Genomic DNA, 117,886 nt, shown 5'->3' on the forward strand with positions numbered 1-117,886 from the left:
TAGAGGGCCAAGCGGCATCTGCCGCATTGACCATGATCCCATCCAAACCCCTGTCTGTCTCCATGTATGTCCCTGTCCACGGGTCGTTTAAATATTGTAGGGAGGAACCGCAGATATTGGTTTAAAGATTTGAGTATACGAGCAGGGAGGTTCTACTGCAGTTGTACAGGGTCTTGGTGAAACCACACCTGGAGTATTGGTGTTAAAGAGGGAACTGCAGATGCTGGAGAATCGAAGGTTACGCAGAAAAGCTGGAGAAACTCAGCGGGTGCAGCAGCATGTATGGAGCGAAGGAAATAGGCAACGTTTCGGGCCGAAACCCTATTCAGGTCTGAAGAAGGGTTTCGGCCCGAAACGTTGCCTATTTCCTTCGCTCCATAGATGCTGCTGCACCCGCTGAGTTTCTCCAGCTTTTCTGTGTAACCCTGGAGTATTGGGTACAGTTTTGGTCTCCTAATCTGAGGAAAGACATTATTGCCATAGAGGGAGTACAGAGTAGCTTCACCAGACTGATTCCTGGGATGGCAGGACTTTCATATGAAGAAAGACTGGATAGACTCGGCTTATACTCGCTAGAATTTAGAAGATTGAGGGGGAATCTTATAGAAACTTACAAAATTCTTAAGGGGTTGGACAGGCTAGATGCAGGAAGATTGCTCCCGATGTTGGGGAAGTCCAGAACAAGGGGTCACAGTTTAAGGATAAGGGGGAAATCTTTTCGGACCGAGATGAGGAAAACATTTTTCACACAGAGAGTGGTGAATCTGTGGAATTCTCTGCCACAGTTGAGGCCAGTTCATTGGCTATATTTAAGAGGGAGTTAGATGTGGCCCTTGTGGCTAAAGGGATCAGGGGGTATGGAGAGAAGGCAGGTACGGGATACTGAGTTGGATGATCAACCATGATCATATTGAATGGCGGTGCAGGCTCGAAGGGCCGAATGGCCTACTCCTGCACCTATTTTCTATGTTTCCATGTAAACCAAAGAGACACAAAATGCTGGAGTAGCTCAGCGGGACGGGCAGCATCTGTGGAGAGAAGGAATGGGTGACTTTTTGGGTCGAGAACCTTCTTCTTCAGACTGCCTGGAGAAGGGTCTCGACCCGAAATGTCACCCATTCCTTCTCTCCACAGACACTGCCCGTCCCGCTGAGTTAAGGCACTGTCGCACTGCGGCGACCTAATCCACGAGTTCAGAAGAGTGTCTTCGACCTTCAAGCACGAGGGCACTCGCCTGGGAAACCTCGAGCTGGATCGACCGTCAGCGTTGAAACCGTGAACTGGATCGACCGTCAGTGATGAAACCGCGAGCTGGATCAAACGACCGCGCGCACACACAGGGAAAGCGGGGGAGCGCTGTCTGAAATTCACACCCGCGATGCAGAGGAAGGTAAAAGACGGCTGCTACAGTGTATGGCAAGTCCTTTAGAGAGCACCGGGGGGTGGGCACTTTTAAGAAGTCAGACAACATTTAATAAAGTTTAGCGGGCATTTTACCTACCGGTCGGTTTTCCTTGGTCCGGAAAACTCCAATGAGCCAATCAAAATGCCCAGTCAGCGAAGGAGATTGCCTACAGCTGCCCTCGACTGCCCGTAACTACATAGCGACTCCACTCCACTGCGAATCAAAAAGAACCATGCTGACCAAATTTTACTCGCGGAAAGTCTTTCTGCGAGGTAGCTGAGGCCGCAAGTATGCGGGAACTTCCCTCGAGCATGGAGGAGAGTTCCAGTCACCTCATAGGACCTTCTGGTACCACGTGTCGATCATGCTGTGAGTTTGAGTTGAGGGCAAACTCTTCTAAACGCCGCAGTGGGACAGCCCCTTTACCCCAGCTTTGTGTGCCCATCTTTGTTTTTGAAATGCTGTTATGGTACCCTTCTCAATTACTCAACAGAGCGTTTGACAGCACTGGGCTCACTGGAGTTAAGGAGGGTGGGGGGGGGGGGGGGGGGGGGTGGATCTCACTGAAACTTACTGAATAATCAAAAGGCATAGAGTGGATGTGGAAAGGATGTTTCCACTGGTGGAGAGTCCAGGACCAGAGATCATAGCCTCAGAATTAAAGGGCGCTCTTTTAGAAAGGAGGCGAGGAGGAACTTCTTTTGTCGGAGGGTAGTTAATTTGTGACACTCATTGCCAAATCAGTGAATATTTTAATGGCAGAGATAAAAAGATTCTTGATTAGAACGGGTGTCAAGGGTTATGGGGAGGTTGGAAAATGGGATTAGGAGGCAGAGATCAGCCATGATTGAATGGCGGAGTGGACTCAATGGGCCAAATGGTCAAATTCTGCTCCTAAGACATGATGATGAGAGGGAAAGCAAGAGACACTTGAAGTTAAGAGACATCAACATTCGATGGGTTGTAAGCTATCCAAGGATAATAGGTGCTGTTCCCCCAATTTGCATTTGGCCTCACTCTGACAATGGAGGCAGCCCAAGACAGAAAGGTCAGTGCAGGAATGGGAGGGAGGATTGAGCTATTTAGCAACCAGGAGGTTGCATAGGCCCAGGTGTACTGAGTCAAGGTGTTCAGCAGACGTTTGCCGAACCTGCGCTTGGTCTCGCCAAGGTATAAGAGTCCACACCTGGAGCAGCAGATACAGCAGATGAGGTGGGAGGAGGTGCATGCAAACCTCTGCCTCACCTGAAAGGTCTGTCGGAGCCCTTGGATGGAGTCAAGGTAGGAGGTATAGGGACAGGTGTTGCATCTCCTGCAGGAGTTGCAGAGGGGACGTCTCTGCAGATAAGGGTGGAGATGGGAACATGTGGCTAGTGGTGGGATCTCCTTTTCTATCTCCTTCCTGTACTTTTAGAAAGGGTGCTGCATATACATGCACCAGATGAAAGATGTATTGGCATCAATCAGACCCCAGCGCAGGGCATGCCTTTTTTAATTCTGCAATTGACATAAGGATGCATTATAAAGGACCATTGACACATGCCAGAGCCCAGCATTCCCTCTCCCTATATCACTGTAGATTCTTAACTTGTGTCTCATGCCCTCGACACCCCTTTGACTCTTTTGGAACTGTGCTACGCTGAGGTGTAATTTACAGTAGGGGCAACACTGTAACACAGATGCTGCCTCACAGCACCCAGGTTCGAACCTGACCTCAGCTGCTGTTTGCGTGGAGTTTGCACATTCTTCCTGTGACTGCATGGGTGTCCTCCCACACCTTTTGCATACTAATTCCCTAATATAATCTGCCTTCCAAAAGATGTGTGTTAGCAAGATTTTTTATTGTATCCGGACAATATTTCATGCAAAAACAGTACAGATCCAGTACTTGGTCAAGCATTTTAATAGCTTTTGTTGAATACATTGACCATAATACTTCAGTTAATTTACAAAGGAATTATAAAGCTTACAAGTATGTTACAGTGATTTCCAAAAGTATATTTCATTTCTCTAGTGGGAAATGAATACATGCTCAGTTGCAAGGATACATGTATACAAATACATCTGAATACAGGGAACAACCTTTTTAATCAATTTAGCAGCTCAAGTATGCAATGTGCCTAATTTTAGAATAGAGTTTTATAACTACTATAGAATTCAACACTACAACTATACCTATAGCAGAATATAAAGAGTAAGCATTCTAGGGAAGAAGCAATATCAATATCTAAAATAGACAATGCAAGAGTTTCAACATAGATTAAGGAAATTGACCAACAAATTTAGGAAGAACACAAATTAGGTCATGAACTCACCAAAAGCAGTGCGATTCATGGAGTACTTCTGATCCTGCTAATCAAGACTTTCCTATCCTTAAAATGCATTTAGTTTTTCACCCTAGATCACCCATGTAGCAGCTGTGTAATACAAGGCAGATACTACTAAAAGTGTGCCATTTGTAGACTTACAGACAATTGGAAAGCTTTAAAAGAAAAATAAAGTTGTTCTTTATAAGTTCAAACATGTGAATTACCCTGGTTTGAGAATTTAAGTGTCCATCGATGTTTCTCCTTGTTCAATTGGAGGCGATTTATCTGGTAGCTTCTTAAAGATGTAAAATGCTGAAACACATTTCTTATCTACATAGTGAAAACATTTAGCATATTCAATGGGGGAAATGTTGCTTTACTTTGACTTTGTTTAAAGAGTGGTGTGCAGTTTACTTTTATCTCATAATCACTAGGCAGGTCCCCTTTTCTATTTGGGTGACAAACCATAATGAGGACAAACAGAAACAATTGGCAGTTATGAATTTCTACAAAGAAAGGTACCTATAAAAACAAATGTACATGAAATTAGGCACCACCATATACAAAATAACTGCCTACCGATAGTCAAAATAACCAGAAACAGAATCATGCATCTGCAAGCATAAAACAAATCGGTCAAAAGAATTACATTTGAGTTTTGTATAATTTGGTTAGATTGATATTTCCTGTAGCATGATTCAACCACTAAAGCAGGTAGAACTGTGACATATCTATAATGTTTGCACTTTCAAGTTCTTGAGATCAATAAAAAAGGACATTTGCCAGGCCCAAAGTTTGATTGTTGGATTTTCTTTTCCACTAGTTCTCTCAAATCTATAGAAACTATTTGTATTCAATTAATTCAGTGTTGAATTAGAAAGTCAGTACCTTCCAGATTAAGACTTTATCATGACTGTGACATCGAACCTTACTAGTTTTAACACAGTTTGGATTATTTTGTTTAAAGTTATAATTTCCCCTTCCTTCATCCCTGTCAACTCTTTCAGTGCCACCCGCTCCTGTAAGAACTGTGATCCAAAGCGCATCAATGGCCATTGTGTATGTTTTGCAGGGCAAGCAACTTGCGGCATTGCAATCACACACTCCATTCTCAAATTAACTCCAAATATTTCTATTCACAGCAGAGTCTATAGACTGCAAACTGGATCAAAAACCCTGCCTGATGTTTTACCCGAGTCAATGGAGCCACAGTTAAAAAAGTAGGAATTTACTTGTGTTCCAGTTTTAAAAAAGATGGTCCCTTTGGTGAAAACACTATTGGATAAAGATGCTGAACTTTGGGACTCTCCATTCCCAGATTATGTTATTCATTTTAAATGTTGGAAAGGAGATGAACAAAAAGTAAGATACAATGAACCAGACTTGAAAACTTCATCAAAGGCATGTCTCCTTGCCCAAAACAGTCTTCATTTCAATGTGAAAGTGTTCAACTGCATTTACACAATGGAACACAAAATACAACCTGTTTAATGAGAGTTTAAGAATTTTATCCTCGTTCCAGTGCACCGATTTGATTGGCTAAATTGTTTTGAATTTTACAATATATTTTGTAAAATAGGAAAATGTTGCAACAATTGTGTTAAAAGATTATAAGGAAGGTCATCAAATAGTGTGGTGATTATAAACACCCTGCTTCTAAAGAAGACAGCAACATCAATATATTATGAAGGATTGTTTACTAATTAAGTCAACATAAGAAACTTGCTTATAACACTTACAATGTTATTTGTGTTTTTCTATTCAGATGGGTGACATTTTTCATTTTGTCAAAGTTACAATTTTACACTCTTTCCAGACGTGACTGTACCAATTAACCACATTCATGTGATCTAATCCATAGACTCAATTCCTTAACAAACATTTACTGCTCCATCCAAGTAATCTGAATCACGAGAAAACATTTTGCTTGCGTAAATATCCCACTTCAGTGTTGACTTTGAAATAAAGTGGAAAAAAACCGTAGTAAATCAGTGGTTTACTTAGATTCTTAGGCAATGTGCAGGAATTCAACCAAAGAGATTTTGCAACTGGATTGTAATTAAAAAAATTAAAAGATCAATTTAGTCATCATGATTAATCTATGTTCAAATTGAAATGGACAGGAACTAATCATGTTATGAAAGATAAAATATCCTTTAATCACATCTTGAAATATTTTGAATTTTTCACTAGTTCTTCCTGGACAGTACTGGTTAATAGATAGAAAATAATATGATACAATTCAATGGCAATCCTATTGTCTTGGCATGTCTAAAAGGCACATTCCATAACCATCTACGACAGAGAAGGAGGAGTGATAGAGATTTAACTTTGTTTTCTGGAATCTATAATTTGATGTGACGCTAAGTTACAACACGAGACCTTCATAAATTGGTCCGTCGGCCTCAGGCGATTCCCTTCGCAGGCGCAGGTGCTCCAGTGTATTGTGAAAGTGTTTGTTAATTTGTTCAGTTTCTTCACTGGATTCCAAGTTTGGAAGATCTTCCCTTATTTTTTGAATAAGCTGATTTAAGACTTGAATTGTCACCTGCAATAAAAGTTTGTTGGAAAAAGTCAGCTTTAGTTTAGTACTGAGATACAGCGCAGAAACAAGCTCTTCGGCCCACTGAGTCTGCACCGACCAGCAATCCCCACACCTGGTAAAAAGTACAGATTTTCCTAGTGTACATAACACAGATGCACGAAGCATATTGAAACAGGACACCATCTATCCCTTTGAATGGTATTGCTTAGAGCAGAGGAAATAGCCCTAACTGATCCTTTGAAGTTTCCATGTGACCAAGCATGCAGTAGAATAGGAAGGAATGAATGAATGCTGGAGATTGCTGGCTACGGACAAGCGTGGATTAGAACAATGCCCTGGGATTGGGTAGACGCAAAGACACTTCTGCTGCATTGGATGTTGGTAGTCAATCTTGATGTGGGATGGGAAAGTTAACAGTATCAAAGACTGCAGAAGGATGGATGACATGGGGCAGTAAAGAGAGGATGAGATGTTTGATTTTGCTGTTGTTTTGATGCTGCAGAAGCTTCAATTGGTCAAACACAAACTCCATTTCCTGCACTAACTAACTTCGTAACCCAATCTGACCACTTAACCACAATGAGACCAACGACAAATCGAGCCAGTGTTCAACCTCGCGTACAACCCATCTCCCTGGATATCACACATATCATGAGAAAATGTGGGCAACATCAATATATATTTGGTCTCCAAATTTCCAGTCTCTAATATATTCCAACAAATGCAATGTCACTCAATGAGTTAGATTAACCGATTAGACCTACAATAAAACATTTGTATTCAAGTCACCATGACTTATTACATCAACGATCCAGAATATCTGACTTTTTTTTGCACAAAGTAGCAATAAAACAAGTAGATTAAATAAATTTAATCTTACCGCCTCATTTTCTTTCTCATAAAAATATATATATCGATTAAGGATTTCAGTGAACAGCTGAACTTGTAATGATGGATCCATGCACTGATTTGCAATCTTCAAAGCCTTCTTCAGGCATTCCATCACTCGCTTGCCATCATGGATCTTTGAGGGAAAGTGGGAAAAAATGGCAATAATTCAATGTTAGCTTAAAGTTTAAACTATCTTTTTAACCAAGAATACTTCAACACACCACAACTGATCATTATGAGGCAAAGTTCAATGGAACAAGTGTTACTTTCAATGTCCTATTTGGAGTCAGAGAGAAACGGCCCTCAGGCCCACTATGTCCAAGCCAACAGTCAAGCACCCAGTTACACCATCTCCAGACCAATCCCATTTTATTCTCACCACATTCCCATCAACTCCCCCCAGATTACATTACTCATCCCGTGCACCAAGGACAATTGTCAGTGTTGAATTAACCTACTGACCCACACGTCACAGACAATGTTTGAGATCAGAATGGAGTAGAGATTGCTGGAGCTGTTCTGTTGCTATGTCATTGGTTTCAGTTTGACCATGATACATTTCTATTTCAGAATTTAATTTCAGATGATCAATAATATTTAGGCAACTGTAATGGCACTGTCTCAATATTGCAGATTCAAAGTTGAATTTGGATTTAAAATACCAGTTTTCAGAGCATAGACTCATGTTATTTTGACAAATATGGCTCATCCAATCCTATGTAATTGGACAATAATTGAGATGAAGAATCTCATGCAAACTTTTCCCCTTGAACAAAACGTAACCTAAATTGTTAACAGATGCTGGTTTACCAAAGAAAAAAAGTGCTGGAGTAACTCAGCGGGTTAGGCAGCATCTCAGACAACAACGGTGACAATTACGTTCAGAACCCTTCTTCTGACAATTAACAAATAGAGATGTAAATTGTGTAACGTGACAGGGTTAAAAATACTTTTAGGGTTTGTACATCATAGATCTTCACAGAATTATAGTCTATAACTTTTACCAGGAAATGCTCAAGTCCAGAGCAGACTTCAATAAAAGCATTACATAGGTATGAGGGTGAACTGTCATCTGACCAGCCATCAGAGCCTCAGACCACTGATTCAGGGTCACAAGTTTGAATACCACCATGGCTGCAGAGAAACATTAAAGTGCTGTTCTCAGTAACGATAATCATGAAACTACTGGGATTGTTGTAAAGAACCATCGGATTCACTAATGCCCTTCAGGACAGGAATTCTCAGAGTCAGCGTGATACAGTGTGGAAAGAGGCCCTTCGGTCCAACTTGTCCACACCGGCCAACATGTCCCAGCAACATTTGTCCCACCTGCCTGTGTCTAGTCCAATAAATATTAACGATTTAGACAAGGGAATGACACAAAGCTGGGTGGCAGTGTGAGCTGCGAGGAGGAGCTATGAAGCTGCAGGGTGACTTGGATAGGTTGGGTGAGTGGGCAGAAGCATGGCAGATGCAGTATAATGTGAATAAATGTGAGGTTATTCACTTTGGTGGCAAGAACAGGAAGGCAAATTATTACCTGAATTATGTCAGATTTGAAGGGGAGGTTTAACGAGACCTGGGTGTACTTGTACATCAGTCACTGAAAGTAAGCATGCAGGTACAGCAGCAAGTGAAGAAAGCCAATTGCCCTTGATTGCGAGAGGATTTGCGATTAGGAGCAAGGAGGTCCTACAGCAGTTGTACAGGGCCCTGGTGAGACTGCACCTGGAGTATTGTGTGCAATTTTGGTCTAATTTGAGGAAGGACATTATTGCTATTGATGGAGTGCAGTATAGGTTCACCAGGTTAATTCCCGGGATGGCGGGACTAATGTATGTTGAAAGAATGGGTCGACTGGGCTTGTATTCGCTCTAATTTAGGATGAGGGGATATCTTATAGAAACATATTAAATTCTTAGAGAATTGGACAGGTTGTATGCAGGAAAAATGTTCCCGATGTTGTGGGAGTCCAGAACCAGGGGTCACAGTTTAAGAATAAGGGGTCGGCCATTTAGGACTGAGATGAGGTAAAACTTTTTCAGCCAGAGAGTTGTGAATCTGTGGAATTCTCTGCCACAGAAGGCAGTGAAGGCCAATTCACTGGATGTTTTCAAGGATGGCCAGGTTACAGTTTGCCAAGAAGTACTTAAAAGAGCAACCACAGTTCTGGAAAAAGGTCTTGTGGACAGATGAGACAAAGATTAACATATCTGAGTGATGGCAAGAGTAAAGTATGGAGGAGAGTAGGAACTGCCCAAAATCCAAAACATACCACCACATCTGTGAAACACAGCGGTGGGGATATTATGGCCTGGGCATGTATGGCTGCTGAAGGTACTGGTGATATAACTGCTGATGGTAGTAGCATAATGAATTCTGAAGTGTATAGACACACCCTATCGACTCAAGTTCAAACAAATACCTCAAAACTCATTGGCCGGCGGTTCATTCTACAGCAAGACAATGATCCCAAACATACTGCTAAAGCAACAAAGGAGTTTTTCAAAGCTAAAAAATGGTCAATTCTTGAGTGGCCAAGTCAATCACTCGATCTGAATCCAATTGAGCATGCCTTTTATATGCTGATGAGAAAACTGAAGGGGACTAGCCCCCAAAATTGTAATTGCTATAATTTCTACAGGGTGAAATCAAAATGTATAAAAATACCCATTATTAAAATCTGACAATGTGCACTTTAGCCACATGTGATTTTTTTTCTATTACAAATCTCAAAGGCATGTAAATAAATTATGGGTCTTTGTCCCAAACATTATGGAGGGCACTGTAACTGCCAAGTTTGTGAATGTATAAGTTGGACGGTAGTAAATGTAATGATAATAATTCAAGGCAGAAGAAAATGTGGAACTACAGCCTGCTAGCTTGATATTAATCAACAGAAAATGCTGAAATCTACAATTGCAACATGCTAGGAAAGTAATTTTTCAAATTCAGATTGCAATTTGTAGGCAAAACCACAGGACAATATTTCTACTGAAAGATATGCTCATAGTCAGAGTGGTAGTGTGGAAACAGGCCCTTCGGCCCAACTTACCCACACCGGCCAACATGTCCCAGCTACACTGGTCCCACCTGCCCGTGTTTGGTCCATATCCCTCCAAACCTGTCTTATCCATGTACCTGTCTAACTTTCTTAAATGTTGGGATAGTCCCCGTCTCAACTCCTCTGGTAGAATTGAATTGAATAGAATTTATTTGCCACACAACCAGGGTCGGTGGTATTTGGGTTGTCAGCAGCGGTACAATAATAAAGAACACACAGCCATAGAACATAGCTTGTTCCATACACCCACCACCCTTTGTGTGAAAAAGTTACCCCTCAGATTCCTATTCTATCTTTTCCCCTTCACCTTAAACCTATGTATCTGTTCCTCGATTCATCTACTCTGGGCAAGAGGCTCTGTGCATCTATCCGATCTAGTCCTCTCATGGTTTTATACACTCAATTAGATATCATAAGAGGACATGCTACACAAGGTTTCCTAGTTTAGAAGTAATATTCACAAAGATGGGGGCTTTGTGTCCAATGTTCCCGATGTTGGGGGAGTCCAGAACCAGGAGCCACAGTTTAAGAATAAGGGGTAAGTCATTTAGAAGGGAGAGAGAGAGGAAACACTTTTCCACACAGTGAGTTGTGAGTCTGTGGAATTCTCTGCCTCAGAGGGTGGTGGAGGCCTGTTCTCTGGATACTTTCAAGAGAGAGCTTGATAGGGCTCTTAAAGATAGTGGAATCAGGGGATATGGGGAAAAGGCATGGACGGGGTACTGATTGGGGATGATCAGCCATGATCACATTGAATGGCAGTGCTGGCTCGAAGGGTCGAATGGCCTACTCCTGCACCTATTGTCTGTTCCAGAAATACAAATCAATGGAAAGAATAAATTGATGAATTGGTATAAATATTGAGGCTTTGGTATTTACAAACTGTGTTAATGAATCATATAAAGGGGCAGAGTAAAGGGAATACAAGTTTCCAGATAATAAAACACTTGGTTATAAGGGAGTATTTTGAAATCCAAAGTGTAGGTTAATTGAATTGACAATATGTGACATTTAGAATATTTATCACCATTATAGACATTAGGCAAAGCATTGTTTTTAAGTTAATAGTAAATCTTGTTCAAGCGCTTTTGATTGCAACATGCGCCTTAATTTAGTTCAACAAAGAAACTGACAAGTTCTGATAAATAAAACAAAGTAGTGTGGTAAGAAATTAATAACCAATGTGATAACTTTTACTGCAAGGTGTTTGGAGAAGGAGATTAAGCCAACATTGTTCCAATGTATATAATGTTGTTGAGGCAGCAGTTCGAAGTTGTGGGCAGTTAAGCTGCTGCCTTCAACGAGGGTATTCTTGCCATTTAGGTTAGTGAAAGGTTTAAACAAACGATTCCTGGGATGAAAGAAGAGTTGACCATCAAAGAGATTGAGTAGAAGCAACTTGCATTTTCTTGAATTCAGTGGAATGAGAGGGCTTCTGATCAAAACATGAGGGGCGACGAGAGATACAAACATAAAATGCTGGAATTACTCAACCACCGAACTAACGTTTCCAGTTGAAGTGTGCCCACTACTGTTTCAGGAATGCCGAACCCCACTGTTCTACTCTGTTGAAGGGGTTTCCACCTGAAACGCAAGCTGTTCCTGTTCCCACAGATGCAACCTGTCCTTCTGTGTATTTTCAGCATTTTCAACTTTAGTTCAGATTTCCAGCATCTGCAGTGTTTCTTATTTTCATAGGCAATAAAGGGCTAGGTGTTGAGATAGTCTCACAGGGCTGGGTTTGTGAACCAGAGCAGAGGTTCACTGTAACAATAATGTCTTCATTCAGTTTCCACATCCCTTTCAGTAAGGAATTCCAGAGTATCTAGACTCTGGTATTTGAGTGTGTACAGCTGATATTCTAAGAGATCTTTGATTCCTAGAGAACTGGGGACAATGGCAATTTATGGAGTAACTCAGCGGGTCAGGCAGCAACTTTGGAGATAAAGGACGGGAGATATTCCGACCTGAAATGTCACCCCCCTTTTTGTCCAGAGATGCTGCCTAACCCGCTGAGTTACTCCAGCACTGTGTCTATCTTCAGTATTTACCAGCATCCGCAGTTCCATTCTACACATTTCACATATAGGGCACCCAATAAACCTTCATATATTAAAATATAAATGTAGGTACCACCTGTTGTGAAACTACATTAGCATAAATATGAACACAATGTCCAAGTTGTTAAGTTTAACGAACAACTTGTAAAAATGTCACGCGTTTAATGTCACATGTTATTACCTCGTCACCATTCTTATCCGTGTTCCGTCCAGACCAGAATAGGTGCGCGCAGATGCTGACGGCACGACACTGATCGGGCTTTTTAAGCAGCTTTGAGGCAGCCAATGCACACTGCGTCCTCAGAGGCTCATGGTTCTCTTCACTAAAACACTTCATCCGCTCAAACGTTCCAATTATCAATGTGATTGCTGCCAGCTGGGCCTTGGAATCACTGATTTCATCTTCATACAATGAGAATGCCTGAAAAAGCACAATTTAAAAGTGTGGAAATGGTTTTGAAACTGGCATATCATCGTATTCAGAATGCAGGGCTTCACCATAAACTTACACATTAACGGTATTGCAATCTATTGCACTCAGTAACAGACCACACCAAGTATCCTATTTTATTCAAAATAATATATTTTGGTAAGTCAGTAGGGGAAAGAGACTCACAGAGTTGTATTAAAAACACATTTTTTTTTAAATGTGCGTTTTTAAATCAACATTAGAATCAATAAAGGACAAAGAATGGAGAACACAAAGAACTGCAGGTGCTGGAATCTTGAGAAAAACCGTGCTGGAAGTAACTAAGCGGGTCGGACAGCATCTGTGGAGGGATGACGTTTCGGTTTGTGACCCTTTTTTAGACTGAGCCAAAATTGTTCATTTGCTTTAAAATAGGCACCTCCAAAACCCAAGCCTTATCCCTTACAATTTTTGAGTATAAAAATAAGTTCTTACATACACAATCTGCCAATCCTCACCTGTGACATGAACTCATACGCCACAGTTTCATGGTTCTCAAATCCAATGTCGCCCGCTGCAAGCGCCCCCTGCAGGAACAGGCGCAGAGGTAACTCTGCAAGCTCCGCTTTGATCAGCGCACTGATGGTCTGGTGGGCAAATGAAAATATCTTCTGGCACTTCTTTTCCCACTTTTCATCCTGGCAAAGATAACCAGAAAATATGTTTATTTGAGGAATCAAAGTTTGGAACCAGTCATTTTACGAATGATGTTCGCATGGCATTTTTACTCTAGTTATGATTATATAAAAGCTAACCTTTAATTTCACTAAATTTAAAAACATGCATAATTATACTTTAAACGGTCCAGTGAAATGGTCAAAATAAAACAGTACCGCACAAGAACAGGCTCTTTGGCCCACAATGTCTGTGCCGAACATGATGCCAAGACCAAATCTTATTTGCCGAAACATAATCCATATCCCTCTATTCCTTGCGTATCAAAAAGCCTCACATATCATGTGCCTTTCAAAAAGGCTCTTAAACCCCATTATGCATCTTCCTCAACCATTATCAACAGCAGAACGTATCCAACCTCTCATCACCCTCTTAGAAAAAATTGCCCCACACATCTCTTAAACTTTTCTCCCTCTTACCACCTACCCCTTACCTCTAACAATTGATTTTCCCATTCTGAGAGAAAATGTTCTGACCGTCTACCCTATTAATGTTATATACTTCTATCTTGTCTCTCTAACAATCCAAAGAAAATAATCCATGTCTATCCAACCTCTCCCAGTAACTAATGCCCCCCAAGAGGAAGGCCATTCTTGCTATTGAGGGAGTGCAGCATAGGTTCACCAGGTTACTTCCTGGGATGGCGGGACTGACAGATGATGAAAGAATGGGTCGACCGGGTTTGCATTCACTGGAATTTAGAAGGATGAGAGGATATCTTATAGAAACATATAACATTCTTAAGAGGATTGGACAGGGTAGATGCAGGAAAAATGTTTTGATGTTGGGGGAGTCCAGAACCAGGGGTCACAGTTTAAGATTAAGGGTAGGACTGAGATGAGGAAAATCTTTTTCACCCAGAGAGTTGTGAATCTGTGGAATTCTCTGCCACAGAAGGCAGTGGAGTCCAATTCACTGTTTTTTTTCAAGGGAGAGTTAGATCTAGCTCTTAGGACTAAGGGAATCAAGAGATATGGGGAAAAAGCCGGAACTGATTTAAGGTGATCAGCCATGATAATATCGAAGGGCCGAATGGCCTACTCCTGCACCTATTTTCTATGTTTCTAACCCAGGCATTATTCTGGTAAAAATAATTGAAACAAAGATCAGGACCCCGGAACACTTCACATGCTATTGACAAAGGATTAACACCGCAGGACTGTAGACTTTGTGGTCCACTGAAAGGCTTCAGCACCATGACAGGTTAAAATTATTACTACCCTGTGCAGCGTCCTAATTCCTCACGATATCACTACACACAGTAAATCATCTTCATGCAGCCAGCTTCAAGGACACACAAGATAAATATAGGAGAGGAGGTTAATACACAAAGATTTAAGTAGATTAATTTAATTTGGGTACATCTTTACAACCAAAATAATTCAGTCTTAACATTTTAAACTATTCTGCTTTCTGTTCTTGCAAAGTGGACATCCTCAGTTTTGCAGATTAAATTCCATCTGCCTTGCCCTTGCTCACTTACTCCGCCAGTCTATATCTCCCAAAAGTCTATTTTCTCTTCACATTCCACACTGCCACCTAGCTTTGTATTATCAGCAGACTTGAATACTTTGCATTCCCTCACCTAAATCATAGCTACAGATAGTGATGAGCTGGAGCCTCAGCACCAATCCCACTGGAATTATACAAGGCTAAAAATAAACGGAGATAAATCTGTATATTGTACACATCTGGTGCAGCTGCTCTGAAACTAAAAAAAAATCTCAGTAATCAAAGCAGCACAACAAACTATTCACTTTCTTTGCTCAGATTACAGTTTTATACATGTTAAAAGACTGCACCTTACCACTTTTGAATTCTCTTTATAGCAGAATGCTAGTTGGTAGGCAGCAAAAACTAATGGTGGTAAAGTATAACGTATGCGTTGATTTCCACCAGCACCAAAGTGTTTTCTGGCACTGTTTAAAATCTGATGGAAGAGAGATTAAGTTAAATCAAGAGTTAAGAGTGTTTTATTGTCATATGTCCCAAAATGGAACAATGACATTCTTACTTGCAGCAGCATAAAATATATGTAAACACAGCACTCTGTGCAATCATTGAAATTATTCAGTATTCAGTATTCCTTTAATATCATTTTCACTGAGTACTCGCATACACAGAGGAAATGAAAAAATGTTGTTCGATCAGTTTCCATTCAGTGTAGTTAGTAAAAAAAGGATAAATACATAGAGCTTTAAAAACAAATTAAAATTACCATGTCTAAAAACAGAAAGTAGGCCTAAAATTTACAATAGAATAAAAACAGACATTCCGACTGACAGTGGCTTTACTTTGACAGGTGCCTAACTGTCAAAGTATGGACGAGGTTGAATGTGTTGGTGAACGATATTTGGGGAGGGGACACAGTCCGTTAATCAGTCTTATTGCCTGTGGGAAGAAGCTGTGGAGCATCCTGCTGGTTTTATGAGAGGGATAGACAGAGTTGACATGGATAAGCTTTTTCCATTGAGAGTAGGGAAGATTCAAACAAGAGGACATAATTTGAGAATTAAGGGACAGAAGTTTAGGGGTAACATGAGGGGGGACTTCCTTACTCAGAATGGTAGCTGTGTGGAATGAGCTTCCAGAGGAAGTGGTGAAGGCAGGTTCGATTTTATCATTTAAAAATAAATTGGTATGAAATACATTTAGGTTAAGATGCAGGATGGATTCTTAACTCCTACAGTATATTGCTATCATATTTGAAGCATTGATGATTTTGGAAATAGAGAATTAACTTAAATCTTTGGACAGAGGCTTTTATAGTGATAAAGAATAAAAGGCTTCTGCACTCCCACCCCAGTTGTAACATTGACGCAGGTAAACGAGAGACAAGCAGAGTTTGTATTTTCACTATAACATGAGAAGCTAACATGATCCTCCTAGGACAGAAGTGGTAGCTTCCTCTCAGATGAGCTGTTCCAGAAGGAGTGGTGAAGGCAGGTTCGATTTTATCTGGTATGAAATGGGTTAAGATGCAGGATGGATTCTTAACTCCTACAGTATATTGCTATCATATTTGAAGCATTGATGACGAGGTTGAATGTGTTGGTGAACGAAGCACTCGAGAGGGGAAAGGGATGTCCTTTGGGATCATTCATTTGTAATCTGTGAATTTATTGCCATGGCTGCCTCCTCAGGGGCAGCACAGGGATCTTTAATCACATCAATCTAATATGAACAAGATATGTCCTGTGGAGCGAAGAAGCTGTGGGGCATCCTGCCGGTTTTTATGAGAGGGATAGACAGAGTTGACGTGTATAAGCTTTTTCCATTGAGAGTAGGGAAGATTCAAACAAGAGGACATGATTTGAGAATTAAGGGACAGACGTTTAGGGGTAACATGAGGGGGAACTTCCTTACTCAGAATGGTAGCTGTGTGGAATGAACCTCCAGAGGAAGTGGTGAAGGCAGGTTCGATTTTATCATTTTAAAATAAATTGGATAGGTATATGAACGGGAAAGGAATGGAGGATTATGGTCTGAGTGCAGGTAGATGGGACTAGGTGAGAGTAAGTGTTCGGCACGGACTAGAAGGGCTGAGATGGCTTGTTTCCGTGCTGTAATTGTTATATAGTTATAAGAGTACTAAATTCAGACACATATAGATCCAAGTGAATTCTCTAAGAAAACCAAAACTGGGAAGTTATTTTAAAAAGTAAGGCAATGAGGTATCCTAGAAATGAACCAGGTGTAGCTCAGCATTGGTCTTTTTGTTTGAAAATGGCAAGTTAACTTACAAGATATTGCTGGTCAGGATCCTCAGATTGAAGTAAGTGAATGAATCTACCAACAAGACTTTGTTCTTCACCAAAATCCTCTGGGTCAGGATCTTCTGCCGGCTGATCAGGCTGATCTTGAATCAGTGTTGATACCAGGTTCAGTATTGCATCCACCTATTTATAAAGAAAGCACAAAGACATCATTTTACAATCCACGCTGGCAGCAAGGATCGGAAGAGTCAAGAGTGTTTTATTGTCATGTCCTGAAACCGAACAATGGACAGGTATACAAACATAGTGTTCATTTGACACCATAATAAACAAAAAATAGTTCAATAAATAAAAACAATATAGCGCTAAGATAAATACAATGCCCTCCCAGTCGCTAGTGCAACTAAGACAGTTTATTGTTCAGAGTTTAGCTGGAGTTTGTAGTGTTCAATAGCTTGATGGGTGTTGGGAAGAGGGTGTTACCGAACGTTAGTTTTCAGGCTCCTGTACCTTTATCCCAATGGCAGGAGTGAAATAAGAGCATGGCCAGGGTGGTGTGGGTCTTTGATGATGCTGGCTGCCTTCAAGCCAGTGACTGCCGAGAGCCATATCACCAATGATAAAATCCAATTATTATCCTTGAAGATAAGGATATCCTTATTTTGACTAAGGTCAATGATCATTACGGAATGTTAGCTCAATACAGAAGGTGATCAGAACAAATCTTTTTGACAACAAGTCAACAAAATGTGAACTCTTCCACTCCATCCCCACAACAAGTAAAATAAAAATTGTTACAGAGGCTTTGTATGGTTAGAACTTTGCAGTAGGAATATTCCTGGAAACCAAGTTCCACAAAAAGCACCAAAGCCAAAAGATTATTTTTCTTCCAAAATATAGATGTGCTAACAAATTAAACTATAAATCCGGGTGGAAGATTGTGACCTTCACATGGTCCGCCCTGTTTCGACTAATGCAATCAAGTCGACGTGCACACATAGAAGGTCAAATAGAACAAGTTGTCCAACTTTAGGCTGTGCACACCACACGAAAGAAGACAAAACTTTAAATCCCCAAAAAGTTTAAACAGTCTTCAAAACTTTTAAATCAGCAGAAAATATAAATACTTTTCAAGATTCAGAATGCATTTCGAAAATGAGTCATCTTTTGCATTACACCCAATTGCTATTACAATCATGCTGGAGAAACTCAGCGGGTGCAGCAGCATCTATAGAGCGAAGGAAATAGGCAAAGTTTCGGGCCGAAACCCATCGTTTCAAAACATTGCCTATTTCCTTCGCCCCATAGATGCTGCTGCACCCGCTGAGTTTCTCCAGCATTTTTGTGCACCTTCGATTTTCCGGCATCTGCAGTTCCTTCTTAAACACAAATGCTATTACAATCAATTGTTTAAATACAGACTTTCCCCCATTGAAGATAAAATAAATAATCTCACCTGTTCCTGACCATTTATTTCTGTGTTGTACTCAAGAGCATTGCTCAGTATGTAACAACTCATATTTTTGCGTGATTCATAGTCAAAGTATTCGAACAAAGGATGGAAGTGTTTCAACTTCAGGACAGTAAGTATATTATTGTAGGTGTCAATGGGAATCTTCAGAAGCCGTGTTAACTCTTTCGAAACTGCACTGCTCGTGGCAATACTATTGGCAGAGAGGAAAAGAAACGGAAAATTCAATCAAGGTTTTCAACACCTAATATATTTGTTTAAAGATCGATAGTTGGTTCTGACAATGTAACAGAATCTTCAATTATCAATTCCGCTACAAGCATATAAAAATACATACTGTTCAAGATTAAGTTTGTTGAAAATATCCACAGTGGTTTCAAGAACCTTATCAACATAGTCCACCCGTTCTGGATAACACTTCATGGCCAAGTTGATAAGAGACACTTGTAAAGACACCACATCCTCGGATGGCATATCCTGCCTTGACTGAAAATATAAACAAAGTCACAAAGCGTTGTTTTTTGGACAACTCCAAAGATTACTTTTTAGTAAATGGAAGAATGTCAAAGTAAGGCCAAGATGATACCAGTTACTTATATTCTCCAAGTAAAATATTTACAACAAATTATAATTCTACGCCAGCATTTTAAAAGTGAATTTCAAAACAAATCTTATATCTTTGTAGCTTTACTTCAAAAATATGCCACTTCCTCATTCATGATACAATGACTCCCACTGTGAATGATCCGTAAAGGGAAGTTATCCACGCCTCAGCAAAAACATACACAAAAGGTAAACATTTCCATGTATTTTATAGGAAAGGATTCAAAAATTGACATCAACACAAAAGGAAATGATGTTTGAGCTGGTGACAGAGCTAAGTTTTAAATGAGACAGAGGCAGAGATTCAGGGAGAGAATTTGCGTTGATTCTAGAAGATGCACGTCCACCATTGGTGAGACAAGATAAGGAGGGGTCAAGAAAGAAAGTGTTGGAAGATCAAGAAATGAAATGCCAGCAGAGGGATTGAGGGTCACAATGAATGTGCTAGAAACAATGAAGAGATTGAACAAATCTCACAAACACAACATTTGAAGCAAACATGTAAATGTCTTGTGTTGGTGAATTGAAGATTTCTCAACTACCCAGCCAAAAGTAATTTTTTACTCAATTTCCAAGAGATTTCTTAACCTTTCTCTGCTTCAGAAACACAGGATTTCAAGCTTCACTGACTGTAGTCATGGCTGACAGTGGGTGAATCTACACTGAACAATGTAATAGAGACATTCAATGCATAAATCTAGAACTATTTCACCACATGACTGTGTTTTACCAGTCACCTCACACACATTGATTGAATTGTGTGCACCTTTGTGTACAAAAAAGCATTGGTTTTTGTGGTGGATTTGCAGTGATTGTGTTCAAGGGTGCAGTCAATTGATGGATGCTACAAGTAGTGAACGCAAAGATGTATTTGGTTGCAGCAAAATAACTTGTTCTTCTAATAAGAACAGAGTTTTCAACCTTACCTGGATTACTGTGGCGACTTGTTGAGAAAATATGTCAAACAACTTTATGTCAGCAGGAATCCCGGGACCATCTTCACGATGCGCAAACAAAGCCAACCTAAAATTTGCAAAAATTATTCAAAATTATAAGCACAAGCATTACATTTCTCTCAACGTCAGAACATTGCAAAATAATTTACGGTTTATATGACCTCTGAAGTACAGTCACTGTAGTAATCTTGACATCTCAAAAGCCAATTAGTTTATAGCATGTTCCTATTAATTGCAATATAGTAAAAATCACAATATTTTGCAAATATAGTAAGTACAGACTTAACATAGAAACATAGAAAATAGGTGCAAGAGTAGGCCGTTCGGCCCTTCGAGCCAGCACTGTCATTCAATATGATCATGGTTGATCATCCAAAATCAGTACCCTGTTCCTAATTTTTCCCCATATCCCTTGATTCCATTAGCCCCAAGAGCTATAACTAACTCTCTCTTGAAAACATACAGTGAATTGGCCTCCACTGCTTTCTGTGGCAGAGAAATCCAGATTCACAACTCTGGGTGAAAATGTTTTTTCTCATCTCAGTCCTAAATGGCCTAACCCTTATTCTTAAACTGTGACCCCTGGTTCTGGACACCTCCCCCCCAACATCGGGAACATTTTTCCTGCATCTAGCCTGTCCAATCTCTTAAGAATTTTATATGTTTCTATTCTATAATATTTCCTCTCATCTTTCTAAATCGAGTGAATGAAAGCCCAGTCGATCCATTCTTTATAAGCACAAACCTCTTCTGCTCCTCAAGTGTGATAGCTTTCACAGCCAGCCTCAAAGACAAGCCAGCTGACAAAGCAGCATTCTCTCAATATTGCATATTCTCTCCTAGACTTAAACGTCTATCACTGATGTGGATCTTGCATGAAATATGATTCAGAAGATTTTAGCAGTAGCTAAACAAAGGTGCCAATTTCACAAATGAGTTCCCATGAATGGAAAAATAACCAGATAACATAGCTTTAAGCCAAGTTCGATTTAGTAAATATTGGCCTGAAATCTACAAACATTTTTACTTAATTAAATTGTACTTAAAAAAAACTTACTGGGTTCCAATTCACTTGAGCAATCTTACCTGTCAATTAATGCAATGATAATGTTTTTAACATTAACACTTTGGTGGAGCTCAGCACAAGAACGAAGGAATGGGTTCAGCGTCTGCAGGTGAAACTCATCAGGAAACACCTGCAAAAAAACAACAAAATCTAATTTCTAAAAAGATTCACTTCACAAAATGCATGTGAAGACTCATTAGAAGTTACGTAAATAGTAAGGGTGATACATTAGTAGTATTGCTGAGAAATCATTGATCACTACTCAGAGAATTAAAGGGGCTTAGATAGTTCAGAGGATGCTTGGCTTGTATACAAAAAAAAAAATCACAGCTTAATCCTTGCAGGATCAGCATCTCATGTCCAAATACTGGAACTCAGTGCCAAGCCACTTTTCAGATTAAAAGGGGCCGCTTATCCGAGATCCTGTTTCCAATGTTAGATGGGTTAACAGAATTCTGTTCAGTCTTTGACTTTTATTTCAATCAACTCAAATTAAAATGATGAACATAAATTGGTTACGTTCCTCTCCTGTTACCAGATTCTCTGTATCATCTGATGCTTTTGATATATTATTACCTACAATATTTAATTAGCACCCTAGGTCTTTATTAAGCCGTGTTTCGGTTATTTCACATTCTTACTTCAGGTAGGAAGTTTCTCTCATTTGGATTCTTTGTACATCGCTGTGGAGGCAGTCAACACCTTTTAATAATTTCCCTTTTAACAGATTTGCAAAAAGTTATTTCCTACTTCTGCCGTTTTGTTGCATTTGTTCCCGACCACAGTGACCGACACAAACTACGTTGCACTAAAAGAGCAAGTCATTATTCTGCCTCTAAATTACACCCTGCACAAACTGTTGCCTGCCACCATCTTGCAGCGCGTCTGCAAATTTGAAACATGCAGAATCTGAGACACTGCAGTAACAGTTTCTTAAACTGCTTTTTTATTAAGCTGCAGCACATGTGAATAAAATTGCAAAAATAAAGAACACGCTACCTGAATAATACATTCCATTAGATACTCCTGAGCCAAACCATCCCTGCAGTTTACAACTTGTTCTAATATTCCAGTCAACACAATCTAGAGAAAAATAAATAACGATTAGTTAGTCAGTTCAAAGCATTCCCAACTCGGAGATTGTAGATTTGAGCCAAGTATTTAAAATCAAAACAGCCTGACATTCCAGTCCAAAGGAAGCAGAGTGTGACCAGCAGCAGATGAAAGTATAAACAGAAACACAATCTACCTGATCTAATAAGTCAGATTTAGTATTGGTTCCAGTGCTGCAATAATATTCCTCTCGCTCTTTACTACCCAAAAGACAAATATTTAATACATTTATTTGTAGAATCTCACAAATGGCAAAATCGCTGCACCGTTACTTATAGAGGTCACTGCACTCTGAAGTGATCCTGGCTACGTAAGCACTGCAGAGTGCTTATGGGACGTGGTAAGCTACCAGATAATAATCTTCCAAAAACAAATTCCCACTGTTCCAGTAAATCATATCCTTTTATAACCTAGGATTCTACATAGGATTCAAATCTCAAATGCTCATCTTTCAAATTCAAATGTATTCTATTTAGAATGCCTCGGTGCTTTCCGCATTTAAACGGCACACAGTACGATGCATAACTAGAAGCTGAGAGCAAAACCAGTATGGTTGCAGTAATACCCATAAAAATAGAGGAATAGAGGAATATTCTCAAGCATTCTGCAACATTTAAAAGACACCAGGACAAGTACGTGGATAAGAAACCTTTGGAGGAATTATGGGCTGAACACCATCAAATGGGACTGGTTTAGATGGGGCATCTTGGTCGGCATGGACAAGTTGGGCTAAAGGGCCTTTACCCATGTTGTACAACTCATAAATAATATTTCTGTCAGAATTCAAAAACATTTTTTTTAGGTTTGGACATTGTTGGCATTTATTGCTCATCTTGAAAATACTCAGGAAGGTGATGGTGACCCTCCTTGCTGTAGTCCATGTAGTGAGGATACTTCCACAATGCCGTTGAGGGGGCAGATCCGCAACTTGAATCCAGCAAAGGATGAAGGTATTAGCAATACATTTACACCTCAGGAGGGCGTGCAACTTAAAAGGAAGTATGCTGTGCATGATATTGCCACGGTGCATGCAGCAGTCATCTTTCTTGGCAGTGGAGGCAATGGGTTTGGGAGGTGCTCTCTGCACTATATGGATGATTAAATGTAGTGCATTTTATACACAAGTTGCAGCCATTGTGCATAGATGTAATTGGTAGAAAAACTCGGGTCAGGCAGTAACCGTGGAAAGATAAACAGTCAATGTCTCAAGTTTGTGAGCCTTCATCGGTACTGGGAGAGTTGGTTCCCAGTAGGACAAGAAGTGTGGGAGGAATATGTAGAAAAGGGAATGTCTGTGATATGCAAGTACTGCCAGTAAGCACATTTAACTTGTCTTTGAGATTTAACATCTGCAGTTTTGTTTGGAATCTCAATTACTGGGAAACATAGAAACATGGAAAATAGGTGCAGGAGTAGGCCATTCGGCCATTCAAGCCAGCATCGCCATTCAATATGATTATGGCTGATCATCTAAAATCAGTACCCCGCTCCGGCTTTTTCCACGTATCCCTTGATTCCTTTACCTTAAGAGCTAAATCCAACTCTCTCTTGAAAACATCCAGTGGGTTGGCCTTCTGTGGCAGAGAATACCACAGATTCACAACTCTCTGAGTGAAGCAGTTTTTCCTCATCTCAGTCCTAAGTGGCCTTCCCCTTATTCTTAAACTGGGAGCCCTGGTTCTGGACTCCCCCAACATTGGAAATTTTTTTCCTGCATCTAGCCTGTCCAATCCTTTAAGAATGTTATACGTCTCTATAAGATCCCCTCTCATCCTAAATTCCAGTGAAATCACGTAGGATTCTGAAAATTCAGATGGAAAATTCAATTCCAAGTAAAAATCCTATATAACAGCACTTAATGCTATATTATATTAATAAACTGGGCAATTTTGGTGAATTGGTCACTTTTGGTAGATATCAAGAGAAAATTAATGATATTTAGACACGTTGTACACGTTGTACCTGTTTGTACCGCTCCACATTAACGCCTTCCAGCTGACTAAGTCGGACTAGATTTGTACCGACAAGGATTCTTAGTTCCTGACGTTCTCGTTCACGTTTTTCGCGGTCCCTGCTATGACCCTGGTGCTGCATTCGCACCCAGAGTTTGTTCATTTCTGCAAAGTTCAGTAGCACAAAGTCCATAGAATCATTGATGTCTCCAGTTACAACTTCTCTGCAATTCAAAGTTGAAAGCTCAGATGTAATTAAGACGACTATGTGAAATAAAATTCCCAAAACATCGGAAAAAGTACATTTTATAACAATTCTATTGCTTGGTAACAATTTGCAGAGATTATGAAAACATCTGTTTATTTTCAGTAGTGTAAGAGGGAACTATTGGACGTTTGTGTTTGGATTTGTTGATGTTTTTTTGATCAAGTTCTACATAGTTGAGGAGGTCCAGCCATGATCACATTGAATAGCGGTGCTGGCTCGAAGGGCCGAATGGCCTACTCCTGCACCTATTGTCTGTTGTCTATTGTCCAGCAATAATATTAGCTCACACAGAATTGGAGGTAACTAATACAGATTGAATATTGGTTAATTGGAGAGAATACTGAATGAACGTATCTTTCAGTGTGGCAGGCTGTGACTGGTAGTGTACAAGGGAAGGTGGTCAAGTCCCAATTTTTAGCTAGTAATGCAAGTGACTTAGCCAAAAGATCTTATTTCCAATTTTGCCTAACATATCTTCACCAATCCCCTGAATTTCAAAATGGTAATCAGGTTCATCAGCCTATAATAAAATCGCTCATCATAAAAGCACTGGCACTCAACAAATAATTTTGCCTTGATCAATTTATTCCAACATGCCCATAGTTAGCAAACGTATCAGACTCAGGTTCCAAACAAAAGTCGTCCAGCCCTGCAGCATCACCCCAATTTGTCAACTGTTAAAAATCTGTTAGAGGATTCTCATATCTATCTTGGCCTCCATCATTTAGGATGTAATCGAGCAAGACCAAGTCATTTGCTAACCTAACATGATGATAACATTGCTATATTCATCCTTTCCAAGTTAACTATTTTTCTAGGCACTGCACCACAGCCACTTTACAACATATTTACAGATTTAAGTTAAGGAAAACATAGATAATTTATACCATGCCACTGTCGCACTTGAGACTTGTGCGGCAGCACTCAACACGGCAGAAAAATTAACGACAATAAAAATGTTGGGAGATAGCTGTCCCAATGATAATGACTACCATGCATCTTAAATCCCCCTGATACAACAATTCAATCTAAAGACACCAGTGCTGCCCTGAGATTTCAACTCAAATTACATCCTCCACTCTCAAGAGGAAGGCTTTTCAAATTAACATCCTCCTGATACAAAGTGAAGGTCAGCCAAGATTGACAACCAGTGAGTAATTGGTCAATATAGATGAGAAATGTTCGATTGCTAAGCAGTTCATAGCAAAAGGATTTGAGTATAGGAGCAGGGAGGTTCTACTGCAGTTGGACAGGGTCTTGGTGAGACCACACCTGGAGTATTGCGTACAGTTTTGGTCTCCTAATCTGAGGAAGGACATTCTTGCCATAGAGGGAGTACAGAGAAGGTTCATCAGACTGATTCCTGGGATGTCAGGACTTTCATATGAAGAAAGACTGGATAGACTCGGTTTGTACTCGCTAGAATTTAGAAGATTGAGGGGGGATCTTATAGAAGCTTACAAAATTCTTAAGGGGTTGGACAGGCTAGATGCAGGAAGATTGTTCCCGATGTTGGGGAAGTCCAGAACAAAGGGTCACAGTTTAAGGATAAGGGGGAAATCTTTTAGGACCGAGATGAGGAAAACATTTTTCACACAGAGAGTGGTGAATCTCTGGAATTCTCTGCCACAGAAGGTAGTTGAGGCCAGTTCATTGGCTATATTTAAGAGGGAGTTAGATGTGGCCCTTGCGGCTAAAGGGATCAGAGGGTATGGAGAGAAGGCAGGTACAGGATACCGAGTTGAATGATCAGCCATGATCATATTGAATGGCGGTGCAGGCTCGAAGGGCCGAATGGCCTACTCCTGCACCTATTTTCTATGTTTCTATGATCCCCATTTCTCACAAGCAACGGCAACAATTTTAGCTGTCTAATGGAAAGCAGGAAACCTGGGTAGGGAAAGGGAAAACATGTCAGGGTTCTACCTTTGAATAAGTAACCAGCTATCAGTGCTGGAAACATGATGAGAGAATGAGCAAGATTGTTATTGGAACTTAAATAGCAGGAACAGGTCATCCAGAGCCAGCTTGGAAATATTACACGCAGCCAAATAGATTACGAATAGTTAGGCCCAATCAAGGTTCTGCAGGCCTCACTAGTCATGGTCTCTCTGTTAACTGACAGGACCCATTTATTCACAGTCCCCACTGGTATATTATCCCCAGTTCCATGTAATCCAAATTTTTAGTTTAGTTTAGAAATACAGCCCGGAAACAGGCCCTTCGGCCCACAGACTCCGCCCCGGCCAGCGATCCCCGCCCATTAACACTATCCTACACTAAGGACAATTTTTATATTTTACGAAGCCAATTAACCTACAAACCTGTACATCTTTGGAGTGTGGGAGGACACCGAAGTTCTCAAAGGAAACCCATGCAGGTCACAGGGAGAATATACAAACTTCGTACAGATAAGCGCCCATAGCCGTTTAGCCAACATTCTACCTGATACTTTACTGAAAGCCTTATGAAAATACAAAGATCAGATCCACCAATCCCATCAACTAAATACATATTCTCAGAATTTTGATAAGATTAATCAAACATAATTTCCTATTCCTAAATCTATGCTGACTTGGTTATCCTATCATTCTTTTTGAGGTGTCTTCATTGATACATTTTTGCAGTTTTCCTATTATTATTAATATCCAGTTAAAAGTCAACAATCCTCAATTTTCCCTCTCCCTTCTTTCTTAAAGAGCAAGGTCATTTTGTTACCCTCCAATCCACACAATCCCACTTTTCAAAACTCCTCAAACTAGATCTGGTCTTAAAATTTACCAGTTCTCTTTTACTTTTCAGACAATTCAGAGGTTATTCCTATCAATTCAACACAATTTTTCCCTAACTCAGCAAAATCACCTTTTTATTTTTTTTAAAACTTGGAAAAGCGCACTGCTGAATGCAGCATCTGTGGATGAAAAGGGATGATCAACATTATGGGCCAAAGATCTTGTAGCAGGAGTGTAGAGGGAGACAGCCACATTTGCGGTCCAGATTCCAGCAAGTGCAGACTCTCGTCTCTCACCTGTCCCACATTCTGAGGACAAATGCACTCGAACCACAGTACATCTGTGGTGATCAGCATGCACTCACCATCCATGCTCACATCTGAAGAACAGCAACATGGACAAAGGACTGAAGAGCAATCCACGAGTCCACTGCAAATAATACAACATATTTTAGGAAAAACAACCTAGTATTTATTATCGATGCATTGTGGTTGCTTCAATTCCCTTGCAAACGCTAGCCAAAGTGAACAATGAATCACCGGTTTAAACACGTATACTTACTCTGTCTCTTCCCCTTCATCAGGCAAAATATTTCTGGTACACTGAAGCAAGTAGTTCCTTAAGAAGAGCCCTCGTAATGGATGCTGTACGCCACGGCACATTTCTACCAGATCCTTAAGAATATCCTTTCTGGACTGCGAAAATGACTTGATGTAGACAACTCCAACAGTGATGAGCAAGTAGCTGAACATGTTGCAAAACAAAAACACACATACTCAGCATGGCTGAAAATCTAATTTGATGCGGTACTTTGAAAATTATTGCCACATATCGTAGCAAAGTTTCACAACCATTAACTCAATAAGAGCTCCTTTAAGAAAAGAATAACTGATTTAGTTTAGTGCTTGAAACAAATATCAAAAATGGAGCACTACATCTAACTTACAATGGCTATAATAAACTTGTAGAACATTTTATTCCACATTACTGGGTTGTAATTTAGCAGCAGGAAGAGCAATTAAAAATATTTTAGAAAAAAATAAGGGAACTTCAGTTAAGTAGATATGTATTTAAATTCATAAGCCAGTCAGATACTGAACCATGATCAATGGTTAAACCCAGATGCATAAGCACAAAAGGGTCACAGACTGGCACACATAATCACTGTGGAAGGAGGCAATTAAATTGTCATTAACCTACAAAGTAGAATATAATAATAATAATAATAATAATAATAAACTTTATTACGGACTCAAGGTCCAGACAAGGGGCAACATTACATAAAAATGCATTGCATATTAAAGAATATCATAAAGTACATATAAAATCTTAGAATATCACATAAAAGCACCATAAATTATATTAAAAAAAACACAATACATGAATTAAAAATCCAGACTAAAAGAATGATCAATGTCCTACAATGAGACAACGATACCAGTGTCTCCACAGCTGGGATTCGTAGCGTGTAGTGCTAACCCTTTGTTTGACAAGGCCACAATAATTACATTTTTACAGTCATTTATCCTGCAAATGAATTTATACACTTACAGCCTTGGAATAATATTGCCAGCGTACTGAACTAGTTCATATAGGTCAGCCACCTTCCTCCCTTTGGCAAATTCATCAGTCAGGTAAACTTCCAAATAATGCAATTCATCTGAAATTGCCATGTCTATTCGTGAATTAAGGGTCATTGTACATTCAAAACTTTCCAGAAAAAGCATGGGAAAACTGAACATTTTTTAATCAAACAATCTTAAAACAATCATTGAATCTACTGACCACTGAAAACTGCAGAATGAAGCTGATACAATACATAATATATAGGAATGTAACACTGTTTTCTTGGAAGAATGCGATTATATGTAGGGCAGGGTGGGGGAGGAAGAATCAATAATTCTGGGCAATTGTAAAATAATTAATTTCTTATGCATTTGGGAATTTGATAGTACGAGTTCATTTTATGAAATGGTACATTTATACCAAGCCAATGAACCTACAAACCTGTACATCTTTGGAGTGTGGAAGGAAACCTGAAGATTGGCGGGTAGCAAACGTAACCCCACTTTTTAAGGAGGGAGGGAGAGAGAAAATGGGGAATTACAGACCAGTTAGTCTAACATCGGTAGTGGGGAAACTGCTAGAGTCAGTTATTAAAGATGGGATATCAGCACATTTGGAAAGTGGTGAAATCAATGGACAAAGTCAGCATGGATTTACGAAAGGTAAATCATGTCTGACGAATCTTATAGAAATTTTCGAGGATGTAACTAGTAGCGTGGATAGGGGAGAACCAGTGGATGTGGTGTATCTGGACTTCCAGAAGGCTTTCGACAAGGTCCCACATAAGAGATTAGTATACAAACTTAAAGCACAAGGCATTGGGGGTTCAGTATTGATGTGGATAGAGAACTGGCTGGCAAACAGGAAGCAAAGAGTAGGAGTAAACGGGTCCTTTTCACAATGGCAGGCAGTGACTAGTGGGGTACCCCAAGGCTCAGTACTGGGACCCCAGCTATTTACAATATATATTAATGATCTGGATGAGGGAATTGAAGGCAATATCTCCAAGTTTGCGAATGACACTAAGCTGGGGGGCAGTGTTAGCTGTGAGGAGGATGCTAGGAGACTGCAGGGTGACTTGGATAGGCTGGGTGAGTGGGCAAATGTTTGGCAGATGCAGTATAATGTGGATAAATGTGAGGTTATCCATTTTGGTGGCAATAACGGGAAAGCAGACTATTATCTAAATGGTGGCCGATTGGGAAAGGGGGAGATGCAGCGAGACCTGGGTGTCATGGTACACCAGTCATTGAAGGTAGGCATGCAGGTGCAGCAGGCAGTAAAGAAAGCGAATGGTATGTTAGCTTTCATTGCAAAAGGATTTGAGTATAGGAGCAGAGAGGTTCTACTGCAGTTGTACAGGGTCTTGGTGAGACCACACCTGGAGTATTGCGTACAGTTTTGGTCTCCAAATCTGAGGAAGGACATTATTGCCATAGAGGGAGTGCAGAGACGGTTCACCAGACTGATTCCTGGGATGTCAGGACTGTCTTATGAAGAAAGACTGGATAGACTTGGTTTATACTCTCTAGAATTTTGGAGATTGAGAGGGGATCTTATAGAAACTTACAAAATTCTTAAGGGGTTGGACAGGCTAGATGCAGGAAGATTGTTCCCAATGTTAGGGAAGTCCAGGACAAGGGGTCACAGCTTAAGGATAAGGGGGAAATCCTTTAAAACCGAGATGAAAAAGAACTTTTTTCACACAGAGAGGGGTGAATCTCTGGAACTCTCTGCCACAGAGGGTAGTTGAGGCCAGTTCATTGGCTATATTTAAGAGGGAGTTAGATGTGGCCCTTGTGGCTAAGGGGATCAGGGGGTATGTAGAGAAGGCAGGTACGGGATACTGAGTTGGATGATCAGCCATGATCATATTGAATGGCGGTGCAGGCTCGAAGGGCCGAATGGCCTATCCTGCACCTAATTTCTATGTTTCTATGAAACAGAAGATCTCGGAAAAAACCCACACGGAGAACTTACAAACTCCATAAAGACAACACCCGCAGTTGGGATCGAACCGGGTCTCCGGCGTTGCAAGTGCTGTAAAGGGCCTGTCCCACTTTCACGACCTCTGCCAAGTTTGCCCTTGACATACTCTCAGCATGGTCGTCACAAGGTCGTAGGTAGGTCGTAGCAGGCCGTGATGCTAGTTGTAGGTATCAAATAGGTCGGGCGTTTTTCTAGCATGATGAAAAATGTTCACTAAAAAAGGTTGTGAATTAGGTCGTGAAAGTGGGACAGGCCCTTTAAGACAGCAACTTTACTGCTGCACAACCGTGCCGCCCTGTGGTAAAACTTTTCTCATTACTTTCTCTACTGGTGTAATAAATAAACCATCGCGTTTCTCTAGCCTCCCCCCAACCACTTTCCTCACGATGTAAAGATAAATCCAGGATTTAAGGATACAGAGTTCATAATAACTCTTTGGTGACAACATGGAGGTTCGCAGTTCACCGAGCATATTTGAAGCATGTTTTAATGCATCCATCAACTTATTCTTGTCCTGAATCAGAAGAAACAATTGTCTGTTAGAGATATTTTACATAATAAACTGGAAGCTTTTAATGCGAATCATCTCTATAACTTAATGCAAAATAAACTGGCAATCTCCAAGCTTTGTCATAGCCATAATAAACCGACAGCACATTCAGCATGGTTATTAATAAAATTGCTTTGACTATGCAAACATAAAAATGCGCAACAACTGGTAACGTTTGGGCACATATATAAATCCAACCAATACCACCACTATTGACAAAAATTCAGAAGTGTATCTTCCAATTAAAAGCAGTCCTAATTTTACCATAAAATGACCATTATCCGCTAAACAATATCTCTGGAAATTCCCACAACAATCAAGGTTTATTCTGTGTTCTATTTATATGTAAAATGCTCCACTATTATGTCAATAATATATCAACCTTTCCCCCAGATAGTCACATTCACTCAAAACTATGCTCTCTTTGATTTAAGCAAAATGATTCATTGTTGAACTGAATGATTTGGTTTGGCATCTCTGGTAAATCCTTGAATGATTAGCCATTGTTTATTCAGAATATTGCACCCGTCCACCCCCACCTCCAAATTCAACTTTGGAGAATACAGGCAATTCCTAATAGTCCACCCAACCCAAACTGCTAACTCAGCAGAAACATGGTTTCCCGTCCATCTTCATGGATCAAACCAGAGCCATCCATAAACCCATATGATGAGGGCACACTGACCGGTTGCAGTTCAGTAACTTGAATGCCTAAGGAAGGAAGTTACAGAAAGTGGTGTACATTGCCCTGACCATCTCAGCTATTGACCTCCTCACCAAAGAGGAAGTGTTGCATCAAGAAAGCAGCTAATATTTCCCTGAGGGGATCAATAAAGTATTTATTATTATTATTATTATTATTATTAATATCAAAGACCCACACCACCTTGGCCACACACATCTGGCTGTTACCATCGGGAAGCCCGAGGATTGTTGGCTCCTGGTTCAAGAGCACCTTCTTCCCTGCAAACAATCAGGGCCTTGAACCACCCTACTTCAGTTTTGAATCACCATAGACTGTGTACAACGGTTGATTATGTACTTTGATCTATGTTTACTTAGTAAAACTGTTCATTTATTTGTTATTTGTTTATTTGTTATGTTGTGTTTAATGTGCCTGTAAAGCTACATCAAGTAAACATTTCACTCTTTCAGTCCCGTCACATGTGGCAATTAAACATTTTTGATTCTTGACATTTTACTTCTTTCCTGCAACCACATTCAAAAATGTGCCAGAAAAACTGTAACTTACCAAGCATCGTTTCATTTGGAAAGACTGGACCTTAACAGTCTGAACAGCTTCATCAAGCAACTTTTCCTGCTCATCCTGAGGAGACTGCTGAGTCGTAGGCTGCCAAACAATAGAATGAACATTAAGATAAAAAAATTACAATCAACAAGTTCTGCTTCACAAAGGCACACATGAACACTCTCACCAGTTACGTTACCTTTTCATACTTATCTCTTCCTGTGAATATTCTCAGATTTTCCTGATTGCAACCCATTTCCCCAAACTCAATTCTATTGACCCAAACCAATCTACTTTAGATGTATGGGGCTGACTTTGCAGACAAATTACCAGGAACCCACGGTCAAGGTCTTGGATGAATGTAGCAACTCAGCAGATAAATGAGATGACATGGAATAACAGATCTAGTCCCAGTTACTGGAAACTTACCTAATCAAGTAACAGCCCTAACTTGGATATTTAAGATTCTGCTGAAAAGTCCTTAACCCAAAACTATCAAGGGATGTCCAACTTGCTGCATATTTAACTTTTATTTTAGATTTTCAGCATTGTCCTTGTGACTTTGTGCAGCTTAAGATTTTCATGGTTTTCAAATACCCCTTTCATTCGGAAGCATTTAATTATGCATTTCATTTTAAAGCTTTTGAAAAATTACCAAAGCACAAAATTAAAAACACTATAGTATATAAATGAAGTTAACATAGCAACAAATTCAACAAAGGCTTTATCAAGTGAGAGATCATCCATTTTGGCTGCAAGAATAAAGATTTGATATTTTGATATACCAAGATTTGTTCAAGCATAGTTAGCATGGAGATAAAACAAGTGTGATATTGCCATTTGTTGCAAGGGGAAGAGTACAAAAGTAATGGAAGTATTACCACAAGTGTATAGGCCTGATATCACACCAAGTTCATGATCTGCACAAGGTTTTGTTCAACTTAAAAGAAGTATTTACATTCAAGACGATGTGATCAAGTTGATCATACAGGCATAAAGTAAGCACCTTAGGTGGAAAGATGAAGCCAGTCTTTTGCTTGCATGGGTTTCAAAGTAGGAAATGTGATTTTATTGAAACAATTTGAGGAAGTTGGTGCTGTACAGGGCATTTCCTCTGGGGAATTGGGGGATTTTCATTGGGGTTGAGGAGAGAAGGTGAATTTCACCCACAGAAGATGGGGGATTTATTCTCTCACAGCATGATGAAATACTGAAATTCTGTGTCCACCTTGAGACCTTGATGCTCCTTCATCGTGTATTCAAGGTCAAGATAGATGGATTTTACAAGTTTTGGGAGAATGCTAATGGGGAACTGGCCAGTGACCTGGATATGCTTAGTCATGTTATTGAATGCTGGAGCAGGTTCCATGTACTCGACAGCCTATTCCTGCTCCCATTCATTTACCTTTTCTCTGCACACCTACAAATGTCCAGTGCTAGATCTAATATGTTACAGGATCCAACAGCAAGTTGCTCAGTCCCCGTGCAAAGAAATCTTACCAAGCTTCTGCTACACCTCACGCAGAGAGCAGCTAAAGAGCACCGATGGGAAATTAATAGCAGAGATTAGTCAAGTTCAGGACTTTTGCATTTTGCAGAATCCCCAAAGTGCTCGCACTTGTGTTTTACTTCCAGCAGCTACAACATAACTGCTAGTAAATTCAGACTATTATCTTTCTTTGGAATATGGCAAAAATGGACTGCAATTACAGAAAAGTTGCTGGCAATTTGATACACCACCTCCTTGAATCTAAAAATGTGTCCAATTTCTGTCCTTGGTTGATCTCTTTCTACCCTTCTCTCCCCCGCCCCCCAACTTACTTTAGGAGTTGAATAATGAATGAATAATTGTTGCAATTCATGTCTTATCCATGACCTACCCAAGACAAATTACAGAAGTGGCTTGCTTTCATGATCCATGAGATCTACTGGGTGCCACCACATTTTCCTTTAAGTCAGGGGGTGGTGGAGGCAGGTACTCTGGATGCTTTCAAGAGAGAGCTAGATAGGGCTCTTAAAAATAGTGGAGTCAGGGGGCATCAGTCTGAAGAAGGGTCTCGACCCGAAACGTCGCTATTCCTTCGCTCCATAGATGCTGCCTCACCCGCCGAGTTTCTCCAGCTTTTTTGTCTACCCATTCACACAAGTTCTGTTATCACAATTTCCTCACCTGCTCTCTACACATTAGGGGCAACTTTACAGAGACAAGTTAACCTACAAAGCCAATGCATCTTTGGGATGTGGGAGGAAACGCACACGCTTGCAGGAAGAATGTGCAAATTCAACACAGACAATGCTCGAGGACAGGATCAAACACAGATCAGGCAGGCAGCAAATCTACCAGCTGTGCCACTATATTTTGTTTTCCAACACACAAAATATTATACATTGATAACTCTGGCCACTAAAAAATATAAATTATCCATTTTCAGTCTTAAATCTCTAAGTGATTTAATGTCCCCCTTTACAGCTACTGTATGTTTTAATTCAGTTCAAGACTACAGGCAGTACATTGGCCATAAAGTTGCTGCCTAAAAGTGCCAGAGACCCGGAATTAATCCTGAATATGGGTACTTATTTACAGCCAAGAACATGAGACCAGATTGCAATCAAAATGAAGGATTTAAAGATGGAGGAAAAAAGTCTATCCTTGCAATCAAGACCCCATTCGACAGTCAGGTTTCCAGGGTTCCTTGACACCAATTCAATTCAAGGGAAAACATAATGTGTGGAAGGAATTGCAGATGCTGGTTTAAACCCAAGATAGACACAAAATGCTGGAGTAACTCAGCAGGACAGGTAGCATCTCTGGAGAGAAGGAACAGGGGACGTTGCAGGTCAAGACCCTGCTTCAGATTAGTCAGGTAAGGGAAAGGAGAGAAATAGACAGTGATGTAGAGAGATATAGAATAAATGCATGAAAGATTGGCAGACAGGAAACAAAGAGTAGGGATTAACAGGTTCCTTTCAGAATGGCAGGCAGTAACTAGTGGGGTACTACAAGGCTCGGTGCTGGGACCGCAGCTACTTACAATATACATCAATGATTTGGATGAAGGGATTCAAAGTGACATTAGCAAATTTGCACATGTCACAAAGCTGGGTGGCAGTGTGAACTGTGAGGAGCATGCTATGAGAATGCAGGGTGACTTGGACAGGCTCGGTGAGTGGGTAGATGCGTGACAGATGCAGTTTAATGTGGATAAATGTGAGGTTATCCACTTTGGTAGCAAAAACAGGAAGGCAGATTACTATCGAAATGGTGTCAAGTTGGGAAAAGGGGAAGTAAAACGGGATCTGGGGATCCTTGTTCATTAGTCAATGAAAGTAAGCATGCAGGTACCGCAAGCAATGAAGAAAGCAAATGGCATGTTGGCCTTTATAACAAGAAGAGTTGAGTATAGGAGCAAAGAGGTCCTTCTGCAGTTGTATAGGGCCCTAGTGAGACCACACCTGGAGTATAGAGTGCAGTTTTGGACTTTCTTGCTATTGAGGGAGTGCAGCGTAGGTTTACAAGGATAATTCCCGGGATGGCGGGACTGTCATATGCTGAGAGAATGGAGCCGCTGGGCTTGTATAATCTGGAGTTTAGAAGGATGAGAGGGAATCTTATTGAAACATATAAGATTATTAAGGGTTTGGACATGCTAGAGGCAGGAAACATATTCCCGATGTTGGGGGAGTCCAAAACCAGGGGCCACAGTTTAAGAATAATGGGTAAGACGAGGAAACTTTTTCTCACAGAGAGTTGTGGGTGTGTGGAATTCTCTGCCTCAAGAGGACGGTGGAGGCCAGTTCTCTGGATACTTTCAAGAGAGAGCTAGATAAGGCTCTTAAAGATAGCGGAGTCAGGGGATATGGGGAGAAGACAGGAACGGGGTACTGAATGGGGATGATCAGCCATGATCACATTGAATGGCAGTGCTGGCTCGAATGGCCAAATGGCCTACTCCTGCACCTATTGTCTATTATATGCAAAAAATTAACGATGATAAAAGAAACAGGCCATGTATAGAGAAATCAATATTCATACCACAGTCGAGACCAAACGTAGACTAGGCGATCGTTTTTCTGAACACCTTCGCTCAGTTCACCTGGACCTACCTGATCTCTTGGTTGCCAAACACTTTAATTCCCCTTTCCATTCCCATTGACCTTTCTGTCCTAGGCCTCCTCCATTGTCAGAGTGAGGCTAAACTCAAATAGGAGGAACAGCATCTCATATTTCACTTGGGCATCTTACAACTCAGTATAATTGATTTCTATAACCCCTGCATTCCCCCTCTCTCCATGCTTCCCCTACCCAAGTAGCACCAGGTTCACATTCTCACCTAGCAATCAGCCGACAATGGCCTGTTTCCTTTAGCATTGTTACTTTTTTGCATATATTTGACTCATTTGTTCTATATCTCTCATTTCCATTTCCTCTGGCTAGTCTGAAGAAGGGTCTTCACCCAAAACATCACCCATTTCTTCTCTCCAGAGATGCTGCCTGTCCCGCTGAGTTCACTCCAGCATTTTGTGTCTATCAAGGAAAAACATATCTGGTTGGCTTCACACCTGCAGAAAGGAAAAGGCATTTACTCATTAGAGCTCAGTCTTAGCTCACAGCAAGAGTTCTTTCGGCAGTGTCTCATCTATCAGCTGCTTCAGTGACCTTTGCACCAGAAAGTTAAAAAATGCATAAGTTCAGTAAAGATTCTGAAGTGTTTAAGAGGGAACTGCAGATGCTGGAGAATCTTTGGTTACACAAAAAAGCTGGAGAAACTCAGCGGGTGCAGCAGCATCTATGGAGCGAAGGAAATAGGCAACGTTTCGGGCCGAAACCCTTCTTCAGACTGATCGGGGGCGGGGGTGGGTGGGGACAAGAAAGGGAAAAGGAGGAGTAGCCAGAAGGCTGGGGGATGGGAGGAGACAGCAGGGGGGCTGAGGAAGGGGAGGAGACAGCAAGGACTAACAAAATTGGGAGAATTCGATGTTCATGCCCCCGGGGTGCAGACTCCCCAAACGGAATATGAGGTGCTGTTCCTCCAATTTCCGGTGCTGCTCGCTGTGGCCATGGAGGAGACCCAGGACAGAGAGGTCGGAGGCGGAGTGGGAGGGGGGGTTGAAGTGCTGAGCCACCGGGAGGTCAGCTTGGTTATTGCGGACCGAGCGGAGGTGTTCGGCGAAACGATCGCCCAACCTCCGCTTGGTCTCGCCGATATAGATCTGCTGACGTTCCAGGTGCGACAGAGGTTTACCTGCATCTTTTCCAACCTCATCTATTGCGTCCGCTGCTCTAGATGTCAGCAGATCTATATCGGTGAGACCAAGCGGAGGTTGGGCGATCGTTTCGCCGAACACCTCCGCTCGGTCCGCAATAACCAAGCTGACCTCCCGGTGGCTCAGCACTTCAACTCCCCCTCCCACTCCGCCTCCGACCTCTCTGTCCTGGGTCTCCTCCATGGCCACAGCGAGCAGCACCGGAAATTGGAGGAACAGCACCTCATATTCGTTTGGGGAGTCTGCACCCCGGGGGCATGAACATCGAATTCTCCCAATTTTGTTAGTCCTTGCTGTCTCCTCCCCTTCCTCAGCCCCCCTGCTGTCTCCTCCCATCCCCCAGCCTTCTGGCTACTCCTCCTTTTCCCTTTCTTGTCCCCACCCACCCCCGCCCCCGATCAGTCTGAAGAAGGGTTTCGGCCCTAAACGTTGCCTATTTCCTTCGCTCCATAGATGCTGCTGCACCCGCTGAGTTTCTACAGCTTTTTTGTGTAACCAAAGATTCTGAAGTGTTGAGTTCCAAGCACAGCTCCACAGATAATTAAGCAATCCATGCTCTCATGTATCATGGTTTGACATCCAGACAATGGTTGATAAATGACAAACATCATTGCCACACAATTACCAGTTCTAACAAGAGATTATGACTAACTAGCCTTGACACCTCAGCAACAGCAAGCCCATCAAATGACACCATGGAATACCAAGAAGCCAAAGAAATCCAGTGCAGGGAATCAAAAATAAAACAAGATGCTGGAAATAAACAGCAGGATAAACCAGTAACACAGATAGGTGACCTATTAGCAGAAGTGACTAGTCCTGATGAAAACTGAGAAAGGGCTTCAAAACAAGTAAGTACACAGACATATGACTGAAAATGATGGAGCTAGAGAGACAAACGGTGATAGTGCGTATTTCTATTCTCATTTGAGATTTCTGGTATTTGCAGTATTTTGCTTCAGTAAATTATATCCCATTCTACATTTCCATTACCTGCATCATTTAACTTGTCATACATCCAGTTTTTGGATGAGTTACCATTTTATCTCGCTGACAATTGAAATGGCTCAGGTCATCACCCCAAACCATTCTATAAGCTTAGTTATTCCATTTCACCCCAACGTAGACACACCCTGAATTAAGGTGACATCATCATAAGTTCATAAATGATAGGAGCAGAATTAGGCTGTTCAGCCCATCGTCTACTCACCATTAAATCATGGTTGATCTATCTTTCCCTCAACCTCAATCCTGCCTTCTCCCAATAACTCCTGATACCCATATTAATCAAGAGTCTAACTATCTCGGCCTGAAAAATATCCATTGATTTGGCCACCACAGCCTTCTGTGGCAATGAATTCCACAGATTCACTACTCTGACTATAGAAATTCCACCTCATCTCTTTCGTAAATGAACGTCCTTTTATTCGCTGCTCCTAGAATCACCCACTAGTGGAAACATCCTCTCCACATCCACCCTATCCAGGCCTTTAAGTTTGCACAATGATACCACTTGGTTACTGGATCTACAACAATGATGCAATGAAGTACGGGAAAGAGATCAAGAACTTAATGTCTCATGGGGTCAAAACAATAATCAAGCCCTTAATGTCAGCAAGATGCTTGGGAGGAAGTGAGGGGGTGAACAAAACCAAAACACTCCGCCTGATGCAGCCACACACAAAGGTGGCCATCAGGGTGAGGGCGACGTTGGGCACACTTTTACCCCCGTTGTCTGCTGACTTATGCATTGTGGCCCGTCGCACCCAGTCAATCTTTGACCCCCAGATGAATTGGACGACGGCCCGGGTGATCCTTGTGGCGAGGGAGGGACAGGCCACACTTGGCCGGGACACATTGGTCGGTGGGGGCGCTGCAATGGTGGCAGCCCTGTCAGCAGCGCGTTAGTTATTCTCAACTTTTATTTATTTATTTATTTATTTAGTTTGTTTTAAAGTATGTTTTTAATGTTTCTGTGTGTTTTGTGTGGGGGGTGGTGTGGGGGTGTAAGGGGGAAACCGTTTCGGTCGCCTCCTCCAAGGAGAGGCGACTTTTTCCAGGTCGCCTCCCCCGTGGCCCAACAGCGAGGATCGGCGCGGCCTTTCCCGGAGACGCGCCCGGGGCTCGGGCGGCGGGTGCAGCGTAGGCTGTCAGCGCGGAGCGGGCGAGCCCTCGCTGGGGCTCGCTGGAGGGGAGCGCTCCGTTTTGTTGGCCCGCAGCAGCCGGCAGCCTGAAGCCGCAGTCTGCACAGCTCCAGCTGGCGCGGCGTCTACAGCCCGGGATCCCTCGGGGGGGGGGGGGGGACCCGGGGTAAGAAGAAGCCATCACTGCCGGCCCGCGGCCAACTTCTACCGCGGGTCCGGCATGGACTTAACATCACCCCTGGAGGGGAGCTTCGACCGCCGATGTTTATGATAAATTTTTATTGTGTTTTTGTGTGTGCTCTTTATCATTGTATCGCTGCTAACATATCCATTTCACTTGCACTTTTTGTGCAATGTGACAAATAAACCGTATTGTATTATATTGTATTGTATTGTATTGAGGGAGGGACAGGCCACACTTGCGCCAAGTACAGCAGCCCCGAGAGCACCTCACACCTGATGACCAAATTTTTCCACGTTATGGAGAGGGAGCGTTGCCTCCACAGCTCAGGCTTCTTCCCCACCTTGGCTATCCGCTCCAGCCAATTCTTGTCACACGCCTCAGCCCCACCGAACCAGATCCCCAGCACCTTCAAGAAGTCAGACTTGATGGTGAAGGGGTGGAAGATCAGTCGGGCCAGTTGCCAAAGAGCATGGCCTCGCTCTTCCTGCGGTTCACCCTGGCTCCTGTGGCCGACTCAAACTGGTCACAGATGCTGATCAATCTGCGGACCGACCCTGGATCCGAGCAGAAGACATTAACATCGCCCATGTACAGGAAGGTTTTGACTTGAGTGCCCCCACTGCCTGGCAATGTCACTCCTCTTATGCTCGCATCCTTCCTGATGGACTCGGCAAAAGGTTCAATACAGCAGTCGAACAAGACAGGGGAGAGAGGGCAACCCTGCCTGACTCCAGACCTGACAAGGAAACTGAAGAAGGATTTCAGCCCGAAACGTTGCCTATTTCCTTCGCTCCATAGATGCTGCTGCACCCGCTGAGTTTCTCCAGCTTTTTTGTGTACCTGACAAGGAAACTGTCTGATTCCCACCCATTGATTTGGACTTCACTACGGATATTGGTGTAGAGCAGTTTGAACCAATTTCGGATTCCCTCCCCAAAACCCATTTTGGAGAGCACGTCCCCCATGTACGTGTGCGATATCCTATCAAAGGCCTTCTCCTGGTTCAAGCTGACTAGGCAGGCATCCACCCGTCTATCCTGCATGTAGGCAATTGTATCTCTCAGCAGCGCTAGGCTGTCTGAGATTTTCCTGCCAGGTACAGCACAGGTTTGGTCCGGGTGGATCGCCTGTCCCAGAGCAGACTTGACCCGGTTGGCAATGGCCTTAGACAGGATCTTGTAATCAACATTCAACAACGTGATGGGTCTCCAATTCCTTATATCCTTCATCTCCCCCTTCTGCTGTAGATTAGGGTGATGCTGCCCTTCCTCATGGAGTCTGACATGCTACCGGCTAGAAGCATGTCGTTGTACACTTCCAGCAGGTCCTGGTCCACCCATTCCCAGAGCCGAATACAACTCGGCCGGTAAGTCATCGCTTCCGGGTGTTTTACTCGAGTCAAAGGAATGGATGGAGCCAGTCAGCTCCTCTAGGGTCAATGGTTGGTGCAGACTCTCCCGCTTGCTGTCCTCCAAGACCTCCGTGATAGAGGACAGTAAGTTCTGGGAGGCGGTGCTGTTTGTGGCCTTTTGGTCGTGCAAATCCGTGTAAAAGGATTTGCAGATCCTCAGCATGTCCGCCTGCAATGTTACCAAGCCATCCTCCTCCCTAAGAATGTTCATCACAGAGCTCCCCCTGTGAACCTTACGGAAGAAGAAGCGTGAGCACGTCTCATCCTGCTCCAACTGGCGGACCCTGGATCGGAAGATGATCTTGGAGGATTCAGAGGTAAAGAGCCGAGCTTGCCGGTCCTTCACCTATCTAAGTTCCTCCCTCACATCCCCCCCTCTCGACTGCAGAAGGAGCAGTTGCTGCAAATCTGTCTGCAGTTGACACAATTCCCTTTAACTCTGTCTTGCTCTCTGAACCCCTTTAAATATGAAGAACCTCTTAATGTTCTCCTTGGTTACTTCCCACCAGAGTGTCAAAGAGGGGCTTCACCGTTCTCCAACATGCATAGTCCCTCTTTAGCTCCTCAATGTACTCTGGGTTCAACAGCTTCACATTTAACTTCCACGTCCCTCTGCCTGCCTTCCGGTCCTCCTGTAAGTGACAGGAAGCCTGAAGGAGGCAGTGGTCAGAGAAGAACACTGGTGTGAGGTCGGTGTGTCTGACCGTGACGGCCTTCGTCGTGAAGAGGAAGTCTATCCGGGACCGGACTGAACCGTCCGATCTTGACCAGGTGAAACGCGGCTGGGACCCGCCTGCAGGGTCGCTGAAGGCGTAGTGCAGTTTTGCATCTTTTACCGTCTCCATCTGTAGTCAATGAATAACAGCCTGACATATGAGTTTTTGTTGTCCAAGGGGTCCAGAGCGGAGTGGAGAGCTAGCGAGATCGCATCCACCATTGATCTGTTGTGGCGGCAAGCGAACTGCAGCGGGTCCAGGTTTTTCTCGAGATACGAGTTGATTTGCGCCATGATCAACCTCTCAAAGCACTTTATCACCACTGACGTTAGTGTCACTGGTCGATAGTCATTGAGGCACATCACCTTGCTCTTCTTGGGCACCGGTACAATTGATGCCCTTGGGCACCGATATAATTGATATGTTGATTCAAGATTCTCTTGAATCTTGAATCAACGTTCTTCAGAGATGCTGCCTGACCTGCTGAGTTTCTCCAGCTGTCTTTTTTGCATAAACCAGCACGAGCGGTGCTTGTATTGCTCAATTATATCCTATTTCTCTTTTTTTCCCCAAAAGGTTGCATATATTTAGAGTTCAAAATATTAGGTTTTAAAACCTTTTGCTATCATTTGGTAGTATCACATTTTTATTAATCCAATTAAGTACAAATCAACTAAACTATAGCATGCACAGTTCATTTCAAAAATGCTCCATGAGGAAATTACAATTGCATAATTACAACCAGCTTCCCTAGAAATTTGAAATTGTTCAACAGCGAAATCACCATAGGAGATATTATTGGCAATGATATTTTACCTTGTTGAAGCATCGTTGCTGAAATCAGTATGATTTTGCTTATTTACAACATTTGAAAAATATACACATTTTCATCAAGTACAGCAGAATTGCATAAAAGCAGACAGCACTTTCTAAATAATTGAGGAGTCATGATTGAAAGGACATCTGAAGTAAATAAATCCAGCAGAATATGCTGGTATGAACAGTTTACATACCAGCTCTATTCACTGACATCTATAATTCAACATAAAACAAATAACCCCATACTGCCAAACTTGTATTTATTGACCAGGAACAAACAGCACTCAGCATTACTGATGCTAATTCTTAGGTTCATGGGAAAGGAACCTGCAAAGAATGCATATTATTTTGCCATTGTCTAAAAGTAATGACTTTCAAGCTAGAATGATTAAAGGCAGACGAGTTCCATAAGAGTCAGCAAGAAGCTACAAACATATGGCGGCAGGTTGGGTGTTCCAACCCTCATATGTCTTAATGATCTTAAGTGTAGCAAAAATGATGACATGGGTAATAAACATATGCATAATAAATCTCACACACATTGAGCGGACGGTGCTGGGGCTGGTCCTATTACAAACCAATCTGCTACACATCTTGATTAAAGAGATGCTACTATGAAGCAAATATAATCTAGTTAGACATTAGCTGCTGTTACTGGGGATTGAAGTATACTTCTAAGATTCCTTCCTGCATGCAGATTTACCATTCAAACTCTTGACATTTGCATTTGGAATGGGTGTAACATCTGCAAGCGTGCATTCGATGCAATTGCAGGTCTTTAGACGTACGAGAGTGCAGCAAAGAGAAGAGAAAAAGAACATTCTGCCAGATATCACTCGTTTCAAACCAACTACTTAAAAGTAGAGAAATAACTGGCTCCCACTCACTCTGCATAGACAAACTTACGAAGTACAAAAGCATGAAAATCCCACAAATAACTGCAGTTACTGGTTTACACAAAAGGACACAAAGTGCTTTAACTCAGCAGGTCAGACAGAATCTCTAGAGAACATAGAATGTTGGTGTTTCAGATCAGAAACCTTCAGTCTGAAGAAAGGTCCAATCCAAAACGTCAGCTGTCCATGTTCTCCAGAGATGCTGCCTGATCCACTGAGTTACTGCAACACTGTGTCTTTTCCAATAAAGGAAAGCCGTTTTGACTGCAATCCAACTTCTAATTTGAGTATGAAATTATTTGATTTCTGTTTAAAACGTCTTAACAAAACATTTAAAATTCAACCTGCATCTCATTTCTAAAGCAACATCGTTATCTGGGACGAAACACTAGTTTTGGCATCTGAAAACCTTGGAAACAACTGTTTTTAACATCCGCAAACTACAAATGTTTGCAAGTCCCAATTCAATATATGTCAAATGGGAAAGGAAAAATATAGAAACAATTATAAAATTCCCCTACATATAGGAATGTTTAATACATCAAATATTCTTCAAACTTTCATCTCAAATTGGGTCTAATTAAATGTTCTTTTACTTATGTTCTTGAAAAGATGTATAAGAATTCCAATTATTATTTGAGAATGGATACATTGCAAATTTTATATAGTGAAGAGTCAAATTGAATGTTCCAAACCAACATGTACATACAAGGCGTTTCGGCCCGAACATGTACATAGATGCTGCTGCACCCGCTGAGTTTCTCCAGCATTTTTGTATGCATACAAGGAATTGGTTTAGAAACATAGAAAAATAGGTGCAGGAGTAGGCCATTTGGCCCTTTGAGCCAGCACCGCCATTCAATATGATCATGGCTGATCATCTAAAATCAGTACCCCGTTCCTGCTTTTACCCCATATCCCTTGATTCCTTTAGCCCTAAGAGGTTTTGAAAACATCCGGTGAATTGGCCTTCACTGCTTTCTGTGACAGAGAATTCCACAAATTCATAACTCTCTGGGTGAAGAAGTTTTTCCTCATCTCAGTCCTAAATGGCCTACCCCTTATTCTTAAACTGGTTCTGGATTCCCCCAACATCAGGACCATTTTTCCTGCCCAATTCTTTAAGAATTGTATACATTTCTATAAGATCACCTCTCCTCCTCCTAAATTCCAATGAATACAAGTCCAGCCAGCCCATTATTTCAACATATGTCATCCCCGCCATCCCTGGAAATAATTTGGTGAATCTACGCTGCACTCCCTCAATAGCAACAATGGCCTTCCTCAAATTAGGAGACCAAAATTGCACACAATACTCCAGGTGCAGACTCACAAGAGCCCTGTACAACTGCAGTAGGGCATCCTTGCTCCTAAACTCAAATCCTCTCGCAATAAAAGCCAACGTGCCTTCTTCACTGCATTTCTTCACTGTGATTCATCTACATTCTACACACAATAGCGAAAGTGTTATTGGTGGACAATAACTCACATTGGTAAGTGATAATCCCACAATCATTCAACTTGACATGGTTCAGATGCTGACATTTACTAGACAGGGTGAGCAAAGGTTCAAACGTGACATACTTCTGCTGTTTGTGAATTAATAACACTTTAAAATACTCAAGATGACCCAGACATTTGTTTACTCTGGTTGCACCTATGATGAATGCCAATATTTGGTATTCAAATGCACTAAGACGTAATTAACGCCCACTTTGAAACAGACTGTAGTTTCTGTACGAGCCTGTACCAAATTACAGAATATTGTGTCTCAACGAAGGGGACATTTAAGATGAGGGGAGAATAAAGGACTTGCAGGTCAAGCTTGAACTAAATTCCCATCAGAATTGATGACACATAAGGAGCAGGTTACCTATAAAGGCCAAATAATGCCAGATTAATCCAGGAGTCCTCTTAGTTCGGAAAATACAATCAATTTAACCCTTCCTCTTTTATCACCGTCGTTTAATCAGCTGCCATTTGGCTTCCTCGTTTATAAACCCACTCACTCGCTCACTCACTATCCCCGGCGGCATCAGCTGCTGTCAGCAGCGAGCCCTGAAGGTGCAGGCCGAGGCCGGGCCCGGCCCAGCAACGCCCATTCACCAGGTTGAGTGGCGAGAGCTCAGAGGGGCGGCGGCGGCGGCTGCTTCCCCCTTCAGCCCGGCTCGGATCAGATCAGAACAGAGCCCGTCATTATCGAGAGAGAACCCCGGCTCCACAGGCCTCGGGGTTAATGCGCCAACACACACACACTCACTCACCATGGTCGCGGTGCTGAGGGGAGCGGGCGGGCGCGGCGGCGCCAGTCACCTGACACTCAGCGCCTCAGGCCCAAGCCGGAAGCACCCGCCCATCCACCCCGCCCCCCCTCGCATGATTGACGCGCGCACCGGCCATTCACAGGCCGCGATGCCCACGCGTAACCGCCACCGCGCCAATCAGCCGCGGAGGGGAGAGGGGCGGGTGCAGGATACCCAACGGCTTCCGGTGTCTGCCCCCGCCTGACCAATGGCGGGTCCGGCTGCGGGTGATGGACGGCCGGCGCGTCCAATGGGGGCCAGTTTGGGCGGGAGATCACGGCAGCGGGCGGGCGGTGTGTGTGTGTGTGTGAGCGCGAGCGGCTGTGAGGCGGCGGCAGATGGAGCGGGACGTGGTCGGGCGACTGGCGCTGCGGCTCGGGCTGCAGGCCCGTAAGGTCGTGGGGTGAGTGCCGAAGCGTCACCCATTTCCTTCTCTCCACAGATGCTGCCCACAGACCCGCTGAGTTACTCCAGCAATTTATTTTGTGTCAATCTTCGGTTTAAACCAGCATCGGCAGTCCCTCCCAACACATAGAGCCATACAGCGTGGAAACAGGCCCTTCGGCCCAACCTGCCCATACTGACCAACCCGCCTGTGGTTGCCCCATATCCCTCCAAACCTGTCCTATCCATGTACCTGTCTAAATGTCGTTTAAACGATGGTCCCTGCCTCAACAATTCCACACGCCCACCTGTTGCCACACTGGTGCCACTGTCACCTGTTGACCCATTTCAGATTCAGATTCAGATTCAATTTAATTGTCATTGTCAGTGTACAGTACAGAGACAACGAAATGCATTTGAGTTTATTGTCACGTGTACTGAGGTACAGTGAAAAGCTTTTTTGGTACATGCTATCCAGTCAGCGGAAAGACATGAATACATGATTAAAATCGAGCCGTCCACAGTGTACAGATACATGATAACGGTATGATGACCTGAAACATTACCTATTCCTTCGCTCCATAGATGTTGCCGCACCCGCTGAGTTTCTCCAGCATTTTTGTCTTCCATGATAAAGGAATAACGTTTAGTGCAAGGTAAGGCCCAGTAAAATCTGATTAAACATAGGCAGAGGGTCTCCAACGAGGTAGATGTGAGATCAGGACCGTTGACATCCACGTACCCCGTAGAGCTGCACGTGTGGAGAGAGTATCCCTGGGAGCCGCGGCATGTAGACTGAGGACCCGCCCTGCAGGCTCAGCTCACTGCGGACAGAGGACTCGTGCCGTTAAACGGAACCTGCACAGAAAGCCCAGCTCGCCCGCCGTAGATCGAACCACAACTGGAGGGCCGTTAAACAGACCGGCTGTGGAAGAGTGCATCGACAGGGGAGTGGACCGCTGGAGGCCCTGCAGCTGCCTGGGGCTTGGCTGGACCGGACGCCGCTCCAAGAAGCCGAGCGTGTGGACGGCACGTGGCCTATCGCAGTGGAGCAGATGCGGAGTGTCAGATCCTCGCCGTGAACCGAATGTAATAAATGCGCTTCATGGACGCTGAACATAAACACCTTGTTTTATACGTCTGCCATTCCTTTACATCCTGGCAAAATGAGTCCTCTTACCTTTCTGTAACACATAATACACTTAAATACAACGTCAGTTACCATGACATCCTTCCCTTACCAAACAAAAAGTATATCCGCATCATCATACTGTATACCGAACATTCCAACATCATTTAAGATATGGCATTTGTTACATTGATAACACATAATTTTCACATGTCGATAGTCCTCTTATCTCTTGGGTGGTCTTCCCTAATGTTTTGGTCTGACCACTGCCTCTGTTTGCACTGGTACTGAATTCTGATCTGTTCCACCAGTTCATCATCTCAATCTGGTTTCGCATAGTCTCCTAGTTGCATAGACTCGTACATTCTTGGCACTCAATTTGATAGTCCTGTGTCTGATCCCCCACTGTCTTAATTTTTAAGAAGGAACTGCAGATGCTGGAATAATCGAAGGTAGTCAAAAAATGCTGGAGAAACTCAGCGGGTGAGGCAGCATCTATGGAGAGAAGGAATAGGCGACGGGTACCATGAATAATGATATCATCTGAGATGTTTGCAGATCCAGGAATCCCTTGAATTACCTTGTGAATTTCATATTGCTAAATCTCTGGTGTGGCATTGACTCCGATCAACAACCTCATATCGGTAGAGTCTGCAATGTGTGACGAGTAGTTATTTTCCTTGACCAGGTCCAACTCCAATTGATGATAACACCACTAGCTTTGAAAATACTTTGCTTGTAGATAACTCCAATAGGTCCTCATCAACAGTAGGTATGGGGTGTCTCGTATTAATGACTTATTTACTCATCTCATGTCCACACAAAGCCGTTTGGTTTTGGTACTATTACAACTTTACTGAACGATGCCACAAGGCTCCATCCTTGGCCCCATTCTCTTCTCTCTGTACATGCTTCCCCCTCGGCCAAGTCATTCAAAGGCACTGCATTTCTTTTCACTGCTATGCAGATGACACACAGCTCTATCTACCGCTGAAACCCAACAACCAGTCAAATTTAATCAGCCTCATGCACTGCCTCGGGGACATGAAATGTTGGATGGCACAGAACTTCCTCCAGCTAAACGAGAGCAACTCTGAGGCCATCCTACTCGGCCCCTCCGACTCCATCAAAACGATAACAGGCAGCCTTGGAAGCCTAACCTCCTTAATCAAACCGCACATCAAAAACCTTTTCTCCTCATCCGAATGGAGTTTTTCCTCAATGGTAGTGCTACAGCCTTTACATCCTGGCAACATATGTCCTCTGACCATTCTGACTCGTAGTAACACATGTTATATTTACCATGTCAGTTACCATGACGGAGGACACAGCGGCTACACTTGCCCAGGCTGACCCTGCAACGCCGCCAGGACAACAGGCCTTCATGGTCAGATCAAGATCCCTGCATTTACAAACACTGGGACGTGAAAATGGCACCAAACTGGCGACTGTTCATTTCACTGCACTTTATGTGCAAGTGACGAATAAAACTTGACTTGACTTGTATACTGTCTCAGTGTTCTACTGCTATAAACCTGTACTGTCTCTAAGATGCTTATCTAATAATGTATCTGCTTATGTATAGTGATACTTGTACTGAACTGGGTACAAAAATGAATTTCACTGTATCCTAGCACATGTGGCAAATAAAGTACCATACCATTCCATAGTTGATGATAGGATGGTTCAGTTACCTGATAACAGCTGTGAAGAAACTGTTTCTGAATCTGAAGGTGTTGTTAACTCTTGCCTGATGGGAGAGTGAAGAAGAGGAAGTGACTCATCCTTGATTATGTTGGTGTCCTCTATAGTTGGGTGTTTTAGTAAATTTAAGGAGGTTGTGTGCAAGTATTATTCTGTGTATATTACCGACGCTACTGTGAAAGGTCGGTTTTGGCTTGCATTTGCATTGCCGAAACAGGCACGCACAGTTATTGATTCTCTATTCAAATGGTATGAAAATAAACTTTTGTGTCTTATTCCTCAGGAAAGCAGAAGAGTACTTGCGCTTGTCTGAGGTGAAGTGCATAGGGTTTTCTGCACACGTGACAGCAACAAGTGGCGCCGCCATGTGTCTTGATCTTGCAGCAACTTCACTTAAACATCCGCTTGATAAAGTAAGCCTTAAGCATTTAAACCTCAAATAGGGATTCAGCATAAAGATAGTAGATCAATTACATGGCACCCCTCATAATCTCACTCTCCCAAATGAGTGTACAGCTCTGGATTTTTTAACGTGCAGCTAGTGATGTAGTATGGAAAGTAGACAAAATTGCTGGAGAAACTCAACGGGTGCGGCAGCATTTGTAGAGTGAAGGAAATAGGCAACGTTTCGGCCCGAAACGTTGCCTATTTCCTTTGCTCAATTGATGCTGCCGCACCCGCTGAGTTTCTCCAGCAATTTTGTCTACTTTCGATTCTCCAGCATCTGCAGTTCCTTCTTGAACATGTAGTATGGATAACTGAGACTAATTTGCGTACAGAAAGCTACCACCAACAACAACAAAAATAACTGATTGCAAATTTTCAGCAATGGTTGAAGAATAATTCCTCTGCTGGTAACAATGCAATAGAATATTTAATGTTTACTTGAAATATCCTACTGGGAACAAAGGTAATTTATTGTGTAAAACACAAAGTGCTGGAGGAACTGCTGCCCACGATTCTGGCAGCATCTGGGGAGGGAATGGACAGACAATGTCTCGGAACGGGACCCCTCTTGTCTCCAGGTAATTGACTGGAGCGTTGTCCTATGGGTTGAATGCATGTCAGGCAGATCTATAAAGAGTGAATATTCTATTGGATTCATAACCAATCAGTTTTAATAATTCCTTTTATTTCAATCTTGTCAAGCATGACAATGCAGTGATTATTTGTTGTTTGTCACTGAGAAGGAAATGATTTGTAATTTCTTATTCTTTGTCAAGGATTTTATCATTAAGCTATCTGGATTGAACAAGACAGTTTACCAGAGCCATCTGAAAGCCTTGGAAAGTATCCTTGGTCTTCATGCTCAGCTAGGAATCCGAGATCTGGCATTACAGTTCGGCTGTATCGAGGCAGTGGATGCATCCAGCAAAATACTGCAGAGGTAGAATTTCTTCTTTGTTAAAAATATCTTTTGCGCAACGTTCTGAACCTCCTGACTGCAGGCCTCCTTAAGTAATGTCTTTGATAATTTAAAACTTGTCTTATTTGCACTGGTACAGATATTTAAGCCATAATGTAATCTGTTTGGCTGGTCTCCAAGTTTGTTTGTAGCCAATCTGAGCTAATTGCCGTTCTCTTTTGGGTAAAAGGTGTATGACTGTTTAGCATGCGTCCAGATTTTTTTAAAAGTTCATTGTTTGAATGCAGGAAACTGGCCTGTTACGTTGTAAGATCCCAACGCATGGGTTATCATGAGCTTGACGTTGACCTGGAAAAGGATAAAATAAATGAAACAGGTTTATGAAAAGAGAATGCAGTTCTTTTGATGTTTATAATGAATAGTTATGTAGCTAGAGGCTGCTATGTGAATGGAAAAAGCAGCCTTCATCCCTTGCAAATGTAAAACAGCGGTAGCCAAATTAGGCCTGCCTTTGGGGTTTTGTGTTATTTATGCTGTTTGGTGTTGTACTGCAAGGTGATTAAGGGAACTCAGTTCTTCACAGTTCTTTCAAAGAATCAGCATTAATTATATTTACTTGAAATGTACTTGTATATGACCATTCTCTATCATCGCATCGGGAAGTGGGAAGTATTGCTTTGTAGAATTTGAGGAGACATCTCCCAAAATGTAGATCCTCACAATGAAAGCATCACATTACGGACTCGTAGTTGTAAGTTTTAAGACAGATCTTTCTCACAACAAATTCAGATTGAGAATTAGAATCTGCCAAGAAGGCTGTTTCTGACTACGTTCAAAATTGGGATTGCTAAATTTTAAGATATTAAGAGAATCTGGGAATGAAGTTAAGGAAGGTTAATTAAGTTACAGTTACTGCAGGACAGTGAGACAGGTATTGAACATTGGAGCAGACTTTGGAAGCCAATTGACATATTCCTGTTTTTCTTTTTAATATTTCTTATATTTATGCTCCTTCAGATATGAAAGCAGTCTGTCAGAAGCTCAACAAGATGAGCTTGATTTCTCAAAGCCCCTTTTCACTACTGCGGCTCTATACACTGCATGCAAGTGAGTATCAATTTTGAGGCCCTAATTTCGCAGTATGTTTTACATATGTTACACTTTCTGTCTGATATGTCTATATTGTTGATTGTTTATGGAAGTCTAACAAAGGAGCAAAATGTAATCTCAAATTATTTTAATGCAAATTTGCAGAGGTGTTTGTTAGCAAATGGTTATGTTATCATGCCAGTTATGCAATAGCTTGGGCATTTATTTAACTATAGTTAGCTAAAGTTGCTCTAAGGATGGCTCTGGGCATTGAGCTTTTCGACTGGGTGAAGTTACAGTCAACTGGGGCAAAAGGCACAGATCGTGTGGATCCTCTGGATTTGAGGGGCAATTGGGTTCAGGTTGGGTGGAGTGGGATAATAATCCATACATGTCATTATACATTTACTTTGATAGACTTGCTGACACTGCTTGGAGCTATGTGAACACACAGCTGGTCAGCTTAGCACGATAAATCATCCTCCATTTTATTTCCCCCAATCATTTCTGCTCTATTTTCACCCAGTGTGTTGTCTTTCGAACATTAACATAGAAACATAGAAAATAGATGCAGGAGTAGGCCATTCGGCCCTTCGAGCCTGCACCGCCATTCAATATGATCATGGCTGATCATCCAACTCAGTATCCTGTACCTGCCTTCTCTCCATACCCCCTGATCCCTTTAGCCACAAGGGCCACATCTAAATATAGCCAATGTATTGGCCTCAACTACCTTCTGTGGCAGAGAATTCCAGAGATTCACCACTCTCTGTAAAAAAAAAACATTGTGTGGTTTTACAAACAAGCTAGGGTTACTAATTGCAACTAAAGCACAATTAAATGCAAAATGTTTTTGATTCCATCATATTTTTGAAGTCTTGTCAAAAATGTTATTTCACAACAGTATTTGTGAATTTGTCAATGGTACCAAACTAAATTGTAGATTATATTTTTAAATATACTGGATTCACTCAGCAGGTTTGGGTGTAATAAACAAAATTAACATTTTGGGTTGAACACTGTTCATCTGAAGCACTTGACCAGTTCTGATGCAGGGTCTTTGACATAAAGTGTTAACTCCTTCCGCAAATGCTGCCTGTTCTGCTCTTATTCCAAATTTCCAGCCTCTGGGGTTTTGTTTTTAACTTTTACTAATATTGTGGATTGGTTTGATGCTCTTTAGATGTTTGAAAATCAAGATTGATAAGATCAAGCTTGTTGCTTCATCTGGTGTGAAGAAGACTATCTTTGATCGACTCTGCTCTCAGATGGAAACGTTTGGGAAAGTTATTTGCAGTGAGTTTTGAGCACTACTTTGTTAGATTATTTTAAGTACAGTCATTACAACAAAGGTAATAGTGTTTGATTAACAATTGTCTAATTATTCTTCAAAGATGAATCTGCTGAAAAATCTAAACAGAATAAAAGACAGAGGACATTCCTAGAATTATTAGAAAAGGAGGAAGGTAAGAAATTGTAAACTTTTTTTTTTCTGAGAAATAAAACTCCAAAGTGATTTCCTCACCCAAACCTCTCAAGAAAAGTCATTTTTACTAGAATATATGTTTGTCTGTTCATTGAGAGTTATGGATAATGCACCATATTACTATCTAAAGTTTGCATTGGAAAATAGTTAAAGCCTGAATTCTGGATTGCTGTTGTGTTCTGCATTGTATGTGCATCTGAATAAGATCACTGAGCTGTGTGCACTGCTATGAGCAAATGATTTACTAATCGAGCCAGGTTCAAATGGAATCTTGAGCCATGCTTGAAGAGACCAATTATTTATTTTTGTGTCTATCCAATCATTTCTTTGTCCAGTGTATATTTTCTTCAAGCTGACCTGTCGAGTTACTGAACTTACCGTGACATTTCATTACTCATTTTCAATAAATTAAGAGATACTGTTAAAATACTACTTTCAATGAATGAACCATTATTTTTGCAAAAAAAAGAATAAAGCTGTTCTAATTATTAACAGATGAAGAACCAACAGAACCCAAACGGGAAAAAGCCGAACCCGAAGTCACAAAAAAACAGGATTATGAAGACTGGAAAAAGCGAATTCTAGAAAATGCAGCCAAGGCTAAGATGATGAATTCTTAGTTTCTCAACTTGCGTTCAGCTCGAGTCAATGCAGCAATTTTACGTGGAATAACCTACTGGGTATCAGGGAACAGGCCGATTGTTTTATGACTGTTGACTACATTTTAGAAACCAAGCTTTCGAACTATGACCACATAACTTGTGCAATCCAGTCTGTGGATAGGTTGGCTCGCTTCAATTACAATCATCGTCAACATACGTAGATTAAAGGGACTTGGCAAACTTTGCAGTTGTGGTTTCACTGCTCAAGGAATCCGTGTATGGAAGTCTTCAGATCCATCTCCTGAAGAATGATCTTTACAATTTTAATTTGCCTTGTGTACTTTTTAAGAGCCTGCCTGATTTAAGATTATTCCTTCAGTTTTATTGATGTTTCAAATTATGTTTTAAATTTAATGATATTTTCAGAGAAATAAAATGGTTTATCATGTCTATGTTTGGGATACACATGCTGGAATTCTGGAGAAAAGGCATCGGAATGCTCAGCTGGTCAGGTGGAGTGTCTTTGAAAAGGAAAACGCTCTTCCCCATCTGCACTTGTATTTGTGGAGAGTTAATGTCTCAGTCAATGACACCTCATTAAACTGCCTGACAACCTATGATATACCTCAGAGAGCAGGACTGCAACGAGTGAGCTGATTGCATAGAAACTGCTAGACTTTGTTGCGATCATCTAACAATGGTCAAAAAGACCGAACCTGGAGGCGTCCTGTCTTTGTGTGCTGCCCTCGGCACACGCAGTAGAACTCACTGTGTCCCCCTCTGTGGTTCATCCTGATCTTCACCCATCTTCTGAACGGGACTCATTGCCACAATCATGTGTGTATCCTCTCTCCTGCACCGCCACCTGGTGCAACTTGGCTTCCAGGCCCATAGGAGATATTTATACGCAGATGGTGGTGGGTGCCTGGAACACGCAGCCAGAGGTGATAGTGGTGACAGATATGATAGTGGCATTTACGAGGCGTTTGGATAGACGTATGGATTGGCAGGAAACGGACAGATAGATATGCAACGTGTGCAGGCAGAGATCATTTTAACTTGGAGTTGTGTTCAGCACAGGCACTTTGGGATGAACAAAGGAGGAGCACTGACTGAAAGTTATTGCCTTCCATCACAGTGGTGTTGATTCCACTGTTCATGTTATATTCTATTGTGTATTGTGCTCTTCCGATTGTGTGGCTGCATGATAAGTCAAACTCCACTGTACCTTAATCGGTGCATGTGACAATAAATATGAAAGTGACCAAGAAGGAACTGCAGATGCTGGAAAATCTAAGGTGGACAAACGTGCTGGAGAAACTCAGCGGGTGCAGCAGCATCTATGGAGCCAAGGGGTTTCGGCCCGAAACGTTGCCCATTTCCCAAGGTTTTCGGCTCGAAACGTTGCCTATTTCCCTCGCTCCATAGATGCTGCCGCACCCGCTGAGCTTCTCCAGCACTTTTGTCTAAATGTGAAATTGAAGGGCCTGTTCATATGTTTGTGCTGCCGTGTGTTAATAGCTTGTAGGATGGTATGAGATTTCAACGACAACATGACAGGCGTTAACTGTTTATATCAACTCTTATCCATGGTATAACTTGGAAATCTCAGCCCTCCAAGTGAGTGCCTTGAGGGGTTTCATAGTTCTGAATTAGCTTTCTCTTCTTTGAAATGATAGCCCCCTCAACTGTGTACATCCAGTGTATAGAGTTGTAAAAGTGCACTTAAAAAGATAGACAAAGTACAAATTCTTATGACCATACAAAGCTTTAATTTAACGTCCGACAGGTGTGGACCTAGAGACCCAGAGGCAACAGTTTTACCTCCAAATCTCCAGCAGCATATACACAAAGAAATACCAGAAAACCGGAGTTAATATACGTTCAGCCACCTCCAAATATGGAGTTGTTTTTCACTCTTTGCCAAAGCCAGTCATCCCATTGGCATCCTCTGGCCCCTTCTTATCTGATGAACCTCTTCAACTTACATTAAAAAACTTGTAAGAGAGCTGTGAACTATTCACCTTACGTACAAAAAAAAACCTTGTGATGATTTTTTCCAAATCCCCTCATGGTTTACAATTGGCTTTTTACAACAGGAAAGCTTAAATATGACAACAATCAATTAATAACTAACTCTTTCAGAGTTATCAATATATTGTGCTGTCTCAACTGCTATGGCTACAGTAGCGAATATACACCATCGAATGCATCAGATATGCAGCACACAAACGGGCCTTTCGACTCATCTAGACCAGTGGTTCTCAAATGGGGGTACGCGTACCCCTGGGGGTATGTGAAGGCACTCCAGGGGGTACGTGAGATTTTAAAATATAGGCCTACATATACAGGGCCGGCCTTAGGATGTGCGGGGCCCAATTGGGAACAATTTTGGTGGGCCCCAGGTTCCCAGCCAAGGTGTGTCAGCCCAGTTATTTAGTATATATTATGAAATTGTACACTAGGTGCTATGGATTCTACACTGTGTGAATCTCTCCTGCTCCCTCCCGTTTGACTGTCAGTAGCTCCACTGGCTTCCAACCTTTACCGTAGCTGCTAATTACCATTAAACTGCATTATGTGATTGGACACAATGCCCTTGGAGACAGTGACTGATTGGACGGGAGGAGACCTATTTGTTGATTGGACGGGTATTTTAAAGCAAGCTGGTTGGTGATTGGATGCAACCCCCTTAGAGACAGCAATTGATTGGCCGCCAAATAAAATGGTCAAATCTGTAACAAAAATCGCTGGTCGGTGTGAACTCAGTGACTATCTGGTTGTATCTCCAAACTAAACAGTATAACATACAGGTACATTCATTTAAAATTAAAGTCAGTGATGATTTCACATGATTTCTTACTGTGTATAGCTCAATATCTGACCAATTTCTGTTGAACACGTTTGGTCTGCCGTGAGCATTTTTCTCTCCCAAAACAGTTCATATCTAGCAAACCGATGATAAATATTTTTATTTTTAGCAATTTCTGCTTTTATTTAAAATTAAGTTAATAATGCCTTACTTTTGATGAAATTCAGCGAGCAAACGCGATAATTCCCGATATTTTGGATCTTTAAATCTCCACGGCAAATGTCGGCTGTTCACTTCCGCTGTTTTCCACCTTCAGTTCCCTCTTGTAATTACCTTACTTTCTATCTTTTTTTTGCCTGAAAATTTAGGTCGCTGTGCTTCACGGTCACCCCGACTAGCACAGAAAATTTCAGCTCAAAAATCGGCCGTTTTCCATGTTTTTAACGGGTGGGAAAGTGCGTGTTTCCCCATTCACTAACATGTACCGAAGTGACATATGTCCTCCAGTTAAAATTTTCGGTCACGTGAGGGGGGGATCTACGCTCATTTGACATTTGGTGAAATCACCCTATAATTAAGTTAATTATTTCTTTCTTTTTTTTAGTTATATCTTTTTATTTCCAAATAGTTCAAGAGGGACCACTACAAATGAGCAGTGTTTTGCACATTTATGGAGTTTTAAATGGTTCATTTTATAGTTTTAAATGGTTATATGGTCACTGTTTTCACTACATTAGTTTGAATCACTACATTTTAGTGATGAGAAATATTTGCAATAAATTTAGTCATGGATTATTAACATTTAAAATGTTCGAAATAGTTTTTTTTCAAATGTTTGAATTTTGTATGTGTTTATCAGTTCCAAAGTTGAATAAATCAGACACTGATGGCACAGTGCTCTGTTTTAAGTTTTTTTTTTCAACCAAAAATGCTTTGTGGTGGTTAGGGGGTACTTGGCTGAAAAAATATTTCACAGGGGGTACATCACTGAAAAAAGGTTGAGAACCACTGATCTAGACCATGGTGATATTCATGTCGCAGTTGAGTCTCCTGTCATCACCCTAAATCATACAGTGTATCCTTCAATACCCCCCCTCTACCATGCTTGTCCAATCTTACCTGAAATGTATCCGCACTATTCGCTTCGGCCACACACTGCAACAAGTTTTAAATTCCCACTGCCCTTTAAGTAAAGAAGCTGCAAAATTATCTTTTGGATTTCTTAGTGACTGTCTTATACTGAGGATGTTCAGTTGCGCTCTCCCTCACAAGTGGAAATGTCCCATCAAAAGTTATGAGTAACTTTAAAGAATTAATCACCTCTTGGCCTTTGTTTTTTCAGTAGAATAGAGAACAGATCTATTCATCATTTCTTGATACATGCATCCTCCTTGTTGATCAGCAGGCCAACGTATAGAAGCGTTTGATCACTGTTAACACATGCAGAGCGGAGTTTCTCTGAGGAAAGTGTATTTTAAGCAGTTGTCAAAGTGTTTTAAGTCGAGCCCCATTGAGGGAATATTGTAGCAATCCATTTTAATAATTGGACCTAATATTAATGTTTTGGCCTGTTTTCAGCACTGCAGGTGGATCTGTAAAACAGCATGTGGTAGAGAATCTTATATCTTCGTGGCTTATAGCTACTCATGTGTCATGGTTTATGTAGGTTGGAGAAGGTCACTTGGTTCAATTCACAGACCTTGAAGTGAAAAGCACTATTTAAACTAGCATTGTACCTGGGAACTATAGGCCAGTGAGCTTAACATCTGTAGCCAGAAAGTTACTGGAGAGTATTCTGAGGGATAGGATATACAGGCATTTAGATGGACAAAGACTGATTAGGGATAGTCAGCATGGTTTTGTATGCGGGAGGTCGTGTCTCACAAATCTGATTGAGTTTTTGGAAGACGTGACCAAAAAGGTCGATGAGGGCATGGCTGTAGATGTTGTATACATGGACTTCAGCAAAGCATTCGCCAAGGTTCCGCATGATAGGCTGCTCTGGAAGGCTAGATCGCATGGGATCCAAGGAGACATAGCTGAATGGATAGAAAAGTGGCTTCATGGAAAGAAGCAGAGGGTGATGGTGGAAGGTTGCTTCTCTGACTGGAGGTCTGTGCCTACTGGTGTGCCTCGGGGTTCGGTGCTGGGCCTGTTACTGTTTGTCATCTATATCAATGACGAATGAAAACATACATGGCAAGATTAGCAAGTTTGCTGATGGTTTTGAAAAATTGCAGCAGGATCTTGGTTGATTGGCCAGGTGGGCTGAGGAATGGTTGATGAAATTTAATACAGAGAAATGTGAGGTGTTGCATTTTGGGAAGTCTAACATGGGCAGGACCAACACAGTGAATGGTAGGTCTCTGGGGAGTGTTGTAGAGCAGACGGATCTAGGAGTACAGGTGCCTGGTTCCTTGAAGGTCGAGTCGCAGGTAGAAAAGGTGGTCAAAAAGGTTCTTGGCACATTGGCCTTCATCAGTCACAGTATTGCGTATAGAAGTTGGGAGGTCATGTTACAGTTGTATAAGATGTTGGTGTGGCCACATTTAAAGTATTGTGTTCAGTTCTGGGCACCATGTTATAGGAAAGATGTTGTGAAGCTGGAAAGACGTCAGAGATGATTTACGAGGATGTTGCCAGGACGGGATGGGTGTGAGCTATAGGGAGAGGTTGAGTAACCTGGGACAAGATTCCTTGGAGTGCAAGAGGATGAGGGGTGATCTTATAGAGGTATATGAGAGGAATAGATCAGGCATCAATGGTGGATCTGTATTTGTAAATCAGTGAGAGTCTCTTGCCAGAGTAGGTGAGTCGAGGACCAGAGGGGAGAGGTTTAAGGTGAAGGGGAAAAGATTTAATAGGAATTTGAGGGGTAACCTTTTCACACCAAGGGTGGTGGGTCTATGGAACAAGCTGCCAGAGGAGGTAGTTGAGGCATGGACTATCCCAACGTTTAAGAAGCAGTTAGACAGGTACATGGATAGAACAAGTTTGGAGGGATGTGGGCCAAAAGCAGGCATGTGTGACTAGTTTAGCTGGGACATGTGTGCAAGTTGGGCCGAATAATCTGTTTCCACGCTGTATCACTCTAACTCAAAGTCAAGATTGGAGCATGAGGATGAGATTACGGTAGAAACTGAAATATTAAAAAATAATTGCATATTTCAATTTTTAGAAGTATGTTTAAATCATTACATTTTTTAGTGCCAGGGACAGTGTAGCATGGTAATTATGTTTAATATGCTGTCAACATTTTATGCAACAGAACATTTTTAGAATTCATTTTACAATTAAATAGTTCATAAATAAGTGAAGTTCTGGTTAGTTCACTTATTTGATAGTGGCGTTGAGTCTTTTGGATAGGCTTATGGATATGGAGAGATTTGAATCGCATGCCAGCAGAGGAGGTTAGTTTATATCAACATCGTGTTCGGCACAGACATTATAGGTCAAAGGGCCTGCGCATGTGTTGTCCTATTCAATTCTGAAAATCAGGCCAGATAAAGTTGCATGGTAGTGGAGGAGCAGAGAATTGTGGACATCAACTCCTGGAACTCCACATGGGAATATTCCAAGAGTTGTAAATTTCAAGGAATTATGCCAGTGCCTTCATGGCAAAATCGTGACTTCTATGGCCTGGAATGTTGCATTCTGTGTGCAGAGGTTCACTTTCAATAGGAATTGTTTTTAAGACAAATAATCTGTAATATGAGAGCAATTAAATTTAATGAGATGTTTAATTTGTGAACGTTGGGTTACATTTCAAAGTTAAGCATTGCAATAATAAATCTGCATGCGTTTACCAATAAAAGTAGTCGTGATTTTTAAGTTTGCCTTCATGGAAGGTCATACATATACTTTTACTGTATCATGGAGGCTATGATGCTGAAAACAAACCATGTTCCATATTCAGTTACAAAGCATAAATTTCATGCAGTTCACATTTTAATTCTCAAAACTAGAGCAAAAAAATGCACATGTTCTTAATTCTGTTTCTTAAATATGCATGCAAATAAAACTTCCTCCGTTCTAATTTTATAGAATGGTTTAAGTTAAAACAAAACAAAGTGCTGGAAGATCTCAGCAGACCAGGCAGCATCTGTGGAGGAAATGGGCAGGCAACATTCCATGTCAGGACCCTTGTGTTAAAGCATATGGTTGACTGTCTCAGAAAAAGTCAGACACAAGATGCTCGATTAACTCAGCGGGACAGGCAGCATGTCTGGAGAGAAGGAATGGGTGACATTTCGGGTCGAGACCCTTCTTTTATCAGCTTTTCCCTTTCATTCCAAAATTGATGCGGGACCTTGGCTGCATTCTGACGCATAATCATGTGGAAGGTAAACCAAGTTATTTACCCCTGTTGAAATCTTGACCTCAGTGAAGTGTGTGGGTGGCTGCAATGTTAATTATTGTTTGCATTCACAGTGGTTTAAATTATAGTGCACGCAGGCATGTTGGAGGTTGTCACTTTTCGTAGTACACCGTCATTTTGTTCAGTTATGCAAAGCAACAGCTATGCTTGCTCTGCGAGGTGCTGTTGTGTCGCGTTTGCAAGGATGAAATATTTTCCTAAGCTTTAAAATCCGTGATTTTAATATCACTAACTTTCCAAATATACATTTTATTTTTTCGACATTGTCTTCAACTTGGATTCTTCCACTCATCTGCACACTGGGAGAAATTTACAGGTCCAATTTACCTACCAGCCTATGCATTCATGTGGAGAATGTCTAAAACCTTTTGAGTTCCGAGATTCATACCAATCCACAAAACCACACACTAAAGTAACTGCGTGCTATTACCACCAGAGGCCAGAACTGAGCTTGGTTATAGGAGCCAAATCTGTGCTGCTCCAACTCTTATCGGGTTGCTTCAGCTAAATATAATATTGGACAGAATGGATACACATGTTATAATTCTCACTGCTGTCGGTTGGGACCTGGGAGTATCCATGGATTGTCCTATCTGTAAAAGACACAAAGTGTTGGAGTAACTCAGCAAACCTACCCATTACTTTTTAGTCCAGTTCTGAGAGTTCTGAAGAACAGAGCTATATCAAGACCTGGTTCCAAAAACAAAACACTTGCGATACTTTTCTGATCCTGTGAGCCTTATTATAATTGTAATAATCACATTTAATCTGTAAAAACAACATTTTCTTTTAAGATAAAAGCACCCCTTAACGAAGCCTGAAAGAAGTCTACCCAAGCAGTACAGAGATGTTTTTTTTTTTTTGAAGAGCACAAGGTGCTGAAGCAACTCAGCGGCATCTGTGGCTGACAGAGTTAGGTGACACTTCGAATCAGTGCCATTCTTCTGACTGATTGTAGTAGGAGGAAGAAAGCTTGGAGCAAAGAGATGGGGTGTGGGACAAAACCAGAGAGGGAAGGAGAAATTCTTCAAGGTAGACGTATTTTGAGATTTTGCAATGCAGCAGCAAAACGGAGGCACAAGAAACTGCAGATGCTGGAATCTGGTGTAGAACACAAAGTGCTAGAGTAACTCAGCATCTCTGGTTGGAGTAAAAAGGCATGGTTAGTTTCTGAAACTCCACTATTTCCTTAATTGGTACACGTGACAATAAACAGACCTTTGAACAATTCCCCAAAGCCCATCCCACCACCGACAAGGCTCCAGCAGGAGTGTGATGGAGTACTCTCCACTGGCCTGGGTGAGTGCAGCTTCAACAACAGTCAAGACATCCAGCACCACACAGGACATAGCTGTCTGCTTGGTAGGCGCTCCATCTACCACTATTAACTCACTCCACTACCAATAAAGAATAGCAGCAGTTTGTACCATCCACGGCACCAACTCACCAAGAGTCCTGAGCACCTTCCAAACCCATCGCCTCTACTCACTGGAAGGACAAGAGAAGCAGAAGCACGGACAACACCAACAAATAGAAGTTGGACTCCAATCAATGCGCCATTCCCAATTGGATTTTTTTTGCTGTTCCTTCACTGTTGCTGAGTAAAAAATCTTGAATTCTCTCCCTAACAACGGTGCAGGTGTATCCACCCCGCAAGAACTGCAGCAGTTCACAAAAGCTCAGGGCAATACTTCAAGGACAACAAAATGCTCAGCTCAGCCTCTGAAGCCCACATCTCTTGAATGAAATTTAAAAAAACTTGTACCAAAGCATTAAAATTAATTTTTTAATAGATACATGTCTGATATTAATTTGTGCACTTTATTGTAAGCCGAGATCAAGACATTGAGGTGCTGAGGGAGATTCTTCCTCTACCAGTTTGATAATCACATTATAAGCTTCCCAGAGGAAGATAGAACAACACAGCACAGGGACAGGCTAGTCAGCCCACAATGTCCGTACTCATGATGGAGACTTGGTTGCGAGAGGGACATGGCAGGCAGCTCAACTTTCCACGTTTTCAGTGTTTCAGACGTGATAGAGAGGTGGAGCAGATCTCAGAATGTCGCGGTGGCACACGCTCGGAGAGGAGGTACTGGAGGAAGAGATGCCGTTGATGCAAAGATAGTGACAGATGTGGGCAGAGTTGATGGGAAGGTGGGGAAAATAAAATGGCATTTAAAATGGAAGAGTGGTTGATGTCAGCACGGACTCAGCGGGCCAAATGGCAAATTTCTGCGCTACTTCTCTGAAAACCTCCACGGCCTCAGATATCCCTTAAGCACACACAGCAAGTATGACTAAGTCTGCCAAATCTGCTTTCTACATGCATAAGTAATACAGAAAATAATTTCAGAGCTTTAGAGAAGGAAGTGGAAAGGGTAGGAAGATTAATGTGATGATGTTAGAATCAATTGCTTTGCCTGAGACTGGAATGTGACCCTAATCTTGCATTGCTACAGTGATTAATGACCTATTTCTTTACTCAGCTGTGAACAAAAGGTCAGGAACACTGAGAGTTCTTGGATATTGCATTATTCCAATTTATTATTGTGCTACTTGCAATACCTTTATTTATAATGCTATACAGCAATAATTAATATATGGATTTTTCCAGTGTAGTGCCCACTTGGTTTTACATTTGAATAGATTAATACTGCCATCAATGCAATTATCTACCTTATCTGTAGTGAATAGTTTCCATATCGATATTACTGATGCAGAACAAATGAAAAATGCTATTGACTGCTCAGACTTCATTTTAAAAGCAGCTCAATTATTTCCATGCGGATTAAGTTTCGAGAAGGTGGGGGTGGGGAAGCAATGCCCAATGTTATTTTTACGAGGCTACTTGGTTGACAAAGTTTGCGTTGATTTTCTTTCACCATCCCGCCAATATTGTTGAAAACACAGAAAACAATATCACGGGAAAATTGATAAATTGATCACAATGCAAAGCTACTGGCAATTTCATTTGCAGGTTCCCCAGAGACTAACTATTAATACGCCTGCCAAAATGTTATTACATGTTGTAACGTTAGCAATAAACCAAGTTACCTGAAAAAAAAAATCTATTACAACTTCAATTGAAATCTATGTACTCAACATGATTAATACAAAAGGACCTTGAGGTATAGAGCTATGGCTTATTCTTTACAGCAGTAACATTTTGATTCTCAGGGTTACGAGACCCCACACTTTAATTACATAAGTACTTTAATAATAAAGCATTTTAAAAAACATCAAAGAGTACTGAAGAATTAGATTGCTAGCGATTCATCCCTCAAGGGATCTCAGTTCACTTTATACCATTCAAAAGCTAGTACAGTTTTCTAGTAATTTATCTACAACAATTTGCTACATTGTGGTGTGAAGTAATATTTTTCAAATGCAGTCTTATCAGATTCTCACTTTGCAAACTGGTCATGTATGCATACTTGTCAGTGGGCAGTAGATTGTATGTAATTCTCAAATGTAATTTGTCATAGCATTCCATGAAGATATGGCTTCAATTGAGACATGGCTTTTCATTAGAAATGTGGAGAATGCTGTGCCAGATATCTTTTCATGCTGCTAAACAACTCAGGAACAGCTTCTTCCCCTCTGATATCAGTCTTCTGAACAGTCCTTCCATGATAGTCTGTTTCACCTCTACCGCATTGCAGATGTTGGACTTTGTCCCTGGAACTGATGCGCTACAATGCTGAGAACTATATTCTGCACTCTGTATCTTCCCCTTTGCTTTACCTATTGTACTGGAGTTTAACTTTATAGTATTATGTAGACCATTATCTGACCTGATTGGATAGCATGCAGAACAAAACCATTATAAACCTAAAACTGATTTGTCAGGGGGAAAGGAGAACATTCTACGTTTCTGCTGGTTATAGGTAACACTATTAATTTCATCATACAATTTGGCCACATTTTTTAAGAGCAGTGTCCCAAAGGTTTAAAACACAGCATATGAATGCAATCAAGACAAAATAGAATTAATTCATAGTTCCACCACTTCTGATATGATAATATATTGGATTTTTCTTTCACCAGATGGTTCCATTTCTTCTGTTGTCACAACCCAAGGCACTGACTAAACATCATTGCACGAACTCTGCTGTCTGATCTTTTTGAACCTGTTGGCTGCAGCAACTACGTAATAATTTTTCTGTAAACACAAAGGAAAATTAATCTTTAGGCTTAACTGCGTTCTAAAGTGATTAGCATGTTTTTCCCTCGGTATTTTCCTTTGTTATGTGATCTCTCATTCTGAGAAAATATGCAATAACATCCTGTGGTAACACTATGTACATTTGGTCTGAAACTAAGCTTGCTTTAGCTTTTTCCCCAAAAAAGGCTCAAAGTGCTGGAGTAACTCAGCGGGTCAGGCAGCATCTGTGGAGAACATGGATAGGTGACGTTTCAAAGAGTGCTGGAGTAACTCAGCGGGTCAGGCAGCATCTGTGGAGAACATGGATAGGTGACGTTTCAAAGAGTGCTGGAGTAACTCAGCAGGTCAGGCAGCATCTGTGGAGAACATGGATAGGTGACGTTTCAAAGAGTGCTGGAGTAACTCAGCGGGTCAGGCAGCATCTGTGGAGAACATGGATAGGTGACGTTTCACAGAGTGCTTGAGTAACTCAGCAGGTCAGGCAGCATCTGTGGAGAACATGGATAGGTGACGTTTGGATCGGGACCCTTCATTCCACATCTGCAGTTCCTTGATTCTGTAAACCAGAATCTGCAATTCCTTCTGTCTCCTCAGCATTTCCTCACATTGGTCTTGTCACCATAATCAGAAGAGGAATTGCATGGGTTTAAGGTGAGAGGGGAAAGACCCTGAGGGGCAACCTTTTCACTTGGCGGGTGGTCGGTATATGAATGAGCTGCCTGAGGAGGGAGTTGAGGCAAATACTATGACAGCATTTAAAAGATGCTTGGACAGGTACATGGATGGAAAGGTTTAGTGGTAGATGATGGACTAGAGACTGAGCTAAATGGCAGATGGTTGACAAGAGGATATAGCTTTAAGATAGACAATAGGTGCAGGAGTAGGTCACCACCATTCAATGTGATCATGGCTGATCATCCCCAATCAGTACCCCGTTCCTGCCTTCTCCCCATATCCCCTGACTCTGCTATCTTTAAGAGCCCTATCCATCTCTCTCTTGAAAGCATCCTGAGAACCTGCCTCCACCGCCCTCTGAGGCAGAGATGCTCTTAGGACGGGCAAGGAAATGTATGGGGGCAAATGTTTTTACACAGGGGTTGGTGGATGTCTGGAATGCACTGCCAGATTTAGTAGAGGCATATATGACAGTGGATGTTGGATAGGCATATGGACATGCAAGGAATGGAGGGATATGCAGGCAGATGAGATTAGTTTTTCATGTTCAGCCCCAACATTGTGGGCTGAAGAGCCTGTCCCTGTGCTGTATGTTTTATTACAAACAGTTGGAAACTAGTTAAATAGTTGAACAAAACTTTTGAAACTATTTAAAAATATTTTTAATTCATCAGAAGCCGCGTTCAATATCTATGAATTATGAATACATTAATATTGATTATAATAAGGTAAAAATAAAATTCTAACTTCAACATTTTATTGAAGGTCTATTTAAATGCCAGCCATGGCCGGTGGAAAGCTGAGAGCGGGTGGAGTGAGCATCATGGAGTTAGTGGTTGAGCAGGTCAGATTCACCTGCATCTGACCTCAACATCAGAAGGTCCAGAAGGCACTGTCACACAGTAGCCGCTGCCTTTGTGTGGGATAGCTAGTTAACCGTTAGTGTGATTTGGTCCGATATGTTGAGCATTAATCCAGTCCCAGCATTAAAACATGTACAGGATATTCCCAGGCGAGTTCAGACTGAAAACTTCCCTGGAGACTGAAAACTAGGGAGGCTATTACTAGGGAGAAGGTGTTTGAGAAGCTGAAAGGGCTGGAGACGGGTGTCACCTTGGCCGGATGGACTGCACCCTAGGGTTCTGAAGGAGGTGGCTTTAGAGATAGTGGAGGCATTGATAGTGATATTTCAGGAATCACTGGAGTCAGGAGTGGTCCCAGATCATTGGAAAATTGCCAATAATACCCCGCTGCACAATAAGGGAGCACGGAAAAATAGTGGGAACTATAGGTCGGTTAGTCTGACATTGGTGGTTGGTAAGATTTTAGAGTCCATTATAAAGGATGAGTTTATAGAGTATGATGAAATAGGCCAAAGTCAGCATGGCTCTGTGTGAAGGGGAGATCTTGCTTGACAAATCTGCTGGAATCAGCAGGACAGACAAACAAAAGTCAGTAGATGTTGTTTACTTAGATATTCAGAAAGCCTTTGATAAGGTGCCACACGTTAGGCTGCTTAGGAAGATGAGAGCCCATGGTATCAAAGGGCAGATACTAGCATGGATAGCAGGTTGGCTGGATGGCAGAAGACAAAGAGTGGCAATAAAGGGGGCTTTTTCTGGTTGGCTGCCAGTGACTAGTGGAGTTCCGCAAGGGTCGGTGCTGGGGCCGCTACTCTTCACTTTGTATATCAATGATTTGGACGAGGGGATTGAAGGCTTTGTGGCAAAGTTTGCGGATTATACCAAAATAGGTGGAGGTGCAGGTAGTGTAGAGAAAGCAGGGACTCTGCAGAAGGACTTGGATAGGTTGGGAGAGTGGGCAGAGAAGTGGCAGATGGAATATAGTGTAGCACAGTGTGGAGTCATGCATGTTGGTAGTGGGATTAAAGGCGTGGACTATTTTCTAAATGGGGTGAGAATCCAGAAATCAAAGGTGCAAAGGGACTTGGGAGTTCTGGTGCAGGATTCCCAAAAAGTTAATCTGCAGGTCGAATCGGTAGTAAAGAAAGCAAACTCAATGCTAGCATTTATTTCAAGAGGGCTTGTATACAAAAACAGGGATGTAAAGCTGAGGCTCTATAAGGCGCTGGTTAGGCTACATTTGGAATATTGTGAGCAATTTTGGGCACCCTATCTGAGGAAGGATGTGCTGGCTCTGGAGAGGGCCCAGAGGAAGTTTACAAGAATGATCCCAGGAATTAGTAGGTTAACCTAGGATGAGCGTTTGTCAGCACTGGGCCTGTACTCACTGGAGTTTTGAGGAATGAGGGGGGGCCTCATTGAAATATACGGAATAGTGATAGGCTTGGTTTGAGTGGATGTGGAAAGGATGTTTCAACGTGGGAGAGTCTAGGACTAGAGGTCATAGCCTCAGAATTAAAGGACATTCTTTTGGGAAGGAGATGAGGAGAAGTTTATTTAGTCAGAGGGTGGTGAATCAGAGGAATTCTTTGCCACAGAAGGCTGTGGAGGCCAAGTCAGTGGATATTTTTAAGGCAGAGATAGATGGATTCTTGATTAGTGCGGGTGTCAGAGGTTATAGCGAGAAGACAGGAGAATGGGGTTAGGAGGGAGAGATGGATCAGCCATGGTTGAAAGGTGGAGTAGACTTGATGGGCCTAATTCTACTCCTATTCCTTATGACCTTATGGATTGTTCTAACAGTGGTGCAGCTGGTAGAGCTGCTTTCTCTCAGCGCCAGACGCAGGTTCGATCCTAGCTACTGGGTGCTGTCTGTACGCAGAGGGAGAAGAGGAGGGAAGAGACTGCGACCTAAGACTTTTGCCTCCATCACAGCGAGGAGATGCTGGGTGGACTCACTGTAGTGGATGTTAATGTGTGTTTATTGTTGTTGTATTGTATGGTATTATATGTATGACTGCTGCAATTTCGTTCAGATTTCTGAATGATAATAAAAGGCTATCTATCTACGGAGTTTGTACACGTTCTCACTGTGACTGCCCGGGATTCCTCTGGGTGCTCCGGTTTCCCCTCACATTCCAAAGGTGTGCGGGTTTGTAGTTTAATTAGCCCTCTGTAAATTGCCCCTAGTGTGTGGGCAGTTGATACGAAAGTGCGATAACAGAACCAGTGTGAACGGGTGATCGATGGTCAGCATGAGCTCGGTGGGCCGAAGGGCCTGTTCCCATGCTGTATCTCTAAACCTGAACTAAACTTATATAAACATTCCGCCCAGGATTTTTTAAATATTCCACACAAAAAATTCTTAAGGGGTTGGACAGGCTAGATGCAGGAAGATTGTTCCCGATGTTGGGGAAGTCCAGAACAAGGGGTCACAGTTTAAGGATAAGGGGGAAGTCTTTTAGGACCGAGATGAGAAAAACATTTTTCACACAGAGAGTGGTGAATCTGTGGAATTCCCTGCCACAGAAGGTAGTTGAGGCCAGTTCATTGGCTATATTTAAGAGGGAGTTAGATGTGGCCCTTGTGGCTAAAGGGATCAGGGGGTATGGAGAGAAGGCAGGGATGGGATACTGAGTTGGATGATCAGCCATGATTATATCGAATGGCGGTGCAGCCTCGGAGGGCCGAATGGCCTACTCCTGCACCTATTTTCTATGTTTCTATAATCAGGATGAATGAAATTAAAGTAAACGGCATATTACCTTCCATAAACGCTGTGTTATATACTTTTGCAACAGCACCTGGGACCTGAGCCGGACCCTATATCTGTTTGCTTTTTCTGGTAGGTTGTTCAGCCAGTTGTGTTTGAGGCACTTTGATGCACTGGATCTGCTGCTGGTGACATAAATAAATGCAAGGCATTAGATAATGTAGACCACATTAAAAAGCAATACAAAACCATTTGCGGAAAAGCTCTGAATTCCCTCAATTTAATAACTCATTTTGTGAAGCACCCATGGTCACAGGAAACTTCAGATGGAGGAAATTCAAGAGATTATCCCCGGAAGCTGAAAATCACACATAAACGAAAGCAGATTAGCACTGGCTCAAGAGGGTGGCGCAGCGGGTAGGGCCACTGCTTCACAGCGCCAGAGATCTGGGCTCGATCCAAACCTTGGGTGCTGTCTCTGTGCAGTTTGCACGTTCTCCCTGTGACCACGTGGGGTTCCTCCAGGTGCTCTGGTTTCCTCCCACATCTCAAAGACATGCAGGTTTGTAGGCTAATTGCCCCTAGTGTGTAGGGAGTGGATGAGAGAGTGGGATAACATCGAACTAGGGTGAACGGGTGATCGATGGTCGGCATGGGCCGAAGGGCCTGTTTCCATGCTGTATCTCTAAACTAAGCTCTAAACCAATCTCTTAAAGCAGGAAAACCTTGCACGGACAATTATGTTTTATATGTCTTACCACTTTTCCTTCACGAGCAGGTCTGAAACAAATTCTTTTGCTTCTTCAGACACTGTTTCAAATCCTTCAGCATCAAAGTCCCAGTTTGCATTGATAACGTTGTTCATGGTTTCAGTGTCGTGGTCGCCCAGGAAAGGAGATAATCCACTCAGCCTGAAAATGCAAGCAGCTATCATTATTCAATTAGAATAGAATAGAATCTTTATTTGCCACGCAACCATTGGTGGTGTTTGGGTTTGGTACATTGCTACATTTTAGTTACCCCACTAATAACACAGATCACAGGAATAAAGTGCAGGCTTGGCCACATGTCGGACTCTCACCAACATTACAAGCAAAAGAACCAACAAAGACCATTGCCACTTAAGCCCAAAATCATATTATTGTCTAACTTGCAGCAGCAGGGCTGATTGCTGAGGGGAAGAAAAAGTTTTTAAAGCGGATGGTTTTAGGGAAAGTGACCTTAGGCGCCTCCCTGAGCGCAGACTGAAAAAGGTATTTGGGACTGGGAGTGGTCCGAGATTATGTGTTTTGCGGACGTTGACTAAATGGAATGGATTATTCCGTCGTTTAACATTGGCATTTGACCCAGCACAGGAAGGATGTGGAGGCTTGGCATTGTCGGACTGTACTTCAAGGTAGTCTCCAAATTTGCCACTTAAGCCCAACAGAATTAACTCGCAGCAGCAGGGCTGAGGGGGAAGGAAAAAGAAAAGGCAAATGAGCTTTATTCCGGGCTAGTGTGAGGTGTTGCAAGGTTTGGGAGGTTGGGGAGGTTTGGGAGGTTGAATGCAAAGGAAAGTATGCAGGATAATGGCAAGACCCTGAACAGCATTGATGTACATGGGCATGAAGAAGGGTCTCAACCCGAAAAGTCACCACTTCCTTGTCTCCAGAGATGATATAGACAATAGGTGCAGGAGTAGGCCATTTGGCCCTTCGAGCCAGCACCGCCATTCAATGTGATCATGGCTGATCATCCCCAATCAGTTCCCCGTTCCTGCCTTCTCCCCATATCCCTTGACTCCACTATTTTTATGAGCCCTATCTAGCTCTCTCTTGAAAGCATCCAGAGAACCTGCCTCCACCGCCCTCTGAGGCAGAGAATTCCACAGACTCACAACTCTCTGTGAGAAAAAGTGTTTCCTCGTCTCCGTTCTAAATGGCTTGCCCCTTATTCTTAAATAAGGTGTTGCACTTTGGGAGGTTGAATGCAAAGGAAAGTATGCCGAATAATGGCAAGACCCTGAACAGCACTGATGTACAGGGGTCGTGGAGAAGGGTCTCAACCCAAAACGTCACCACTTCTTTTTCTCCTGAGATGATGTCCGACCCACTGAGTTACTCCAGCTTTTTGTGCCTATCTACGGGGGGATCTGTTGATCTCCACTGGATTCCAGGTGTGGTGCAAGGGTCCGAGCTACACAACAGCTCAGGAAACACAACATGTACTGCAAGGAAGATTCATGCCAAGACCTGTGAACTTTTCACCAAGGTAGCCCAGTGTTTCCATTAACGGTGCCCAGCTTAACAGCTGCAGAATTGTTGTTGTGGGACATCGCCAGTTGTACTTGTGCGCAGGAGGAAGACGTGGCTGAGGAGGTGTTGCATATCTGGCTTTACTGAGAGCTATTTTAGTTGTGTGTAACCATACAAACCACAGCAAGGCAGTTACCCATTTAACGGCAACCGTAACATCACAAAACTGCAGCTTTCCAGCCAAGCATCAGACATCTGACAGTAATCCCAGTACTCATAATCTTAGAGATGTATTCGTGTTTGACAAGAAGAACGATTATATTGTCGTCAGTACCAGGGACAAAATGTGGCTTTCACAATGTTTGCAATTGTAGAATTCCTTTCCTGTGATATAACGAACAACGTTTTTGTAATTAATGTAGCTGTGAGCTGCTGCCTCACCGCGCCAGTGACCCGGGTTCGATCCTGACCTCGGGTGCTGTCTATGTGGAGTTTGCACCTTCTCCCTGTGACTTAGTGGGTTTGATTCCCACATCTCGAAGACGTCCGGGTTTGTAGGTTAATTGGCCTCTTGTAAAAATTGCTCCTGTTGTGGAGGGAGTAGAGGAGAAACTGGGTAAAATAGAACTAGTGTGAATGGGTCAGCATGGACTCGGTGGGCCGAAGGGCCTGTCTCCATGCTGTACCTTTCAATCTATTTAATCAATCAATAATGTATTATTGATTTATTATTCATCCATAATTGTGCTTGGGAAAGTCATAATCAGCCACCGTCTTAAATTGCTACAATTCTCTGTGGTGAAATGGACCCAATATCAATGAAGGAAGATAATGCACCTCCAAGTTGGGGTAATGCATGATTAAAATGGGCAGTCGTATTCCGCTGGAGCCAGTCCCCTTATCGGTGTCGACTGTAGACGTTGGCTGTTAGGTAAGTACCGTCAAAGAAGCTTTGTGGTGCATTTTGTAGTTGATATTGGTTTGCTGGTGGGAGAGGGAGGTGACGTTTAGCACAACTGAGTGTCAATTAAATGCAATAGAAACATAGAAACATAGAAATTAGGTGCAGGAGTAGGTCATTCGGCCCTTCGAGCCTGCACCGCCATTCAATATGATCATGGCTGATCATCCAACTCAGTATCCCGTACCTGCCTTCTCTCCATACCCCCTGATCCCCTTAGCCACAAGGGCCACATCTAACTCTTAAATATAGCCAATGAACTGGCCTCAACTACCCTCTGTGGCAGAGAGTTCCAGAGATTCACAATTCTCTGTGTGAAATTGTGAAATCTATCAATTAATTGTGTTGTTTGATTAAAGAGCCATTAAGTTGTATCTTGAAATAGATTGTAAATTGATCCTGAGGTGACCAGTGGAAAGGACATTGCAGCTCATCAGAAATATCTGTGCGATCTCCAAATGAGCTGCTCAAGATGTTATCCAACATGGGTGCAGGCATCGTGTGTCGGAAGGAACTACAGATGCTGGTTTAAACCGAAGATAAACACAAAAAGCCCGAGTCACTCAGTGGGACTGGCAGCGCCTCTGGAGCGAAGGAATGGGTGATGTTTCGGGTCAAATGGGTGACGTTTCGGGTCTGAAGAAGGGTCTCGACCTGAAACATCACCCATTCCTTCTTTCCAGAGATGCTGCCTGAGCCTGAGTTACTCCAGCGTTTTGTGTCGATCGTGGTGGACTGTTCCGAGTTCTAGAAAATCACTGCTGCACATGTTCCATCTGGGGTAGAATATAACTTGCACGGCATTTGATACTCACAACATGTAGGCGATAACTCCCACACTCCACATGTCTGTGGAGAATGAAACGTAATCGTAATTCACCACTTCTGGAGCAAGGAATTCTGGAGTACCAAAATTAACGCGTAGTTTTTCTCTTGGTTTATACCTACAAAAAAAAAAGGAACAACCTTCCTTCAGCAACCACTAGATTCGGTTTAGTTTATTGTCACGTGTACCGAGGTACAGTGACAAGTTGTTTTATTGCATGCTATCCAGTGGGTGGAAAGACTATACATGATTACAATGAAGCCATCCACAGTGTACAAATACAGAATAAAGGGAATAATGTCAGCGCAAGATAAAGTGCACTAAGGTCCGATTAAAGATAGTCCGAGGATCTCCAATGAGGTGGATAGATAGTAGTTCAGCACTGCTCACTAATTGTTGACAGAATGGTTCAGTTGCCTGATAACAGCTGAGAAGAAACTCCCTGAATTTGGAGGAGACAAAAGTGCTGGAGAAACTCAGCGGGTGCAGCAGCATCTATGGAGCGAAGGAAATAGGCAACGTTTCGTTCCGAAACGTTGCCTATTTCCTTCGCTCCATAGTGCTGCTGCACCCGCTGAGTTTCTCCAGCACTTTTGTCTACCTTCAATTTTCCAGCATCTGCAGTTCCTTCTTAAACTCCAAGAATCTGGAGCTGTGTGTTTTCACACGTCTGTACCTGAACCTTTTGCCTGATCAGAGAGGGGAGAAGGGAGAGATCAGGCCAACCTTGGCAGACTGAGCACAAGTGTCGGAAGCAGTCGCCGAGTCAACATAATCTGGAATTAGGCCTGAGATGAAAAGGGAGAAAGGCCCCAAACTGAAATGTCACCTATCCGTTTTCTCCAGAGATGCTGCCTGATCTGCTGTTACTCCAGCACTCTGTGTCTATCTTTCATTTAAGCAGAGTCAGGATCGGTCAAAGTAGGCATGGATTTATGAAGGGGAAATCATGTTCGACTGATCTTCTGGAATTGTTTGCAGATGTAACAAGTAGAATGGATAAGGGAGAGCCAGTGGACGTGGTGTATCTGGACCTTCAAAAAGCCTTTGACAAGGCCCCACACACGAGATTAGTGTGCTAAATTAGAGCACATGGTATTGGGGATAGGCTATTGACATGGATAGAGAACTGGTTGGCAGACAGGAAGCAAAGAGCAGGGATTAACGGGTTATTTTCAGAATGGTAGGCAGTGACTAGTGGGGTGCGACGAGACCTGGATGTGCTTGTACATCAGTCACTGAAAGTAAGCATGCAGGTACAGCAGGCAGTGAACAAAACTAATGGCATGTTGGCGTTCAATGCAAGAGGATTTGAGTTTAGGATAAAGAGGTCCTACTGCAGTTGTACAGGGCCCTAGTGAGACCACACCTGGAGAATTGTATGCAATTTTGGCCTCCTAATTTGAGGAAGGACATTCTTGCTATTGAGGGAGTGCAGCATTCATTCACCAGGTTAATGCCCGGGATGGCGGGACTGACGTATGATGAAAGAATGGGTCGGCTGGGCATATATTCACTGCAATCTAGAAGGATTAGAGGGGATCTTATAGAAACATATAAAACTCTCAAAGGATTGGACAGGCTAGATGCAGGGAAAATGTTCCTGATGTTGGGGAAGTCCAGAACCAGGGGTCACAGTTTAAGAATAAGGGGTAGGTCATTTAGGACTGCCATCTGCCAATCAACCTGTATCTGAAGAAGGGTCTCAACCCAAAACGTCAACTATTCCTTCGCTCCATAGATGCTGCTGCACCCGCTGAGTTTCTCCAGCATTTTTGTCTACCTTCGATTCCAGCATCCGCAGTTCCTTCTTAAACCTGTATCTACCTATCATTTTTTACACAGAGAGTGGTGAATCTGTGGAATTCTCTGCCACAGAAGGTAGTTGAGGCCAGTTCATTGGCTATATTTAAGAGGGAGTTAGATGTGGCCCTTGTGGCTAAAGGGATCAGGGGGTATGGAGAGAAGGCAGGGATGGGATACTGAGTTGGATGATCAGCCATGATCATATCGAATGGCGGTGCAGGCTCGAAGGGCCGAATGGCCTACTCCTGCACCTATTTTCTATGTTTCTATGTCCTGCCCCCACCTTTCTTGACCAGTTTTCTCCACAACCATCTCATCAGTCTGAAGAAGGGTCCTGGCCCAAAACGTCTCCTGTCTCTGTTTCCTCCACTGATGCTGCTTGACCCACTGAGTTTCCCCAGCACTTTGTGTTTGGTTCAGGATTCCAGCACCATTGTGAATCCACTAACTACACTACAGGAGTTTAATTTACTCCACAATGTTCAGTTATAGCCACCATGGATCAGGAAACTTGGCGATATTTGCTTGTGTCATTGAAAGAAATGAGTTTCAAGTGAATATTGATTTCCCTCATTTCAAGTCACCCTTGCATTCCCTCTCTCTCCATCGTTCCACTATCCTAGTTGTCCTACTAGTTTCACTGTTTGTATCTCTTCCTTATCACCTACTCCATAGCCAACAATGGACCATTGTGGGCTCCTTGGCCATCAGTGCCAGCTCTGATTTGTTCTGTCCCTTTTTATACCTCCAGTTTCCCTCTCAAGGTATCCAAAATATACATCAACAGTACGTGCTTCATTTAGACCTGAAGGTACTTTTTACATTTCTCCATTTAGACATATAACATTAAACGTTTTTATTAAAAATCTAATTGCTTTTGTGGATTCTCGATTATTCTATTTGATTCTAGATTCTATTTTCAGTTTTCAGTTTTCCATCTTTGATTTGTAACTAGTTTCTTGGTAATGAATGGTAGATAAAAATGCTGGTGAAACTCAGCGGGTGAGGCAGCATCTATGGAGAGAAGGAATAGGTGACGTTTCGGATCATTCCGTAACACAAAAGGTAGACAAAAATGCTGGAGAAACTCAGCGGGTGAGGCAGCATCTATGGAGGAAGGAATAGGTGACGTTTCGGGTCGAGACCCTTCCGGGTCTCGACCCGAAACGTCACCTATTCCTTCATCAGTCTGAAGAAGGGTCTTGTCCTGAAACGTCACCTACTCCTTCTCTCCAGAGATGCTGCCTCACCCGCTGAGTTTCTCCAGCATTTTGTGTCTACCTTTGGTGTGAAACTGAATCCGCCGCTCCTTCCTACACATACTTCAATATTCATTAAACGTCAGATTATCTTGGTCATTTCTATTCTGCAGCAGCCTGGGGTTTACCTGGATCGAGGGAGCTCCGGTATTTCCAACATGTGAACGGTGCCAAAATATGGCGATTGTGCATTTGTGGGTTGTGCAAAAGACTTTCGCTGTGCTGTGCACACATGACAATAAAGACCCCATTAAACCAGTGGCAGTATCTGTATACAATGAACCAGACTTTTTGCAAAATGTACAATTTTAGATTACACTCAAATATAACTTAGTTACCAATTAACTAGGCTTCATTGCAATTGTTCAATATAAGATGCTTGGATCATAAGGAGTAGACGTATGCCATTCGGCCCATCAAGTCTACTCCGCCAATCAATCATGGCTGATCTATCTCTCCCTCCTAACACCATTCTCCTGCCTTCTCCCCATAAACTCTTGACATTCGTACTAATCAAGAATCTATCTATCTCTGCCAAATATCCACTGACTTGGCCTCCACAGCCTTCTGTGGCAAAGAATTCCACAAAATCGCTCTGCCTAAAGAAATTTCTCCTCATCTCCTTCCTAAAAGAACGTCCTTTGATGCTAGTCCTAGACTCTCCCACTAGTGGAAATATCCTCTCCACATCCAATCTATCCAAGCCTTTCACTATGCTGCATGTTTCAATGAGGTCCCCCCTCATTCTAAACTCCAGCGAATACAGGCCCAGTGCCGACAAACGCCCATCATAGATCAACCTACTCATTCCTGGGATCATTCATGTAAACCTCCTCTGGACCCTCTCCAGAGCCAGCACATCCTTCCTCAGATATGGTGCCCAAAATTGCGCACAATATTCCAAATACGGCCTCACCAGCGCCTTATAGAACCTCAGCATTACATTCACGGTTTTGTATACAAACCCTCTTCAAATAAATGCTAGCATTGAGTTTGTTTTCCTTACTACTGATTCGACCTGCAGATTAACATTTTGGGAATTCCCAAGTCCCTTTGCACCTCCGATTTCTGGATTCTCTCCCCATTTAGGAAATAGCCTCTGCCTTTATTCCTACGACCAAAATGCATGAGAAATACTTTATAACAAATTTGAAGCGGCATTACCTTCTGGCCAGCCCAAAGTCGATAATCTTGATTTGATTTCCCATGGAGTTTACACACAAAATATTCTCTGGCTGTAAACAAAGGAAAGGCATTTTTCATTAAATCACAGCGCAACATCTATAATAATCAAAATATATTGTTTTTGCAAGAGGTTTTTGACTAACATTTAAAACTACATTTATTTGGTGGAAGAGTCATATAACTCTACAGCACGGAAACAGGCCCTTCAGCCCAATTTGGCCATGCTGACCAAGATGGATTATCTTTGCTTGCATTTGGCCATTAATTCTCACAACCCTTCCTACCCATATAAATGCCTTCCATACGTTTATAATTGTATCCACTTCTATAGCTTCCTGTGCAGTAGGGCGACAGATAGCACAATGGGCTAAGAGTTCGGCTGGCGACCGGAAGGTAGCCGGTTCAAATCCCGCTTGGAGTGCATACTGTCGTTGTGTCCTTGGGCAAGACACTTCACCCACCTTTGCCTGTAATGGAATGTAATTACGGTGGCAGGCGCGGGCACACCGCGACGCCCTGTGTCTCCCTTTCAAGGGAGATGCTAAAAAATGCATTTCGTTGTCTCTGTACTGTACACTGACAATGACAATAAATTGAATCATTTCATTTCATTTTCATCATTTTCTGTGGCAGTTCATTCCAGTTACGGACCACCCTGAGTGACAAAGTAGCCCCTCTTACATATTTCCCTCCTCGCCTTAAGCCTCAGCTCTCCAGATATAGAATTGATTAGCCTGGGAAAAGCACTGCGATTGATTCTTGATTGAATTTAGAAGATTGAGGGGGGATCTTATAGAAACTTACAAAATTCTTAAGGGGTTGGACAGGCTAGATGTAGGAAGATTGTTCCCGATGTTGGGGAAGTCCAGGACAAGGGGTCACAGTTTAAGGATATGGGAGAAATCTTTTAGGACTGAGATGAGAAAAACATTTTTTACGCAGCGAGTGGTAAATCTGTGGAATTCTCTGCCACAGAAGGTAGTTGAGGCCAGTTCATTGGGTATATTTAAGAGGGAGTTAGATGTGGCCCTTGTGGCTAAAGGGATCAGGGGGTATGGAGAGAAGGCAGGTACAGGATACTGAGCGGTGCAGGCTCGAAGGGCTGAATGGCCTACTCCTGCACCTAGTTTCTATGTTTATGTTCACCATACCCATGCTCCTCATGATCTTGTCCACCTCAATAAGGTTATCCGTAGACCTCCTACACTGTAAAGAAGAAAGTCCCAGGCAGCCCAAATCCCTCTCTATAAAGGGCCTGTCCCATTGACGTGATTTTATTTCGGTGACAGATGCTGCCTGACCGGCTGAGTTACTCCAGCACTTTGTGTCTACTTTGTATTAAATCTCATTATTACATCTCCCAGTGAGTAAACATTTAAAAATTAATAGTTAAAGTTGAACTAATTTTACCAAGGTTGCAAAATTACACGAAAAAATTCAACAACCTGCTGAGTTACTCCAGCACTTTGTGTCATTTTTCTGAAGGGCATTGCCAGCAGATACTAGTTTCAATTTTAAAATTAGCATTGATTACCAATGTTTAAGAAGGAACTGCAGATGCTGGGAAAAATCGAAGGTAGACAAAAATGCTGGAGAAATTCAGCGGGTGAGGCAGCATCTATGGAGCGAAGGAAATAGGTGACGTTTCGGATCGAGACCCTTCTTCAGACTGATGAAGGAATAGGTGACGTTTCGGGTCGACCCGAAACGTCACATATTCCTTCACTCCATAAACTCCATAGATGCTGAGTTTCTCCAGCATTTTTGTCTACCATTCATTACCGATAAACTAGTTACAAATCAAAGATGGAAAACTGAAAACTGAAAATAGAATCTAGAATCAAATAGAATAATCGAGAATCCACAAAAGCAATTAGATTTTTAATAAAAACGTTTAATGTTATATTTCTAAATGGAGAAATGTAAAAAGTACCTTCAGGTCTAAATGAAGCACGTACTGTTGATGTATATATTGGATACCTTCGCAGATCTGCTTCACAAAGATGATTGTATCCAATTCTGTCAGATTATAGTTTTCATCAATAATTCGATCAAATAGCTCTCCACCTCCAACACTACAATCAACATAAGTTAAATGAATAACACTTTCAATTTGGTTTAGTTTAGTTTAGTTCAGAGATACAGCGTGGAAACAGGCCCTTCGGCCCACCGAGTCCACACCGACCAGCGATCCCCGCACACTAACACTATCCTACACACACTATTTGGGATTTGGTTTGGGAATTGCTCTGCCAAGGACAAGAAGGCTCTGCAGAGAGTAGTGCGTTCAGCCGAACGCACTATGGGAACTTCACTCACCCCCCTGCAGGAACTATACAACAGGAGGTGCAACTCCAGAGCAAATAAAATCATGGGAGACCCCTTCCACCCCTGCAACGGACTGTTCCAGCTGCTACGGTCAGGCAAACGCCTCCGTTGCCATGCGGTGAGAACGGAGAGGTTGAGAAGGAGTTTCTTCCCCGAGGCAATTCGGACTGTAAACGCCTATCTCACCAGGGACTAACTCTACTGAACGTTTTTCCTTCCATTATTTATTATGTAAAAGAATATGTGTGTTATGATTGTGTTTATAATTTGTTTGGTTGTTTTGTTGTTTGTCTTTTGCACAAAAGTCCGCGAGCATTGCCACTTTCATTTCACTGCACATCTCGTATGTGTATGTGACAAATAAACTTGACTTGACTTGACTAGGGACAATTTACATTTATATCATTCCAATTAACCTACAAACCCAAACCTACAAACTTTGGAGTGTGGGACAAAACTGAAGCACACAGAGAAAACACACGCGGTCACGGGGAGAACGTGCAAACTCCGTACAGACAGCACTCGTACTCAGGATCGAGCCTGGGTCTCTGCCGCTGTGAGGCAGCAACTCTACCGCTGCGCCACCGTGCCGCCCCAATTAGTTTGCTCTTCTTTAAACAAATATGTAGTAAAGTAAACAAGTGATCTTTAAACAGGGAATGCAAAGAGGATCTTATAGAGGTGTATAACATCAATTGATATAACATCACTGTCTTTTACCCAGAGTAAGAGGAATTAAGAACCAGAGTACATAGGTTTAAAGGGAGAGGGGAAAGATTTAATAGGAACTTGAGGGACAACTTTTTCATTTGGAGAGCGGTGGGTATATAGAACGAGCTACCGGAGGAGATAGTTGAGGCAGGCAGCTATATTTAAGAGGGAGTTAGATGTGGCCCTTGTGGCTAAGGGGATCAGGGGGTATGGAGAGAAGGCAGGTACGGGATACTGAGTTGGATGATCAGCCATGGTCATATTGAATGGCGGTGCAGGCTCGAAGGGCCAAATGGCCTACTCCTGCGCCTAATTTCTATGTTTCTATGTTTCTATGTGCAGTAACAACATTTAAAAGACATTTAGACGGATACATGGATATGTAAGGGTTAAAGGTATATGGACAAAATGCAAAAGGTTTAGAGGGATATGGAACAAATGTAGGCAAATGGGACTGGGGTATCTGGGTGGGTGGGCATGGGTAGGTTGAGCCACAGGACCTGTTTCCATGCCATTTAGTGCAAAATGCTGGAGTAACTCTGGGTCAGGCAGCTTTTCTGGAGAACATGGACCGGCGACGTTGGGATCATTCGTCAGAGTGATTGTAGTAAGGGGGAGAAAGGTGGAAGAGAGGCCTAGATAATCACACAACAAAAAATACATGTGACAATAATAAAACTAAACTGCTTCTGTTAAAGGTGCTCTAGATATAACAACTGCAAAAACAGTTACCCGATCACACATCTGTCACACGGTGGCGCAGCGGTAGCGCTGCTGCTTCACGGCGCCAGAGACCCGGGTTCAATCCTGAGCTCAGGTGCTGCCCTTGTGGAGTTTGTACGTTCTGCCTGTGACCTCGTGAGTTTTCTCCTGCCACATTTGTAGGTGAATTGGCTTCCTAGTGTGTCAGAGAGAACTAGTGTACGGGTGACCGCCAGTCAGCAGGGCCTCGGTGGGCCAAAGGGCCTGTTTCCAGGCTGTTTCTCTAAACACTTATCTACACTGCCCTGACATTAGAAGTCTTAAAGACCTGTCCCACTTACACGACCTTGGCTCACAAATTACGCCACCTTGTGGTCGCTTGAGGCGTACGGGCACCGTATGGCCATGCAGGGCCGGTCCCACTTAGAAGCGTGGAGTTGTGCGGGGCTGGTCCTGACATCGCGAGGAGCTCCTAAATTCTGGCAGTGGCCGAAATCATCGTGCGCCAACGGCCTGTCGGCACGCAGGCGCATTGTGGTCGTACACAGCGTCTTGACGGCGTACGCCTAGCGCGTGGCATTGCGCGATGATGTCACCGCCCGGCATGACATTGCGTGATGACGTCACCGCCCGACGCCGTGCGATGCCCAAATTCAGTCGGCCCGCCTCCTGCCCAGCTGATTGGTAAGCATAACGCAAATGACGTCACGCGCAAACTTAGCGTGTACTTAGCGCGAACTTCATGTGAACTCCGCTTCCGTTTGGTCGCGCCAAACGCACGCAATCGCATGCAAGTGGGACAGGCCCTTTAGTCTTGTGCGAACCCCACAATTTTGAGGAGATCCACCACTCTCTGGTGTAGCAGGGGCTACGTACTGAGTGATGTGAATGGTATGCAGGATGGGACTTATTCATAAGTAGAGTCTTATTCATAAGTATTCTTATCACTAAAATGTTTTAAAATAAACTCTGTGCTGTCATTGAGAGGGTGTTGGTGAGGATCACACACAGCACTCGCATAACACCCAGCGTGGTTTTGTCATAAAAATACACCGTGGAGCCGCTCAGCACAGAAACAGGCCCTTCGGCCCGACGCACCCATGCCGACCAAGATGCCTCATCCAGTCTAGTCCCACATTTGTAGACTCATTGTGGTGGGGTGGGGGAAGAAAGCTGTAAGAGAGGAGAGGCGTGGCAAAGTGTGGTGAGCGATAGGTGGACACAGCTGAGGGGGGGGGGGGGGGGGGGGGGGGGGGGGGTGATTGGCAGATGGGTGGACAAAGTCCAGGGATGAAAAGGAGACAAAATGGTGTCGGATATGAGAGAAGAGGGAGTGAAAATGTGAAGCCAGAGGAAGGAATGTGGGTAGAATGGGAACAGGGGGATGATATTAATTATCCTAGATTAATTAGATTCCAAGAGTTCCATCTCATACTGTTAGACCAATACATAGATTCATTGTAAATTGTTCCTCAAATCAATATTTTTCTTTATCTATTCATGATCTATTTGAATTGCAAACAGTTTCAGATGGCAATAAGTAATTAAACCTAGGATTAGCGTAAATAACTTTGAAGCACAAACAATGTTCAGAGTTAGGCAATAGACAATAGGTGCAGGAGGAGGCCATTCGGCCCTTCATTTGAACATCTTGTTCAGTGCAGTGATGCAACCACTTACTATTCCATGATCAGAGTGACATTGTTCTTGGCTTCGAAGGCATCGTAAAGCTGGATTAGGTTGACGTGACTCAACTGGTTCATGACAGTTATTTCATTCTTTACTTCTTCCTAAATCAGAAGAGAATTCAGATTAATAGCAGAATGTTCGGTATTAAGTAAACACTTATTCTAGAAATGTTATGTTTTTCTGAAGACTCTTTCAATGGTGCCTGTTTATCACGGTGTGTACACACACACACATACACACACACATACACATACACTGCACATGCATCCATACATGCATGCACACACCACACACACACACAGGCATGCGCACACACACACACGCTCAGACACACACACATACACACATACACACACACACACACACACACACACACACACACACACACACACACACACACACACACACACACACACACACACACACACACACACACACACACACACACACACACACACACACACACACACACACACAACACACACACACACACACACTGGAATTCCCTGCCGTGAGGGCGGTGGAGGCAGGTTCTCTGGATACTTTCAATAGAGAGCTCGATAGGGCTCTTAAAGATAGCGGAGTCAGGGGATATGGGGAGAAGGCTGGAACGGGGTACTGATTGGGGATGATCAGCCGTGATCACATTGAATGGCAGTGCTGGCACGAAGGGCCGAATGGCCTACTCCTGCACCTATTATCTAGTCTATTGATCATCCAAAATCAGTACCCCCCCCATTCCTGCTTTCTCCTCTTATCCTTTGATTCTGTTAACCCAGAGAGCTAAATCAAACTCCCTCTTGAAAACATCCAGTGAATTGGCCTCCACTGCTTTCTGTTGCAGGGAATTCCACAGATTCACAGTTTTTCCTCATCTCAGTCCTAAATGGCCCATCCCTTATTCTTAAACTGTGAGCCCTGGTTCTGGATTCCCGATAAGGAAGGCACGTACCCTGTCCTTTGCTCCCTTCACACTTATTGTTTTGGCAGCAAGTTCGAGGCCTGTTGATGTCTCTGCGCACTTATGAACCTGGCCAAACCGACCCCTGGATAAGAAAGAAAAAACAATGACTGTACATGTTACAAGACTGTACATGTTACATGTAACAAGTTGGTAGACCAGGTTACAACAGAAGCTTTGTTAACAATCTCAGTTCCCCACCTCCCCTCTGCCCCACCTGGACTCAGACCTATATCTCCCCTTCCACTACATTCCTTCTTCCAGCTTCACAATTCGCAACCGTCAATGTTTTGTCTCGTACCTTCTGCCTTTTCATCAGTCTGAAGCAGGGTCTCATAGAAACATAGAAAATAGGTGCAAGAGGAGGCCATTCGGCCCTTCGAGCCAGCACCACCATTCATTGCGATCATGGCTGATCGTCCCCTATCAATAACCCGTGCCTGCCTTCTCCCCATATCCCTTGACTCCACTAGCCCCCAGAGCTCTATCTAACTCTCTCTTAAATCCATCCAGTGACTTGGCCTCCACTGCCCTCTGTGGCAGGGAATTCCACTAATTCACAACTCTCTGGGTGAAAAAGTTTTTTCTCACCTCAGCCTTAAATGACCTCCCCTTTATTCTAAGACTGTGGCCCCTGGTTCTGGACTCGCCCAACATTGGGAACATTTTTCCTGCATCTAGCTTGTCCAGTCCTTTTATAATTTTATATGTTTCTATAAGATCCCCCTCATCCTTCTAAACTCCAGTGAATACAAGCCTAGTCTTTTTCAATCTCTCCTCATATGACAGTCCTGCCATCCCAGGGATCAATCTCATGAACCTATGCTGCACTACCTCAATCACAAAGGTGTCCTTCCTCAAATTAGGAGACCAAAACTGTGCACATTACTCCAGATGTGGTCTCACCAGAGCCCTATACAACTGCAGAAGAACCTCTTTACTCCTATACAGAAATCCTCTTGTTATGAAGGCCAACATTCCATTAGCTTTCTTCACTGCCTGCTGTACATGCACACCAACTTTCAGTGACTGGTGTACAAGGACACCCAGGTCTCTCTGCACCTCCCCTTTACGTAACCTAACCCCATTGAGATAATAATCTGCCCCTTGTTTTTGCCGCCAAAGTGGATAACCTCACATTTATAGATATTATACTGCACGAAACGTCGCCCATTCCTTCTCTCCAGAGATGCTGTCTGTCCCGCTGAGTTACTCCAGCATTTCGCGTCTACCTTCTGTCTTTTCATCTGTGGCTTTGACCAACATCTGCCGATCAAAACTATTTTCTACCAGGCTTTGTCCTGCCCTCTCCTCTCTTCCAGCTTTCTCTCCCCCCCCCCCCCCCCCCCCCCCCCCCCCCCCCCATTCCCTACAATCAGTCCGAAACGCCACCTATTCATACTCTCCCCAGATGCTGCCTGACCCATTTAATTACTCCAGCATGTTGTTCCATTGTCAGTACATATGACAATTAAACACACTGGACTCTCAACTCCATAAACATATTAACACAGTTAGACCTTACGGAGAATTTTTAGTCCACTTGATACACTACATGTACGATGCGTTTGGTAGAAATTGTGACACGAGGAACTGCAGATGCTGGATTCTTGAGCGAAACACAAAATGCTGGAGGAACTCAACGGGTCCGGCAGCATGTCAGTGGAGGGAATGGACAGGCAACGTTTTGGGTCAGGAAGAAGTGTCCCGACCTGAAACATTATCTGTCCATTCTCTCCATGGATGCTGCCCGACCCACTGAGTTCCTCCAGCACTTTGTATTGTGCTCAAAATTACAGCATCTGTAGATTCATAAGATCATAAGACATAGGGGCAGAATCAGGCCATTCGGCCCATCAAGTCTACTCCGCCACTCCAGCATGGCTGATCTATTACTCCCTCCTAACCCCATTCTCCTGCCATCTCCCCATAACCCTTGACACCCACACTAAACAAGAATCTATCTATCTCTGCCTTAAAAATATCCACTGACCTTGCCTACAAAGAATTCCACAGATCCACCACCCTCTGACTAAAGAAATCGCTCCTCATCTCCTTCCTCAAAGAGCGTCCTTTGTTTCCGAGGCGATGACCTCCAGTCCTAGACTCTCCCACTAGTGGAAACAACCTCCCCACATCAACTCTATCCAATCCTTTCACTATTCAGTACGTTTCAATGAGGTCCCCTCCCTTGTCCCTCATTTTTCTAAACTCCAGCGAGGACAGGCCCAGTGCCGTCAAACACTCATCTTATGTTAACCTACTCATTCCTGGTAGACAAAAATGCTGGAGAAACTCAGCATTGTTAGACATAGAAACATAGACATAGAAATTAGGTGCAGGAGTAGGCCATTCGGCCCTTCGAGCCTGCACCGCCATTCAATATGATCATGGCTGATCATCCAACTCAGTATCCCGTACCTGCCTTCTCTCCATACCCTCTGATCCCTTGCCACAAGGGCCACATCTAACTCCCTCTTAAATATAACCAATGAACTGGCCTCAACTACCCTCTGTGGCAGAGAGTTCCAGAGATTTACCACTCTCTGTGTGAAAAAAGTTCTTCTCATCTCGGTTTTAAAGGATTTCCCCCTTATCCTTAAGCTGTGACCCCTTGTCCTGGACTTCCCCAACATCGGGAACAATCTTCCTGCATCTAGCCTGTCCAACCCCTTGTTGAGCCCCACCCACTGATTTTCTCCAGCATTTTTGTCTCCCTTCGATTCTTCCAGCATCTGCAGTTCTTTCTTAAACTATTCATCCCTGGGATCATTCTTGTAAACCTCCTCTGGACCCTCTCCAGAGCCAGCACATCCTTCCTCAGATACGGTGCCCATGATAGCTCACAATATTCCAAATGTGGCCTGACCAGCACCTTATAGAGTCTCAGCTTTACATCCCTGGTTTTTGTATACAAGCCCTCTTGAAATAAAAGCCACACATCCTTCCTCAGATATGGTGCCCATGATAGCTCGCACTATTCCAAATGTGGCCGGACCAGCGCCTTTTCTGGAGTCCCTCTTCATAATCACGTCTTCCCCGATCCTTTTGTTCATCAGTAACTGTCCAAGATGGACTGGAGGCCTTGCGGCAAACCTACCCGCCTAATACCTCATGGTGGTGAACCGTGTATGAGGAGGCTACATGGACTTGTTTGGCGGTCACAATGCGATGGCTGAAGGGGGCTGGAGGCGACGGACTGTCGTCTGAAAAGGAAAAGGAAATCTTTACAACCGGGCAGTACGAATGGTTTCAGAAATATGACTACAAGTGATTTATTATTTTATTAAAATCTTCTACACAGGGAATTTTTATTTATTTTTAATAAATAAATAAAAGGGGGAAAAATAAAAAGAAATATGACTGAAAGTGAGGCACGCTGGAAATAATATCTGGAGTGTGAAAAATCAATTCACCAATAATGATCTTGTAATCTTCTGGCATTTCAACAACTCCCTTTGTTTTCTCTGCCTCCTCGGCTGTGGTCTCTGTGGAACCCTTCATTTCTCGTTCATTTACCAGGTCAGCTTCTTTGCTGGTTGTCTCGGCTGCTGTTGAAGCCTGTGATTCAATACCTTTCTCCGGATCGCCGCTGGGTTCCGCTACACTTTGACACCTCTGGATATTTTCCACGCTCTCTTGGATTTTGACGTCTGGTGAAGCTTTTTCCTGGTGTTCGGATGGTCTGCTGTCTCTGGCCTCCAACACCGCGACGGGCTTTGTTCCCTTTGCTGTTTTTTGCGATGAGTTTGCTTTTGTGGGTTCTTTCAGCTTTTTGAGTGGTTCCTTCAACCTATTGAATGGTGCAGGCACAAGGACTTTGCTGGCTTTAATGTCCATAATGAGCCCGGCTGTGAGCTTCGATGTCTTTCCCTTTATCGAGTCAGAGGTCCTGTAAAATAGACACAGTACAAAATAACAACAGAATAGTGAAAGGCCTGGAATTACAGTGGATATGGAGACGATGTGTCCACTGATGGGAGAGTCTAGGACTAAAGGCCATCACCTCAGAATTAGATTCAGATTCAATTTAATTGTCATTGTCAGTGTACAGTACAGAGACAACGAAATGCAATTAACGGACTTCCTTTAGGAAGGCGATCAGGAGGAATTTCTTTAGTCAGAGGGTGGTAAATCTGTGGAATTCATTGCCACGGAAGGTTGTGGAGGCCAAGTCAATGGATATTTTTAAGGCAGAGATAGATAGATTCTTGATTAGTACGGGTGTCAGGGGTTATGAGGAGAAGGGAGGAGAATGGGCTTCGGAGGAAGAGATAGATCAGCCATGATTGAATGGCGGAGTAGACGAGGGGCCAAATGGCCTAATTCTGCTCCTATCACTCATGCTGCTTTACAACAAAGACAAAAGGTGCTGGAGTAACTCAGCGGGTCAGGCAGCATCTGTGGAGAACATGGATAGGTGACGTTTGGGGTTGGGACCTTTCTTCAGCCTAAAACCTCACCTATCCATGTTCTCCACAGATGCTGCCTGACCCGCTGAGTTATGGTGCAGCAGCATCTATGGAGTGAAGGAAATAGGCAACGTTTCAGGCCGAAATCCTTATGGAAATAGGCAACGTTTCAGGCCGAAACCCGAAACGTTGCCTATTTCCTTAGCTCCACAGATGCTGCCTGACCCACTGAGTTACTCCAGCACTCTGTGAAACGTCACCTATCCATGTTCTCCACAGATGCTGCCTGACCCACTGAGTTACTCCAGCACTCTGTGAAACGTCACCTATCCATGTTCTCCACAGATGCTGCCTGACCCACTGAGTTACTCCAGCACTTCGTGTCAGTTTATCTAATGAATTTTTTTCTCACTTGAATAGTTTACATTTTAATTAGGGTTTAGTAGAGAAACAATAATAGAAAACAACATCCTTTATTCTGATTTTTTTAATTAAATGACAACGAATTGAAACGTAAGGACTTCGCGTTTGACGAAAGGGCTCAAGGGTTGACGGGTTACTTTAATTGTTTAATTGTTACCTCTCTGGAAGTATAGAGCTTGCGTCAAACTTTGAAGGACTGGTCGCCAAACTGATCCCCGCAGCTTCAGTTGTGCCAGCAGACTTCATCTTATGGGCCTCCTTCCCCTGACTTTGTTCAATCCTCTGTACTCGATGTTCCTCATTCTCTTTGCTCGCTTCTTCCCGGTATTTTCCCGTTGTTTTGTGACCCTGCGGGCATCCCCCATTTTCCCCGGGAACATCTTTTCCTCCCCCTGTTGCTAAGCACGTCTCTTTGTCACTGGATGCTCCAGACCTCGCTGCTGCAGCTTGTGGAGCTGGTGGAGGGGCCGAACATACTGACACTTTGCGCTTGGCTGCTGACTCTAAGGTGTCGGCTTCTTTACACTGCAACCTCGCTGGTGATGCAGGTACAACACGACTGTCCTCACTCACGTGTTCATCGTTAGCTTTCTTGTTCTTTCCACAAAGCTCTGTGCCATCGTTGCTGCCTGCTAAAGGAATGTTAAAAACAAACGTTTAAAAATTCTTCATTTCATTAAGTAAGTAAGTTTATTGGCCAAGTATTCACATACAAGGAATTTGCCTTGGTGCTCCGCCCACAAGTAACAACATGACATACAGTGACAGTTACGAATGACTCAGAAAACAGTAAACATTAATAATAATAAAACATGAATGACAAAACACCATTGAGCAACAGGTGCAGGAGTAGGCCATTCGGCCCTTCGAGCCATCACCGCCATTCAATGTGATCATGGCTGATCATCCCCAATCAGTACCCCGTTCCTGCCTTCTCCCCATATCCCCTGACTCCGCTATCTTTAAGACCCCTATCTAGCTCCCTCTTGAAAGCATCCAGAGAACCTGCCTCCACCGCCCTCTGAGGCAGAGAATTTCACAGACTCGCCACTCTCTGTGAGAAAAAGTGTTTCCTCGTCTCTTGTTCTAAATGGCTTACTCCTTATTCTTAAACTGTGGCCCCTGGTTCTGGACTCCCCCGACATCAGGAACATGTTTCCCGATTTTGAAATAGTGCTATCATGTGTAAGAAGGAACTTTGTTTGAGTTTACAGATACAGCGTGGAAACAGGCCCTTCGGCCCACTAGGTTGGGACCGACCAGCGATCCCCGCACACTTGTCCGGGAACATTACCATCTGGTTCGGGAATTGCTCTGCCAAGGACAAGAAGGCTCTACAGAGAGTAGTGCGTTCGGCCGAACGCACTATGGGAACTTCACTCACCCCCCTGCAGGAACTATACAACAGGAGGTGCAACTCCAGAGCAAACAAAATCATGAGTGACCTCTTCCACCCCTGCAACAGACTGTTCCAGCCGCTACGGTCAGGCAAACGCCTCCGTTGCCATGCAGTGAGAACGGAGAGGTTGAGAAGGAGTTTCTTCCCAGAGGCAATTCGGACTGTAAACGCCTTTCTCACCAGGGACTAACTGTACAGAACGTTTTTCCTTCTATTATTTATTATGTAAAATAATATGTGTGTTATGATTGTGTTTATAATTTGTTTGGTTGTTTTGTTGTTCCGCGAGCATTGCCACTTTCATTTCACTGCACATCTCGTATGTGTATGTGACAAATAAACTTGACTTGACTTGACACTAGAACTATCCTACACACACCAGGGACAATTTACAACCAAGCCAATTAGTCTACAAGCCTGTACGTCTTTGGAGTGTGGGTGGACACTGGAGCACCCGGAGAAAACCCACACGGTCACAGGGAGAAGGTACAAACTCCGTTCAGACAGCACCCGTAGTCAGGATCGAACCTGGGTCTCTAATGCTGTGAGGCTGCAACTCTACCGTTGCGCCACCGTTCTGCCCAGCTGCAGATGCTGGTTTACACCGAAGGTAGACACCAAATGCTGGAGTAACTCAGTGGGTCAGGCAGCATCGCTGGAGAAATGGAATAGGTGACGTTTTGTGTCGAGACCCTTCTTCAGACAGTACTATCGTGTAGTATTTACTTAATTCAGATTACAATGACAGATCCGTCACCTTGTGTCCAAACAATATATTGTTTTAATATCACTACTTGATTTCCATCTAAAGCAGGGCCAAATTTATTTAAAAAAAAAGTCAAGTTAAACAAATATATTTAGGAAGTAATGTAAAAGAATGAAGAATACAGCTGACTCCTTTGGTGTGAAGGAGAGTCCTGACCTGAAACATCACCTATCCATGTTCTCTAGAGATGCTGCCTGACCCGCTGAGTTACTCCAGACGTTTGTGTCTTTTTTTGTTAGCCTGCATCTAAAGTTCTTTGATCAAGCATTTTAATGCATTTGTAAGCATATGTGTGGTGGAAATTGATCATACTGATTCACCAATATTGTCAATATTACCCTAGTGGAGGTTTCTGTTCATGTAATGTAGGGCAAGGTCACAGAAGCAAAGTGTGGCTTGGAATACTTTGTCTCAGTTTGCCTTGCGGTGTTTTGTTCTCTCCACAGATGCTGCTGCACCCGCTGAGTTTCTCCAGCACTTTTGTCTACCTTCGATTTTCCAGCATCTGCAGTTCCTTCTTGAACCTGACCATAGATGTGGTCTTTGTGGAGTTTGCACGTTCTCCCCGTGACTGCGTGGATTTCCTCTGGGTGCTCCGATTTCCTCCCACATCGCAAAGACGTGCGGATTTGTGGGTTAGTTACCCCTCTGTAAATTCCCCCCTCGTGTGTGCGGGGTGGATGAGAAACTGGGATAACATGGAACTGGTGCGTAGGAAGGAACTACAAATGCTGGTTAATACTGAAGATAGACGCACAGTGCTGGAGTAACTCAGCAGGTCAGGCAGCATCTATGGAGCTAAGGAAATAGGCAACGTTTCGGGCCGAAACCCTTCCGGGTTTCGGCCCGAAACGTTGCCTATTTCCAGAAGGATTTCGGCCCGAAACGTTGCCTATTTCCTTCGCTCCATAGATGCTGCTGCACCATAACTCAGCGGGTCAGGCAGCATCTGTGGAGAACATGGATAGGTGACGTTTCACAGAGTGCTGGAGTAACTCAGCGGGTCAGGCAGCATCTGTGGAGAACATGGATAGGTGACGTTTCACAGAGTGCTGGAGTAACTCAGCAGGTCAGGCAGCATCTATGGAGCTAAGGAAATAGGCAACGTTTCGGGCCGAAACCCTTCCGGGTTTCGGCCCGAAACGTTGCCTATTTCCAGAAGGTTCGGCCCGAAATGTAGCCTATTTCCTTTGCTCCATAGATGCTGCTGCACCATAACTCAGCGGGTCAGGCAGACTAATGTAAACCGATAGAACTAGTGTGAGTGGCCGTTCGATGGCCAGAGTGGGCTTGGTGGTCTGAAGGACCTGGTTTCCATGCTGTATCTCTAAACCTACACCAGACTGTAACTGTGCAGTCATGAAGATATCGCACGCAATCTCGCAACCACTCACTGTTTATTTCTCGATGAGCAGGTGTGTTTTTGTCCGTGCCTTCAGACACTTCACTGCTTATCTGCACTTGGACTCCCCGGCTGTTAAATCCACGCTTGGGTTTGGAGTCTTTTTCTTCAACTTTATTCTTTGCCTGTTAAGAAAATGGTTTACTAAGTAATGCAACAGCAAGCAGTTAGAAACAGCTTCATCCCCAGAGCTATAGCTGCTCTGAACCGGCCCTGCTGAGTGGCCCCACCCTCCATGAACTGTCTCCCTTAGATGGTCACGTCGCACATCGACCTGGCACAGACACATTTGCACTTTATTCACTGGAGTTTAGAAGGATGAGGGGGGATCTTATAGAAACATATAAAATTATAAAAGGACTGGACAAGCTAGAGGCAGGAAAAATGTTCCCAATGTTGGGCGAGTCCAGAACCAGGGGCCACAGTCTTAGAATAAAGGGGAGGTCATTTAAGACTGAGGTGAGAAAAAACTTTTTCACCCAGAGAGTTGTGAATTTGTGGAATTCCCTGCTACAGAGGGCAGTGGAGGCCAAGTCACTGGATGGATTTAAGACAGAGTTAGATAGAGCTCTAGGGGCTAGTGGAGTCAAGTGATATGGGGTGAAGGCAGGCACGGGTTATTGATAGGGGACGATCAGCCATGATCACAATGAATGGCAGTGCTGGCTCGAAGGGCCGAATGGCCTCCTCCTGCACCTATATCCTATGTTTCTATGTATACTGTTTTACTGGGGGTTTTTTAGGTTTTTTTTAATATATATCTTGTTTCTCTGGGTATCTAAATTTTTAGTTGATTAAGTTATGATATCGGATGGAATCTGCATACCAAATCTCGTTGCACCTCTGTGCAATGACAATAGAAGATATTATTATTATTATTATTATTATTATTAAATGACACAAGAAAACCTCCACCTTCACTCTGTGCCCCTGGTTTGGCCCAAGGAAGCAAATAACAAACGGTGAGTGTGGAGAATTGGTGAGAGAGAGACATCTTACTGACCAATCCGTTTAATAGTCAAGAATGTTTCGTTGTCATGTGTAACGACGGTAGAACAATTAACTTTTCACTTGCAGCAGCATAACAGGCTTGTAAGCCCCATACACACAGGTAATATATAGGAATCAAAAATTCGATAAATAATAACAGGCGCACATGATGTATTGTTTAAGAAGGAACTGCAGATGCTGGAAAATCGAAGGTAGACAAAAATGCTGGAGAAACTCAGCGGGTGCAACAGCATCTATGGAGTGAAGGAAATAGGCAACGTTTCGGACTGAAACCCTAAGGAAATAGGCAACGTTTCGGGCTGAAACCCGAAGGGTTTCGGCCCGAAACGTTGCCTATTTCCTTCACTCCATAGATGCTGCTGCACCCGCTGAGTTTCTCCAGCATTTTTGTCTAAGTTTTGTCTTCGGTTTCGGCCCGAAACGTTGCCTATTTCCTTCGCTCCATAGATGCTGCTGCACCCGCTGAGTTTCTCCAGCGCTTTTGTCTACTACACATGATGTAGTCAAGAGAAAGTTAGATTTAGCTCTTGGGGTTAACAGAATCAAGGGATATGGGGAGAAAGCAGAAATGGGGCACTGATTCTGGGATGATCACGCATGATCACATTGAATGGCGGTGCTGGCTCAAAGTGACGGACAGCCTAGTCCTGCACCTATTTTCTATGTTTCTAATACTTATGCATATCAACAAAGTTCTTAGTGTAACCGAAGGCAGTCCATAGTTGAGGTGAGTGTTGTGAAGTGTTCAATAGCCTGATTGATGGCTGTTGGGAAGAAGCTGTTCTTGAACCTGGAGCTCGTGGTTTTCAGACTCTTGTACCTTCTTCCCACTGGTAGGAGTGAGATGTCAACGTGGCCAGATTAGGATGAAAGCGGCCGATAGCGGTGGAGATAATGAGGCAAGGAGTCAGAGTAATAAGAAGTAATAACGTCAGGAAAATTGGTGTGGGTCTTTGATGATGCTGGCTGCCATCCTGAGGCAGTGCCTCATGTTAATCCCTTTGGTGGTGGGGAGGTCAGTAGCCGTGATGGTCCGGGCAGTGTCTACCCCTCTCTGTAATCTCCGTCATTCATCGTGATAACCGGGGAGCAGCGTTAATTGGAGAGGGCGACGGCTGTGATGGGGAATGGGATGTACGTGATTGATCTGGAGGAGGTCCACATCCTTTGAACGTGGGATTGAGTGGGACACTTCTCTCCACAGCTCCACTAGGAGTACGTTGAAGGAAATTGCCTTGCTAATTGTGGCCGGCGCACGCGCTGTGAGAACCCATTGCATTCTCCACACAGAAGAAAGCCAGGTCTGCTCATGGCCAAGTGTCTATTCTTGGCATCTCTGACACTGGCCAATTGTGTGACCTTTATCAATCTGGCCCACAGTACATTTATGGCTCACAACAAACATGCGCTGCCGTTCTGAAGGTTAACAGCCGAGGACAGGTGTTGTACGCCCAAATTTCCAAGATGCAGTAACTCGCAGCCTTGCTAAGTCAACGCACCGTTCAACAATTTCTAGAATATTTTTCTTTTATTTCTTATTTTGACAATTATCCGCAATTATTCTTGGACCTTTTTAGCTAAGGTTCTGCTTCTCCCATTTATGTTGCCCACTCTCTAACTTCTTGTAATGTTACATCCATCATTGCTGGCCGCAGTCACCCTGATCTATATATGTAGGAAGGAACTGCAGATGCTGGGTTTTACACCAAAGATAGGCAGAGTAAGTTGGAGTAACTCAGCCGCCAAGGCAGCATCTCTGGAGAGAAGGAATGGGTGACGTTTCGGGTCGAGACTCTTCTTCAAACTGGGAGTCAGGGGAAAGGGAACCAAGAGGTGTGAAAAGGTACAGAACAATGCAGACAGCACCAATGGCCAAGGAGCCCACAATGGTCCATTGTTGGCTGAAGAGGAGCGGCGAATAGACAATAGACAATAGGTGCAGGAGTAGGCCATTCGGCCCTTCCAGCCAGCACTGCCATTCAATGAGATCATGGCTGATCATCTCCAATCAGTACCCCGTTCCTGCCTTCTCCCCATATCCCCTGACTCCGCTATTTTTAAGAGCCTTATCTAGCTCTCTCTTGAAAGCATCCAGAGAACCTGCCTCCACCACCCTCCGAGGCAGAGAATTCCACAGACTCACCACTCTCTGTGAGAAAAAGTGTTTCCTCGTCTCTGTTCTAAATGGCTTACTCCTTATTCTTAAACTGTGTGTGGCCCCTGGTTCTGGACTCCCCCAACATCGAGAACATGAATTTCACTCTCTGTGAGAAAAAGTGTTTCCTCGTCTCCATGAAGGAAAAAGGACAGTGAAACTAGTAAGATGACTAGGGTGGGGGAGGGACGGAGAGAGAGGGGATGCAAGGGTTACTTGAAATTAGAGAAATCAATATTCATACCGCTGGGTTGTAAGCTCGGGCAGCTAAGGCATTCAAGTAAGGCACTGCTTTTTTTTGTGACAAGTGTGAAATATTGGCATCTCTAAGAAGTTAGAAAGTAGATTGATGCACAGTAGCCAAAACCTTCACGTGAACAGTTACATACTGGCACCAAATTGTGCAGAGAAAAAACACTGAGTCTGTAGAATGATGTTGACCCGAAACATCACCCATTCCTTCTCTCCACAGATGCTGCCTGGCCCGCTGAGTTACTCCAGCATTTTGTGTCTCTCCACAGATGCTGCCTGTCCCGCTGAGTTACTCCAGCATTTTGTGTCTCTCCACAGATGCTGCCTGTCCTGCTGAGTTACTCCAGCCTTTTGCGTCTCTCCACAGATGCTGCCTGGCCTGCTGAGTTACTCCAGCATCTGCAGTCCCTTGTGTCTCTATCTGAGTTAGGTTCACCTGGTACTGTAATCATCCCATGGATTTGGTTCACATGCTTGATCAATGGTGTTTTATCATTAATGTTTTAAACTCGCAGATTAGGTCGCCCAAGTGGGACAGCCCCTTAACTGTAACAAAGTACAGTGTCACATCTTACACCTTGTACTGAAACAAGCATGGACAGAGGTCATTTGGCCCATCAAAACCATGCTAGCCCCCAATGGAACAGACCCACTAGCCCTATTCCTCTGCTTTCCCTCTGCATGTAACCTGTTCTCTCATCTGAGCTTCAGTCCCCGACTCTCAGTCTGAAGAAGGGTCCCGACCCGAAACGTCACCTATTCATTTTCTCCAGAGATGCTGCCTGTCTCTGAAGAAGGGTTTCGGCCCGAAACGTTGCCTATTTCCTTCGCTCCATAGATGCTGCTGCACCCGCTGAGTTTCTCCAGCTTTTTTGTGTAACCTTCGATTCTCCAGCATCTGCAGTTCCCTCTTAAATGCTGCCTGTCCCGCTGAGTTACTCCAGCTTTATGTCTCTGTCTGCAATAAATACTTTCTTGGACCTTATGGTTTAATTTAAATGTACGCTCAAAGTAATCTAAAACAGAACTCTGTCGAAGCACGCGGTTGTATATAAAAAATTCCTTATGGGGTTAAAAATAGTCTCTCTCTCTAGGCAAATATTTTTTCCTTTAACTCTTTAAATTTTGGGGACCCACAGTTAAGTTCTGGTTGTCCCTTCTCATTAGACACAATCCACAAAGTGCAATGTCTGCAATCAAGTCAAGTCAACTCGTCACTTTTATTTCTATAGCACATTTAAAAAACAACTCTCGTTGGCCAAAATGCTTTACATTGATAGAGGTACTAACGTTATACAACATTGGTTCAGAGATTTAATACAAACATCACTACATACATATAGCCCTCGCTCAGAAGAATTCAAGAAAGTCTTGGGAGTAGAGATGAGTTTTAAGTCTCGATTTAAAGGAGTCGATGGAGGGGGCAGTTCTGATGGGAAGAAAGATGCTGTTCCACAGTCTAGGAGCTGCAACCGCAAAGGCGCGGTCGCCCGAGCTTATGCCTAGACCGCGGGATGTTCAGTAACCCCAAGTCGGGCGATCTGAGGGACCTGGAATGGGGTAGAAATGTGTAGGAAGGAGCTGCAGATGCTGGTTTACACTGAAGATAGACACAGAATGCCGGGGTAACTCAGCGGGACCGGCATCATCTGCAGAGAAGGAAACGTCACCCATTCCTTCTCTCCAGAGATGCTGCCTGTCCCGCTGAGTTACTCCAGCATTTTATCTCTATCTTCAGTGTAAACCAGCATCTGCAGTTCCTTACTACACATTTCCCCTCTGGTTTATGACTCGTAGCACACAAGGGCGCAACAGGATGGGAGTGGTACAGGAACTGTATCATCACTTTATCATCAGTATATTACTTTGCTATTATTTTACTGTAATATATAGTATATGAGTAACACACTTTGACACAAGACAGCGCCCATGGCTTCTCCTTTTATGTTTAAACAAATAAATGCTAAAACAAGGCAACTGTGAGGATGATTTTGATTTTATTCCAGAAGTGTAACACAGTCCTCTTTTTCTAGTCAAAGTCAAAATCATTTCCTTGGCTCCTATAACTTGTCAGAGGTTATGGGGAGAAGACAGGAGAATGGGGTTAGGATGGAGAGATAGATTCAAGATTCAAGAGAATTTATTGTCATGTGTCCCAGATAGGACAATGAAATTCTTGCTTTGCTTCAGCACATTGAATATAGAAGGCATGAATACAGAACAGATCAGTGTGTCCATATACCATTGTATAAATATATACACACATGAATAAATAAAACAGATAAAGTGCAAATAAACAGATAATGGGCTATTAATGTTCAGAGTTTTGTTTGAGTTGAGTTCAATATCCTGATGGCTGGAGATCAGCCATGATCGAATGGCAGAGTAGACGTGATGGGCCGAATGGCCTTATTTTGCTCCTATCACTTATGAAATTATGAACTATATTATATACGAATAGCGAATTATTTGGTCATAAGTGCGTGATGAACATGTATGTGTTAAGAAAAAAAGTACATTCATTCTAAACACATCATTTTTAATTAAAAATTATGAAGTTCTGTTAACAATCGCTTGTTATTAAATTGACTGACCTCTGAATATTCTACGAGACTTCCCTTTCTCCATGGCACCGTTCCTTTAAGGATAAACTGGACGACGTGGGAATTTTTGAAGGTTTCCCCCACGAAGTGGACAGCCTTACCGACGGCCGACACGGTTTTCTCGATGCCGTCTAACTTCTCCTTTTGTTTGGCCGCGCCTTCGTGCACGGACATGACCAGCCTGAGCAGCTCGGTGAACAGGGGCTTCATCTCCGAGTGTCCAGGGCAGTGGGAATGTGGCAGGGGGTCGGTGGTACCTCTCCTCTCTCCCACCTCTTCACCACCTCCTTTCAGCACAATATTATTTTCCAAGTCACACATTCCCTCAGACATGAGCTCCAGCTTCTTCAGCACCTGCCCTTGGAAGTTCACTATTTGATCTATCTTCTCGTTCAGTAGATTCAGTTTGCCATCCATGGTGCTCAGGTTATTGGCCACTGTGCCTTGATGTGGACCAGATGGTTTCTTTGCTTGTACAATGGACTCGCTTTTACTCTGAGCCTCCACGTTCCCTCCTTCGTACATTCTGGCCAAGCAAGTGGCCAGGGAGACCCGTGCATTCATATTGTCAGGGAATAAATCAGAGGCAAAAAGATCTTTTCAAAACACGCCTCGTGACATTGCCTCCGCCCTTCAGTAATCTCCAAAACAAAACCACTACCACCACAAACAAACACAAGTGTGTCTCTCTCGTCTAATCCCCAGCTCAGTTATATTGCCAGAGACAAACAATAAATCAGCTTTAACATTGCCAGTCTCCTTCAGCTGAGAACTGTGTTGTCTCCGTCATCCCCTGCGCTGATTCTTAAATAACCTTGCCTGCTTTATGCAATCCAAATTCTTCGTTGCCATTTGATGTCACAGAAATGTTCCTGCGCGATTAGCATAATTTTTTTTTTTCTCTGGGCAACCTGTTGATGGACATGTCATCTGCAAAAAGTGACAAATCGCCACGGCTTACATTCATTAAAGACTGTAAAGTCCTACACGTGTAAAAAAAACAATCTATTTTAAAATGTTCCTCCGCCCGCAAGTACAGCCTTAAGATGAAGTACAAAGGATCAGTTGCCTCATGTACACAACTATTCACAACCGATGGAGAAGACATGGTCTCAAATGGAAATGCAGTCTGCGTTGCGGCTTGATGCTGGATGCCAGATGGGACTAAAATAGACGGTGATGACAATTGCATTATTTTCTTTTCGTCACACATGCCTCCAACATTTCACAAGATAGACACAAAATGCTGGAGTGACTCAACGGGACAGGGAGGCAGCGTCTCTGGATAGAAGGGGAATGGGTGACGTGACGGGTCGAGACCCTTCTTCAGACTTGGTTGTCGGATAAAACTATGGTAGAGTCTCTGCCTCACGGCGCCAGTGACCCAGGTTCGATCCTGCGCTCGGGTGCTGCCCGCGTAGAGTTTGCACGTTCTCCCTGTGACCGCGTGGGTTTCCTCCGGGTGCTCCGGTTTCCTCCCACATCCCAATGACTTGCGGGTTTGTAGGTTAAATGGGTATGAAGGAACTGCAAATGCTGGCTTAAACCAAAGATAGACACAAAAGGCTGGAGAAACTCAGCGGGTCAGACAGCATCTCTGGAGTGAAGGAATAGGCTGTGAAGATGGGTCTCGGCCTGAAACATCGCCTCTTCTTTTTCTTCACAGATACTGCCTAACCAGTTAAGTTATAGCCCTGTCCCACGGTACAAGTTCATTCCAAGAGCTCTCCCGAGTTAAAAAAAAATCAAACTCGTGGTAAGCACGGAGAATGAACGTAGCGGGTACGTCGGAGCTCGGGGACGTCTCTTAGCGCTAACGGCAGGTACTCGGGAAGATTCGCTAACGGCAGGTAAGCACGGGAAGACTCGTGAAGATTTTTCAACATGATGAAAAATGTCCACGAGAGCCCCGAGTACCGACGGGCGGCCATTACCATAAATCTCCGAGTTCGAATCAGGGCAAACTCGGGATAACTCTTGGAAGGCAATGCCTTTACCACCTCAGGCAATTGAGGAAATTCAGAGTGTCTCCGAGGATCCTCCAGTGCTTCTACGCAGCGGCGGTGGAAAGCATCTTGTCCGGGAACATTACCATCTGGTTTGGGAATTGCTCTGCCAAGGACAAGAAGGCTCTGCAGAGAGTAGTGCATTCGGCCGAACGCACTATGGGAACTTCACTCACCCCCCTGCAGGAACTATACAACAGGAGGTGCAACTCCAGAGCAAATAAAATCATGGGAGACCCCTTCCACCCCTGCAACGGACTGTTCCAGCTGCTACGGTCAGGCAAACGCCTCCGTTGCCATGCGGTGAGAACGGAGAGGTTGAGAAGGAGTTTCTTCCTAGAGACAATTCGGACTGTAAACGCCTATCTCACCAGGGACTAACTCTACAGAACGTTTTTTCTTCCATTATTTATTATGTAAAAGAATATGTGTGTTATGATTGTGTTTATAATTTGTTTGGTTGTTTTGTTGTTTGTCTTTTGCACAAAAGTCCGCGAGCATTGCCACTTTCATTTCACTGCACATCTCGTATGTATATGTGACAAATAAACTTGACTTGACTTGACTTGACTTGGAATGAACTCGTACAGTGGGACAGGGCTTTTACTCCAGTTTTTTGTGTCTATCTCTGGTTTGTAGGTTAATTGGCATTGGGTAAATTGTCCCCTAGTGTGTAAGGGGTGGATGTGAAAATGGGATAACATGGAACTAGTGTGAACAGGGTGATCTATGGTCAGCGTGGGACTTGATGGGATGAAAGGCTCTGCCATGTGAGACATTTACTCTGGTGTAATACGACAGGTATTGTTGTGCGGTGTGCGTCTTTTAATGGGAAATCAACTCAGTAGTTTCCAAAGCAGGCGTTAGTGATGTCAAAGAATTTCACACCTAGCTGCTGCAAGGCAAGGCAAGCAGGCAGGTTTATACAAAATGGGGCTATTTGATAAATGCGATCTTTTAATTACTCATGCACCAGAGGTCAACATTCTTATCTTGCTGCAGAAATGCCGGGGGGAGAGGGGGGGGGGGAATGTAGAATCCCAACCATTTGCATTGACGTTACTTTTGCATTCCTGCCCGACAAATCTGAATGTTATCACCAGAAGCAAATCCCTTGAAAGGTCCCAGGCCATCATTAGCAACCCATCAGATTTCACACTCCTGTACTGGCGACCCACTGAGTCCCTCTGATATTTTTACTCAGAAATCATTACTATTATGCTTTAAAACCATTAACTTAAAATGATGAAATGTCAGTGCACCAGCTTTAGACTTTAGAGATACAGGCCCTTCGGCTCACTGAATCCGCGCCGACCAGCGACCCCCCCCCCCCCCCCGCACACTAGCACCATCCTACACATTAGGGACAACTTACAATTTTTACCGAAGCGAGTAAGCCCAGAAACATTAGGATGTTTATGGAAATCAGAGAATCCGGAGAAAATCCACACGCACACAGGGTGAACATGCAAACTCTGCGCAGACAGCACCTGTAGTCAGGATCGAACCCGGGTCTCTGGTGCTTCTTAAACTACCTCAGTGCAATTCACCCTTGAGACTTTATCACAAAATTTCATTCACCCTCGACTAACTTTTCTTATGTTTTTTTGGTAATTTTCATCTTCTGTATCAGTTTATATATAATTTTATTTTGTCACGTGAGCAAAAAAAACATAAATTAACTCATTCACCCCAAAATAATTTCATTCACCCTTGGGTGAACCATTCACCAGTTTAAGATGCACTGCCAAGGCAGCAACTCTACCGCTGGGCCACACAAAACAGAAAGCATTCAGTGTTCAAGAAGGAACTGCAGATGCTGGACTTGACTGTTTTCAAGAGTCAAGATTCAAGAGAGTTTATTGTCATGTGTCCCAGATAGGACAATGAAATTCTTGCTTTGCTTCAGCACAACAGAACATAGAAACATAGAAACATAGAAATTAGGTGCAGGAGTAGGCCATTCGGCCCTTCGAGCCTGCACCGCCATTCAATATGATCATGGCTGATCATCCAACTCAGTATCCCGTACCTGCCTTCTCTCCATACCCCCTGATCCCCTTAGCCACAAGGGCCACATCTAACTCCCTCTTAAATATGGCCAATGAACTGTGGCCTCAACTACCCTCTGTGGCAGAGAGTTCCAGAGACTCACCACTCTCTGCGTGAAAAAACATAGTAGGCATTGACTACAGAACAGATCAGTGTGTCCATATACCATTATATAAATATATACACACACATTAATAAATAAACAGATAAAGATTTGATAAAGAAATTGATTAAAAAAACAAAGCTCTTGTTCTACTCTGACTGTATGTGTACAACAGAGGCTGTGGAAGGAATCAAATTAGCGACTAATTCTGTTTTCAACTAATGTGTTTTCATAAAAGAGTAGTGAAAACTTCACATTTCTAACTAATTTCTGGAGGGAAACTGGATTGCCCATCTTCAACTTAACTTTACAACTTAACCTAAATCTAACTATTGGGGACACAACAAACTGTAGATGCTGCTTTACAAAAAAAGACACAAAGTGCTGGAGTAACTCAGCCAGTCAGGCAGCATCTCTGGAGAATATGGATAGGTGACGTTTCGGGGTCGGGATCCTTCTTCAGACTCCAGCACTCTGTGAAACGTCACCTATCCATGTTCTCCACAGATGCTGCCTGACCCGCTGAGTTACTCCAGCACTCTGTGAAACGTCACCTATCCATGTTCTGCACAGATGCTGCCTGACCCGCTGAGTTACTCCAGCACTCTGTGAAACGACACCTATCCATGTTCTCCACAGATGCTGCCTGACCCGCTGAGTTACTCCAGCACTCTGTGAAACGTCACCTATCCATGTTCTCCACAGATGCTGCCTGACCCACTGAGTTATGGTGCAGCAGCATCTATGGAGCTAAGGAAATAGGCAACGTTTCGGGCCGAAATCCTTCTGGAAATAGGCAACGTTTCGGGCCGAAACGTTGCCTATTTCCTTAGCTCCATAGATGCTGCCTGACCCTCTGAGTTACTCCAGCACTCTGTGAAACGTCACCTATCCATGTTCTCCACAGATGCTGCCTGACCCACTGAGTTACTCCAGCACTCTGTGAAACGACACCTATCCATGTTCTCCACAGATGCTGCCTGACCCTCTGAGTTACTCCAGCACTCTGTGAAACGTCACCTATCCATGTTCTCCACAGATGCTGCCTGACCCGCTGAGTTACTCCAGCACTCTGTGAAACGTCACCTATCCATATTCTCCACAGATGCTGCCTGACCCGCTGAGTTACTCCAGCACTCTGTGAAACGTCACCCATCCATGTTCTCCACGGATGCTGCCTGTCCCGCTGAGTTACTCCAGCACTCTGTGAAACGTCACCTATCCATGTTCTCCACAGATGCTGCCTGACCCGCTGAGTTACTCCAGCACTCTGTGAAACGTCACCTATCCATGTTCTCCACAGATGCTGCCTGACCCGCTGAGTTACTCCAGCACTCTGTGTCTAAATCTAACTATTGTTCACTACATTGCACCCACGTTTCGGAATGCTCTGAAGATGGATTAATTTAAGCCAATCCACCCTTGAAGAAAATGATTGGTTCAGGTACAACCTTTACGTACAACATGGAAAAGTTCTCCGACACACAAAGTCCTTGCTGAACATGTTGCCAAGTTCAACTAATCTCATCTGTCTGCACATGATCTATATCCCTCCATTCCGCGCATATCCATGTGTTTCCTTTGATCGGGTGAGCTAACCTGCGTGTCAATGCACTTCTCCTCGGCTCCATATCCATGCACCTCGCCTGGTTTTACACTCCGCTGAAGATAATATTCAATAACATGTTGTGTGAAGGAACTGCAAACGCTGGCTTTAACCAAAGATAGACACAAAATGCTGGAGTAACTCAGCGGGTCAGACAGCATCTCTGGCGAACGTGTATAGATGACATGTACTATCTATATTACTAAAAGTCTGTTCTTGACCGGTTTTGGCCATCTGTGCTGCGATTTCCGAGAGAATGCCGCCACCTACGGCCTTCATTTTCAGAGCCCCCCTCCGCCGCATGTGTGCCGAGGATTTTTCCCGTTGATTAAAAATGACAGAGATATTAATATTTTTACAAAATTCCCCACTCTCTCTGCTGCCCCCGCTGGCGGCAGGGGGGAGGGACTATAAAACCAGGAAGTGGTGTGCCTCACTCATTCTTCAAGATGGAGGAAGGCAGAGGATCACATTTCTCTGAGCTGTGAATAGCACTGAACACATGTCTACTCAAATGTAAGTGCCCTTAGTGGTTCTAAAATGCTTGCAGAATGTGTCTATTGGTTCTAAAGCTTGCAAAAAAAGTGTCTATTGGTTCTAAAGCTTTCAAAAAAAATGTCTATTGGTTCTAAAGCTTTCAAAAAATGTCTATTGGTTCTAAAGCTTGCAAAAAAATGTCTATTGGTTCTAAAGCTTGCAAAAAAATGTCTATTGGTTCTAAAGCTTAAAGCTTTCAAAATGTCTATTGGTTCTAAAGCTTTCAAAAAAAATGTCTATTGGTTCTAAAGCTTGCAAAAAAAGTATCTATTGGTTCTAAAGCTTGCAAAAAAATGTCTATTGGTTCTAAACCTTGCAAAAAAATGTCTATTGGTTCTAAAGCTTGCAAAACAATGTCTAAAATGGTAAAATGGTTGGCTTGGCTTGGGTGTGCCTTGAAATTGAAAGCACTACTTACTGCAAATGGTGGCGGGTGCAATGGCTTGAAGTTGAAATGCACTACTTACTGCAAATGGTGGCATGAAGTTGAAAGGCACTACTTATTGCAAATGATAGATTGGGTGTGGCTTGAAGTTGAAAGACACCACTTACTGCAAATGGAGGCTTGGGAGCTTTGGCTTGAAGTTGAAAGGCACTACTTACTACAAATGATTGCTTGAAGTTGAAAGGCACTACTTACTGCAGATGGTGGCTTGGGTGCAATGGCTTGAAGTTAAAATGCATTACTTACTGCAAATGGGGGTGTGGGTGTATTGGCTTGAAGTTGAAAGGCACTACGTACTGCAAATTGTGGCTTGAAGTTGAAATACACTACTTACTGCAAATGGTGGCATGAGGTTGACAGGCACTACTTACTGCAAATGGTGGCTTGGGTGCATTGGCTTGAAATTGAAAGGCAAAACCCGGAAATGTGGGTGTGGCTCAGTCTCTGCAAGATGGAGGAGGGAGAGGTCACGACTCGCTGTCTTTAGTGGCTTTGCACCCTGCTAGAAGTGGTAAGAAACTGCACTTGAATTTGGTGACCTTATACCCTGCTTGAAATAGAATTTCAAGGATTAGCCGTGAGTCAACTACCAGCCCAGCAGCCGTGAGTGAGTGAGCTGCCAGCACAACAGGCTTGATTGACTGAGACGCCAGCCCAAGAATCCATTTGGCGCACAATTTGCATACTAGCCCTCTGGAAACCAGTCCCTTCAGCCCACAACACCCATACTAGCGCTCCAGAAAGCCCCCCCCCCAACTGGCCACCAATATTAGAATTGGTGGAGAGGTGGAATATTGCGTTGGATGACCAGCCCTCCTGTGTGATGCTGGGACCCAACGGGTCCCACTTAGTCTAGTACATAAATATAGTAAGTACATTTTATTTATATAGCAAGTTTAAATCAACTCGCGTTGAAACTAGTGCTTTACATCGAAATAAACATTTAGGCTTCAGTACATCCATAGAAAAATTAAAAAAAAGGAAAAATGACACAACACATTATAGAATTCAAATGAATGTCCCCCCCACAGCAGATTCAACATTTTCCACTGTGGGGAAAGGCACCAGAAACTTCAATCCTCTTCCTCTGTGATCACCCGAGGTCGGGACCTTGAGTTTAACTTGATTAAATATAATCAAGTTAAACTCAAGTACAATAGGTAGAACCAAGGGGAAGATACAGAATATAGTTCTCAGCATTGTAGCGCACCAGTTCCACAGACAAAGTGTAACGTCTGCAATGGGGTAGAGGTGTGTAGGAAGGAACTGCAGATGCTGGTTCAAACCGAAGATAGACACAAAATGCTGGAGTAACTCAGCGGGTCAGGCAGCATCTCTGGAGAGAAGGAACGGCTTACGTTTTGGGTTGAGACCCTTCATCAGATTCTCGACCAGAAACGTCACCCATTCCTTCTCTCCAGAGATGCTGCCTGACCTGCTATGTTACTCCAGCATTTTGTGTCTATCTTGTTCAATAATATGTCGATCTGATGGTCTGTCCAATACCACCGTTTTCCCTCTTACTTAGTTGAAGGAAATTAACTCCTGGGGAACAGTTCCTGCATATATAGTGGATGGTGTGCAGATTGCTAGAGTAACTCAGCAGGTCAGACAGCACATGTAGACGGAATGGACAGTTGATATTTTGGGTGGAGACCCTTAGTCAGACCTTGTCCTCAAGATTCCACCATTTAGGTGGAAGTTGCTGCCTCACAGCGCCAGAGAACCGGGTTCAATCCTGACCACGGGTGCTGTCGGTCCAGCATTTGTATGTTCTCCTTGTGACCACTTGCGTATTCTCCAGGTGCTCCGGTTTCCTCCCACACTCCCATGGCATACAGGTTTGTAGGTTAATTGGCTTCAGTAAGAATGTAAATTGCCCCTGGTGTGTGTAGGATAGTGTTAGCGTGCGGGGATCGCAGGTCGGCGTGGGCTAAAGGGCCGGTTTCCACGCTGTATTCTAAATCTTTCTTGTGTCTCCATTGTGTATGGTGCAAGGAGGTGACATTTCAATTCCTCACATTTGTTTTGCATGCTATCCAATCAGATCAGAAAATACTGCACATAAATGCAATCCAGTCAAACTCCAGCACAATGGGTAGAGCAAAGGGCAAGATACAGAGTGCAGAATATAGTTCTCAGCATTGTAGCACGTCAGTTCCAGAGACAAAGTCCAATGTCCCCAATGGGGTATAGGTGAATCGGACAGTACCCTAGCTCATGGAAGGACCGTTCAGATGCCTGATCACAGAGGGGAAGAAGCTGTTCCTGAATTCTGTAGACACACAGGGCGATTAAAGTAATCTAATCTGAACAGAATGTGTAGGAAGGAACTGCAGATGCTTGTTTACACCGAAGATAGGCACAAAGTGTCATGGAGCGACAGAGTCACAGAGTGATACAGTGTGGAAACAGGCCCTTCGGCCCAACTCGCCCACACCAGCCAACAATGTTCAAGAAGGAACTGCAGATGCTGGAAAATCGAAGGTAGACAAAATTGCTGGAGAAACTCATCGGGTGCGGCAGCATCTATGGAGCGAAGGAAATATGCAACGTCTCAGCCCGCAACGTTGCCTATTTCCTTTGCTCCATATATGCTGCCGCACACGCTGAGTTTCTCCAGCAATTTTGTCTACCAGCCAACAATGTCCCATCTACCCTAGTCCCACTTGTCTGCGCTTGGTTCATAACCCTCCAAACGTGTCCTATCCATGTACCTGTCCAACTGTTTCTTAAGTGATATAGTCTGGAAACAGACCAACATGTCCCACTACACTAGTCCCACCTGCCAGGATTTGGTCCATATCCCTCCAAGCCTATCCTATCCATGTACCTGTCTAACTGCTTCTTAAACGATGGGATAGTCCCAGCCTCAACTACCTCCTCTGGCAGCTTGTTCCATTCACCCACCGCCCTTTGTGTGAAAAAGCTACCCCTTGGATTCCTATTAAATCTTTTCCCCTTCACCTTAAACCTATGTCCTCTGGTCCTCGATTCCCCTACTCTGGGCAAGAGACTCTGTGCATCTACCCGATCTATTCCTCTCATGATTTTGTACGCCTCTATCAGATCTCCCCTCATCTTCATTACTGCTGGAGTAACTCAGCGGGACAGGCAGCATCTATGGAGAAAAAGGATGGGTGACATTTCGGGTCAGAACCAGACTGATAGTAGGTGGGTGGAGACCATCCATTCCTTCTCTCCAGGGATGCTGCCTGCCCCGCTAAGTTACTCCAGCACTTTGTGCCTATCTTCGATTCAAACCAGCGTCTGCAGCTCCTTCCAAAAGACCTTACGAAAGGTCTGGTTTTCAGCTGTGCTACATATTTTCTAACAGATTACAAAGGAAAACACTGGCATAAGTTTGCACCAGTAGGAAGCAGATTGAGGTCATCTTGTGGGTGTCCATGCAAGGTGTCCAGAGGTGATCAAGTGCCTGTTCTGCACAAAACATTTACTTTCCCCAAAACACCAGTCGTCAATGCTTCTACCACAGCCTTCCTGCTGGGAAGAGTTTCAGTGAGAATATAATCACAACATTTACAGCTTTGTGACTCAGATTAAGTTATTGAACTTTGTTTACTTTTGCCAGCCGCCAGGATTATTACAATTGAATGGAATAAAATAACTTTCATATTTTTTAAAAATGCCATTTGTTGCCATGGCAGCATCCAACAAAAACAATCTGTGGGCAAACTGGCTTAATACATCACGTATCCTATTCTGCCTTCAATAATGTGCACCATCTGGCATTGAATGTACATGCACAATTCCTGAGCAGGAGAAAGCTCTCTTGAATGTAAAAACCAACAGATTTGTTTAGTTTAGTTTAGAGACACAGCATGGAAACAGGCCCTTCAGCCCACCAGCCCCCTCTGTCTATACGGAGTTTTCACGTTCTCACCGTGACCGGGTGGGCTTTCTCCGGGTTTCCTCCCACACTCCAAAGACATACAGTTTTGTAGGCTAATTGGCTTCGGTAACATTGTAAATTGTCCCTTGTGTGTGTAGTGTGCGGGGATCGCTGGTCGGGTAGGACTCGATGGGCCAAAGGGCCTGTTTCCGAGCTGTACCTCTAAACCAAACTAAACTTATGTCTTGCATTCAAACCAAACAACTAACATGTAAACTCAGGAATTTAGAAGGATGAGAAGGGGATCCTATTATAAGATTAGGGTTTGGACACGCTAGAGGCAGGAAACATTTTCCCGATGTTGGGGGAGTCCAGAACCAGGGACCACACAGTTTAAGGATAAGGGGGAAATCCTTTAAAACCGAGATGAGAATAACTTTTTTCACACAGAGAGTGGTGAATCTCTGGAACTCTCTGCCACAGAGGGTAGTTGAGGCCAGTTCATTGGCTATATTTAAGAGGGAGTTAGATGTGGCCCTTGTGGCTAAGGGGATCAGGGGGTATGCAGAGAAGGCAGGTACGGGATACTGAGTTGGATGATCAGCCATGATCATATTGAATGGCGGTGCAGGCTCAAAGGGCCGAATGGCCTACTCCTGCACCTAATTTCTATGTTTCTATGTTTCTATGTTAAGAATAAGGGGTAATCCATTTAGAACGGAGATGAGAAAACATTTCAGAGAGTTGTGAGTCTGTGGAATTCTCTGCCTTAGGTCAGTTCTCTGGATACTTTCAAGAGAGAGCTAGATAGGACTTAAAAATAGCGGAGTCAGGGGATATGGGGAGAAGGCGGAAACGGGGTACTGATTGCGGATGATCAGCCATGATCACATTGAATGGCGGTGCTGGCTCGAAGGGCCGAATGGCCTACTGCTGCGCATATTGTCTATTGTCTGTAATATTCTGTAATATTAATTCATAAATGTCACCAATCTTCTTTGGGGATAGAAGTGCCTTTGTGCTCTTGCCAGAGTCACATTGTCGCCCTGCTCCTGACAGCGTTCTAATCCAGTTTGAAGAAACCGTGACTTGTGCAGATGCACCTTGGCAGGAAATCAATGTCTTTCATTATCTTAATAGAATCATTCTCTTTGTAGGATTTGTAACATGATCTTTTTATCACTAAAGACGGAGCTGCAATTTCAAAATCTCAGATTTACCATCTCCCTTTACAGGAGACCACTCGGCCCATTCAGTTCCTGCTGGCCCCCAGAGCCAAGTCATCACTACCTTGCTCCGATTTAATTCTAGAAGTCATTCAGCACGGGATCAGGCCCTTCAGCCCAACTCATCCAGGCCGACCAAGATGCCCCATCTAAACGAGTCCCATTTGCTCATGTTTGGCCCATTTCCCTCTAAACCTTCCCAATCCATGTACCTGTCCAAATTTCTTTTAACTGTTGTTGTTGTCTGAAGAAGGGTCTCTGCCCGAAATGTCACCCATTCCTTCTCCAGAGTTGCTGCCTGTCCCGCTGAGTTACTCCAGCATTTTGTGTCTATCTTCGGTGTAAACCAGCATCTGCAGTTCCTTCCTGCACATTTCAGCTACTTCAACTGCCTTCTCTGGCAGCTCGTTCCATACACCCACCACATCCTGTGTGAAAACGTTGCCCCTCAGGTTCCAATTAAATCTTTCTCCTCTCATCTTAAACATACGTCTTGTGTTTCTTGATTCCCCCGCCCCGGGCAAAAGACTGTTCATTCACCCTATCTATCCTGCCCGTGATAAGGTGAATGAACCTCAATGAATATATACACACCTGTATAACATTTTCACAGCCTCCTGGTTCTAAGGAATAACATTTCCACGCTGTATCTCCCATTCTTTTTGACGTTACAATCATTGAACTCTTTTACTTTGTGTGTTTGCGTGTACGGAATGTACTTGGATTGCCGACAAAATGAAGCATTTCGCAGTCGACACAAGGACAATGTAGATGATACCGGCACGTTTTAAATGTACTGACCCACAGTGCCCTCCATAATGTTTGGGACAAAGACCCATCATTTATTTATTTGCCTCTGGAGGAAATGAGGGGACAATGTATAAACACAGCTGCAATTTCTGACAATGTGCACTTTAACCACATGTGGGTTTTTTTTCTATTACAAATCTCAGTTTGCGGAGTACAGAGGCAAATAAATAAATGATGGGTCTTTGTCCCAAACATTATGGAGGGCACTGTCCATGAAGGAACAACTGTATCACCTATCCCACATCCAACAATGGACCATTGTGGGCTCCATCATTCCTTGATCAGCGTGGCTGGCTTTGATCTGTCTTTATGCATAACGTTCATTAATTTGTTCTCAAGTCAAGATTCAAGAGAGTTTATTGTCATGTGTCCCAGATAGGACAATGAATTTCTTGCTTTGCTGCAGCACAACAGGATATTGTAGGCATAAATACAGAACAGATCACTGTGTCCATATACCATAGAATATATATATATATACACACACACAGCAGTAAACAGATTAAGTGCAATAGGTTGTTATAGTTCATAGTTTGTTTGAAGTTGTATTCAATAGCCTGATGGCTGTGGGGAAGTAGCTATTCCTGAACCTGGACGTTGCAGTCTTCAGGCTCCTGTACCTTCTACCTGAAGGTAGCGGGGAAATGAGTGTGTGGCCAGGATGGTGTGGGTCCTTGATGATGCTGCCAGCCTTTTTGAGGCAGCGACTGCGATACATCCCCTCGATGGTGGGGAGATCAGAGCCAATGATGGACTGGGCAGCGTTTACCACTTTTTGTAGTCTTTAACATACTCTCAGTTCCCTCTCCCCTGACTCTCAGCCTGAAGAAGGGTCTCGACCCAAAATACTTTTTGATGATGACCCCTTAAAGTGGGTTTAATTGGGGACTGGACTTTCTGTAGCTAAACGCGTATCATAGAGTCATAGAGTGATGCAGTGTGCAAACAGGCCCTGCAGCCCAACTTGCCCACACCGGCCAACAATGTCCCAGCTACACTAGTCCCACCTGCCTGCATTTGGTCCATATCCCTCCAAACCTGTCCGATCCATGTACCTGTCTAACTGTTTCTTAAACGTTGGGATAGTCCCAGCCTCAACTACCTCCTCTGGCAGCTCGTTCCATACACCCACCACCCTTTGCATGAAAAAGCTACCCATCAGATTCCTATTAAATCTTTTCCCCCTTCACCTTAGAATGATGCAGTGTGGAAACAGGCCCTTCGGCCCTCTGGTCCTCGATTCCCCCACTCTGGGCAAGCATGATACTCTGTCCACACTGTACACTTGCCACGGGATGAACAATTGATGTCCCATTTGATTGGGTCAGCACTGCAGATGGATGAATGTCACATCCCACCCAACCCATATGCCTCTGATGGGCTAGAATGGCACCCAGCCTAATATGGCACCCAACACCAGCCATGATCACATTGAATGGCGGTGCTGGCTCGAAGGGCCGAAGGGCATCCTCCTGCATCTATTGTCTATTGTCTATGGCACAACAACGTCCCCGTGGGTTGTCACCTTGTCGTGGTGGAGAAGCTTGTGTGGACCTGAGATCCTGAGAGCGATGCCGTCTGGAGCGATGCTCCTGGTAGGGCCACCCATGGCGGTAAGGTCGAGGGGGAGGTCTCTGACAAACAACAATCCAACTAAGACCTCAACGGTGGAACAGGCGAAGGACGATGGCTGACCTTAGTGGAGCTAACGTCACAACGGCTGGGAAGGCGGATGAAGGCTGCAGCAGAAAAGGGTCTCCGGTCGTCTTGGACTCCATGCCACTGGATCCTGACCCAGATCTGTCAAGGACCATGTGTGGGGTGGCTGTCTGTGCACCAGTCTCCCCACGTTAAACAAAGTCACGCACAGGCAGGCGTCCTCCAACCCTGGAGACACCCAGGGTCAGGTCAGCCACGACCGAAGGGGGCCAGAGATAACACAACAGGCACAGCAACTGGAACCAGAGTGACATGCCGGGCGCTCAAATAACACAGGCATGTAGCAGAATGTTTCTGCCCCATTAATTTTTCCAGTGTCAACACTTTAGGAAAATAACAACCTGTGACCCACTCACACTGCAACCACCGGTGAAAGGCTGGTGTGTGCGGTCAGTCCGCAGCGTGTCAAGGTGAGGCATGAAGCTCATCCCCGTCTACCTCGCCTGGAGCAAGGTGTTGTATTCTGCTGTGACTTCACGCAGCCTGATAACAGAGTGGATGAAGCTTTTTCCCTGAACCCAGAGGCATTGCAGATCGATACAGCAGTTTACTAAACACAAGTAGCCCTTGGGGGTGGGAGATTGCAACCTTCACGTGATCCACTCTGTATCAACGAATGCAATCAACCTGGCGTGCACAAACAGAAGATCAAACAGACAAGTTGTCTTACAACTTTAGGCTGTGCACGCCATACGCAAGAAGAAGAACATTGTTCCCGATGTTGGGGAAGTCCAGGACAAGGGGTCACAGCTTAAGGATAAGGGGGAAATCCTTTAAAACCGAGATGAGAAGAACTTTTTTCACACAGAGAGTGGTGAATCTCTGGAACTCTCTGCCACAGAGGGTAGTTGAGGCCACAGTTCATTGGCTATATTTAAGAGGGAGTTAGATGTGGCCCTTGTGGCTAAGGGGATCAGGGGGTATGGGGAGAAGGCAGGTACGGGATACTGAGTTGGATGATCAGCCATGATCATATTGAATAGCGGTGCAGGCTCGAAGGGCCGAATGGCCTACTCCTGCACCTAATTTCTATGTTTCTATGTTAATAAGTAACCCTTGCAAGAATATTTAAGAAAGAACTGCAGGTGCTGAAAAAAAATGAAGGTCGATAAAAATGCTGGAGGAACTCAGCGGGTGAGGCAGCATCTATGGAGTGAAGGAATAGGTGACGTTTCGGGTCGAGACCCTTCTTCAGACTGATGAAGGAATAGGTGACGTTTCGGGTCGAGACCCGGAAGGGTCTCGACCCGAAACGTCGCCTATTCCTTCTCCCCATAGATGCTGCCTCACCCGCTGAGTTTCTCCAGCATTTTTGTCTACCTTTTGTGTTACGGAATGATCCGAAACGTCACCTATTCCTTCTCTCCATAGATGCTGCCTCACCCGCTGAGTTTCTCCAGCATTTTTGTACACCTAGCATGAATATTAATTTCTCTAACTTCAAGTAACCCTTGCACCCCCCTCTCTCTCCGTCTCCCACCCAAGTCGTTCTATTATCTTCAAAGTCGTCTTGTTGAGTCTCATTGTCTGTAACTCGTTTTCACCTAGCTCACAGCTAACAATCCCTTCATCATCGTTACTTTTTTCATTCATTTGTTCTATATCCGTCTATATCTCTCGTTTCCCTTTCCCCTGACTCTCAGTCTGAAGAAGGGTCTCGACCTGAAACGTCACCCATCCATGTTTTCCACAGATGCTGCCTGACCCGCTGAGTTACTCCAGCACTCTGTGAAACGTCACCTATCCATGTTCTCCACAGATGCTGCCTGACCCACTGAGTTACTCCAGCACTCTGTGAAACGTCACCTATCCATGTTCTCCACAGATGCTGCCTGACCCGCTGAGTAATGCCCCTGTCCCAGTTAGGAAACCTGAACGGAAAACCTCTGTAGACTTTGCGCCCCACCCAAGGTTTCCGTGCAGTTCCTGGAGGTTGCAGGTAGTGGAAGCAGGTAGGGAGACTGACAAAAACCTCCTGGAACCTCCGGGAACCGCACGGAAACCTTGGGTGGGGCGCAAAGTCTCCAGAGGTTTCCGTTCAGGTTTCTAAGTGGGACAGGAACATTACTCAGCGGGTCAGGCAGCATCTGTGGAGAACATGGATAGGTAACTTTTCAGGTCGAGACCCTTCTTCAGACTGAGAGTCATTACTCCAGCACTTTTTGTCCATCTTCAGTTTTAACTAAAGACATGGGTTGTGAGTTGTGAGAGTGCCACTGGGGAACAGTATTTGAGACATGTAGTCATTGTAGTGCAAAGGCGTGCATGATGGCCAATGTGTGCCGAGCCAGATGTCTCTAATAGCCCCATGAATGACTAGTTAATCTGCCTTGGCAACACCGACCGAGACCAACCTTTTAGCGAGGATAACTGGAGCCATTCCCAACTTTAAAATAATACCCGAGGAATTTCCCTATCCATCAAAATGGGCAGATGGGGCATTAGATCATCTGCAGAATAGCGGCAGAAATGTTGCAGAGATAAAGTAATGCAGGTGGACACAAAGTGCTGGCATAGCTCAGCGGGACAGGCAGCATTTCTGGAGAACATGGATAGGTGACGTTTCGGGTCGAGTCCGTCCTTCAGACCGAAAGTAGGGTGGGGGGGAGGGGGAGAACGGGGAGAACTAGAGTTGGGAATAGGCCAGAACAAATCAGGGCCGGCAACAGATGACCATGGGAGGGTAGAGCCCACAATGGTCCATTGTTGGCTGTGGAAGAGGTGATATCGAAGGGATACAAGGATACGAACAGTGGAACTATTAGGACGACTAGGGTGGGGGAGGGACGGAGGGAGAGAGGGGGAATGCAGGGGTTCCTTGAAATTAGAGGTCAATGTTCATACCGCTGGGCTGTAAGCGAAATATCAGGTGCTGGTCCTCCAATTTGCTTTGTTTCAGGTTGAATGCCTTCTTCAGACATCAAAAACGTCACCTATCCATGTTCTCCACAGATGCTGCCTGACCCGCTGAGTTACTCCAGCACTCTGTGTCGTTTTACAAGGTCAGTTCAGCATTGTACTGACCTTAAAACACGAGGACTCAAATACAATCGGGGAGTTTCTGTGTTACTGGATTGTTACTGGAAGTCACGGTCGCAGGCATGGACAAAAATATCTTCACAGAACTGAGATTTGGTGAAAGTTTCTAAATCCCTCTATTTTACAAGAAATCTGCCTGTATCACTAGTCCAGGGGCATCCGGTGAATGTAAGCCAATTCTATGTATAAGCAACAAGGTAATGGATCAAAATAGTCTCCACAGATATGGCAATAATCAGCCAAGAGCCAAGATTACACTGCAACAATCAAAGGGCGGCAGGGTGGTGCAGCGGGTAGAGCTGCTGCCTCACAACACCAGAGACCTGGGTTCCATGCGGACCTCAGGTAATGTTTGTGTGGAGTTTGCCCTTTCTCTCTGTGACCGCGTGTATTTTCTCTGGGTGTTCCGGTTTTCATCCCAACGTGCCAGAGACGTGCGGGCTTGTAGGGAAATTGGCCCGATGTAAATTGCTTCTAGTGTGTAGGGAGTGGATGAGAATTCAGATTCAGATTCAGATTCAGATTCAATTTTAATTGTCATTGTCGGTGTACAGTACAGAGACAGCGAAATGCATTTAGCATCTCCCTGGAAGAGCGACATAGCACATGATTTGAATAAATAATAATAAGTGTCCGGGGGGGGGGTGGTGATTGGCAGTCACCGAGGTACGTTGTTTAGTAGAGTGACAGCCGCCGGGAAGAAGCTGTTCCTCGACCTGCTGGTTCGGCAACGGAGAGACCTGTAGCGCCTCCCGGATGGTAGGAGGGTAAACAGTCCATGGTTGGGGTGAGAGCAGTCCTTGGCGATGCTGAGCGCCCTCCGCAGACAGCGCTTGCTTTGGACAGACTCAATGGAGGGGAGCGAGGAACCGGTGATGCGTTGGGCAATTTTCACCACCCTCTGCAATGCCTTCCGGTCAGAGACAGAGCAGTTGCCATACCATACTGGGATGCAGTTGGTAAGGATGCTCTGTGGGATAACATAGAACTACCTAGCGGCATAAACATTGACTGCTCCAATTTCCGGTAGCCCTTGCTGTCTCCTCCCCCTCCTCAGCTCTCCCTCAGCCCTCGGTCTCTCCTCCTCCTCCTCTTCCTTTCTCCTTTCTTCTCCCCCCCCCCCCCCCCCCCACCCTACATCAGTCTGAAGAAACACAGCCCGGTCCATCGCAGGCTCCAACCTCCCCACCAGCAAAGGGAGGTACAGGAGTCGCTGCCTCAAGACGGCAGCCAGCATCGCCAGAGACGGTCACGCTCTCATCTCACTCTTCACCAAAGGTACACAAAAATGCCGGAGAAACTCAGCGGGTGCAGCAGCATCCACGGAGCGAAGGAAATAGGCAACGTTTCGGGCCAAAAACATTGAAGGAAATAGGCAACGTTTCGGGCCAAAAACCTTCCGGGTTTCGGCCCGAAACGTTGCCTATTTCCTTCGCTCCATAGATGCTGCTGCACCCGCTGAGTTTCTCCAGCACTTTTGTCTACCTAGAACTAGTGTGAACGGGTGATCGATGGTGGGCATCGAAGGGCCCGTTTCCATGCTGTGTCTTTTATTCAAACAATTAGCACAGCAAATCTTTTTTTGGGAAACTTTGACTCGTCAATTTGCAATAATAAAAGTTCAAACTGTGAACGGTGAGACCAGG

General features: G+C 43.6%; 3 protein-coding genes across 5 annotated transcripts; 1 reads left to right on the forward strand and 2 right to left on the reverse strand.

The window, feature by feature from the left end:
- Nucleotides 1-3,290: 3,290 nt before the first annotated feature.
- vps35 (VPS35 retromer complex component) lies at nucleotides 3,291-46,443 on the reverse strand. Its single transcript, XM_055648373.1, has 17 exons — nucleotides 46,349-46,443; nucleotides 32,653-32,751; nucleotides 31,268-31,364; nucleotides 28,847-28,970; nucleotides 27,857-28,039; nucleotides 24,306-24,519; nucleotides 22,230-22,313; nucleotides 21,251-21,360; nucleotides 20,135-20,231; nucleotides 18,943-19,091; nucleotides 18,591-18,798; nucleotides 17,162-17,317; nucleotides 15,226-15,348; nucleotides 13,202-13,381; nucleotides 12,456-12,695; nucleotides 7,140-7,283; nucleotides 3,291-6,262 (listed from the first exon to the last, which is right to left on the reverse strand). Exons 1-17 carry the CDS (start codon nucleotides 46,349-46,351, stop codon nucleotides 6,083-6,085), a joined length of 2,391 nt encoding a protein of 796 aa, XP_055504348.1. The 5' UTR covers nucleotides 46,352-46,443; the 3' UTR covers nucleotides 3,291-6,082.
- A 211-nt stretch (nucleotides 46,444-46,654) lies between these two features.
- orc6 (origin recognition complex, subunit 6) lies at nucleotides 46,655-54,597 on the forward strand. The gene is made up of 7 exons (XM_055648374.1): nucleotides 46,655-46,790; nucleotides 49,888-50,017; nucleotides 50,828-50,991; nucleotides 51,988-52,077; nucleotides 53,243-53,355; nucleotides 53,454-53,525; nucleotides 54,041-54,597. Exons 1-7 carry the CDS (start codon nucleotides 46,726-46,728, stop codon nucleotides 54,163-54,165), a joined length of 759 nt encoding a protein of 252 aa, XP_055504349.1. The 5' UTR covers nucleotides 46,655-46,725; the 3' UTR covers nucleotides 54,166-54,597.
- Nucleotides 54,598-63,109: 8,512 nt separating this feature from the next.
- On the reverse strand, nucleotides 63,110-102,022 carry mylk3 (myosin light chain kinase 3). Of its 3 annotated transcripts, none has more exons than XM_055648377.1 (13): nucleotides 98,836-102,022; nucleotides 92,816-92,948; nucleotides 89,414-89,888; nucleotides 87,838-88,313; nucleotides 87,522-87,627; nucleotides 84,413-84,506; nucleotides 83,452-83,561; nucleotides 79,964-80,105; nucleotides 78,010-78,080; nucleotides 73,770-73,898; nucleotides 70,515-70,667; nucleotides 69,809-69,938; nucleotides 63,110-65,502 (listed from the first exon to the last, which is right to left on the reverse strand). In XM_055648377.1, the coding sequence occupies exons 1-13, from the start codon at nucleotides 99,406-99,408 to the stop codon at nucleotides 65,428-65,430; spliced, it is 2,667 nt and encodes an 888-aa protein (XP_055504352.1). In that variant the 5' UTR covers nucleotides 99,409-102,022; the 3' UTR covers nucleotides 63,110-65,427. The 3 variants fall into 3 exon arrangements, with proteins under 3 accessions (XP_055504352.1, XP_055504351.1, XP_055504350.1); XM_055648376.1 differs by having other exon boundaries at nucleotides 69,809-69,941; nucleotides 89,414-89,885; nucleotides 98,836-102,020; XM_055648375.1 differs by having other exon boundaries at nucleotides 69,809-69,941; nucleotides 98,836-102,019.
- Between the last annotated feature and the right edge of the window lie 15,864 nt (nucleotides 102,023-117,886).

The sequence above is a fragment of the Leucoraja erinacea genome, chromosome 17 (assembly GCF_028641065.1).
Source record: "Leucoraja erinacea ecotype New England chromosome 17, Leri_hhj_1, whole genome shotgun sequence".
Classification (NCBI taxonomy): domain Eukaryota; kingdom Metazoa; phylum Chordata; class Chondrichthyes; order Rajiformes; family Rajidae; genus Leucoraja; species Leucoraja erinaceus.

What these genes read in the sequence shown, in the direction of transcription:
- vps35 (XM_055648373.1), bottom strand. An exon ending in AAAGAGTTATTATGAACTCT is followed by an intron (nt 28,971 to 31,267) that starts GTATCCTTAAAT and finishes ATTCACGAATAG; the next exon opens with ACATGGCAATTTCAGATGAA. An exon ending in AAATAAATGGTCAGGAACAG is followed by an intron (nt 17,318 to 18,590) that starts GTGAGATTATTT and finishes CTTTATAAATAG; the next exon opens with GTGGATGCAATACTGAACCT.
- orc6 (XM_055648374.1), top strand. Translation starts at nt 46,726, where the DNA reads ATGGAGCGGGACGTGGTCGGGCGACTGGCGCTGCGGCTCGGGCTGCAG. An exon ending in GTTTGGGAAAGTTATTTGCA is followed by an intron (nt 53,356 to 53,453) that starts GTGAGTTTTGAG and finishes TATTCTTCAAAG; the next exon opens with ATGAATCTGCTGAAAAATCT. An exon ending in ATTATTAGAAAAGGAGGAAG is followed by an intron (nt 53,526 to 54,040) that starts GTAAGAAATTGT and finishes AATTATTAACAG; the next exon opens with ATGAAGAACCAACAGAACCC.
- mylk3 (XM_055648375.1), bottom strand. Translation starts at nt 99,408, where the DNA reads ATGAATGCACGGGTCTCCCTGGCCACTTGCTTGGCCAGAATGTACGAA. An exon ending in AGATTACAAGATCATTATTG is followed by an intron (nt 87,628 to 87,837) that starts GTGAATTGATTT and finishes TTTCCTTTTCAG; the next exon opens with ACGACAGTCCGTCGCCTCCA. An exon ending in GACTTTGGGCTGGCCAGAAG is followed by an intron (nt 73,899 to 78,009) that starts GTAATGCCGCTT and finishes TTTTTTTTGTAG; the next exon opens with GTATAAACCAAGAGAAAAAC.